Raw genomic sequence first — 144,179 nt, forward strand, 5'->3', positions numbered from 1 at the left:
CAGCTCCACTCTTTTCTCCAGAGTATTAACTATGACTCAAGACACAAACTGAGCACTACTGAAGCCACAACCCTAAGGGGCAAAGCAGAAGACAGACGTCAACTTCTTAGATCTGAAAGCGTGGATTGCACTGGAGACCCAGCTCAGAAATCCTGTCCCCACGCCTCCTCGGACAGGCACCCCCCCCCCCCACACACACACACACTCCAACTCATGAGCAGTTCAAGAGGCACCAGGGATCTTCCCAAGAACAGTCACCTGGAAAGGAGGGAGGGCACTCACAGATCTGCCTGGAAAACACCTCACCGCTGCCAGACCCTTTAAAATATCCGAAGGTCTCAATAACTGGGAGCCACTATTATTCTAGAGGGACAGGATTACAGAGGGTCTGCGTGGCTAAGAGACTTGTCCCGATGCCACTTTACAAGTGGAGGACCCACCCCCAGCTGGCGCTCCTTCCCTGCCCACGTGCCTCCCAGTGCCAGAGCCCGGGAAGTCGAGCCGTCCAGATGTGGTGGCGAGACCGCCACTTCCGGAAGGGGAAGCGCCCCTCGTTGCGCACCTCCCCTCTCCATCCCAGGGGATGGCCGGCCCGGCCCATCGAGAGGCCCGCGGGATTCTGGCACCCGGTGTGGGGGCTGGGGGGTGGCCGTGCGCACCGCGCGGCCAGCGCTGACACCTGGCGGCGGCCCGGGTCCCAGCCCACGTCAGGGCCGGCGCTGAGGGGCGGTTGCCAGAGATGGGTTACAGGGGCCGAGAACAAAGCGCCCCCATTGGGGAAAGCGGGATAGAGGCGGCGGCCGGGAAGGAAGACCACTTTTGGGGGACCCTCGGGATGCTCTTTGTCGGCCAGGTCTTTCTTCAGAGGGAACCCGCCCCTCGTCAAAGGTGGATGCTGGAGTCCTGCCCAAAGCCTCCCGCGGCCTCGGGCTCCACGTTTGCCCCTCTTTCCCCAGGCTCCCCCTGGGCGGGCCAAGGGACCCGCCTTCTCTCCGCGCGGCTCCAGCACAAAGCCGGGCCGGGGGAGGGGAAGGGCCCCTCCGGGTCCGCTCGCGTGGAAGCCGCCCGCCCGCCCGGCCGTCCCCAGCACGGACGCGCGCCCCTCCGCAGGCGGCACAACTCCGGCCCAGAAGTTGGGTTCCTGCTGCTCTCCAGTGTCCTGGGGCCAACTTCCCGGGACCTCCCGCTGCCGGCTAGGCCGGCTCCGCTCCGACAGCCAAGGAAAGCACGAGGGCGCCGCCTCTGCCTGCCGGCCCGCGCCCCGCGCCCCGCGCAGCCCCGGCCCCGGCTTCGCGGCGAGCGCGCCCGCGGCGCCGCGCCCCACCTTGCGGGCGCCCGCGCTCGGCGGCTCTGCGGGCGGGGCGCTGTGGCCGCGGTCGCTGCATCCTCCCAGGTCACCGGCGGGGGCCCCGACCGTCGCGGTGCCCGCGGTGACGAGGTGGGGGCCGGCGCCCCCGGCTGCTGCTGCTGCCTGGCGGGCTCCGGCGCGAGTGGGGCCGTTTTACATAATTGAGCGCCAGGCCCGGGCGCGAGCTCCGCTTCGCGGGGCGCCCCAGGCCCCCGCCCGCAGCGGCGCGAGCCGCGCGGCCCCCGCCGACGGCGGAGGAAATCGGGAAGAGAGCGCGGGTTTCGGGATTCCCCGTCTCCCGGCTAGCGCGGGAAGAAGGGGAGTCCGCGGTTCCCCTCCCCCCCCCGCGTGCCGCCGCGGGCACCGGCGGGGCTGGTCGGCGAGCCCCGGCCTCCCGCCGCCCCCCGCCCGGCCACGGCCGCACTCACCGCGAGCGCCGGCTGCAGGCGCAGCGCCAGCGCGCAGAGGCAGAGCCAGAGCGCCGCGCGCCTCATGCTGCCCGGACCGGCGGCGGGGGCGCGGCGGGCTGCGCGGCTCGGGGTCGCGCCGACTGGGCGGGCTCGGGACCGGCTCCGCCGGGTGCGCTGCGCTCGGCTTCCTCGGGCGATGCCCAGCGCGCGGCTGTCCCAGGCGAGGGCTGCGGGGTCCGCCGGCTGCAGTCCGCTCTCTGCTAATGGACTCCTCGCAGCCCGGCTCGCGTCCGCACCTCTCCCGCCGAGCTCCGCCTTATAATAAACCCACAGGCCCTTAGCCGTTGCAAAAACTAGTGCCCCAACCCCCAGCTCGCCAGGTCTCTTGGCCAGCCCTAGTCCCCACCCCCAGGACCCCGCCCCCTGAGCCAGCCAGCCCCGCCCCCGCCCCGCCCCCTCCCGCACAGCCGCGGCGGGGCCGCGCCGGTCACCGAGCTGGGCTCCCGCGGGCAGCGGCTCCCGGCGTTTCATATCCGCTGCTCCGGGGTGGTGGGGGCCGGGACCTTGAGGCGCTGTCCGCGAGAGGGGCGGGAGGGGCGGTGGTGGCGGTGGCTGGTCCTCGACTGCGGGCGCCAGTCTGCAGCGCCCTCTGGGCGTGGACACCGAGCGCCTTCCAGGTGCGTTCGACTCCCGGATCCCGGTGGGAACACTTTCAGCGGCTGGGCGGCACCCCGAGGCGGTGGGGCCTTAAACCGACACGTCCCTCCCCTGCTTCGGCTCAGGTTCCGGCAAAGCGCTCGCGTTTTGCCGGCACTCCACAAAGTGCTGGAAACTGTGGGCCTTACTTTAAACAGCTGGACACGCTCTAATAAAAAAAGTTTCTGGAGTCCTATGGAAGACAATTCCCTCTCTCTTCAACCGCTGAGTTTAAAGGAGAAATAAACGGCTTTGTTCCCAGGTGACCTCTGTCCTGCAGATCTAAGAAGGTCTCCCTTGAGTTCCTGGTCCTTCGTGATTCCCTGAGAGGCCCTGGACCTCTCACCAACCAGGGGCCATGCAAAAGGCTATGGAAGGAACGCTGGCCTTGGGCAAAAGGCCTTAAGGAAGAGGGGGGAAACTTCTTGGTCCTGCCTGCAATCTGGAAGGCAGGAGAAATGACCTTCGGACCTGGGCCTGGACACCAAAGATGGCGTCCTCCCCACCCAGCCTCCCCAGGCAGAGGACTGGCCGGCTTCCGTTCGCCTGAACTGGGAACCAAGGTCTCCTAAGGCTTCTTGGCCTCAAACAATCTCCAGTGTTTCTCTTTAAACAGATTAAACATTCCTGGGTCCTGGGTTATGCAGGCAGGGACAATTGGCTGCGGGCTCCTGGATTCAACCCCGGAGCTCAGGAAGTCCTGGCAGGTTAAGCTCTGCTGGTAGAAAGCCCTGAGTGTATGTCCCAGGGGCCTGCCCACTGCCCGAAGTTGGCTCTTTCCTCCTTTCTACCCAACGTGCAGGAAAACTAGGTCAGTTTGGAATCCTGTCTTTCTCTAATGCCCCAAATAATGCCCAATAAAGAAAATAAAGTCAGGGAGGTTTTGATGGAGTCTTTTCATATTATAAAAAGCACCAGTGTACAATTTCTTTCAAACTGAGTCAGTTTGTCCCAGATTGATGTGTGTTTCTTTGGGCAGTTTAGGAAGAGGAGGAGCCCCAAGGGGGACAGTACACAGAGAAGGGAAAGAGAGAGGGGCAGGGCTCGCCTTGACCCAGGTGACCCCCGGCCTACTTGCTACTCCTCCCAGCCATAATGAAAGTCTCTTGTATGAAAGTCTCTTCTTCCTAGATGCTTCCTTGAGGTTCCACTCCTCAGATCCCGACAGCCTTTTAGAATGCCACTGTGACATCAACCCATATACACTAGTATGGCCAGCCCTGTCTGCATTGGGACCCCCCACCTTCCCCCACCAGATCCTTGTAGATCCAACAAGTTAATGTCTGGCTGAGCAGAGGGCCTCTAGTCTCCCATCTGGAGCACTAAGGCAGGGCACGCATTCTGCATTCCTAACGCCGGTTATTAAATACTATCAGTATTATCCCTGGTGAATGACTTAACTGCCTTGAAGGTTGCCTCCTTTTCCGGGAAGGCAGGGACAGTGTCTCCTCCCCTCATTTCTCTCATTCTTCCCATGGACACACAGTGCTCCGTTCGGGGAGAAATGCGCGCCATTGCCACTGGGGCGGCACCTGGAGGAGAGCCGGTGGGAAGGGGCCCGCTGCTGCGTGAGAGGGGACCCTGGGCAGAGGTCACCCCTGCGATTCACCTAAGCTCTACAGGCAGCCTCTGGGCAGGTCGACATCTATCAAAACTTAAAATGCTCTTACCCTTTAACTCAGGAATTCTGCTTCCGTGAATGTACTCTTCAGAAGCATTTTCACGAGTGTCCAAAGAGGCATGTTTAAATGAGCATCAGGAAAGGAAAAGTGAAATCAATGTGAGTATTCCCACGCTGTGGAATACTGTAAAACACTTTTTAAAAATAAAGTGGGTGGTTAAGTCCTGACATGAAATGTTTTCAAAACTTATGTTTAGGTTTAAAAAAAAAGGGCAAAGTGAAGAGTGATCTATATATAGTATGGCTAAATTTTTCTTAAGACTGTGAGTAATGTACATAGACTCTATATGTATGTAATAAAAAAGACCTAGGGAAGTTTACCTCTGTATTCTTAGGTGTTTATAATTTTGTTTAATTTTTTTAATTGGAAGTTATTTTCTGAATCGATGAAGACACTTCTAACCTCAACTGATAATTTCACTTCAAAAAGCTTGACTAATAGGACAGTTATGGCACATACCTGTACCTGCATTACCCACTGTACAACCAAAACCTCCACAATTCTGGAACTGAAGCCCCAGCCACTCTCCAGCTCTGCCAACCATTGTGTGGCTCCATCCTCGGAAAGGTGGCAAGATGGTGGCATTGTTCCCAGCCATCACAGCTACTCCAGAAACAAAGGCCTCCTTCTCCCAGTGTCTTCCTCAGGAGCAAGGAAATAGTTCCCTGAAGACCCCCTCACACACACACACACACACACACACACACACACACGCACACTCAAACACTTTTCCCATCTCACAGGCCCGAAGTGGGTTCTATGCCTTCAAAAGCCGTCACTGGCAAGGGGATCTTGAGCACCAGTACGGGCTGTAGATTAAACTTCTGGGTGCTGGGATGCGAGAGAGCCAATGTCACGTCCGCTAAATATTTTGACTTCTTATCAACGATCAGATGCATGTAAGGACATTCTACTTCAAGGTGATACAAAACATAACTTTTTTCATCCAACTTCTTACTATCACGAAGCGTTTTAAAAGATAATTCTTTTTATCGTGTTCCTCAAAAAATTAAAAATAGAATTACCATATGATCTAGCAGTTCTGCTCCTGTGTATATATCCAAGAGAATTAAAAGCAGGGATTCAACAGGTATTTGTACACCGATGTTCACAGCAGTGTTATTCACAATAGCCAAAAGGTGGAAGCAACCCACGTGTCCATTGACAGATGAATTTTATTTAAAATGTGGCATGTACACACAATGGGATATTATTCAAACCCAAAAAGATTGAAAATTCTGATACATGCTACATTGATAAACCTTAAAGACGTTATGCTAAGTGAAATAAGCCAGTCACAAAGGACAAATACTTTATGGTTCCGCTTATATGGGATCTATACAGTACTCTAACTCATAGAGGCAGAAAATAGGATGGTGGTTCCCAGGGACTGGAAGCCAGCGTGGGGGGAGGGGGGAGGGCAGGGCAGGTGAGAAGGGGGGTGGAAATGAGGCAATATCATTTAATGGATATGAAATTTTAGTTTGAGAAGATGAAAAAAAGTTCTGGATATGGATGGTGGTGATTGTTGTACAACACTGTGAATGTACTTAATGCCACTGAACCATACACTTAAATGGTTAAAATGGTAAATTTTATGCATATTTTACCCCCTAAAATGCAAAAAAAACTCCTCAATTGCAATTCTAAAAAATAATAATATAATGAACACCTATAGAGTTTATCAAATCTTAGCATGATGTCTTTTTTCTTTACTTTTTAATCATTTTTTTATGAAATGAAATATTACAGACATATTGAATCATCTTAATTTCTGTTTTGAGATTTATTCATGTTGATACATATGCCTCTGGGTCATTTATATTAATTGCTGCATTATAATTCAATGCATACATATACCAGAGTTTATTAATCCTTGAACATTTGGTTGCTTCCAGTTTTTCAATATTACACACAATGCTACAGTCAATCCTTGAACCTTTCTCTGCATGTGAAATTTTCTCCAGAAGTGGCTTTAGCTCCTAGGTTACAGGTACAAATAGCTTCAGCTTTCTTCAGCGTGGCTCTCTGCAATTTCTCTAAACAAATTGCTATCTAAAGGACTTACAGCAATTTCCGCCCCAAGCAGCAGTTGTGAGAATTCCCATTTTTCTACATCCTCTATGTGACTTGGCATGTATCGGACTTTTATACTTTGCCAGTCTGATGCAGGTAAAATGATAGTAGTTAATCATCATTTGATGTTGAGTGGCCCTCCCATTATGAAGCATTTTGTTGCTGATTGCTTGGACAGGTACTACCCATTGCTTCCCACATCAGTTTTCCTCCCCCTTTTCAGTAAGAGGACTTCTAGAGTTCAGCTGAACTCATGGCCGCTCAAAATAGATTACCTTTTCCAGTATCCTTTACAGCTACATGTAGCTACGTGTTCAGGGTTTTGCCGATGGGACATGAGGAGAAGTGGAGTATGCCCCTTCGGGAAAGTGACAGAGGAAGGAGGCATGCCCTTCTCTTGTTGTCTTTCCTCCTGGCGGGAATGCAGGTACGATAGCCGCAGCTGGAGCCGCCATCTTGGACCATGAAATGAACTTGGGAACAGAGGCCGTGCATGGCAGAGGAACAGATTAGAAGGAGTGTGGGTCCTTGGCCCATGAAGCACCATGCTGGCCCTGGACTGCGCACCCAGACATGTACATGGTGGAGAAATAGACTTCTTTTCTTCAAACACCGTCACCTCGGATTTTCTGCCGCTTGCCAGCGAATCTAATCCTAAGAAGACGCTGATCAGTTCAGTCTTCTACATGCCCAAGAGCGTGCTGGGAGGATGGTTTTGCCTGGCAAGGAGGGAAAGAGGAATGTCTCTTAAGGTGCCATCAGTAAGTGCTTGTAGGAGGTGACCCGGCCAGTTTCCCAGTCCTGAACTGTGTGTTAAATTTTGGATTTGACTCAAGGCACCTAACCTCTGTCCCAAAAAGAAGTATAGACAGACAAGAAGGATCTTGTTTGAGGGAGGAGACGTTTTCAGAGTCCGAAGCCCATGCAGGTCCTCTGTTCCTCTCATGCTCTTCGGGCCCGCCCTCATGGGGTGCAGGTAGCATGGCCGTCACATGAGGCTCTGGAGGAAGCTCCTCTCCCAGGCCTGTGCTTGTGTTCACTGCGAGCCATGAAGAACTAAGGACCATGCGAAGTTCTTTTGTTTCTTTTAAGCACCTGATGTGTTTTTTCTCATAGATGCGGAAAACTTTATGTGTGTCCTGTTTTCACTTTTGTGCTCAGGTAGCTCTGAAACCACAGGCGATGGGGGTTTCCTGCAGGTGTACTGGACTTTATATCCTGACCTCAGTTCCCATCCTCACACCCTGCCTCACCCCTGCACTCCGTCTATTTCTCATGTATGCCTTCTCAGTTGCCTCTAGTATTTGCTAGAATGTCAGCAGAGGAGAGCGGATAAATATGTTTCTTTCGTAAATATCATTGGAATTTACACATCCAAATCAGAGGATTTTCCTACCCAAAGAGATCCCCTGGGGAGACTGTGCTTATCACCTGATACTGCCCATCTGGTCGCCTTAGGGTATCTTTTATTTTTTCTTGGAGAAGGGTAGTCTGTAGTTCATTCCTTTGATAAATGTGTCCGGAGCTACAGCGTTGCCCAACTCCAGGAAGCAACACTCCCGTGCCTTCCGGGTCAACTGCGACGCTTGGAACTGTGCTCTGGGAATTCACATCATCCGGCAGCACCCGGCCCGAACAGTGCCTGCCCCTGGAATTGGGCAATGCAGCAGCGCGACAGCTGTGGGAGGACCTACTGGGACCAACGCCCCAGCTGGATGCTGGTTCTCGGTTTTGAGGAAGTCACACTCTTTGGGGTGAGACAGTTACAAATAATCATTATAAAACAAAGAAGCGTGCGTCACATCGGCCAATTTACCAGCAAGTGGAGGGAACGACTGATTTGGAACGCAAAGAAAAGATTTTGAAAGGTTTCCAGGATGGAGGAGGAGCTTGGGCGGGGCGGGGATGGGGGACGTGGGGAGGGGTGAGTGAGTGGGAGCCATTTGAACCTGACCCTAGATAAAAAAAAAAAGAGGATTCGGGCAGTATAGTCGTTTCCTGTGGCTGCTGTAACAAATTACTACAAGTTTGGTGGTTTAAAATAATACCGATTTATTCTTATCATTATGGAAGTCATAAGCCTGAATCAGTTTCAGAAATCAAGGTTATCAGTAGGTCTACACTCCCTCCAGGGGCTTTAAGGAAGAATCTGTCCCTTACCTCTTCCAGCGTCTGGTGGCCGCCAGCATTTCTGGGCTTGCAGCCACATCACACCAATCTCCAGAGCGAGCATCTTCAAACCTCTTTCTGCTCCATCTTCACATCACCTTGTCTTCCGTGTAATAAAATCCCCCTCTGCCTCCCTCTTATAAAGATACATACTATAATGGAGCATTGGGGGCCCACCTGGATAATCCAGGATAATCTCTCCATCTAAAAATGCTCGACTGGGCTTCCGGTGGTGGGACCTGGGGAAGGGGTGGCAGGCGCCATGTCTGGCCACGAAGAAGCCCCTGAAACAGCCCGAGAAGCAGGCCACGAAGATGGAAAGACTGCAGCGTTCAAACAGAGGCGAAAAGAGGAGCAGAAGAAACTCGAGGAGCTAAGAGTGAAGGCTGTGGGGAAGTGCCCCCCGGCCACGGGTGGAATTAAGAAACCTGGCAAGAAGTGAGCTGTTTCCTTGTGCCTGGGGCAATGGTGATACTTAACCCCATTCCTGTGTTAACATCTGGATTGGCGGCCAGAACATCTGTTGCCACCTATAGCTAGAAAGAAGTGTTGTTTTGGAGACTGTTGTACATTTAAGATTAACTTTCGTAAATAATAATAACAATGCTAATAATGGTGCAATGGCTCATCTCTTTAACTTTTCTTACTCAGCCATTTCAACCTGAGCGGTGAGGTCAGAGAACACCCAACTCAGAATCCTGCCAAAGTGTGTTCTTTAGTCTTTGTTCTATCCTGAATTCTGTACTTCCTGGAATTAGACCAACTCATTTGAAATGGCAAAAGTTAAATAAAATTAAATTAAATTAAAATGCTTAACTGAATCACATCTGCAAAGTCCCCTATACCTCGATATTTTTCTCCAGGAATGGTACCATTCACAAGTGACAGGGGTGTGGATTTGGCCATTTTGGGGGCCATTCTTCAGCCAACCAAAGGCAGGTAGAGAGGCCTTTCCAGGTGGGAAACCCAGCAATGAACAGGCAGAGAAGCAAGAAAGAGCTTCAGAAAGTTGAGGAACTGGCAAGAGTCTGCAAGGGCCTGGATGGGCCGGAGCACAGGCCCTCTGGCGAGAGCTGGGACACGTGGAGACAGCCTGTGTGGTTTTGTGCCGCTCACGGGCAGGCACAGGCAAGAGGAGCCACTGGCCTTTCAGAGCAGAGGGGGACACACTCCGTTTTTTGAGTTAGAAAGATCCTCTGTCCCCTGGGGGAGGGAGACTGCAGGTGGGGGACAGAGGGAAAGCCAGCAGGAAGAGAGGAACCGGGTTAGCAGTGGAAATGGGGGGAGGGGCGAGACTGAACAATATGAAGGAGGTAGAGTGCATAAGGCCTGGAGATGGATGAGGGACAGGAAGGGTGCGATTCTCACGATCGGCGGTCGTATCTTTCCATCTGGTTTACGTTAACAGCTAGCATCGGATGGGGCCAAATCGGCGGTGGAGTGGCTGCGGGGCAGCGCCGGGCGCTGAAGTCATGCGGTGACCCCCCACTGTGGTTCCTGACTCAGTTCTGGGCCACCTCCAGAGCAGCCTTTGACGGAGGCTTGGACAGGAAGCTCCCCCGCAGGCCAGTGTGACAATGCCAGCCACACCCTACCAGGTGTAATCGGTTCGATTCACCCTGAGCTACTTCCTAGGGCGGGGCAGCTAGCGCCTGCCCACGCTAGCGGGTCCCCACACAGCGGAGGCCAAGGACCTGGTGTCTGAGAAGCCCCAGGCGCTCTGACTCAGCCTCCTGCTGGGAAGGGGTGCTGATGGGACCCTATTAGGGAAGGGGAACTGCGGCCAGGTCTCTCACCCACGCCACCCTCGCAGCTAGCATTCGTATGCAATTTCCTCCTGCAAATCCTTAGCTACTGTGACCTCGAGCAAGTAACTTAACCTCTCTGTGCTTTAATTTGTTCCTCTTTGAATCTGCGGAATACTGGTACCTACCTCGGAGAGCTGCTGTGAGGATCACGTGAGGTAAGCACTGCGAAGGGCTAACACTGTGCCTGGCATGCGGGTAAGTGCCACCTGCGCACTAGCGATCCTGAAGATGTGACGGTGCGGTGCCCTAGTGTGCACACGTACGCCTCACCTCCAGCCCCAGGGTACGCATGCAAATTCACTCCGCAGCTAGAAGGTGACCCTGCATTCCATTACAGAGACTATTAGGAAGGCGTGGCAAATTGACAGTCTCCAGGGCTGCATTTGGTCAGGGGAAATTTGCCATCATGGTGTTTAAAAAAGGATTTCCAGAGGGGAATTGATCAGAAAAACCCAGATTTCTGATGAACTAGGAAGGCTGGACCCACATCTCTTCATGGCAAGGACCAGCTGAAGCCCCAGGTTATGAAGTGCGTGCATTTCTAGCTCATCCGCCACTTCCTGGCTGTGTGTGTGGGGGGGTGGGGGGCGGGGTGGACGTCTGAGTTCCTAAGCCCCTGCATAGCCATTAAGTGTGTTGGCTCTGGCATCAGACTGGATTTAAATTCTGGTCTTGCCTTCCTGGATAAGTCATACATCCTAAGCCTGCTTCTTCATCTGTAAAGTGGGCATAAGAACAGTACCTTCCTCATACAGTTTGTTAGGAGGGTGAAATGAGCTAAGTAAGTAAAGCACTTAGCGCCTGGCACCTAGTAGGCATTTTGTACTTTCCAGCTATTGGTTTATTGCTTCTGGTACCGGCCCATGACTTCGGGATCAAAGCTGACTTCTAGGAGACTGGAAGGAACTGTCCTTAACTTGGACAGTTTTTTCCCCTCAGGTCTCACCCCTGCCCGCTGAAAATGCCTGGACTTGATGTTTCCACGTGTGTAGGTCATGACCAATCTCCCGGCGTACCTACTTTTTAGTTCTAATCAGCAAACACACTTATTGTTGGCCCAGAACCCCCGTGAGCTCTCATGGGTACCGTCACACCTGGTTACTTTCCCATTCTCCTTTTGGAATGGTGGCACGGAGTGTTGGTGAAGCTGAAAAGGAATTCCTCTAAACACCAGGACTGATGGACAGGGCAAACTTCCCCGAGTGGGAGTGGACACCAAGCCCTGCAGAGAAAAGAGGGTTCTTGGCAGAGAGTGTAGAAAAAGTTCAACGCACACGCCTAAGTTAGAGTGGAAGGAGAAGTCTGTTGAAGAAGGGCTAACACCCCATCGACAGCATGGTCTCCTCTCAGAGAGTGAGCGAGCCTGAGAGACTCAGAGGGACAGAGACAAGAGACCAGGACAGGGAGAGACGGTAAAGACACGGAGGGACCCCGACTGTTTGGGGAATTCAGTTTATGTACCATTCTTTAGTTCCCGTGAGTTACAGTTTAAAGACGTTGTTTACCCCTGTCCTTTGATATGGACATAGCGGGGAAGGGGAAGCTTATGTAGAGTGAAGAGATCACATGCAGCGTGAAAGGCCTGCGGTCAGTTCCCAGCCTTTCATCAAGCGCTCAGCAATCCGATCTGTTGGTAGACCTCTCCTTTTACAGAAAAAAAGGCTCTCAAGACTGCTCAGTGAGGACGATGCAAGCGCTGAGTGTGAGGAGCGGCAGAAACCACCTTAAGGTCCTGAGGTCCTGAACCAGAGTCTGACTTTCACAAAAGCTCAGCGGCCCGTCTCTCATACGCTTTTCTAGTGGCCTGTGTCTCCAACCACACTGTCCTCGGTCTCCTCGCCCTGTCTCCATGCTGGCAGCCATACACCTCAAGGCAAAGCTACCGTTATTAGTACCAAGAAAAAAAATTAACACGCTATAATTATATCTTCAATGGTTCTACTGATTTAGTGATTTATTTGCAACTTAAGAAGAGTTCATTCACAGAAACACAAATGAGCTCCAAATGTTCTGAGGCTATCCTTTACGTGGGCAAAGAATTTTCTCGTTATCTGTGGCAGTAATCACTGAGTATTCATGACCCCTGCATGTCACATGTACTCATTCTTACAATTTTAGGAGGTGGGCGTCATTTCCCTCACCTACGCTGTGAGAAAACTAAGGCTTAAAAGATAAAATCGTTTGCCTAACAATGCAAAACCGAAGGGTCTGGAACCTGGCCAGTCTAATTCGAGTCCAAGTGATCCATTATACTCCGATGCCCAAGAAAACCCGAGTTCATGTTAATTTGGCCAATTTTTTTTTTTTTTTTAAACTACCAGATAGAATACAGGGCAATTTCATTTGGTTTAAGTTCCTGGCAAATACTTAGAAAAAAATGCTTTTGACTAGAACATAAAAGAAACTGTCTACAGAATTTGGAGGTAATTAAGCTTCCTCTATGAGCCTGTAGTTAGGTTCTTAGCACCAAGCATCTACCCCTCAGATCCGATGTTCTGTGGGCAGGAAGGGTATTAGTCCTACCCTACAGATAGAAAACTTGGAGGCCTAGAGGGTTTGCCCAAGATCACGCAGCCCAGTTCCCCAGGGCCCAACCTAGGCCCCACTACCTCCCTCCGCCCACTGCTGCGAAGAACACCGAGGCCTCAGGCTTCCTCCAAGTGAGCACCCAGGCCACAGCACTCCATGCACTCTCATCTGTGTTCATGGATGAATTTACTCCAAGTCTGGGGCTTCCACCCACACTCAGAAATGTCAAGTCCGGTCCCATTAAGTTAGTTAGGTAAGATAGACAGTGAATACTGCTCTTCAGGGCTTTCTGAGGAAGCCACTATATTGAGGGCAAACAAAACAAATACTGTCCAGGTGCCTTTAGGAAGCTGTCCTTAGGTTGGTGAGTGAGTGGAGGAATGTATTATTTCCTTTGGAGGACCTTTTAATGTCATCGTGACATAGTAGTATAGGTCAACAATTCCAGAAGGAATCCTTCCAGCTCAGAACCAATTCAAGACAAAATTACAACTGAGCGTAAACAACATATATGATGACAATTCCTATTTCCATTTAGTTTTACGTAATCTCCATTTTGGATTCTATCAAATCACATAGCTTTTATTTTAAATAGCTATAGAAGGGACAGGAAGATGGAAACAGTATTAACAATGGTTGTGAATTAGGTTTTAGGTGTCTTTGAACACATTCTCAATTTTTAAAACCAATAAGGATTTTAAAATAGTACTGTCCTATGGTAAAGCCGAAGTCAGTGCCTTCGGCTTTGCCGTGGATGAACTTTGATGAATTAACACACCAAAGTTCACACGGTCTGTAAATACAAGGAGGTGAACTGTAAATCCATGCCTGAACTCAAGCTGTACTCTCTTTAGCCAACACTGTCTCCTTAGTGTATGTGGAAAGGAAACGAACACCTATGGGTAAAGATAAAAGCTTTAATTTAATCCTCAAAACAACCTTGAAGAAATCACTTTATCGGTAACAGGCTAAGTTTCATTCTATGAAGTCACTCTATGTAATTAGACTGAGACCCAGAAATTAATCAAAAGATCGGATTAACACCATCAGTGATCAGTGGGCCCAGACTAGTGTCCGTGTGATAAAAAATATTTTTGTTTTCCTTAAGTCAGAGTAAACTTGAATGGGCAATCTGAGGTACAAAGGGGTATTTATCTAGAGAAAAACACAAGACCAGGTTTATTTCATACAATGTTATTCACACATTTTTCATTTTCTAATTTATACATAATATACAAAGAAGTGAAGATAACATTATTTCTTATGAACCAATAAGAGCCAGGACTTAGACAAACTGGTCCAGAAACAATCCATGTCAAAAGGAGACACTCAAGAGTAAAGCCTAAGTGGTTCTGCCCAATTTTTATTCTGAAATGCCGTTTTCTGATTTTATCGAAACTCCATGCCAACTGATTAAATGATGGATTCAGAGGTGGGCACCAAAAATGGTAGGCCATAAAATTTCTACAATAACATCTTTTTTGAGAACAGGTCCCAAAGTACTGGGAAGATTGGGTTGTCAACATTAGGACAAATGGGACCATCAGGACCCCAAGATTGTTTCCCAATGTGCTATTCTCTAGGACTTCCTAAATCTGCAGATAATCGCCTGTGCCGACAGAGGTAAAGACAAAGGAAAACCAGGAATTCAATTGTGCAAACTCAGGAGAGTCACTACCAATCTCCAACGAGGACAACTTTGATCCTAAAACCATGAGCTGGTAATAGGAAACAAATTTCCACATGGGGCCAAGACACACCGAGGCTGGCAAAACAAGGTAGGGGCGGGTTGGAGAGAGCAGCTTCGTATGGGGGAAAAGTACTGCCAACTGTGACTGGGACATACTGATGAACCAGTGTGACCATGAGAAGGGTCAGTGACAAGTGGTTGGATTTAATGGCCTCAACATGGAATGTTGGGTAAGAAAACTAGATTAACTCAATGTCAAATATGAAAACGTATGCCTGGCACCCCGAACTTTATGCCATTATTTTTAGGTTCATGATATGAACGGCTAAGTGATAAAACCTTTATATTCAATATTGTGCTCAGAAGATGGCTTTTTCTTCTGTGGATTCTAATAAAAAATCCCTTACATGTTCAATCTAAAGATAGCATGGTTGGTTAGTTTTCAGCACTAAACATAAGTGGGTCAACATAAATGTTTTATACAAAATACTGACTTCAACAAAATACAAAGCACTTTCTTTATCTTTCAGAAACTGAATATACAAAGCAAGTTTTTTTCCAAAATATTTTCATAGGCAAAGGATTAAAAACGATTTTAATTATACACATATGGTCACAATTTTGCCTTAAAAAGATCGTTGGGAAATGTACATAAGGCCGCTTGTAAATGTACATCATGTCACTGTTATGTCTTATGTCCAGAGGAAAAAAATGTTATCATACAGATTTGCTCTTACTTGGGAGTAGGCTATCCAAAAATACAGTACTCTTCTGTACAAAGAAAAAAGTCACATCACATTTAATAAGATGGAAAAAGCATTGGCCTCCATGGTAACCAAATATCTCAGTCCAATACTTTCTTATTATGCACAATACCCTGACTTCTTGAAAGTGATCCAAATCCTAGCTTGTCCATATTGACAGAGTCTACTATGTTATAAAACAAAATGTTCCTCACAATAAAAAGAAAGCTGGTTCATACTTCCGAAACCATATAAAGATAAAAAATTTTTAAAAAATCACTCTCGATTTGGAGAAATAAATTTACATTATACAACACTATATGCCAGGTCAAAGAGGGCAGGGACGTAAATGTACACTAAAATGCAAATGTTTCTCAAAGAGATAAAACAAATTCCATTTACAGCATGAAGGTTTACAAATGTACACCTGTACAACCAAGGAAAGCATCAGTAAGTTAGCAAGGCTTTTATAATAAACATTGAAACAAGATTTGCTTTCAAAGTGTAAACTTACATCTATAACTACACACACAATGCATATATTTATAGGAAGCAAAAAAAGCTATCTGAATATGTAATCATGCTTAAATGTTGAGCAATCAAATTCACTTTTCAGTGGCCCCTTTTTCACCTCTATCTGGTTCCTACTTTATGAATCTACTATGAAAAAGCAAAATAAAGCTCAACACTTCCTCAACATGTCCTTGTAATTCTATGAGCAAAACAATATACAAATTTCCACTTTCTCATTGCAAACCAAACTGAAAAGTTAAAATGGGACTTAACTTTCCGTTTAGCGCACTTAACTGGATGGAAGTGTCACCATGATTGTTTTTTTCTACCTCTTACAACAATTACATGTGTAAGTATATACAATACTTCTGTACATTGCCAGAGATGTTTTAGGGCAGTATTTGTTATTAACACCACAGTCACCGTAAATAATGTAGGTTCTTTACATCTCAAATCATTTAATTCTCGTCTTACTTGCGAAGTTTTATTTGCATGATAGTTTGTGAATTACCAAAATACAACTTAACTTTCTTTTTAAAATATTAATAATATTTATGCAGTTGATTGTTAATCTGTTATAAAAGGCTTCACACAAAGGACAAAGAAAAATGACTATATTTCTATATACATCTCTATAAACCTGTTGTGCTATGGGGTCCGTAGACCTACCAGACTGTAAGCCAGTTTATTAAAAGAATACTGTACTTTTTCCTTTAAAAACTATTTTTGTGACTTTACAGGTAAAAATTTACAAAATATGTGACAGTATTTTTTTGATACAGTTACATCATATACAGGCATTCTGTGCTTTGCCAGCAATCCAATCTGATAGGTCTCCACTCAGGGTGGAATATAATTTATAATTCACCACCCCCACCCCCCGAATATACACAAGAACCTTAAAAAATTTACAAATGGATGAATAAAGTCAATAAATAGTTTTGCTTTAAAAAAAATTTTGAAGATTCATAGTTGAGTTGTGTTTTGATAATTCACAAAGAAAACATTCTTTTCACATGGTCACGTCATCTTTCTTTTTTTCCTTTACAGCATTCCATTTGGTGGTCCTCCAATAGGCCCTAGATCTGGGCTATTTTTCAAATAATATTTTTCCAACTTGGCCAATATATGCTTCCCGTATGTGTATTTGCGCAAAGTAGTAATGTGAGGTCGAATCTGAAAAACAAATAATCTGCTTAGAAAATCCTGTTGTTTTAGTTTCTGATTTCTTTAAAAAGCACCCCCGAATCTGAGTAATTTAGAAAAACAGTGAGCTATTAAATTCCTGTAAAGTTTATGAAGACAAAATTTTATGACTTGAGACAGCTGGACAAAAATTCAATAAAAAATGAAGCAAAAAACATGAACAATCAATCAGATGTGTGATGGTTAATACATTTATGTTCAATATCTCCCCAATAATTTTAAAAATATAAATGAAAAGAATCACACCATTACCTTCCTATCCAGGCTGGCAAAGATTTTATAATAATAACTGGTAGTCATGAGATAATGGTAAAACAGGCAATTTTCATATACTGAATAAACAGATGTACAAACTTGTACAAGGTTTTATAGGAATTTGGCAGTATCTATTAAAATGTACAATATTTATATATTTTGCTTCAGCAAGTCCACATTAAATTCTTAACCTACAAAAGTAATTATGCAAAGACATTCATAGAAAGCACTGTTGGTAACAGCTAAAAAAATAGAACTAACCCCAATATCATAAATGTGACACTGGCTGAAATAATGTAGTTGTTAAAGGCTGAAAATTCTAAGTATATATTTTTAAGCAGAAATATTAAATTTTGAAAAAGGTAAAAGGCAGAAAATAAATCAAGCAGAGGAATTTAAAAAATCAGAAGGCCAAAAATACTTTAATGATCTTATATCACTTTCTCTCTATATAAAGAGAGGTCCAAAAAGGCAATCCAAATGTACTTTGTCCTATTTCTTAATAAAATTAGAAAAAGACTGAGTATTTAAATACTATTTCCTCCAGTGTTCTTTTTAACAGTAAGTTTTCCAATGAAAACTAATATTTCCTAAAGAATCATTAAATTCTATGGAGAGAGAGAAAAACAGCTTAACTGATTTAAAAAAAGCCAATCAAATCAATACAAATTCTCTCTTCAGAAAATGTATTAGGTTAGTGAGAAAATCTAATTAGATTTTAAAACCAGTGTTCAATCTATGTAATATGGCAAACCAAGTGCACCTAACTAAAATGGAGATGGGAAAAGCAATGCTAAAGGTAGATAAATGAGAAATAAATGTGACTTTATTGAGCAGACTACCTTTAAGAATTTAACAACAGGGCACACTGTACCTAGGTCTGCCAAATGCTATTCCCTGATGGTCACTGATTTGCGATCCCTCCCCCCACCACGTTAAACGTATACAAGGAAATTAAAGCCTAGGGAAATTAAATGTGTGGCCACACAAATTGAATCACTGTTTAAGTGCTAAAAAATGTATTACCTTGTGCATGATTATCTTTCTCTGAGCAGGTTCGGCCATATCGATCATCTTCTGAACCACATAATTGGCATACTGGTCCTTCATCATGGTGTATAAGGCACTGTGAGGACCATCATTCTGGCAGCAAACTTCATCAATCAGTAAAGCTCTCTCAGCACGGGATGCATGAGTAACACACTTTTCTACTACATTGCTAAAAATTAAAGTACATATGCAAAAAACGTTATTTTTTTCTTTACAGCAAATTTCCTTGGCTTTTGAAAGAACTTGTTCAACACACTGGAACACAGAAGAATCAAGATGGGATTCTCTTGCAATTCTCTTACAATTACTTTTAGGACAAATTAGTATTATAGGAGAACACATATTGGACATTTAAAAGTTTAATAAGCCTTTTAAAATTACAGTTAAAATTATAATTTAAAAAAGGGAAAATGAGGTCATTAATAAGGTCTGAGACTTTCATAAACATGCACTAAGTAAATTAAATTTGCATTTACTTACAGGTCTTGGGGACAAATAATTTTCTAAATACAGATTTCAAAAACAATATATGCGCAAATCAGTTTGCAATGCAGATTCTTAAAGAATAAAAGGAAAGATCTGTATGTGCTTTTTGACTCTACCAAAGAAAAGATTACTTTCCAATGTTATATTCTATACGTATTTTACCAATAAGAGTTGAAAGAATTGTCCTTGAATTAAAATATTGCAATACCTGGCAAATTTGTGCTGACTCAGGGCTAAGACCTTTCCTCTGATTTCGGAAACAATTTTGCTCTTGTCTTCAGGTCGACCGTGTTCCAGTACATGTTGAATAACATAATTGCCATACTGGTCCTAAGTACAGATATTTAAAAATTACTTTCCTTAAGACACTCCTTAAGAATAATGATTATTCTTTAAAAAGCTGTTAATTGTTCTTTTAAAAATCCAGAAGTATACTCAGGAGAATACATTAGTCTTTTGTTTCACTGTGTGTCTCTACAATATGTTAATTTCAGGAAATTATTTTCTAAAAAATAGACACCCCCTATGAACCATTTAAAAATATATGAACATTTCAAATTATTAGGGAGTTTATACCTGTACCAACTGCTCTGTATGTTGGTGAAGTTCTTCTAAGATAGGTAAGGTCTGCTCTGCAGTGCAATGCTCTAGGATGCGCTGAATTACTCTGCAGCCGTAAGGATGAGTTGAGAGCACAAACACCTTAAAACAATAGGAAGAATTAAACTTTTGTTCTCTGACATTTCTGAAAAGTTCTATGGGGCAGACAGGTTTCTGATGACATACTACATTAATTTAAAACAGAAGGGTCGGAGATTCACATTTATCATGATCACCATGTTATCAAAGACTAAGAAGTGGGGTGCTCAATTTATTTAGGAGCCCAAAGACATTTGATTTAAAGGAATCTAATGAGAAGATAGAGGGCATGCAATAATGAGAAGAAATGGACTGTGAGGTGGTTTTAGTGCTTATTCATTAAGAACTATTAATTACTATGTATTAGTTAATAATTACTACTTAATTTATCATAGACTTACATCTTCCTCCTCTCCCTGGAAATTTGGAAAATGTTGGGTTCACAATTCTTTTTTTTAAAAAAATACCTTTATTACTTTTCTTTCTTTCTTTTTTATTATGGTGACATTGGTTAACAAAATCCAGTAAGTTTCAGGTGTACAATTCAGCAGTAAGGCGCATATATATAATATATTGCATTGTCTGTTCACCGCCCATAGTTAAATTTGTCACCACGTATCTGACCCCTTTTACCTCATCAATTCCCCCCCCCTCCACCAGGGTTTACAATTCTAATAGAAGTTATCTTTACTTCTTAAAGTAGCATAATGAAATTCATATTTCTACAATTTTCAGGTTAAAAAAAAATGAAGGTATCTATTGATTCACTCTACAGAAAGGCAGAAATTAATGCACATTCACTATTTTGCCTATTTTTGTATGAATATACTGGGTATTATCTTGGGACATTAAAAAATGTATTAACAGTCAAATTCTAATAAAATGCTCTGCTAACGAGTTAGAAGTCAAAAATCAATCTTACTTGTGCTTTGAAAGCATCAATGATGAACTGTAGTGACTGTGGTTGAACACATTCAATACATTTTTGTACAACATGGTTCCCATTCTGATCTTTGACACATTTGAGTACATGACCATCCAGCTCCTTTACCATTTCACTCTGCAAAAGAGAAGATGATTGTCTCATCAATGTAACATGATTAAAAATACTGAGCTAGGAATCAAAGTATAATCAAAATTTTGTTTGCAACTTTTTATATATCAGTTTCAAATCTGTCCCCAAAGTACGATTAACTAAGAAGCCACTGCAGGTGAGAATTACTAGAACATTTTGCAATATAATATAAATTATATTTGCTGACATATAATCGTGATGAATTTGCCATATTTAAACTACTATCTTCACTGTGTATATCTTCTGCTCATCTTTCTCAGCTGACAACTAATATAACTCAATCCAGAACTTTTTCTCTACTTAACACTCACTCCCCCTAAATAATTATTTTTAATGACTGATGAGTCTATCAAGTGCATGAAAAAGGGTAAGGAGTTGTGCAATTATAGGATGTTATTTTCACATATTTTCTCAATTACAGGAAGAAATTATTGAACATTTTTCTTCTTTTTAAATGATCTTATAATAAAAAATTTGTTTCAATATAGCTTTTATTTATCACCTGACACCTTTTCAGGAACAGATTTTCAGGAGATTTTAGTTATCTGATTTATTTAATGGGCAAAAATGACCTTTCTCCATTTATATTTCTTTGATTACTAATAAGGTTAAACCTATTTACAGTAAAGTTTATTTACAAATCAATTTTTTTTAGCTAATGCTCTTATTATTTTTTTCTCACAAATTTCTAAGAATCTGTTAACACCTTAATACTTTGGGATAAATAAAGGTCATCACACAATAATTTGTGTGCCTTGCCTTATCAGTGCGACAGGAAACACTATTGTGAAGAAAGGAGTATACAACACTGTACAGGTATTCGCATTTAAAATCTCTACCCAAAGAACTCTAAACTATATCGACATAATTGTGGAGAAATCCTGTTAAGTCAAGATATAACAGATGTTTAGTTATGAACTAAATTAGAAAATAAAAATGTACTTAAGAATCCACACAGAGAATATAATATCATTATTCATTAACTGGTTCATCAAGTCTCACTCCTAGTGTTTTGTATTTTCAATTAAAGATATTAAAGTATCTATGTATATTTGAGACTTACAGCAGCGAAGTTCTAAGATTTTACAGTATCTAATTTGTTGATATTCTTCGATTGTAACACATCTTCAATTACTCTAAAACTCAGGATTTCCTCTATAGAAATGTTATTTTCTCAGATTTTCAATGCTTTGATTAATGTACACATCTGTCCATCTATATATTATTGTTTTTAACTCTGCAATTTACTTTATTGTATGTGTGTGGTTTGGAGTCAAAGCTCATTGCTTTCCAAATTTATTAAGACTACCTTTTAAGAAGTAATTACTTCCTTACTCTTATTATTTTCATTAAAATACTTATTATACCAATTATATAGAAAAATGTATCTTGGGTTATAAATTTCATTTTAAGAGTTCAATTTCATACGACTGCTACTTCAATTTATCCTCATCCCAGGACTACTTGCCTTAATATTCTTGTCCACCTTAAATAATTTAAAAAATCATTTTGACCAATTACAGGAAAAATTCCCATGAGTATGTGATTTGAATTGCATTAATGGTTTTAACTTAAAATATTTAGGTTTTTCTCTCTCTCACACTGTAAATATTTAGATTTTTCTCTCTCTCAAACTGTAAATCTCATTAAGAGAATTCTTAGGTTATTTTTCCTGTTGAGTGAGATTTTTAAAAACTATATATATTTAACTGGCACATAGAAATGTTTAAAATTTCATTCTTATAACAGAAGTACAAGTACAATCCAAATAAACAATGCTAATAGTAAAATGTATTCCTGATATGATAGAAAATCAAATAAGCGAGCGCAAAAACATCGTCTAGCACTCTGCATGCCACACAGAAGGTACTCAACTACCTTCATTCAGAGATGACAGGATGTTATAAAGAATGAATAGAGGACGAAAATCTGTTACATAACTTTTAATTAATAATTTACCAGTTGAGACAGATATTTAAAAAAATCTTCTAGATATTTTAAAAATCTAACTGTGGAAACATTTAATATTTACTCCAAGATTATTATAAGATATAAGAATAAAATAATTTAAAATACAAAAATTTTGTCTTAACTTACAATTACCTGCTGGTCAGATGAAATAGACTCTAGTGCTTTCTGAATAACACGGCAGCCATACATCTGCAAGGCTAATGGTAGAACATGACCACGAATACGAGTAGCCAGGGCTAACTTTTGATCCAAGCTCCCGAACTGACAGAGAAGAAAATAATATTAATAGAGTGACCATAATGTTATTTTGCTAAACTTCAATAACCCACTGTTTGCAGCCTACTGAAGAGATTTTTAAAATATCACATTTGGTAATTATGCAGGGAGAAGGCATTTAGGTAAAGGCTAATTAAGATATAGCCAGGGATGCTTAAAATGTTAACTGTTATTACTTTACTGAGAGTTAAGTCATACTACCAAAAATTTCATTGTTACTAACATATCAACTATTATTCTTTTAACAGAAACATCCTTACTCTTCAATTCAAACATGCAAAAAAAACCCTCTCATCTTTAATAAACTTCTTAGCCATGCCCTCAGACTAGATAACTCAACCATATTTTGACATAACAAGGTATAATACAGATGTTTAATTACAAACTAAAAATCAGGTAAATTATAAATTTAATGACACCTAACTAATCCAAGTAAAGACTATAATATTATTCACTGCTTCACCTAAAACTTAACTCAATGTTTTATATTTTCAGACAGTAATCACGATTAATATTAAGATTCCTATTTAAAGTAGGTCCACATATTTTAAGAAATTTTTGTGACTCAAAAGCTATATAAACATCAAATCACTGCTGTATGTCTGAAACTAACATTGTATGTCAACTATATTTTAAAAAACACTATGATAATATACCATAAAATGTCATTTCAACCATTTCTAAGTGCATAAAACTCAGTGGCATTAATTATATTCACATTATTGTGCAGCCATCAAACAAAACCTGTTTCTAATTTTTTTCCATTGCCCCAAACGGAAATGCTAAATGCATCATTAAGCAGTAACTCCCAAGTCCTGCTAAACCCTAACCTACTTTGTCTCCATGAATTTGCCTATTCTGGTATTTTGTATAAGTGGAGACCAATATTTGTTCTTTTGTATCAGGCTTACTTCACTCAAGCTTCATCCATGTTGCAGCATGTATGAGAATTTATTCTTTCTTGTGGCTGAATAATATTCTACTGAATGTACAGACCATATTTGTTTATTCATTCATCTGCTGGACATCTGGGTTGTTTCCACCTTCTGGCTACTCTGCATAAGGCTGAAATAAACTCTTGGTGTTTGAGTCCTTGTTTTCAATTCTTTGGGGTATATACCTAGGAGCAGAATTACTGGATTGTATGCCAATTTTACATTTAGTTTTTTGAGAACCTGCTTAACTATTCTCCACAGTGGCTGCACCGTTTTACACTCCCACCAACAATGCATGAGTGTTCCAATTTCTTCATATCTCTACCAACATTTGTAATTCTCCATTTTTGATTAAAGTCATCCTAGGAGATGTAAAGTGGAACACCACTGTGGTTTTGATTTGTGTTTCCCTAAAAACTAAGGATGCTGAGCTTCTTCTCATGTGCTTATTGGCCATGTGTATGTCTTCTATGGAAAAATGTCTATTCAAGCCCTTTGTCTACTTCTGTTGTCTTTTGTTGAGTTTTAATTGTTCTTTAAATACTGCGGACATGAAATCTTTATCAGATACATGATTTGCAAATATTTTCTCTCAAGCTTGCATATTTTCATGTGGTTGGATAAACAAACATGTATGGGTGCTTACCTCAAAAAACTTCTGTATAACATAGTTGCCAAAAACATCTGTCATTAATTGATATGCTGCTTGTAGAATTTCATTAAACACCATCTGTCGCTCAGCTGGAGTAGCTCTCTCTAGCTTTTGTTGTATGAATCTATGTGGAAAAATGTTTAAATGACATAAACAGTACATTGGAAAGAAGCTCCTGCAAAATCTGTAACTGATTTGACTCCTGCACACCTCCAGCTCCACATATATATACACATGAATAAAACTATTTTCAGAAATAGTACTAACAGATTTTATACTATGGAAAGCCAATGTAAAACAAAAAGAACAAAAGGTATGAAGCATTTCTTTTTTTTAACATCTTAGCTTAAAATAATTCCTAGTTAGCCTGGGAAAAAAATCTTGAACAGAAGGGTGTTTAACCCTTCTTAAATCAGTTCTGGTTACATAATTATCAATGAAAAAATTAAAAGTTTACTGATTATTCATGTATCTTTCATAATATACATACCAAATTACTAACTCTTCTTAGAACATAATAAAAGAAACACTAATAAATAAAATTCATCAAACACAACTGAATATCTAATAAGCTAGCCCTTGTGATACGAGGTTCATTTGTTAGGAAATAAAATTTGTACGCGTCTAATCAAAAACTATTTTTTAAATTTCAGGTTTACCGTTCAACTATAAAAAGAAGAAACATCTCAAATTTGATAAATGTGTAAGAATTCTACTACTACTTTCCTTTCTGTGCTGTACCTTGAGAATACTAATTAACATGTGCCTCAAGCATTACAGTACATGTACAGTACTTAATGTACAGAGGCACCAACATTGTTATAACAAAAGTGAATGTTTTAATTTAAGCTAAGTTATATTACATACAAATCTATAAAGCAACACAAAAGCATTTAACCTTTTTTTTTTTTTTTTTTTTAAGACAATTAGGAGATGCTTAAGGTCCACAAATGTAATTCGGAGTATTTTCAAAGGGAAATTTAAGGTTAAATGTATTCTGAGTCAATGTAATAATAATAATCCAATAAAAAGGCACTGCTATATTTTCATTATAAAAATTCTCATCACAGAAAACTAGAAAATCTTAAATTTAAATCTGTATTGTAATAATTTATCCTAATATGAAAGAAAAAAAAACATAACCCATATTGGGTATTTATTTTTTAACTTCCAACTTTTATGCAGATCAAATGATTCAAAAAAAAATTTAGGGTCTTAGGAGGCAGCAATTTTCAAAACAAAAAGACAGCACAAAGTATTAAAATCATAATCACTTACCTAGAGCCATGCTGGTCTTGAGAAAACTCAACTATGTGTCCAATCAAGTCTCTAAGTTGCAGGTTAGGGAAGCGGTTGTTTCTGAAATCTTCCAATAATCTACTTCGGCCAGAAGGCATAATATCAGACCTATTATACCGAAGCCGAGAAGGAGGAAAGAGCTGGCTGCTGGAGCTAAATAGACTGGAAGTGCTTGAAGCACTTCGATATTTTGCTTCTGCTCCAGGTGCTGCAGAGATATATCGACCACTACCATTTGTCAGTCCTCCTACAACAAAGCAGTTGTGGTCAGCAAATACTTTTGACAAAGTCATTGCTAAAATAAAAGTTACTTAAGCTAAAAATTCAGTCAATAAAGAAATATTCACCCATTACTTCCTATATGTTATAACAAGAAATTAAAATTGGAGGGAAAAAATCTCACACATTTACTTAATGTGTGTGGCTACAGGATATGGGAGAAAAACGACTAGAAAAAAAAATGAGAAAAATAAACCTGTATTTGTTCTCAGCAGTTTAATTTACAACATAATTATAATACCTAAAATCATACACAAAACCTGCATTTAGTGTTGGAAACTTAGTTTACAATGTAATTATAACTTATGTCAAACATAGTAATATCAATACCAGAATACTGAAATCACCAACAAAACTTTCAGTTACATTAACAAGCAAGTTACAGATAGGTAGCAAACTCTTATTGTAAGCCGCTGCAAAACAGTTTGACTAATATTTACTCGCAGTGTTAACAGAACACTGGGACCAAATCTGTACTTTTCTGGAATATATAAAAAATTCAAGTTGTATACATGTCTATGTTTAAAAGAATCATGCTGATTATTTTTTGAAGTTAAAAAACCCACAATATTAAATACAAACTACTTTTAAAATGTTTTATTTAAAAAATACTCTCCATAAAATACTATTATTTTACAGATAAAAAATAGTAACAAATAGCATTCATTAGTCCTAGAGCTTTAATACTGATCATTTAAGACAAATTAGTAAAAATCCTCTTTATCTTATATCCCATTCCAAACAAAAATATCAAAGGGCAGTCAATAGAAACAAAAATAACTACAAGTAGAAATTGTTCTTACTACAAATAACTATTTAAGAATACTTGACAGTGTCCTTTTAAAAAAGAAATTGTATAGAAAATTGCAAAATGCAGATTGAGTAGTTCAGATAAATAAAATCCACTATCATCTTTACGCTACTGTACACCATCTCTATACAGAGTAGTGCGATATATACAAGCCAGGCCACAGTATACATGATGTCAAGGACACACTGTCAGTGCGAAGTTACATAGAAGCGTTAAAGGCCAAAAAGAATTATAAGGACACGGAGCAGTAAGTGTTATAATCCTGGAGAGTGAACTGGTTATAGAATGTTTTTATGTTACTTTCAGTCCCCACTGCCCTAATTTTTCTTCACTGAATTTCCAATCATCCAGCATTTATCATACATATTATTTGAATCCTCAACCTCCTTTCCAATATAAGTGACATAAAATTACATTCACCTACATAGTAGAAACTTTGTACCTAGCACAATGTCTGACGGTAAGTATACAATAAATACTCCTGAATATTTTCTGCAACTGCCTAAGGACTAGTCCTGTAATCATTCCTTCAGTGTAATTCAACAAGCCATTTTATACACCAAAATCACGGAAACATCCAATTCTCATGTTCATGCCAGTTTTAGATAACTGAGTCTTCATGTATGAAATATCTAAAAAGTGAACCATTCCGTGTTTCAATACTGTCTTGATTTTCTCACTATTAACCCTTTAATCCGCTATTGTTTTTTATTTTTGTAGTTCTATTAACGATTTACAACGACTGAGCACTAGCTGATTTGAGTCTAATTTTTCAACCTTTTTATAGGATACAGGTGCTTTGCTTATCATTGCAATGTTTTTTAAAAAATATTTTATGATTAGTTTCAAGTATACAGTATATTGGTTAGACATTCATATAGTTTATGAAATAACTCCCCTGATTGCTCTCTCCCCTCTGGCCCTGCCCCTAGCCATCACATTCATGCAGACAGCATTCCCCGTGCTGCTCCCCATCCCCGGGATCGTCTATCAACTAGTGATCTGTACTTCTTTAATCCTTCACCCCTTTCTCTCAGCCCTCCAACCCCCCGCCCTCTGGCCGTCACCAGACTGTCCTCTCTATTTGTGAGTCTGCTTTTGATTAGTTTGTTCTTTTTGTTCCTTAGATTCTGCATATAAGTAAAATCATATGGTATTTATCTTTCTCTGACTTGTTTTACTCAGCATAATAATTTCTAGGTCCATCCATGTCATTGCAAATGGTAGGATTTTTTTTTTCTTTAATGGCTGAGTTCACTGTAATCTGTTCTTATACATTTTCTCAAAAGCCTCTTTGATAGTGTCACTTTACCCTAAAATCCTGCTGGAGTACATCCTCTAAATTCTTTTGTCTAGTTTTCATGTCACTATTCCAAACCTACTTCTCCTAATAGTATCCTATTAGTAATCCTAATAGTACCCTAATTGTTCACTTTTCCCCCTCTTACTCATTACTACTCTGTACTGTTGCTTATCAGAACCTCAAACATAAGGCCTAATTCTACCTCTTTACCCTTAAGGTATTAAAGATCTTCAATACCAAATTCAAAATACATATTTACCCCAGGAAATGACCATGGCAATTTTATTTGGTACCTTCTAAGTCGCCCTATCAATCAATACCCAACAGAAATTTCTCCCATGTCTAGATATTCTTTAATTATATCCTATTAGCTCCTAACACCAAACGCCTGATGTACTCTGACAATTTAAAATGTCTAATAATGTTCAACTGCCTTGAGTTTTAAAAAATCACGAAATTTCAGTTCTTGAAGACTAATTGGTATTTTTACTAAATTAAACAAATTTCACTAGGGCGGGATAACTTCTTTTTCATACAAATTAAGCAGCATTCAAACCCCAACTTATAATATACACATTATGCATTTTAAATTTCATCGTCTAAACACTGGAAACATGTCATCTAAAACCTATTTGGGGATTGAGGGACATTGTACAAAACAACTGGCCTATAATCTTCAAAAATGTTGAGGTCATTTAATAGCAGTATTATATTATTGTTAATTTCCTGACTTTGATAAAAAGTGGTTATACAAAAGAATGTCTTTATTTTCAGGAAACATACACTGATGTATTTATGATTAAGCGACATTATGTCTGCAACTTCCTTTCAAAAGTATCAGGAAAAAATACTGGGTGTGAGGGGAGAAGGAAAGAGAAGAGGGGGGGTAAGATGGGAAGACAAATGTGGTAAAATAACATTTGGAGTATCTGGGTGAAAAGTATGCCGGAATTTTTTTGTTATTAGTGTTACAACTTTCCCACAAGTCTGAAATGATTCCACGATTTGTTAAAAACTAACATACAAATGGGTAATCTATATTTATACCACTGCTACTGAGAGTCTAAAAGCAGATGTGTTCTGAACCAAATGTGCTAAAGGGATGATAGTCCTTTCTATACGTCGGTGACATCCCCCTATCATTCACCACTTCTTAATCACTATCTGAGTAAGAGTGTATGGAACATGTAGATCTATACTAGTTTCACAGTGAAATCACTATGGTCCAAAAGTGATGTGACATGCAGCTAGCTAGTCAGTCAGGAATCTTAGGTCAGAGATGCTCACACGACAATAGGCTGCTGTTCTTTATATCCTATTTACATAGGTTCATTCATGAAACTGAAGGAAGGCAGACAGGTTACAATTATTCTAGTAAAAATAATACAATTTTATAAGTTTTCATTAATTTTCTTGAGAAGGCTATTGTTTTAGAGTCCTTCCTTACTAAATATCAGAAATCAGAAAGACTTAAAAATAGTGGGAAAAACACAGGGCAGAAAAACATTTTAACAACTGAAACAACCACAAAATAAAGAAACCTGGCTAGTCTTTGTTTTTATTATTCTCCACCTCCCTAGGATATAGAATGGTAGTTCATCGACATGTCTATCAGATCTGTGTATTCCTTTAAAAATACAAGATTACTGGATCTTATTCAAGAACTACTGACTTAACCTCAATGCATTTTAATTAAAAAAAAAAAACTATCTGAAGGTTGTGTGTGCGCACGTGTCTGCACGTGCGCGTGCGTGCACTAATTTGGTTTAGAGACGTATGAATTAAAATCAAGATAATTTAAGGCTTCACTTTATAGCAGGTTGTCAACTACTAAATTCAAATAAATATCGTAGTCCAAGTAGATCTGGGGTCTTGAAAAGAGCACAACTACATATAGGCTACTGGGCAGAGTCCACACCAGAAGGCAAGGCTCTGGAAAGGTCAAGAAATGTAATATGATAGTGGAAGATGACTAGTCAGTTGGAGCAGGCAAAGAATGATACAGAATGGAAGAGAAAGCTCAAAAACATCTAAAACAAGGAAAGTTCTTTTATGGTATTAACTTTAGTTACTTCTAGCCCATAAACGGATCCATGTGGTACTTTTCAGTATTTTTTCTCTGATCAGTTTTCAAAAAAAGTATATGGAACATTCAGGATAGACACTTAACAGCCTTGGATAATCTGACTTCTTAGAATATTTACTTGCATGCTAGACTTTAGTGGCAAAAGACTTCAGTGCAATGCTTCTCACTGTGCACATGAATCGCTTTGGGACATTGATTTCACGTTTCTAATATTAAAAGCTATAATTTTTCAAAGGACAATGCTGGTCAGATCATTGTCTTGAGTTCTTTTACTTCATTTTAAATAGATTTTATGTCTTCGACATAACCAGTTTCTTTTATCTACTTTACAAAGTCCATTTAATGACCCAATACTCAAGAGTTGATACTAAAAGCTAGACCCTGAAGATCCATAAAATGTATTCTTCTGTTAAGAAACAAAAAGGCAACTATCTGTAAGCCTGATTAAACCTAGTATCTGCACGTTTATCTGGTTTTGGTGACCTCCTGCACACAATAAGCGTTTTAAAAAGGCCATTACCATTTATTGAACATTCTTTGGACACTGAAAAGCAAACTCTGCATAAAATGCTATACTGTGCTGAACTGCCTCCCCCTGAAAGTCCGGCTTTTGTTTTAAACCATTCAGCTGCGGTAATATGCCACAGCAGTCCTAGGAAACTAATACAGATTTTGCTGCTGAGAGTGGAGAGTTAATGTAACAAACGCCTAAAAATGTGGAAGTGACTTTGAAACTAGGTAAAATGGGTAGAGGTTAGAAGAATTCTGAGATGCATAACAGAAAAATCATAGATTGCTTTGAAAGAGATATTTTGTAGAAACATAGTAATAGTAAAAGTAGTTCTGGCGAGGCCTGAGAGAGACGTGAGAAGCATGATAAAGAAAGCTTCTATCATCTTAGAGAATACAGACACCATCGCGAACAACGTTGATAGAAATATGAATGCTAAAGATACTCCATGTGAGGTCTCGGAAGAAAATAAGAAACGTGTTATTGGAAACTGGAGAAAAGGCAATCCTTGCTATGAAGTGGTGAACACTTGGCTGAAATGTGTTATGCTGGGTGGAAAGCAGAACTTGTATGGGATAAACTTGGATATTCACCGGAGGAAATTTCAAGCAAAGTGTTCAAAGTAAGGCCCGGTTTCTTCTAGTTGCTTATGGTAAAGTAACAGAGAAAAGAATTTGGAGAGAGAACTGTTTAACAAAAGGAAACCAGCACTTGAAGATTTGAAAAAAATCTGGGCTTATCCAGAGAGTGCTGAGGAAACAGAGTCAGTGAAAGTGGCTGGACACCTGACATTAATGGAAGGCCAACGATGTTTTTGAGAATTTCTTATCAACGGAAACACTGCCAGCCTAGACTGGAAGGGACAGAGATGGAACAAAATGAAAAGATAAAACTCTGAGGGCGGAGCCACACAAGCAGAGGACAGAGGGTGGGGCTAATGCCCCAGCAAATCCCGGGACAGAGTATCTATTTAGGCACAGATGATTACTCTCAGGCCCTAAAACCAAACAAAACTTTCCTGCGGGCTTTCAGATTTGCTTGGGACTCCTAATTCCTTGATTCCTTCCAATTTCTCCCTTTTGAAATGGGAATGTCTATCTATGGCTGTCCTACAACTAAATGCACATGGGGAAAAACTCTGACCCAGGACAAACCATATACAGAGTCTTGAATGAGACTGATTTCAAAAGAGATCTGAGGCTTTGAGTTTATGCCAGAATGGGTTAAGACTGTTGGGGAGATGCTGGGAGGGGGTGAATGTACTTTGCATGTGGGTTAAATATGAATGTTGGGAGACCAGAGGGAGGAGTATACTGGGTTGAACTGTGTTTCCGTAAAAGATATGTTCAAGTTTTAACTCTTGGTACCTGTGAATTTGACTTTTGGATATAGGGTCTTTGCAGATGTAATCAAGTTAAACCGAGGTCGCCCTGGATCAGGCTGGGCTCTTAACCAACTGTTATCTTTAAGAGGAGAAAAATCAGGGCAGAAACACATAGGAAGGATGCACGTTAATAGGGGAGGCGGTGCCTGGCGTGATGCATCTACCAGCTGAGGAAGGCCAGGACTGCCCTCTAGAGCCTTCAAAAGGAGCACGGCCCTGGCCAACACCTAGTTTTGACTTCTAGTCTTCAGAACTGTGAGTCAACAAATTTGTTTTAAACCACCTACTTGTAATAATTTATTACAGCAGCCGTAGAAAACTAATACATATGTTATCCTCTTAACTCTTTGAGACAAAGATATTATTTCCATTTTACTTATGCCACTATAGGCTTAGAGAAGCTAAAAACCTTATTCGAGAATGCATAGATAATAATCAGAAAGAGATTTTTTTATTATTATGTCTTAAAGCTTTCAGTTATACTGTTATACTTCATGAAGAGCATTTAATGCCATTTTCTTAATTCTAGGATATGCTTAAGGTTACACGGGGAGTAAACCACATAAAAATTTTCTATTGTTAACTATGTATTTGCCTTATAAAGACACAAAAATTTTATTGGGGAAAATGAGTTTAAAAACCAACATGATTCTAATTAAAAGTATAATCTTGCACGTGATTTTAATATGCTAATATAAAAAGCAAAAACATGTCAAGTGTGCTGTGCTACCTTGAATTTGTCCATTTTATGACAATATGTAAACAAACATTAGATGCAAACTACAAACCTGAATAAAAATCTGTTGTTCCCATTTCTATTGCTTTTAATTTTTTCTAAAAACAATTAGTGACCTTACATTTTAACCCTTTTTAAAACTATAAAAAGGAGACCATCTGCAAAGAAGATATTTAATGATCTTCCCTTATTCATCAAAGAGCCATTTAAACAGATTGAGTTTTTAACATATGAACTATAGTCCTCAACTACTACTATTAATCATTTCTATAACTGACACATCATGCCAATTTCCATTATTCTATCTAAAAAGCTAGTTTATGCTGTTTCAAAAACTGCCAGAATCTTTTATCTTTAGTGAAAACTAACTTCTTACTCTGTGATTGTTGAACAGGAGGGCATTTTAAAAACTACCACCCCCACCCACCTCCTTCCAGGGGAGTAAGTAACGGGCTGAATTTTACTGGCTGCCTAACATGGGCAAAGGGATTTTCCTGCATATATCAAATCATCTCAGTTGACCTAAATCCCCTTCTTTGGTTAATACTTTTGGTGACAGTTAATAAATCAGGCTATAACTGCATTTCCTTGTGAATATTTTTTTCTGAGATTTCATGTCCAGCTGCCTTTCCTGATTGAAGTGAAGGAAAACTATAGGAGCTAGGATTTTTCTTTTAAATCATGTTTATTAAGGATCTATACTATCTTAAGGTTTGCTTCATAAATTATGACTGTTGAGAATAATTCTGATCCCAAACGTTATAAGCACATGCATCTTTTCTCTTGATGGGGTAATGATGGTGGAAAGAGGGCTCACCTGGGAAGGTACTGTGAAAGCAGCATTTAATCCAGAAAAACATACCCCCCTCTGAAAGAAAAGAAGAACCCACAAAGCACACACATGCAAAAATAAAAACTCCACAAGTGACTGCACGGAACTTTTCAAAGTGACTATGATCCTAACACACTGATCAAGAACACACTAATTGGGAACAGTCAAATAAGTTTTAATGTAGAAATTTATGTAGAATATAAAATAATTTTTTAAAATAGTCAGTGTCCAAAATCAGAGTCATCAATAAAACATAAAGCAACAAAGCCAATCGAATTCATTTACAAAAACATTTGTTGAGAGCTGAATACTCTTAAAATTGTAGAGAGAGGTCTGAGCTTTCTTGCTTTAATCTAGCAGGGACAATAAACTCAGAAGCAACTCTTATGAAATCTAGCCTGTGAACAATTTCATATAAAAAAAACAAGGAACGATGACAATTCTCAAGGAAAGAATCACTATATTTTTAGAATATGAAATTATTAAATAAAGTGCAATAAGGCAATAGCATTACAATCAATGTACTAGAACTGCTGGTTTACTTGTCTGTGTTCACCACAAAACTACAAACTGGAAGGTGGGTAAGGAAGGCAGTTTTTCCCAACACTGTATCTCCTGTCAAGGAGCAGACAATCTGGCATGTAAGTATTCAGTATTTGCTGAATGAATATATAAGCAAAAATTCTATTCAGATACAAAAATTCTAAAATGGAGAACAATAAAACTACACAGAAAGGATGAACATAAAATAGGGACTAGTCTAAATATATAGTAACGTTATCACTATTCTATTTAAAATATTTTAAAACAACACTTAAAGAAGATCCTTATCTGATCTGTTTTAATTTAAAAATTAATAATAAAATATTTTAAAAGACCCTCGAGGTAAAAGGTATTTAATGTGACATGTCCTTCTGTTTGTCTTCTTTAACTTCTGTCAGTTTTATAGTTCACAGTACAAAAGATCTTGCCCTTCCTCTACTGGACTTATTCCTGGGTACATTATAAAACCAGAGCCTCGTATGTTGAAAATATTTTCAACAAGATACAGGTCAATTTTGAACATTGTTCCATGAGATACGTGCTGCTTTCATTTTTAAAGGTTATTTGGCTAAAACTGCAATCTCTCATGAAGCACATCTGCTTATATTTCAAAAGCTACTTTTTTTTTTGATTCTGTGTTTATTTAATGTACACTACTCAGTGCATAAACAAAGTGCAATGATGTAAATTCTAGGTGAGTTCCTGGTAGATTACAATAATTTTTAAGGCATATAAAGACATTTGCTATCTCCGTAAGAAGAAAAAGGTAGAAAAACAACTAAGAGTTGAAATGTATGTGAAGGAAAAGTAGAAACAATGAATAAAAGAGAAAATGACAGTAAATAATAATACAAAATTACCGTCAGAAAAATTAAAGAAAAAACTTCAATTTACAAAATATGTTAACAAGGGGAAAAAAGTGCTTTGAAACATACAAAAAGAGATCAGAGTTTTCTATTTTCTACCTCTCATCCTATGAGCTTTTCCTCAAAAATTTAAAATATTTGATGGCAAGCAGAGTTCACTTTAATGGAAGGAAAGTAGGTAAGAAAAAAATGCATTAGGGAAATGATGAGGGAGACAAGGTCAAAGACTCATCTGAACACACAAGTGATCCAGAAATTTACGAGTTAAAAGGGAAGTGTGAACTAAAGTTGTATGCAAATTATGAATTATTTCTACTCCTGAGATTATCTTAACTGAATTAATGGTGAAAACATTCTCAGATATTAGAACACTAAATTACAGATGGTATTAAGAGAATGAGTAAAACATAACAGCAAAATTAATCACTATGACCTCAAATGAGAATTAAGATCAATAAATCTGTGCAGAGAAATGAAACATAAAATAAATTTCTCCATAAAAGTAATAATTTTAGAATTTCTTAACACATTTCATGTTTATCAACCCATCAATGACTTTTAGACACACAAAGGCTTGAAGCAATGCTTAAATCTACGCCACCATGAGACCTGGAAATCACATTCTGCTGAGGGCTGGATATGCTTGTACTGCAGCCAGTCCCTGAGACGCCTGCCTTATGATTAATACATTCTTATTTCATGGAGTAGACAATATAGTTGGACCTTAAAAATGTCTAGACAAGAACTTTTCTATAAATCTGAAGAATAACTAAATTGAGAAAGGGATTTGGAAGTCTAGTAATTTTACAGACAACTTTAAAAAAACATAACCTACGCCATTGTGAGATAAAGTTTCTGAGAGGTTGATCAGAATATTGTTATTTTACACTTTGTAAAACTGTTCAGTTCATTATAGAATAGGGTAACGGAAAAAGCAAGGATGGTACCAGGAATGAGAACTGTGTCTAGCCTCCATTCTGTCACTTACTGGTTTGGGCAAGTCTCTTGGGTACGTACATATGACCTAAAATTTTCTCTTATTTAATGGGCATATCACTCAGCCAGTCTATGTTAACAATTAGGATGAAATGAAATAATGAACATGAAGGTGCTTTAGAAAACTATCAAATGCTAGTTGGTTATATGGAGCTTACTACTTAAAGAATAGTACTTTCAACGAAAGTTTCAAAAAATTGTTTTCTGCTTTAAAGGACATATATGAAGCTCAGAAAAATGGGACATAGCCTTACAATCAATTTGATCATACTTGTTTTAATTCTTAAACACTTCTTTCTAAGAGAAGCAACTGACTAAATCTGCCAAATGCTAGCAATTTTAACAGGAAAAATAATCCTAAAAATTAATATTATCCTGCCTATACTTAATATTAAATTTGCTGTGATTAGAAGATAGGTTATAAAATTTTTCCAATTTGTAGCAAACTAAAGTATCATTTGATTACAGAATACATGGCATTAATGACTCTTCAGAACTGATAGCCACTTTTCAATAAACTAATTTCACTAACTTCAAAGCTTGCATTACTTTCTAGTACCCTTTTCTTAAGAAAAAAATAAGCTGGTTCAAAAATGAAAAGGTACAAGAGGAAAATTTGTTGGTTTGTTATGGTCTAAGTTAAATAAAAATACAAAATACTGCTTTATACACAAGAAGTTTCATATCAATCTAATTACTATGAGCATAAAGATCAGAATACATCAGAAATCAACATTTTAAAAGTTTACTAAAAGAAGAAAAAGAAAAGGAACAGGAAGGAAAAGACTAGTTACTAGCTCCAGGTGGAAGAATAAAATAATATTGGAAATATTTAATGTTCTTTCATGGGGAGTAAAGTATCTCAAAACAAGATACTGACTTCTATCAGACAGAATGATTCAAGAAACAACTACAGGCAGATTTTTCTTCCATCTCTACAGATCAATATAACATGAGGAAATAATTCACTTACTATTCAATGCTGAACCTGAGGCCCAGAATATGACACTGCTCTTTGCATTTCAAGATGAAGAACCATTAGTCATAAAGTTTCTCTTTCCCTGTTCTTTTCACACCTCAGTGCTCCAACCCTGAATAATTTAAGAGCTGCTTTTAAAGAGTTTGAAGTCAATATGGGAGCTGATCCTCTGAAGGGGCTCCAAATGTCCAAAGATGGTAAAATTTTAAGATCAAAAAAAGGTATCGAATTGATGTCTCTCAGACTGAAATAGATTGAAAAGAGCAACTGTCCTAAAAATCCATCAATTTACAGGTAACAATGATGATTTTTATAAACATGAGTCACCTTTAGAAGTTGCTAGGGTCCAACTCATTCTCAAAGTTAGAAAATAAAGGAAAGAAATCAAGCATTACCTTAACTCCTACATGAACCATATTGCAGGGTAACCTCACAACTGATGAGGAAAAGCTATTTTTTATAAAAAAGGTCATAAATGCAGCAAGAATGACAGAATTAAAGGTATCACCATTCTGCAATCTCTGAATATAAGACTGATATTTAGGCAACGATCAGTCTGACCACTTTACAATGGACACAAGCAGACATGTGCCTCATAATATGGTGCAACAGAAAGATACAGAACCACATCTTGCTGAAAATAACAAACCAAACACAAGTCTCTAGATTTAATTCCATTTTACAGAAAATAGAGAATAGAGGAACATGTTAAGTACTATCATGTAGAAACAATAACCAAAGTCAAGAATGGGAAATTCAAGAGGACAAACTTTCTTCAATAAATACATGAAAATAAAAAAAAAAAATTTTTAAAGTAAAAAAAAAGGGGGGGGGGAGTTCCCTATTAAAAGACATATCAAACGAATGCAGTGTACAGACCTTATTTGGACCCTGATTAAAACAATACAACTATAAAATGACATTTAAGTAAAACAGGGTCATGAGAATGAGAAATTATTAATTTTAAAATGTATGACAATCATATTGTGGTTATAATTGTTTTTTAAAAAGAAATCTCTATCTTTGAGAAAATTCATACAAGAAAATTACTTTTTCAGGTTTCTAACTTATTAAAAAAAGCAACAAGATTGCAAATCCTAACAAAAAATTTTAGTTTACAAAAAATGAACAATCAGAACTTGTCAATTGAAATGCTTAATTAAAAAGTGACTAGTAGTCATTCTGCTAAAAATACTTATGTTAATCAAATAACAATTTTTAAAACAAGACATCTTTTTTGGAAAGCCAGAAGCACACAGTGTTGCTATTAGGTTTTCTGTGACTCAAATAACTAGCAAAGGCAAAAGGAGAACGGGGTTTTTTTTTGTTTTTTTGTTTTTAAAAAAGTCAATGTTTTATCCAATCCAGATATCAAGACCTACTAATAACTATAATGATCACATCTTAAAATTTTACAAGAAAATAACCTGGAACGAATTCCAACCAATTCTAATGAAACTGACAACTTATCTCTATCTAATGGTACTAATGTGTGAGCTTAGTAAAATTATTTTTTAAATGGATATGCGAATTCATTTCCACAAGTATTTTACGTCATAAACCTTAATAACTTGATTCATAAAGAAATCCATTTCAAGAATATACAATTTAAAGATTTTTTTTTTTTTTAGATAATGTGTAAGTCTTCCATCATGATTGAATCACAAGAAAGCAAAGGATCAATTATCTCCATGAACATTGTGCAAAGAGCAAATTGATGAAATTACTAGATTACTTTCAACCTGGCAGGGTCTATTTTTTGATAACAACATTGTCAGTTATATTACAGCTAAAGCAAAAAGAAACCAGAGATTACAAAAGAAAATAATCTACAGATAATTCCAACTAGGTATATCGAAATAACAGATTTCAAGCTGAAGCTAAACTGAGGAGTTTAACTATGGGTACAAAAGTATCAGGATAATGTAGAACTGTTGGCCCAAGTGATGATTATTCCTTATAATTGACTAGAGTTCCTTCTCTAAGCATCTATATAGCTAAATTCTTTACAGTCTAAAATATATCTATCTATATTGTTGTTTAATTAGAGAGACATCTAAAAAGTAATTTATAATCCAATTTCTAAGTAATCTATGTAGAATAATGTCATTTATACAGGTTCCAAAGCACAACATAAGCAATAACAGTTGACAAGAATCTGATCTGAAACTTACCTATGAATGACAGGACATGACAAAATATAATCTTAACAAGTAAAACATAAAATTATGAAAGGTCTGTTTTTAGGTTTGTTGTTTCAAATTTTTATGTCTATTTCAAAGTTTCAAATGCATGTTTTATGGGGGTGGTGGTGGTAGAAGTAGGTCTGAATAGAAATAGCAGTAACTAGGAACTGATTAGCTTCTGCACTGAGACGATAAATGAAGGCAGGTGTTAGACTAAAAAAACTGATGAGTTTACACAAATAGTGCTGCAAAGCAGACCACAGGACCCCACCAAATAAATATCAAGAGAGCGAAGGCCCAAAACTCAGGGCAGAGGACCAGTCTTTAAAAAAAAAAGGAATCCAGTCCACTTTGCAATGACATAATTCCAAATGAAGATTATTGCAAAAGATACCTTTGTAACATCAACATTTGCTGTATAATGAACTTGAGGAAAAAATAGCTATGCCCTTATGATGGGGGGTGGGGTGGGGTGGTGTCAAACAGTCGCTTTTATCTGCTTACAACAGCAACATTACTTTTTAAATAGCAAGCTGATTTAAATATTTCCAGTGACGTAAAAATCAGCAATAGAATCCCCCACTTCTAGTTTTAGTTGAGGTAACTAGGATTACAAAAATCCAAAATCTAATTTTAATGAAATGCTTTCTTTGCAGAAATAGGGATTCATACACAGCCTCTGATATCCAAAAACCCTTCAAATATACTGTTAACTACATGGACAATTTCTGGAGAGGGTAAAAAGGAGGAAAAAAGTAACCACCAATTCAATAATCTTAAGAGTGGGGGCATTCCTAATATTCAGATACAAACCAAATTTCTAAATGCTCCAACTTCAAGGGTACAACAAGCTTAAACCATTTTTTACCCTTAAACAACATATTTAAAAGAGAAATATATGGACCAAACCCTTAGGATTCTCTAACTCATGAACATACTAAATTCATATACCCTGATATAATCCTTTGGTAAAATGATCAGGCATTTCAAGGCCAAAGCAAAAACCATTGTACAAAACTAAATTATGTAAAATTAGATAACTACGTGACTAAGGTTTTTTTTTGGTGTGCAAAAACTTTTGATAGTGCAATTTCTTTCACTACCATGTATAGTTGAATTTTCAAATGATCTAAAACACACACAAATCAAAAGCACAGACAAGAAAACACACTACTGTATTTCATAAAAAGAACATAAGATACAATAGGGGTCTTTACCTTACAGTACATTAGACCCTCGCTTTAAATTTTCATGACAGAACTTTTTCAAAAGGCTAATATCTAAAAGCAAAAGCAATTTGGCATGTTTCAACCAACATTAAATATTTTACATATATTATAAACACACACAAACACACTTACATGTATACATACAAATAAAAAGGGTTTTGGTTTTTTTTTTTTACCTAAATGCAAACTGGATGAGGATCCGTGTGATGAGAGTGATGGCGGTGGCGTGAGTGCATGTCCTGGCGTTTGGCTTGGCAGAGGCATGCCTATTGGACTTGGAGAGGAGGAAAATCCCAGACTATTGTAAAATGGCTGCCCTACGGGTGCTAGGCTGCTACTAGATCTTTTGTACAAGTCAGAGCTAGTAGATAGAGACTCTCTCCTTGTGGCACTACTACGTGCAGAACTGCCAACTGAAGAAGAAATAAAAAAAACCCTAATTACACACGGTGTTAGCTGAACGGACCCTGCCCCAACGCCTGCTGGGAAACAACAGAAGTGATCACAATAATTACTTCTAGAAACATCACGGAGAGGATAATTACTGTGATAACTATACATACACTACCTTATTAATCATAAAAGGGTATAATGCACCCCAATAAAGTAACCAAATACTTAACAGAGCAGTCACATGTTCATTATTTCACACATTATTTACCAGTGACACATATGATTACTGTGCTTTAATACCCTGGTATGATTTATAAACCCTGGAATTGGAAGCTGTCTGCTTTATGATATGCAAGAGAGTAAACTCTAACAATTTTGGTAGCGTCCTAATCTCTGGAACCAGTTTCTTATACTTCAACTCAATTCCAAGTAAAGTTTATATTGATAAACAGGATATTATTACATTTCCCTTACCATTCACATTTAATTTGGCTTCTACCTTGTGTTCAAACCATAGTACTTTAAGTCCATATTGGCCAGAATATTAGTCAGTTGTCAAATATATAGTAGCTTATTCCTCAGTACTTTTCACACTATATATTCTCCTTATTCTTCAACAACTAAATTACAAAATACATGTGAAAAAACTCAACTTTTAGAAAATTAATAGCTCTCATTACTGTTATCACACCAAAAACATGCTTTCACTTACCCTCAGGATCTTCCATTCCTAAGATTTTATTACTGTCCTTGTTAGCCTCTTACTCAAAGTGAAGACTGCTCAGCCTTTTTTTTCCGTTTAGATGATATATAATTATTTTACATCACATCCCTTATTGTACTACATACTAAGTTTTTTTTTACATAATTCCAAATTAAACTATTAACCTTCTAGTCTCTTTTTCCTTTTATACTCTACAAAACCATAAGAGAATGGCAGAATCACATGAATGCGTAGCTATGCATGTGTGCATGCTCAGAAGAACAATCCAAGATCGGGCTGTTAACACGTATCTAGATAATTGCATCCTTTACCAAGTGTTTAAAACGGCTGTCCAAAACTCCCAATTCTTAAGTCTCATTTGGAATTCATATTTTCAAGTATGCTTCTTTCCTATTTCTAAGCACTGGTCTTTAAACCAATGCCTTTTACATCTAAGGGAATTTCATATTACTTTCTTTAACCTCAAGTTTTTTTAAGACATGCTCTATATTCGGACCAATATGGTAATTTGTTTCAAGAGAATTTTAAAGTTTCTATTAGCCTTGGTTTTCTAATCGTAAGTCAATTACAAGTAAGTCATAAGGGTATAGATTAAAGAGAAAAATTAAGCAGAGCACATGATGGGTAGAACAAGTTAAGCTGATAAACACATAGGAAACTTTATCACATTGGTTTTTGCCAAATTCAAAATTCTGCATGAGAAAAATACCGGGCTCACGCTGTATTATGCAAAATATATCATTCAACCTTTTATACTAGCCAGCGTAGTTTCTGAAAGACTAATTATATCTTATATTGAAAATTTTACATCTTAAAATATCATTTATTGGGAAATACTAAGTAACTATATGCATTTTAAGAGCAACAACAAATATAAACACTAATGTGGTAAATTGCTTCTTGAGTTGGTTTTGGAAAAATTGTCAACATATGCTACATTAACTATACTAATTTAAAAGGACACTGTCAAAGTGATTTTTCTAAGACATGACTATATTTTAAAGTCCTATTTATTGAAAAAACAACTTAACTGACAAAGAAAAAGACAAAAGCTCTGTAGTAAGAGCAGTAGCATTACCATTCTCCTGGCAAATAATCAAATAAACCATAGTTTCGACACATGCAGTATTATTTTCCTCCAAAAAGGAAAAAGCCAAGCCAAACATTTAAAAGTAATTCAGAAACAGCTTTACTTTCAACATAAACGAACTGGCTCTTTGAAGTTTTACTACATGCCTAAATTCTCAGCAGCAGTATGACTATGAAATATGAAACAAAGTCTAGCTAAAATATCTGAGAAGCCAGACAATGCAGTCACTAATCATTTATCAATTGTGCATAAAATCTTAAATTACAAACTTTCCATTGTAACAGCACTTTCTAAATAATGGGTCCTCAAAAAGAAGATTTAATTACTGTATTACAATGGCTAAGCTTCCTAGTCAACTGTTATAAATTAGGATATTTAACACTGTTAAGCATTAATAATTTCATCACATAGGTACAAGGATGACTGTGTGTGTTACTGTGTGTGTAAATGTGCACATAACCACACTACACTTTAGATTTTGCACAGGCATGGAACTGCCATAATGTGAAACGGCAATGGCAGATTTTTTGTAAGAGGGAGTACGCATATGTAGCACTTAAATGAATTTTCACAAAATTTCCAAGAGAAGGGAGAAGATGATTGACTACCAGCATTTAGGGCTGGCAATCGTTAATATCCTCTGAAGCAAGATAAAACAGAGGTAACCAGAATGGAAATCATTGAGCTGAGTAAGCAATCCTTATAAATAAGGAAGGCATGAAGAAGATGATTTTTTTGGGAAAGAGGTATCTGCAAGGGACATTTGTAGGAAACAAAATGTTCATGCCAACCAGTTCCTGCAGACAGGAAAAGTTTTTAAACCTAAGAGACAAATGGGAATTTGGAAGAATTGGGTAAGGGGGCCTATAAATTTATACTAGACCACCAGTGACGTATTTTATTAGAAAAAGGGAATACAAGGTTCAAGGCTATTCTCTATTTTCCCTGGATTATTTAGGGTCTATAATCTAGTTGAGAAACTAGTTATTTAAAATGTTTATTTTGTTAAGTTATATGTTTCTTGAGTTTCTTCAGCAGATTTAGGGTTATGTGGGGAGAATGTTTGTCAATTGTATTAAAAACAAAACATGAGTCCTACAGGAATGCTTGAGCTGGTGATAAAAATACTAAACACTAAAAGGAATGAAAAAACTCAAGTTAGGAAAATTAAATAAAAAGACTAAACAGTCTCCATGTTCCCAAGATTTCCCCCTTATAAGTTCTTGTGCCCATTCTTTAGGTAATTTTGTGGGGCAAGTGTGATTATTTCCCTATTGTATTTCATTATAACAAAAAAACATTCTGCATCTCAAAGTTTAAAGCTATTCTAGACCATTCCACCTATAAATATTAAAAGTTTAAAAGACACTTCCTTAGAAAACTGACAAGCATATTAATGATAACTGACACGTGCTAGTTTTGTCATTTCCCACACCAGGAAAGAATATAACTTGATGTGGTGGGAAACAGATGAGGAGTAGATATTAAAGATTCTAGAACGTTACAGAAAATCTCTTGAGGTCCAAATACATAGCCCGGCCCCTCCTGAAGAAAAGGCTGCCAACTGTACTTTAGAGTGAGTGTAAATATAAATAAGTCTTTAATCCCCACCTAAAGTTTCCTCTGGAAACCTCAGAGAAAAAGACTGTAAGGTGTGGTCAACAGTGGGCCTCCTCTGATTTCCACTGGTTCTTTCTCAGTTACAAAATCAGTTTGGATGGGTGAATTATTTTGTGAAGCTATTTAACATTTGGATTTCCTAAGTATTATTCTATATCAAACTAGAAAACATCCTTTTAAATGAATTTTTGTTGATGAAGGCTAAATTATTTAATATAAATTACAGATAGGCATATTGGTACTTTCTAAGCTGTTTCTGTTTAGAATAATTTGTTATATTTTATTTTTATATATTATGCCAAATAAAGAAAACCATAATGAAACATTTGCATTTAATAAGCATAAATCATCTAATAAGCATATGGACGATTATTTTAAAACACTAGAACTTTAGGATGGCAAAAATATTTACTTCCTAAAATGCTAATATTGTGTAGAGAATTAAGAAGAGCTAATAACTGGCATAAAATGTACTGCTTCAAACAAATCTTACTAAAAGAAAAATGACAATAATCTGATTCTTAAAGCCAGGGGAAAATGTATATTTGAGAAAAGGATGGGCTGCTTGAAATGAGTTATACATTTATAAATGTTTAAAGATTTGCAGGAGGTAGTTTCTCTTCTACAAATTAAACCAGTAAACCAGTATTTTAATCTTATCTTTTCTATACTACAAACTATTATTGCTTATCTTAATGTTAAAAACATACATATACCTCATATCCTTTTAGCAGAGTACTCATCATAAAAAGAAACGTACCTGATGAACCAAATCCACTGAGGGCTGAGCCTATAGCAGCGCCCAAAGAGCTGCTACTTCCAAAGCCAAGAGATGTACTTCCAGGCTGGCCAGGTCCGTGAGAAAATAAAGAGCTGCTCTGGGAGCTATTAGTCAGAGAAGTGCTCCCATAAAACGAATTCGACTGCAGATTAGTGCTTGGCTGCTGCTGCTGCTGCTGCTGCTGCGGTGGCTGAGTGCCAATTGGCCGAAACAGACCATTTGTGCTGCCTGTAAGACTATTTGCAGTTCCTCCAGCTGCTGCTGCCGCTGCTGCAAAATAAATTTTAGATACTCCTTAGAACTTCCAAGATGATTCTCTATTTTTAAAATATTTCAAATGCCACCAAAAAAATATTATCCCTGAAAATGTCTGGCACACTTACCAGCTTGTGCTGCTGCTGAACTAATTAAAACCGGGGTTGGAGCCATTAATCGAACTGGAGCTCCAAGGCCAGTTCTTGCTCCAGGGCCAACCACTAAGGCACCGGTCTGATCATAATAGGCAGTTGGGGTTAGTACTTGATAGCCTAGGATAATATTAAAATACATGTTTACTAGTGAAAACGTTTATTACAGAAAACACATGTTTACTTTCCCCTGCATTTGTGTTTTTATCAGAAAACAGCTATTGTATACTATTAATATAAAACCCGTACATAGTTACCATATAAAAAGCAAAAACATTTGGGAAGATATTACTACTTATATAAACATGTTACTTTCCTTGATATAGAAATTATAGGCTATTGATGGCTGATATTAAAACATATTTCCATTTAGTCGTTCTGAGAAAATGCATTATAGAAAGACTAAGGGAAGTAAGGTAGAACATTATAAAATGTTTATTATGCAATTTTAGTTATGTTCTAAATCACACACTTCATCATCGGCATTCCCTGAGATTTTCATTTGCAAGTATCCCTTTAAAAATTTAAATGATACATATACCTTAAAATCATAAGGTAACAGTCTATTTGTAAAGGTTCTGAAGTTAGAATTTGAATACAAATCATGCAGGCATTAGTTTATAGCCTTGAACACAAGGTAAGTGACAATTTGTATTATTCTGAACTATAGGAGAGTTTACCTCTCAGCGGTCTTTTCCCAGCTGGGATTCCTCATCTGAACCACAGAATAGAAAATGACTATTTTGAAAATAAAAGTGAATATTTTGCCAATTATCCTAAGAATGGTACATAACAAGTACCACTGTAGATGCACAGAAGTAAACTATATATAGTGGATAGTTTAAGGCAACAGGACTTAGTTCTCCCAGAACTCAGGTTGAGAAAGGCTTCCTTATACAGTAACAAGGACTTAGGCACGACAGTCTGACAACCATTTGCAAAAATGTACTGGCAACCTCTGATACTTTTGGTTTAACACTAAGACCACTAAGACAAACGCTTTCATATGAAAAGGCTGTTTTTCAAATTAAATACAGTTTACAATTAAATTAAATTCTGTTTTACAATTACAGTTTTATTTTAAGGGACATAAATTAGGAGGACCTACCAAATGAAAAGACACACATAGGACAAAATCTAGAAGGGAATGCTGAGCTTCAAAGCACTCTCCTCAAGAAGGAAACTCATTGAGTGACAAATTTGAGACGATTATAGATATCTAACTAGATATGGTAAATGGGATATAGAACTCTAAAGTTCAGGAGAGGTCCAGGCTGGAGTTATAAATCTGGGGGTTATTAGTATAAAGATGTTATTTAAAGCCATGACAGGATGAAATCACCAAGAAAATAAAAATAGGGTCTATGAACCAAAGAGTACATCACGTTAAGAGGTTAGAGAAAGGAGGAACCAGAGAAGAGACTTAGAAGGAATAGCCAGCCAGTAAGGAAGAAAGAAAACTGGAACAATATGGTCTCTTGAAGGCCAAACAAGAATTTCAATGAAGACTGAGTGAACAAAAATGTCAAATGCCACTAAAAGCCATTAACAGTTGAGAACTGACCAAAAGAGTTAACATAAAAAGTCATTCTGGTAAGGGATGAAAGCAAAACTGGCAAGTTCAGTAAAGAATGGCAGCACCATGATGTCATTCCACGTCTGCTTTACATGCAGAAGGTCCTAGGTTCATGCCCCAGTAGAGCCACGGTCCATGGTCTATGGCCATGCCGCCCTGAATAAGCCCGCTGTCTGATCCTGGAAGCTAAGTAGGGTTGGGCCTGGTTAGTACTTAGATGGGAGACCGCCTAGGAAAACCAGGTGCTATAGGCATAAGTAATAATTTAAAAAAAAAAGGAAGCACCACAAAGTACAGAAAATGCTTCTGAGGAGTTTTGCTGTAAAAAGGACTAGAGGGGAACAGAAGGAAAAGGGAGAATTGAGAATAATTTTTTCTTAATCAGAAAGAAAACATCAAGAACGCAAAACAGTATGATGACTATGTACAAAAAGTGTAACCATCACCCAAATCAAGAAAATTGCCCAGGATCTCATCTCGTCCATGTGCCTCCTCTACCGGTTTTCTCTTTCCCTTAGAGTTACACACTACTTTACTATCCATAAATGCCTCCCTCTAAACATCATTTGGTTTGGATCATTTAAAAATTTTTATATATGAATCACCCATGTGATTGGATATAGCTCCTTCCTAGTTTCCATTTTTATTACTGTATAAGCACCTTATTAGATGGACACCAAAATGCACTTACTCATTCAAGTGCACTACCAACAGCACTGCTATGAACATTTCTGTGCATGCATCCTGGAGTACTATGTTCACATACTATTCTCATCTACATATCTACACTAGCCGACATCCTGAGTCACAGGTTATGCATATCACTTTCAACTTTGGTAAATAATGCCAAACTGCTTCCAAAATGATTGTGCAAATTTACACTCTTACCACCTTGCTATTAGAGTTCCCAATGTTCCAATACTTTAATAATACATGATGACGTCAGACTTTTAAAATCTGGCCAATCTGGAAGATTTGTTTAAGTGTTTTGTTGTGGTTTTGATTTTCTTTCTCCAAAACTGAGGATGAGCATCTTTTCCTATGTTAATTGGGCATTTGGATTTCCTCTTAAGAAAGGCCTGTTCTCTTCAAATCTCTTTCACCCATTTTCCTATTCGACTGACTTTTATTATAGATTTATAATTCTTTATGTATGCCGGTTCCAAGTCCTTCAGTGTTTTAACGTATTGCAAGTATCTTCTATTCTCGGCCTTTAATCTTCTTTCTGGTGACTTCTAAGGTAATGGGGTCAAGTTTATTATTTCCTTTACTTTCACTAACAAAACTTCCTTATATTATCTTCTAATACCTTTATAATTCCACTTTTCATATTTAGGTCTAAAATCTAAATGGAGTTGGATTATTGAACACACAGGGTAGGGCAGGGGTTCAATTTCACTTTGTTTCCCAATAACCACCTTTTTTTTAGTATTTTCAACTGGATGGGTGACTGTGTCCCTAACCCTGTGTTGTTCAATTTATTAAACGAGTAATTCTTCCCTACTGCTTTGTAATGTTTTGCTATTAATTAGGTGTCTATTTCTCTTGGGACCTAACTTTTGGGGGACTCTATTCCAATGCACTGGTCTTATTTGTGTCTCCATGCAACAATTTAGCCTCAGCTTTAGAGTAAATCTTACTCTAAAGTAACTCAGAACAGCACAAGTCCTTCTACTTATTTAAGAGTGTTTTAGCTAATTTCGACCCTTTGAATTTTCATTAAATTTTAGTATGAGCTGTAAAAAATATCACAGAATGAACCTGTTAGGATTTTTGATCGGGAATGCACTGAAACTACAAGTTAATATGGGGAGAATTGACATGTTCAAAATAATGAGTTGTCCAATGGTATCTGTTTCCTTAGGTATCCCCTCTACTTTAATCACAATATAACTATTTCCCATAGAAATCATGCATACTTTTAGTTAAGATTTATTTCCAGGTATGTGCTACTACTATAAATAATCTTTAAAATTTTCATTTTCAACCATTATGCTGTTGGTTGAGAAAAGATGTTTATATTGATTTTTACATCCAAAAACTTTAAGACAAACATTAATTTTAATATTTATTTACAGATTAACTGGTAAAAAGCAATGAGAAAGGTGAGAAAGGCAGGAGAATAAAATATCACAGAAGTGATAGTAAAGAGTTGCAGGGAGCTAGACATGGTCAACATGGTGAAATACAACAAAGAATTGAGAAAAATACGGAGAGAGAAGAGGGGCTCATACTTTGCAATTGTCACTGAGTTAACAGTAGAGCCTCTATAAATCATGGAGGCAGGGCTTAAATAGAATGTAAATTTTGGCAAGTAGTCCAAGAGGGAAGCACAATAGAGGGGAAAGATTTTCAGTACGAGGAGGCAGATTAGCACAGTGGTTGCAGGGACGGAGATGGCAGAGGGAAAAGGACTAGAGAGACAACTAAAAAACAACAGACAGCACACAGGATCAAGCAGGAGGACTGAAGGTCCATAATGAAAACCAGAGATTTGATGGATGAGAGCTAAAGAAAACTAAAAGGTGGAAAAATTAAGGACTGTATGAAGTTTGAAATATCATTTTCTCAAGTTAGCTCTTTTATTAGCACATTAAAGTTTTATAACTATGTACCAATTTAAAGAAAGGAGAATTATCTCATCATAGTCCTCGGCAGAATGAAGTAAGGAAGGCATCAAGAGAAAGTTTTTGAGTGAGAGAATCATGTGAACAGTCAAGTCAGTCATTTAGGCATACAAATACTAATTCTAGCAAGGCCTCTTTTATGAGAATAGTTTTTACACTTATATTTGTAAAGAGACTAAATGTGGCTCAGGTTAGGCAAAATAATGCCCGCCCCCCAAAGTTGTACATGCTTTTAATTTTACCATCATTTTAAAGATACAGTCAATTGTTTTTAGACAAATATAGTATAAAAGTGGCTGCCTTTTAAGGTCACCAACATTAGAGTTCACTGTTGAACAACGACGACAACAACAACAGAAAAAAACAAAGCAATAAAGAGTTCTATCATAGAATGGGAAAAAGTGAATATAAAAATAAATTTTGAGAAGACTAAATTTGATAAAACAGCAAAATACCTTGATATTTTTAATAAAAATGAGCTGAATATGAAGAAAGGAAGCAAGGACATATAAGAAATGAATAATAGGACCAGCACCAAGAGCCTTAAAGATTAACAATAGTTATAAACAGCACCAAATATACAAAGGCCAGAAACACTCTCTTAAATCAAGGTCGTACTTAGAATCTACTAAGGCCGGACTGCTGTATTCCCATGACTCTTCTTCCCTTTGTACCTGTAGGTAAAACCCAACAGGAACAGAGTAGTTTTATATTAGAAGTGGCTTTCAGAAACTCCTAGCTCAGTTCTTTCTAGCCCTGCCTCCATGTCCCTCCATTTGCCTACAACGTAAGCTTCAAAGTCCATTTCTCAAAGGGCTGCTTCTGCCAGCATTTTTAATCCACAATGGCTTCAGGAACAGCAGTATTAAAATCTTCTCTTTATCTAGTGGGTAAGACAAGATAATAAACCCAGACCTTAAAATTTCAGAGCAAAGAGAATGAATGCAACTGGTGTAGAAATCCTCAAAAATAACAGAAAAGTATTCAGCAGCACTTAACACATAAAAGAAACCCTAGCTTACCTAAGTGAGAATCTTTTACAATACATTCAACACATTTCCTAAATGATCTGAATAGAAAATTTAACTACACTACAATTAAACTGGAATTCACATTTCCTTAATAGGTAATCTTATAAGAGTCGCTGTTTCATATACTAAAAGTGAAAAAATAAAATACTTAAGAGTCTTCAGGAGTGGAATGAAGGAGCAGAACAAAGTGATACATTATCTACTGATAATTCAAATGTAGTCTTTAAATCTCACTCTATAAATATAACTGCTGCTTTATTGGCTTAAGAAAAATACCTTCCTCTTTCCATTATTGTCAAAGTAGTAATTTTGCATCTAGTTTCATAAAAACCTGCTCCACAAAAAAAAAAAAAAAAAAGTATTTTGTTGATTCTTTCTAAAAGTTGTACTGGGGTAATGGGCAGAAGATTTTTAAATTTTCTCTATATCAGGCTTTCATAGGCATATTGTACTAGACACTGTTGTTATAAATACCAACTTTAAAATACTATAAATGGGCTAAACAAGACTGAACAACATTCAAAGTGGAAAATGTTAGATACAAACCTGTCAATATCAACTAACTATTCTTATAAGGCAGGGATGGCAAATAGGTTTTGTCTTACATGCCAACTCTAACCTACTGGTTTTATTTCTTGAAGGATGGCAATGAGAATTCTGGGCCACATTAGGGTGGAAAGATGCTATAGTTTATGCCATAAAGAGAGAAAAAAAAATGGCTGTGTTTAAAATTCTAATACATATTTTCTATCCCTGTCATTAAGTCTCATCAACAATATTAATTTCAACTCTTGGTATCTGAATTCTAAATAATTTATTGTAAGATAGGCAAGATTTTAAGGGTCTTTCTCTTGATTTTTTTCACTCTTCAGTTTGACAGTGTACATTTAACATTTTAAATCTATTCAAATTTCCACAATTAACCAACTATATACCTGGCATGCCAGTAGCAAGACCCTGACCAAAAGCCAAAGTTGGATTTGCTGCTGCAAGTGATTCTGCTTGCTGCCCTTGCTGGCCCTGATTAGGAGTAAGAGGGCGCTGACCTGTTCCAGCACGGAGAACCTACAAAGGACAAATGATTTCCTTAAAAATGAAATTATAAAATGACAGATAAATAAATTTACCAGGGACAACTTTGTATATACCACAAGTAGCCTTTAGATATTCTTTGAACATATTTAAATTCAATGAAATGTTGACTTAGCATGAAAAAATTACATAATACTTAACATCAAAAACAATCAATCACTGACTCATGACAACTAGAACAATTAAGCAACATGGAGCTTCTAGAAGGCCTTTGGGAAAAAATTATTTCTAGTATTTATGTTCTTTAACTTATCAAAGTAGTATTTAAAAGAGATTTTACTGAGAAATGCGGAGAGATGGCAAAATCTTAGAGGAAGACAAAAAAAATTAATTTAGGTTTTATTACTTTCTAAGGCTGAAAACAAACACATGAAGCTTAAGGAAATAAATTATGATTATTCAGTGAGTCTGTTAGAAGATTGTGGTGTGAGTGAAAACATCAAACTGAACCAAGTTTTCAGAATTTAGAAGCTTTAATAAAAACAAGTAAAAGCTGCTTTTTAGGATAAAACCTTAGGGCAAAAAAAAGAACACAAGATCATATTAAAACAAGGTGGAAACTCTTAAGGCTGGTCAAATTTTTATTACTTTGTAATACATAGCTGTTGTAGTGATTCTATACAAGCATAATACACATTAATTTCACAAAGGTAAATTTTTAAATAATTCAGGACAAGGGAGATTCATTTTAAGACCATCCTATAAGTAAGCATCAAGAAGATATATTATTCATGTAGTGTGATATTTGGAAAATAAAAAATTTAGATTAAAAAAATAATTATTAAATGATACTGTGGTATAATCTACAAGGACTGAGCCAAAGGACAGCTTCAACAGAACATCAAAATGGTATTAAACTATATTAAAGGAAATTTAGAATAAAATTTAACTGCCAAGTAACAATATACTAGTCATTAAGTTGCTTCTGTGGTATAAATATGTAGAACTGACCATTAGAATTCTGGTATTTATCAATAGTTTTTACATTTATCAAAATAGTTCTAGTAAAGTGGCTGAAATTTAAAAAAAAAATCTTTATGACAAACATTTTAAGAAGTTAAACCTAACCTTTAGTGAAAATATTTCATCTTTTTGTGCTCAAAAATATAAAGTACTAGTAATCTTGTTTTTCTGGTCAGAAACATATTAAGTTAATATTTAAAACAGTAATTTAAATATCCAGAAGAAAACTGAAAATTCAAGTAACAATTACTTTGACAGAAATGTTATGAGCACACTTTAAGGAATGATGAAAATTAAAAGCTTCTAGAGATTTCAAAGCAGTTTCAATAACAGAAATGTAGAAATGGAATACAACTAAATCTTTAAATGCATATACTACCAATTAGAGAAAAAAAAACCCAACCATGTAATCAATACCTGTGTACCAACTATATATGCTAAGTACTGTATTACACATTGAATAGAATAAAAAGAGAGAAGACATAGATCTTGAACCAAGGAGCCCATAAAATTTCAAAAAACACCCAGGTATTAACTGAATGAAGGTGCTCTACCTGTTGCTGTCCAGGCTGAGCTTGTGACGCAGCTTGCTGATTTGCTGTGTTGTTTGCCGCAGCCGCAGCTTGTTGCTGAAATAAATTGGCTGGATACACCCCCCATGGAACACCGTAATACTGAGGTGGAACCACTGCCGGACCTAAACCCCACACCCCACCCAAAAAAAAAAAAAAAAAAAAAGTCACTATATTTTATAGATAAATGAGTCCAGTTACCACTAGATCATAAAAAGAAATAGTGCATAAGACTTAGAGCAGATGTCCTTACACATACTATACTTTTTTTTCCTATTCTACTATGGAGAAAATCTCATTCAGGTTTGATTATTAAAAGAGGGAGAAGGAGGTAAATGGAATAAAGGAGGAAAAATATGTGGTGACAGAAAGAAATTTAATTACGCGAGGTGAACACACAGTGTAAATATATATGTGCCTTACTTTTTAAGTGTACAGCTGAAACTTACTGGATTCTGTCGACCACTGTCACCATAAAACAAACAAACAAACAAATAAAAGAAGTGAATGTTCAGGAGCGACCGACAGCAGTGGCCTTAATGGAGAGATGCAGAACTAAACTCAAAAGCGGACCAATGAACTGACAGGACACTGAACTACTCTAGTCAACATTTACTGAATGCCAGCTTGTCACATAAGTATAACAGATCAGTTTCAGTCTGCTATCAGACAAGAATCTGAAATTAAGTTTTTCACTTCTTAAATTCCTAAGTATTAAAAAAAAAGTCCCCAAACTCTTAGAAAAAGACTGTTCTACAGCCATGATAGTAAGTACCAGAAGTGGACCTAAAATTGTCTAATTGATGAGGTGACAATTCACTTTCGTGAACTTATCTCTGAAAGTAAAAAATCAGTGACAGCCAATCAGCACACTCGCTCCAGTGAACACACTTCCATGGCTGGAAATGTGTTCACTGGAGGGCCTCAAGTAAACCAACATAATCCATGCCCAAGACCAACTCAAAACAACCTTCCCCTCAAAACCCTACAGAAGATTAGCAAATTGCTCCGCTCAGTAAGAATGTGCCTGCTGACCAGCACACAACTCTCTCTTACTGTAAGCAATAAATATAGCTTTGGTTTGAAGAAAACCTTTTCTCCTAGCTTTATTGTGATATAACTGACATATAACACTGCACCATTTGGGTGTTTACTTCAGTTTTCCAGTAGTGGTTTCAGGATTTGACAGTTTTTAGTCAATTCTTTCTAACACCATCTCCTCTTTTTGTCCCTCAGCCTGCTTGCACATTTTAACACTGCTAACTAAACTTTACTTTTACATGCTCATTCTCTCAAGACTGCCAAAGCTCTTTACCTTATTCTCTCTTTGACCTAGGTATTTACAACACTTATCCCGTTTATTTCACTGAGAAGTAACTTTGCATTGTCTCTGTAGGTAATGGGATTGGTCACAAGAATGAAGATTTATATCTGGCAATGTAAGATTTCTGAAACTGAAAAACTAAAATGTAAAACCAATTACGTATAGGAGAAAGAGTTATCAGGCTTAGGCTTCTCCTGCAAAATTACAGTTGAAAAATTAACTCTCTAGGAACTTCAGCTCATTCTGGATAAATGTTATAGTTGCTCCTAGGAACTTCAAATTCCCCAAACTTCAAACTTCAAATTCCCCAAACAGACAAAAATAAAGCTTATACCAAAAACAAAACTAAAGCCATAACAAGCAACGAGGATGAACAGTAAGTTACCTGCTAATGTTGCTGCTGCAGCCAATCCTGCTGCAGTATACGGATCAGTCCCTGGAGGAGCAGCACTAATAATATATGGATTTGGCACAAATGCAGCTGGAGCAAGGCCTGCTGAGAATACACCAGCTGTGTTTTAAAAGGGGAGAAATAATGAATGAAAACATAAAGTATGATTTTCTTCATTAGGTAAAAACATTCCTACTCTGAATTTAGGGTGGAGAAGAATACGCATAATGGTTTAAATTCTTAAGTGCTAAGGGCACAGAGGGGGGCATCTAATGAGCTTTGGAAGGGGTAGGTAGGATGGAGTGGGGTTGTGGTATATGGTAAGATAAAACTGGAACTATTATCAGAATAAAGAGCCATTTACTCTGAAAGCAGGAGGAAAACAATGAAGTTTTAGGCAGAAGAGTGAATTTAAGCTCAGTTCTGAGTCTAACATGCTAGAAAGGATTCAGCAAAGGCTAAAAAAGATTTTTAAAATATTCATTTGCATTACTTATCCTCTGGTACTGAGGAATCGCTGTGTATACCTTTAACCACAAGGTACTAAAGAATTACTTTGAAAGCGTGCTGCTAGAGTTGCCTTTTCTGGAAAATAACTCCAATAGGTACAAGGTAAAGAAATAATGAAAAATAACACGTTTAAAGGAACTCAAAAAGTTCAAGTTTAAAAGATGCTTAGGTCTACAGCCATGTCACCCTGAACAAGCCCGATGTCTGATCTCGGAAGCTAAGCAGGGTCGGGCCTGGGTAATACTTGGATGAGAGACCACCTAGGAAGACCAGGCGATGTAGGCATAAATAATAATAAAAAGAAAGAAAGAAAGAAAAGGATGCTTAAGGGGGGTATATGAGTATAAAAGCAGGTGAACATAAAGTAACTTTTAAAAAAGTATTCAAAAGGCGCATTTAACTTTAAGTCAAAATTCAGAAATTAATTCTAACTACATTATAGTGGCTTTCAAATATTCTGACTGTGACCCACAACATGAAATATATCTCACATTGACCTAGTGTCCACATACATATATACATACCACAAAAATCTTGAAAAGATATTTAGCCTTACAAAGTTCCAATGCAATCTATTTTCTATTTAATTTTTCTCTTTATTAATTTCTGTAATCTATTTAATTTTAAAAAATGCTAGCTATAATCCACAACACTGATTTCATGCACAGGTACAACACGGACATTTGAAAAATCTGTTTTTAATAAAGGAAATAATTAAATAAGCACTAAATAAGAATTAAACATTTTATCAAACCAATAAAATCCTTGTACTATTTAAAATATCATTTCCTCAGAGTCACATTCTTAAACTATTCCCTAGGTCAAAGGCTTCAAAACTTCCCTCCCATGCCTCGCTCATGAATTACCTTTATCACAAGTATAGCAAATGATGTATTAGTATTCATGTTCTATTCATACAACTACAAAATCTAAATGCTGGGACATATTTTTTTTTTACAATTTATATTTTTATGATTAGAATATATTGCTTTAAAAAAAGTCAACTACAATTAGAGTATATAAAATGTAAAACCAAAGTCTTCATGTAACCATTACTGAGTTATTTTATATCCAAGTTTTTTTTTTCCAATTTTAGAAATGGTTTTAATATAGCTCTCTCCATACTTACATTATAAAGTAGATATGAAGTAAGGTTTCAAATATTTGAAAAACAAGGAATTAGTTTGACCTAATGGATATATATTGAAACTTCTGCCGAAAAAAATGGAGAAACATGTACTTTAAGCTCACATGATTCACTTAGAAATATTTACATACTAGACACTCAATGTTTACATACATAGATACATGTGTCTGTATGTGTTTATATATGCAAATATGTGGAAATACATATATCTCCTAAAATCTTAAGTGCACACACACACACAGACTCTCTCTCATACATTTTATAGTCTAGGCTATAATGGTTTTAATATGCTTTTCTCACTTGCCAGCCATAGTTCCCCATGTCAACAGTTACCTATCTAGCCTATTCTAATGGCTACGCAGTATGTATTCTACTGTATAGAAGTAACATATGATTTAACCAGTCTACTACAGATATATATTTAGATGGTTCATAACCTTTTGCTATAAATAAAGAGTGCTGCTAATATTTTTTAAGTGTACGGGTCTCTGCATTATCATTACGTCCTTATGAAAATTCACTTTTAAATGCGCATGTATCTTTACATTCTTTATCCATGTTTCTATATTATCCTCCAGGAAAGTTGTACCAATTTACATTCCTGTCAAGAGCAGGAGACTACTTACTACTCACACTCCCACACAAATATAACATTAACAAACTTTTTAAACAACTGTCAATCTGAGATAAAATCAAGTCTTTTTTATTTCAAGAACACAAGAACAATTCGATTATTAGAAAATATCATTCATAAAATTTAATATATACTAACCCAGAGCTTCCATAGATGCCAATTTAAAGATATAATGAAAAATAGGCCATTTACAATTATAGCAAAAGATAAAATATCTACAAACTAAGAAATATGCGAACTTATATGGGAAGAATTTAAGCACTCATAAACAACAAAAAAGTGAATTTGAACAAAAATACAAACATGTCCTTGATAAGAGTACTTAATGTCATAAAGATGTCAATTTTTCCCTAAGTGAATTTAAATTTTTAATTTGATCTTCTGGAGATAAAATAAGCAGATTCTAAAGCTCATAAGCAAGAACAGAAAATTTAAAACTCCAAAAAGGAAGAGAAATAGTTAAGTCTACTAGCCTGCCACATATTAAAACATACCACAAAGCCTCAAGAAATAAAATGTGTTGCACTGGCCCATGAACAGACAGGAACCAGTACGTTTCTAAGAACGAGGAGGAGGGAGCACATGGATAAAGGAGGCTGGGAGAGAAGGGGAAAGAAACAAGTCCAGAGTGCATGCTGTTGTTAGAAGTCATCTAGAAATGTATGGTCATCATTAATTAAAACCAAAAATATAAAATTTGGGACCTAGGAAGCCTCTCGGGTCAAAGCAGAACAATCAAAGAGAAAAGAACCAACTTAGCATATCTCCCTTTCCATAGATTCTAATGTTGAGAGTATTCGCATTTTTTCCAATCAAGAAATAAATCAAAGTTAGCCAAAATCAGATAGGCATAAAAACGGTTACATGAATCTACATGTGGTAAAATTACAAAACTATACATACACATTTATCAATGTCATATTCCTGGTTTTGGTATTGTACTATCATTACGTAAGATGTAGCCATTTAGGGCAACTTCATGGGGATCTATAATTATTTCAAAATAAAAAGTTAAAAAACAAACAAAACATCCCGACAGACAACATACAAATGCTTGAACTCTGGCAGTAACAAAATGTAATTGTAATAATTCACATTAAGGACTAAAGGTCAAAGACCAAATTAAAAAAATAATAAAATATTTTAAGAAATTTTCTTGAGATTTCTATTTTTAAACAATTTTTTAAAAAAACTTTGATTTGATAATGGACACAAATAAACTACATTTGAATTTCTAAGTGTTTGACTCTTGACTTTACATTGTGAAAAAAACATGTGCTTACAGCTTTCATAAATTTACATTTTTATTTAACCAAGGATACGAGTAATAATCAGAAATACTTCTCTAGGAAATCTTTACTCTTGCCATGTAATCTATTTTTGATCTCAATGAGATATTTCAAAAAGTAATGAAATGACCCCATTCGGTATAAGAAAAACAAAACACCTAACCACTTCAACACAAGATTTTCTAAGTCTGATCAAAATGGTAACTTACAAAGACTCACCTATATGTGGCTGCTGAGCTGCGGCTAATGCATATTGTTGCTGTTGAGCTGCAGTTAACTGCTGAACTGTTAGTGCATTAGTCCTCTGAAAGAGCTATTAGGGAAAATATTTAATACAAAGATTAGTCTTGAAGCATTTCATTTCTATTTAGAAAACTGGGAATAGAATATTTTAAACCTATGTGAATCACTTTCTCAACTACAAGGACATTTTAGTCAATGAAACATTAAGTGTTAACACCCCTATTATTTGTGTAGATGTCTCACAGCACTTCAGCCTACACCAGGGCACAGTTAAGAAGAGCTTCTTTAAAGGAGGGTATGCTTTACCTGCTGCTGGGAATTGTAGTCAAAAAGGCCTACAGTAGCTCCTGAAGAGTCCATTGGTACCTGATTACCAGGATAGTCAAACTGTAAGGAATCCAGACCAACTTGTTCCATGGCATCCAGATTCTGAGTTTCAGGATTTGAAAATTCTTCAACAAGTGGTTTATTTGTTGTAGGATTAGGAAGAGGCCCCAATCCTTCTGGGGGATTAGTATTGGGGCCCAGGCGCTCAACTACTTCAGTTGGAGAGGCTTGGCGACTTCCAGGAGTACGACTATATAAAGAAAAGAGAAAAGGCATTATGAATAAAAGTAACAAGTCAAAAGCTGAAATGGGAAATAGTAGGTAAATCAAGAAAACCAAATGCTTGTAAAATATGGAGAGCAAATTAGGTATCCCAAGCCACTAACCATTTCACTTCGTAACATTTTTTGGGTCTAAATTGCTCTTAATTGACATGGTTCTATTTTTAAGAAGTATTATTAATATTCTCCCCAATTTGAATAGCATTAAGATACAATGCTATTATATCTTCATTTTACACATAAGAAAATTGGCCAACACCACAACTTACACTTAGATTTCCTGAAACTTTTTCAAATAGACAAAATGAACAGTAGGTATAAATAGCACCCTGTGAGTGACAAATATGGAAAGGCTCAAAACCAAAACCACCTAATCACACTCCTGTCCTGCCCACCAGCACATCATTTTGCCGTAACAAATTACTTAAAAAAAAACAAAAAAACAAAAAAACACACTGGCCACAAAGGATCATTATGGTCTTCAGGACTTAAGGGTGTAAAAGGTAAGATACATCAGAAAAGGACAGTCAGGCTGACTCCTGACTCTGCATAAGACTTTGAGCAAATAATTTCATTTTCCGGGCCTCAGATTCCTTATCGAAGAGACTGAAGAAATGACCCGTGGTTTCAATTAACAAGAACAGAAAAACTATTTGTAAAATGGCCTTTGACAGCTCTCCAAAAACCATCTTTATGATATCAAAGTGTCCCAATTTAAGTCATCAGAAAATGAAAATGTACTACTTATCAAAAATTAAGTATGCACATAAATGAAAAGTATAATTCTACATATTAAAAAGCCAACATTTTATATTTACCAGCCTCCTTAACTTTCCCAAGAAATTTATTAATATTGGACTACATTTTAAGCATTGACTCTTCTTTTTTTAATCGATATCGCTCATGGTCTAAACTTTATTTTCACTTTATTTCTAGACACAATCAATCTTCATTTATTGTCTCTTTTCAGCTACAAAAATATTTTATATAAGATCCTTTCCCTCACAAAAAGAAGTCTGTTCTGAGGAACCATGAGTTCATGGTATGTTCATACACAAGTGCATTAAATAAATAGCAATAACTTTTACCTGGCTTTCAATGCCACTTGTTACACTCATGTAACTCTGCCCCCAACTTCATGTATTTCACATGGGGATAAATTTGCTAACACTTACAAAGCATTTTACTAAGCAATTATAAAAATTGTTTCCCAGATATTTATGTGAACTTTTGACATTAAAAAATACTTCAAATTCCTTTCTTCTTTAACTATACCTAATTTTTCATGTGAGTATTTTAAAGGTTTGTTTTCCATTCAGAATACACGGGAAGAAAAAATAAAACTGAAAGGATGTTCTTTAAAATCAGCCAATTAAAAAATAAAAGGACAGCCTGCTATATTCTTCTGCTCCTTTCAGTTCTACTCCAGTAATGTATTTATCTATGATTTATCTGTTAATGTACATAGTAACAGTGTGCTAGTAGAGTGACCATATGGCTAAAGGTATCAGCTTGAAATGTTTTTACACTGTCAAATACAATACTGTATCAAAAATAATTGGTAAACAATTTAAAGCCATACTTCAAACTTAAAATTAGAATGCTAATAAATGTGCAGTTCATATTAATATGGAGAAGTACAGCTTTTCATACAAAACAACTCTAATATAGCAAAAAGCAGAGAATACAGTAAAAAAAAGTCATTGTGCTATCAGTGGTGCTCTTTTCTTGCTATAGTTAATGGTGTATTAACACTTCAATTATAAATGTATATACACTGAAGGGTTTATATATAACTGTTTTAAATACATGCCCTTGACTAAAACTTTAATAGCAGAAGAGCAAAATGAGAATAAGGTTTTAAAACAAATTGACTGGCATTAAATTTATTTGTCAAGAGGTTTACTGGTTTTGGATGCTTTTTTGCACTTAGAACAGATACAAATGACACTTTAAGAGGCACTGTTACTCTGCTTTTGATAATTAAAGGCAATAAATATAAAAGTATACCATCCCATGTTCCTCCACTCAGTTAACTGAGATTCCACAGTTTACAAGATCTCAAAGAAACAGCTCATTTTCAGGTACAGGCCCCAAAGCATCTGACCATTTAAAGTACAAGAAATCAGTATGAAAAAACAACTTACTAATATTTAGACAAATGAGCACTGCCTAATCTAAGACCAAAGGCTAGAAGAAAAGAAATACTTCTTTAATTGCCATAAAGAAACAACTAAAGAGTTACAACTTACAGAATTCTGAGCTTAAGACTCTTATATGTTTTCTACTTCCTAATTTCAGGAATGTTAAGTATTAGCACAACTCATATAAAGGTCACAGATCCTGAGAGCTAATTATGTTTCCTCATTTCTAAGATTAAGAGTTAAATGGGGGTGGGGATACAATACAGGAATAGAAAGAAGAGGAGACTCCATAGAAAGGTGCTCAAGAGCAACCCAAAGGAAGTTTGCCAAGAAAAATCACAGATCAAACCTAAAAGTCACTAAATTTTAGCAGGGAGGAAAAAGTTAAAATTTAGACTATCATATTAGTAGAAAAGTAACAGCAGCTTCTAACATTATTCCTTCAATGGAATGTACTGTTTGAATGTTTTAAAGAACTATTTTTTTTTTAAATGGCTCATAATCATTAATATTCCTTATGAAAAAAATTAAATCTTCTTCCATGTTAACACAATGTACAAAGGGAAATAAAACAAAATTGGAAAAATGTCTAAATCAGTCATATCAGCTAGTAGTAATAATCCCTAAAGAGATATGCTTTTCTTCTTGAGAAAGTTAAAATCTTACTTAAAATCTTTGCAATCGGCATCCATTCCATTTGGCAAACCTCTGCCATTTATTTTAGAATCATCATCATCTCCTTGTTTAAGATCTCTGTTTTGGTCCTCCTCAAATGGAGAAGCCTTGCCTTTTTGATCTCCTTTCTCAGGTCCATCTGTTTCAGCATCTCTAGTGCCCTGAGGAAAAAGAATCTGTTTGATTCTGAATATTTAATAGACACAAAAAAGGCACCACAAGGTGACCTAAAACTACACTATAGTGTATGTAAACAATAAAAGCATTGACTCTTATTTTAATTTCATAGTCAGCTAATTTATTAAATTGAGTACAAACCAGTGATTTATAACAGAAGGGCTAAGGCAACCTTAACTATAGCGGTGCTGGAAAAGCAGTAACACCACAAACGAGATTAAATCCCACTTAATGCATAGATGATTTTGTTTAATTACTTTTATATCAACTACCACAAACAAGCAATTTTAATCTTGCAAATTATATATTTTAATCAATATGGTTTGACTTATGTAACATGGTTAAGGGCATAATTATTCCCAGTGGCTCTACTATTTTATGTACTTCGAGATGTGGCCAAGAGAATACAACAAGAACACCAACAGCTACACAATTTCCTTTAGCTCTAGGAAGGGCCAGAAATATAAACTGACAAAAGATAACCAAATGACCATGGAGTAATTATTAACTACTTCTTTATTCAAAATACTTACAAAAGTTCCCTTCCTAAATCGAGAGTCCAATTTATCAGCAGGAGAAGAACTTAGCACATATTCTACCATGCTCACACCAAGGCCTCCACTTTCTGATCGCGGAGACAGTATTGCATTTACTTCACTGTTTCCATGAAAACCCTGTCCAGATCTTCTCTGTACCATAATAGGCTGGGACATTGAATGGTCTGTTTAAAACAAAAAACACAATTATATATATGTACTTTAAAACTAAACAAATATACTTATGCAAATATAGTAAAGTAAAATAAAAAGCCAGTATATTGTTTTATTTTGAATGCTGTTGTAATCTTTATAAAAAGTTCTTAATTCTGTTGCGATTCAGTGGCCTGGGCACATTTCTTGAGAATACAGATAGAATAAACCATTCAGTAAAAAACAGGTAAAAGTCTATGTGAAGGTTGTTTTTTTTTTTGAATGACAACCAAAAAAGGTCAATGGAGAAACATTAATTAACCCAAAGGCTCAGATGCCTACAAGCATCTTATTAAAAAGTTAAAGTTCTTTAAATTGATGATTGCCAGATGGGTTATTGGGAGGAATGGGTGAAAAAGGGGAAGGGATTAAGATGTACGAATTTTCACTTATAAAAACAGTCATGGAGATGTAAAGTACAGAATAGGGAATATAGTCAATAATACGTAGTAATTACTTATGGCGTCAGATGGGTACTAGACTTACTGGGGTGATCACTTCATAAGCTATATAAATGTCTAATCACCTGAAACTAGTACTGTATCAACTGTAATTGAGAAATTTTAAATAATTAAGTTCTTTTGGCGATTAGTAACAATTCAGAACAAAAACCGTTGGTGGTAAGATCTAGAATAAAGGTGACTCCTGAATTGGCAGAGGCACTCCTCAAACTCACAGTTATTTACTGGACAGATGTAGAACACATGGCTTTACTGTTATAAACACAAACAAATAAGTTTGGAAAAACCAGTAATATCACAGAGTTTTTTCTATTCTCGGTGTAGAAGTTATCACCTAAAGAATATTTTTAAAAATGCTGTGAAGTTTCAATGTTTTCCATTTATTCTTATTTAACAAAAAAGTATTTGTCTCGTACAAACACCTTTTCTACATATTTTTGCAACAAAAAGAAAAGGAAGAATTTAAGAACAAATGGAATACAAATATAATAGAAGATACAAATAGAGGCAATAGTTACAGTTGCCAAAAAATACTTTTTTTTAAAGGAACCAATAAGCTGTCAGCTACCTCTGTACAATACTCAAAATTAGGTCTAGTCCTTAAAGGGCTAAACTATCACAAAGGCAGTCATTGTTTCATTAAGTGTAAAAATTTTAAGTGATTGCTACCTCTTTTAAACCATATTAAAACATATCTATTTTAGTACCTTTATCCATGATAATCAATTTCTGATTCAATCACACACGCATTCATTCACCCAGTTCGAATATTGATTTTACTGTCTCTTACAGGCAATCCCAAACAAGACAGTCCCTGCCTGCAAAGAGATTATACTAAGAAGGCAATCACAATAGAGTATAATAAAAATAATCCAGTATACTATGAGAACAGAACAAAGGGGTAGCAATGCTTCCCATCCTTAGAGTGAATCCCAAAGGGATGGGTAAGATTTAAAGTGAGCAAAAAATAGGTGAGGGTGGAAAAAGCATTTCAGTTAATAGAAACCACCATGTTCCTGCCAGGAGAGCACAATGAAATTAACAATCACTAGCAGCTCAGCTGAGAAGGAAATATGTATAAAGCAGTCTCCTACACTGACAGAAACGATGTTTCTTAGGACAGTTCCTTCAGAACAAGAATGTGTTATTCATATTTGTACATGCCTGGCATTCAGTAAATGTTTAGTAAACAAAATAATTCCGTTCATTTATCATGTCTCCTAGTAAAAACTAATATTCATCTTCAAAATTTTATTTGTACAACTAAAAAAGTTAAGTTGTGAGGATACAAGAAATTAACTAAAATTATAAATTTTAATTTTATAATTAAAAAGAAATACCAAGGATATCTAAACATGTTGCTTAAATATTTTATTGCTAGAACTAGTTGTTTTCCAAATTTCCCTACCATCCATCTTGAAAATAATCTCCATTATCATGTTATGTTCAAGATGTTTTGCTTTGGAATGCTTTAAAAAATATCTGCTTCTGGTAAATAAAGTAATTAACCATTCGACCCCTAAAACAAGAAATCACAGCATGTCTATCCACCAAGTATTCAAGCACATGCAATTTTTAGCAAAGAAAGTGCCTTTTTAGGAAAAATGTATCCTAAATAACTGAATAATTTAAGACGCTATGAATCCGATCTAACACAGGTTATAATTAAGGCCCAGGAAAAAAAATTCCTTGAGGGCAAGGACGATATCTCATTTATCTTTGGAGAATACTTTACCATGTTGGTTGAACGCAAAGAAAATGTCCACTGTTTTGAGGAAATATTAGTTGAAATTAGTAGTTATCAAGCTTTTGCTCTTTTTCAATTCTGAATATAAAGAGGATTAATCATTAAAAAATTTCTAGCATTTCCTAACTTTTTGGTAATTATTTTAAATAATAAAATTTAAAACTATTAAAGGACTTTAAAATCTTTTAGTATACTTTTAACGATTTGGAGAATAAGGAAATATCTGATATTTTATACTCAAAATATAAGGTATATTTGATTATCATCATCCCAAAATTTGTTTTATGTTACTTTGGTCATTTTGTATACCTTTAGCAAATGGCATGAAACTCACTTATAAAAAGAGAAAAATTATTTGTGAAATACATGTTGATAGTTCCATGTGAATATTTCTCAAATTTCACCAATCAGAAACATTTGAAAATATAATCAGTGCTATTTTAGGAACGTAATATGCTTTTTAATTTACTAATAAATACTGTCACTCCTGTGAGTTATACTCCTTACATACCAGTTGCTTTTAACTTAAAACTTTCTTGAACCTACGTCTTTCTCCACTACTTATTTCAAAGTCTGCTCCATTTCTGAAAATTCTACCTTACAAAGGGAGTTTATTTCCTTTTTGGGTATAGCTAATGCCTATAATAAAGCTAGACAGAGCTGCAATTAAAAAAAAAAAAATCAGTCACTGTCCTCTAATACAATTTAAAACTGAAAATTCCTAACATTAATGTATATTCTATTTTAATGGAAATTCAGAATTTTATCATCAGTTTTTACTTAAAAAAAAAAAAGTCTTAAAAAATCTTAACATGACAAAAACTTCTAATCAATACAAGGACCATTAGATAAGGGTTAATTTACATCCCAAAATGTGTCTTATATGATTAAGAAAATCTTTAGCAAAGACATCACAAATTTTCTCCAACTACTGTCTAACAGTAGGTGAGGCTTTTAAAAAAATGCAAGTAAATTCACAATTCTCACATACAACAAAAACTTACGAGAAGTTCCCCATGCAGTCTCTCTCCATTCGTCATCCCCAAGAAATATGCCTTTTTGTCCATCTTTTGTTGAATCATCAGGTTCCCAAAACTTTTTGGTAGGCAGAAGCTATTTGGGAGGGAAAAAATATTTCATTTAAATTTTATTCTAATTACAAAGAACTAGAATGTGGAGGAAAGCAAACTTACCACCAATATGAACAAATTAGTTATCAATACTAATGAAAATTCAGAGTGACTTATTTCCTAATTTTTTTCTCATTAATAAAAAATAACTCCCTAGTTATGTTTGAGTATTGGCTTTAATAATTCTAGACCTAAACATTAAATCAAAGTCTACTTCTGACATTCTTACATTTTTCAAAATACATAATGGTCGAATATCATGTAATTTTCTTTATAAAATCTTCAAAAGACTTACTAAATTTCTAACCCAATACAGATAATACAATAAAATTATACGCCGATAAAATTTTCCTTTAATTCCAAATCCTGCCGTTGGATCACCTCTTATCTATCGTATAGCTTCCTTGGTGGAAAATGTATTTTCATTCTGACTTCACTTAATTAATAGAAGTGAACTTCACAACTTTTCCTAGGTCCTAAGTACTAGTAATCTATCAGTAAGCTACAGATGGAGGAAGACATAAAAAGGGCCCTCAAATACTTTTGAAATCAAGCCCTGTGCTCTATCCTATATTGCAACATATACAGCACATAAAAATTGTGTTGCTATAACCATTCGCTAATTACTCAAAGTATACATTTGGCCAATTTCAACTGATATTCATTCAGGTCTCTCCCCTCTACCTACCTTTCTTAACAGTCAGAGGAAGTGGACCTAGGGATATATTTATTTGACAAAAATAGACTGGTTTTCTGAGATGTGCATTTGGCATTTTAAATAAGCATTTGTAAGATACCCATCCCTCTTAGCCCAATCTTTCGGTGCTCATAATTAAACCTGTATATACTTCTATTACTACACACTAAATTATCTGTGTTTGCTTCCTTAAAGGCATTGTGACCTTATCTTCAGAGAGCTCAGAAACAAACTGACCAAAATAAAACTAACAGTAAAACTTGAATTGGGTCTGAGAGGAGAGATTCTGTGTGTTGGGGGTTAAAAGTGTGAGTAGAAAGTACAACATGAGAAAATGCAGTGTGTAGAACAAGGTGTGAGGTGGAGGAACAGACTAGGAAGGTCAGCGCTGATGCTGGTAAAGCTCTCTAGGTCAGGTTATGAGGAACCTTAAAGACATGCTAAAGAAAATGCATATTACACTGAAACAAAAGGGAAAGAAGGGGTTGGTAAGTGATTTGTTTTAGGAAACAACTCAAGTTGAAGAATAACCGCAGGAGATCAATTTAGGAGAATTACAACAGGGCAAGGGTGACGAGAATTAAAACAGTACTGGCAGAAAAACTGAAAAAAAAAAAAATGGATTTGAGAAACATTCAGGAACGTCAACAGATAATAAATACAAATTAGGAAGTTGATAAAAAAGTTAAAACTTTAAATTTTGGGTAACAAGGTAAATGGTAGTACTTTTGACTAAAACAGGACAAAAACCAGAAGCAGCTTTGGGGGAAGGGATTCAATTTGGGCATGTTCCTTTATTTTTTTATTTTAAAGGAAACTAACCTCTGCCATTTTTTTAAAAAAAAGGTTTTTGCATATTCTGATCTTCCTGGGCCGCAAATAATTATGTATTTAAATTATAAATATTTTAAACAAAACCTTGCTCTAACAAAGATCCCCATAAACATAATCTCTTTTCCTTCCATCTAAATAATCTCTCTATAAATTTCATGTAAATATGGAAACAAAAAATAAAGCTGATAACACAATACTAAAATACTGTACTTGATATATTTAAGTAACTGAACGTTTATTCACAGTAAAATCCAAGTTAATTCCTTAAAAATATTATATATACACACATATATACACATATACACATATATGTATGTGTATATATATGCCGCTTCAGGAAGACAATGACAAATGGTCAGAGAATTAAGAATGTTTTTATCCCACGCCTTATGAAGACAAATGTTTCAATATCAAAATAAGAAAACAAATAAGGAACGAGAAAAGAGTTATAAAAACTTAACAGAGGCATTTATATAGAAGCGGCTTATCTCATGAAGTATCAGAAATAAGAGAATCTCTTTAAGGAGACTATCCCAAAGCCTTCCCGGATAATGCTCCTTGCAGTGATTTAGTCATAGATCAGTGCTTTAAAACACAAGCTGCACAACTGGGAGGTGGGGTGGGGTGGGGTGGGGTGGGGTGGGGTGGGGGAGTGCCATGTCAAGCACTAACCTTACTTTCTGCCAAGCGCTGTGCTATGAATAGCCCTTCACTGTGAAAACGTTTTTGAGTTACCACGCACAGGAAAACAATTTAGTAGTTAATAAAATTAACACTTCTAACAAAGGCCTTTACCAACATTCTAGGAATAGCTTTCTGTGATAATAGTTTAGACACTGATTTCAAATACTTTTAGAGAAACTACTAGCTTGTGACCAAGAATAAGTTAAAAGAACTAAAAAATGACAAAAGACAACAATTCAGGATACAATAGTTAAAAAAAAAAAAAGATTAAGTGGTACACTGAAACTGCAATAAAAATAGACATTTGCCCCTGGAGACTCTTTTACTATAGCAGAAATGGTGAAGCACATTACAGAAGACAAGGGCTGGGAGATCTTGAAGATCTGTAGACTGTATTAGTCAATACCACTTATTAGTTTCCTAATTCACAAAAGCTCTAAACCAAGGTCAGGCAACTCTATTGTTAACCTGTTCCTCTGTCATCCTTTCCAGCTCAGAAATGATTGGGTGGACATACAAATTCATCCTCCTATGGTCCACCATTAGATTTAAAGGCTATATGTTTACATTATGGTGTTTTAAATGAAAAGAACTGAGACAGTTCTAAGAAAGGAGGTGCTATTAATAATTATGCCATGAAAACAAATATGTATCTCAACTGTGGACAAATAAGAATGTAAGGTAACTCTCTATAATTAAAGTTCATAAAAGATAGGCATAAATGTTAATAACTATGGAGAATAAAAGAAACAAGGTAATTCTCTAGAACCCCAGAACGATACCTTTCCAGACTTTAATCTTTTGTTAATAAAGCATAACAATACCTCTTCATTTTTTTCAAATCGTACTACTTCCCCAAATCATCTTCATTCCCAATATCCCATAATATCACCAGCAAACATTATTAGATGTTGTCACTTCCAATGGGAAGCAGTACTGTAAAAGGTCAAGGCACTCATGAGTTCAAACTGTTGTTCAAATACTATTATATAGTCTTGAACCAGTTAAATAACTTGATATAACTAAACTGCTTAGAACAGCATCTAGCACATAGTAAACATATAAATATTAGGTATCTTCACTACCAAAAATATGTATCCTTTAATATTATAAAATATGAGTAACATACTGGCCAGTAACACTTAACTGGCTGATTACTTTTTTTTTGAGTCTGAGTATCCTAAGGGGATGATGAGAGATCCCACTACTTATAAAGCACAGCCAGCCGATACATTCACATTTTGTGTAGTCAGAGGTTAAATAAATTGTCCAAGGTTACAAATATAGCTAGTAAATAGCAGCATTAAGATTTGAACTCATATCTCTTTAATTCCAAGGCTGATTCTCTTTACATTTAACTACTGTAAGATGGTTCTTTTCAGTTATAGTCTAATTCATCAATATTTCTGAAAATTTCCAGTCCTAGGCCACCACTAGACATAATAAAAATAAAGCAGTTTAAGATGTTTTCATGATATTCGGATCATATAATATAGGTATTCATTTTAGTGGACGAAGTTTAAGACAGAATTAAGATAGGGATTTATATAGACAAAAGTATGATCAGCTCTTTGAACACTATTTGAAACAAGTGGTTTCTATTTCACTTTTAATCAGAGGTAGAGCAGTGGACGGATATGTCATTCATACAAAAGGTTATTCTTATTACAATCTTCAAAGAAGTCACTAGTGATAAACTTGAGAGAGAAAATGGAAATCTTACTCCCCTACCCAATGTTTTCCGCTTCACCACACCACCTGGAATCTTAGTACATAAATTTTCTTTAAATATTATTGTTATCAGAAAAAAAAAGGAGGGAGCATTATTTATAATACTCAGCTATGGAAATTCTCCCCAAATAAAACACATTAACTCTGTGATTTAAAGTTAAATTCTGCATTCTCTAAAGAATTTTGGGTAGGAGCCTCTTTCCCCTTATTTAAAAAATAAATAGTAACTTAGTTTTCTCTATATATATTTATAGATCTACATAAGATACACAATAAAACATGTATATAAACTATGTATATATATAAAATAAAAGCCTCAGCAGTGTAGTTTAAAAACACTATGCTAAGTGTAGTTTGCGTTAAATTTATAGATTAGCTGTTTTTTTTTGAGTCACATGACAGACATAATGCAGATCGGTAGGTCTTTTTGACAAAAATGTATTATGGAAAAAAATGGATAGGATGAATTTATGAATGGATGAATACGAATCTTTTTCTATTTCTGGATAAACAACTAGAAGAGACCTGACCTTATGATGATGGGTCAGTAAAGATATCATAATCTACAAAAACCAGTACATATGAAAATAGTCCTATATGTAATGCAGTGCTTCGTACATTACAGATTTACAACAACTTGAGACATAAGGAAAACTACTTTTAAAGAAAAATTCAAGAAAAGGCCAATCCATTAAAAAAAGATGTTGCATTAAAAAAATAAACACGCAATTTTAGAAAACTCAAGAGCCAAAAACTCAAGGCTGCTTTCATTTTTAAAGTGAATGAATTCTGGGATAAAACAAAAACAAAAAAACCTCACCTGTCAGGAAAGGAGGAGAAGACTGGTGAGAGAGAGACAGGCAAAGAAGGAAATCCCAGAAGGTTCCCTGCTGCCTGTGAGATGAGGAAAGATAGAAAGGCTTGTGGGAGAGAGAACCCAGAGACAGAAACCTAAGTTGGTTTCTTAGCTATTTCTTAAAGGTAACAGAATTAGTTGGTACACTGTTAAGAAAAAAACTTAATTAGTGAGCAACAGATCATTTAAAAATACATTTTTTACTAGATGAAGGTCACAGAAGCACTGACCTGCTGCTATACGCCAAAAAAGCAGGCAGTCTAAACCCTACCCGCTTTTACTCTGCATTTCACATTTCCGTTATCCTAGGTTAGATCATTTAACATACTATTCATTCCAGTTTCTCTCTTTTCCAAAAACCTCAAATATCCCTCTCCTCCACCCCCAAGTAATTAACTAAACTCTTTCAACTACTGTGGCTGATCACGATATTTAACTGTAAAGATGTTTTTGGCTTTATCAAATACTATTTAGAACAGGAGGAAAACACAGCCAATCTGTAAATATGTACACAATGTAGACTTGAGAAGTAAAGTGCTAGGGTGGGGAAGGGGGGGATCTAAATAAAATTAAAATAATAAGGGTATGACTCTACTTACTCTTAAAAAAAACCATAATGTTCAAGTTTGTCGCAGATTAGGTTGAAATACAGTTCAAATCTGCTTTTTAAGATATGTTATTCTGCTTTCTAAAGACCAGAGAAAACAAGTAACAGGGGAAAAAAAAAGACTTTTTTCAACTGCTCCTTTTTGTTCACTCACAGGATAAATAATGCCTAAGTAGCCACTGCACTGCAGTGAACCTGTAGCTTTGTTTAAATAAATGATTCCCTCTCAAATTTTTCTTAGGGCCCAGAATTTTCCCTTATGCACTGAACTAACATGTTTACTTTGGCAATACTTATGCTTAAGCACCTTAACTCACCCTTAAATCAGTCCTCTGAAAATGACAAACTCTGAAAAACGCTGTTCTGGAGAAGGGGAAGGTTAGCTAGCTGCAGGGTGCCCTCTTGTGGCCCAGAGGAGTGACTGGACTCTTTTTCTGCATCTGAAGAGCACAGCATTGGATGGAATGAGTCTCAGAAAGGTCTCTATCTACCAAAGTAAAATAATCTCCAGGAGCAAGCAATTAATTATACATCTTAGGTCTGTTCACCATTATTTTCTTTTATCAAAGTTCACATTATGTTAGTATTACAGAACATGACGAAATAAAGAAGTTACCACAAGGGTTTTCACAATCAATTAAAACTGTCTATTCATTATGTATATGGAAAGCTAAGTATTTTTGATGCCTTAAATATATTATTGAGGTCAATGAGATGCCCCAATAAGTCATAAATTAATAGGACTGATAAAATGCATTAAAACATTTAGAGTGCCCACAGGTGCCCTAGTTATTCAAAGGTACTGATCTACTGAGACTAATATAAAACAACGAACTGTAACCAGTAATGTGATAAAGTATATATATATAAAGATCTAGAAGAAGTCAGATGAGGAAGTATAATTCTACTGCAAACAGCAATGGGACAATAGATAAGCATCTTTTTTAGTAGAGTCTTGCAGAGGATTAGAAGTTTTTAAGCAAACAGCAAGAAGAGATTTTTGGGAGAGAATAGTGAACAATTAAGTGTGGCTAAAGCAAACGTAGCATACATATATAAACCAGGAAAACAAGAACCTAGACAGGCTATTTTCTGAGCAAAGCAATTATGATTCATTACCAAAATATAACACATTATCTAACCAAGTCAATCAAATCGACTAGATACAAATAATCTCACTAAAAAAAAACCCTGAAAATCACAACTGCATAATTACATAATCTGAGATTTTAAAACCCACATCATTTGGAGGACATAACCAATATTTTCAAGATTTATGGTTAAAGTCTCTGGCTCCAATAATCAAAGTGAGGTATCCATTCTTAGTATTTATAAATATTTACCTCTCCCATTCCCCGAGATTCTAATGCAAGAGCTTGAAAATCATGATTCATTTCATCCACAGATCAAACCTGTTGAATAACAAAAACAAAAATTAGTAGAAAGAAAAATTGAAACAACAGACTGTATCACCTATTTTTATACTATACTGACGCTATTACTGCTGTTAGCATGAGCTAAGATGAGCAAGATTTCTCTATGAAGACAGGTTTTCCTAAATAAAACACACAACAGCAGGCTACATTAAAACCTGTGAGAAAGTATATTTCCAAGGATCCAAGGGTTCTTGGGTCACTTTGTGTGTCAAAAGATAACCCTACTAGTTTCTTGAACAAAGGAATAGATGGAAAGTAAGAACAGAGGAAGCAAGTGCAAGTACTAAAATGTAGTTACCTTTTTTTTTTTTTTAACACATTGTAATTCCTACTACGAGCTTATTATTTTGCATTACTTCTTTTAGTTAAGATTTTTCAAATTTCTCAGCATTTCATTATTGGTAGATCTTATACCAATGATAAAAATTTTCAATGAAAACATTCAAGTGGTTATCCAGGGCTACCTCAAAACAACATACAAATTAATCAGCTGTAATTATATTGAGGTTTAAGAATAATTCCTTTCTCTTCTCCTCAAACTAAAATTAAAGCATATGTTTCTATTTTTCCATCTCTAACAGTTTAAATTGCTTTTTATCTTCCATGTGACAATGTGTTCTGGAGTCAGAAGACCCTTTGCCTCCTAGTGTTAAGTACTACTGGAGAAAACCATCCAAGCTGGAAGCAAATTCACAGCCTTTTAAGTTCTGTGCCTTACGATAATCCTATTATTTTCCCCAGTCAGTTCTCTCTAAAACTCCATAACATTTTGACATTACAAAGCACTTCTGCCTTTCTGACACACTGTTCTCTGTTGCTACTTTGTCCCTTATGATAATTTTTCTTTTCTGCTTTCCTTTGTGTCTAAGTTGTTTCTTCTCAGGCTTCTTCATGAACTCCTCATTGTCTCAGCTCTTAAATGTCAGTGTTCCCTTAGTATTCCTCCATTCGAGGTTCTCTCTTCTCTATCCTTTGACCTGAGCCATCATCCACTCGCATTGCTTTGAGAAGTATATGTATATACGTAGGGCCCTCAGCCCCATATTTGCATTTATAAACCAAATCTCTCATCTCTTCAAAATGTCCAATTATCTTCTTCCTCCCTCCCATCTCTGGAGGTACCACAGGAAATTATGACATTACCTCTCTCTTCCCTACTTCTAACTTAATTCTTTCCTTTCTTTCGCTAATATCCAATCAATAAAATCAACCTCCTACCTTATTTAAATATATCCATTTTCCAGCTGTCTGGCTGTTCAGACAGTCATCATCTCTTCCTAAAATACTGTAATCCTCTCCAGTCTTCCCATCCCAATCTCCAAACTGTTAGTCACCTTTTAGAACTGTAGTCTGATTATGTGACTGCCATATTTAATCCTTGACTTAAAGATAAAGCTCCAAATTCTAGATGTCGTTCACAAGGGGACAGTATGGGATCCAAATTATAGTTCCAGCAGCTAGTAGTCCTGTAACTGGCTAAGTAACCTAAACTGTCTTTTCTATTACCTCATGGGTATGTAATGGCAGCAGCTGCCACATGACTTGTAAAAATGGAATTAGATAAAACACATTGTACTGGGTACATAAGAATTCAAAAGTTAGATATTAAGAAAAGCTCTTCAATCTTTTTATCAAAGAGTACTTGAACAACTGGATGTCCATATCCGAAAAAATGAATCTCAACACATACCTTACACCTTAATATAAAAATGAAATCAAAATGGATTATACACCTAAATGTAACACCTAACACAAATCTTCTAGAAAAATTGAGCTGAATGACCTTGAGTCCATAAAAAATACTGATGTCTAAAAATTTGACTTCAATAAAATCATGCTCTACAAAAAAAATCACTAATAAGAGAATGAAAAGACAAAACAAAGATTAGGAAACAAATATTTACAAGTTATATATCCAATACAAGACTTGTATCTCAAATATATTAAAAACTCTTAAAAAAAAACCCAATTAAAAAATAAGCAAAATAGCTGAACAGATAACATGTCAAAGATACATGAAGAGCAAATAAGCTATTCTTTTCTCCTAACTTGCTAGAAAAGCAGGATTAACAGATCTCAGAGTGAACTTTCATTCACTCTTTCATTAATCCCGTAAGCTTTTACTGGGCATCTTCAATATGTAAGATTTTGTAGAGAAAAAAATTGAGGTAAAATATAATCACTGTTTTAAAAGAGTTTAAATGAGTCTGATATGCTTTCTGGAAATTGTAGTTCCTATGAGATCACACCCTCAGCAGATAACAATAAACTGGACAAAACAAACAAATAAAATGAATAAAGATCTGAAGGCAATGGAAAACTAAAAAACAAACGAGTATAGTCTACACTTTAAAGAAAGGACTGGAACAGAGTGCGATTTTTTAATGACTTTTTTGGCTAAGGACAAAACTAGGGGTGGATGTGAGGTGCCAAAATTCCTATGGAGAACTCAGTCTTAAAAAGCTTGAAGAACCAAAAGACAAGAATTTGGTACAAGCAGAGCTGCAGGAAGACTCAAAAAGCAGGCAAACAAATTCTGCTCAGATTTTCAGACAATCAATCCCTGAACTATACATGTGTGGGAGACTCCAGGTAGCCCAATGAAGGCTAAAAGAACTAGGCAAAATGTTAGCTGCTGACCCACCACAGAAGTCACAGGAATTTAGAATTTGAGTCCCATGAATACAAATAAATAAATGAACAAACGAACAAAAAATCAAAACCCTAATATTCTCTATGGGAATATTATAGAAGAGTATCTGCAATGTAAAGCCTAGAACACAATCCAAAATTATTGGACATATACAGAAACAGGAAAACTCTAATAAAGACTAGCCAAGATGACCGAGAAGTCAGAATTAACAAAGACCTTAAAACAACTATTATAATTGCTCAAAGATGGAAGAAAACACATGCTCCAAATGAATGAAAAAATACAAAATTTCAGCAAAGTAAAACTATAGATAACCACAACAAAATTCTAAAACAAAAAAATATATTTCAAAAATTTTCACTGGATGCACTTAGCAGATTGGTGATAAAAGGTCAGTGAATTTGAAGACAGATCGAGATTTCCAATCTGAAGAAAAGAAAAGAGAGAATGGGATGGAAAAATTTGAAGAAACAACAGCTAGAAATCTCTCAAATTTGATGAAAGCACAATTTACAGATTCAAAACAATTAGTGAACCCCAGGCAAGCTAAACAGAAAAAGAAGAAGAAAAAAAAGCCCATACCCACACACATCATAAAAAATGCCGAAAACCAAAGTTAAAAAGAAAATCCGAAAAATAGCTAGCGGAAAACCAACAGTACTTAAAGGGGGGAAATCGTATGAATGGCCACTGACTTCTCACTAGAAATGACAGACAGAGACCAGAATATAAAGAACCAGACGTTACAGTGCTGAAAAGAAAAATGCCAAACTAGAATATCAGCTGGTGGAAATATCCTTCAAGAATAAAGGCCAAAAGAAAGACATTTTTAGATAAAAAGAAAATTCATTACAGCAGACTTCCACCTCAAGAAATGCTTTAAAAAAATTCTTCAGGCTAAAGGGAAATGATACCAGATGGAAACGCAGATCATCAGGAAGGAATGAAGAGCACCAAAAATGGAAGTATGTGCATAAGTACACAGGACTATTTTTTCCTCCTAATTTCTTCAAAATACATATGCCCATTTAAAGCCAGAATTTCAACACTATCTTGGGTTTTATAACAAATGTAGATGAACCACTTTACATGCATATTCACTTTACATGCCTACTATAATAAATATATTTAGCCATACCATCATGACACTTTGGATTTTAAAGCAAAACCCAGTTTGAGATCAAAATATTTTTTATCACACAACACATACATATAATTCTTTTATATACATATATTTTGAAAATTTATATACCTCCCTCCCAATAAAGATTAAAAAAGGAATCTTGGTCCAAATGTGTCCTTACCACTTCATAGCCACACAAAGTTCTCCATCTTAACATGGCAAAATTCATAATAATGTTTTGGTACAGTCCGTTTTAACCATTTTCAATTTCTAAATGTTTCTTTTAAAATCCCTAAATTTGGACACAATCCCTTCATTATTCTATAAGTACTTCATAGGATTTCATGTTGCCCTGGACTCTATGCCTTTTACATTCTTTTCTTAAATTGACATTTCTGATCTCACTGGCTCAAACTTTATATTTTATAGCCCTTATATTTTCTAGACCTCCCACTCCATTACGGCCTCAATTTCTTCTAAGCACTGTTTCCCACGTCTAATGGCAAGCTTCAAGATATTGCTAACATGTTACTGGAAATATCTAACATTTATGCAACTTTCTAATTTCTTAAGAATGCTACAAATTTAAATCCTACCAGCTTGACAATGTTTCCACATAATTTTGACTTCTTAATTCAATTTGTAAACATACATTAAATATTAACCCCTAAAGTTTGGGCTCAATGTACCAGTTAGTCATTTAAAAAAGTGATCTTCCATGGAACATGTTATCTGTATCCCAAGAACAGATTATCCTTATTAAATGTTCTATTAAAGCCAAAATTACAATGGTTTTATTATTTAGGATGAAAATAGCTCAAAAAATTGATTATTATTCTGCTATCCTAAAGAAAGCATAATGGACAATTTTTATATGTGACAATTGTGGTAGAGTAGAAACAGTATATGATTTAGATTCAGAATATGAATTGACAGTTTGACTCTTGCAAGTTGTCTATCCCCTAAATCTTAATTTACTTATCTCTTGTTGATGAGATAATGTGTCCAAAAGTGCTTTGTGAGCTATTAATTAAAAGTAATCACCAAATACCAGTTATCATTAAGAGCATCATTATAGACTACTCTTGAAAGAAGAACAGATATTTTTGGAGGCTCTTGTGGGACTCAGTGTTTCTCTCTCTCATGTCTGCTTTTGTTAGTATTTCAGTTCCCTGCCTTGCTGTCACGTTAAATATCATCTGACTGGATCATAATGGTACCACTTCTAACCTTTATAATTTGATTGCTTTTAATGTACAGTAATCTATAGCCTCAGATATCCAAGTATAGTAGACTTGTAAAAGTAAACAGTCTCTAAGACGGAAGTTAACTATCTTTAACAAACACAAAAACACATTCTAAAGTTAGAATCCTTTCTTAGGAAAGCAATTTGGCACCATATATATGGATACATGTATCTCTTGAATCAGTCTCACCAACTTTGGGAATCAATCCTAAGATTAAAACCTAAATATAAAAAAAGCTTTATGTACAAAGATGTTTGTATTAACATTGTTTGCAAATCCTGAAATTAGAAACTGCTTAATGGTCCCACAATAAATGATACAATCTGTTTCTAAAATGGAGTACCATATAGCTATTAAAGTGGATTACAGGGAATATCTGTTTGTAATAAGAAGTTTTTATATAGCAATGTTAGGATTGAAAGGAAATAAACCAAAGTCCATAAGTGATCTGAGTACACCAATTTTTCCCATCTATTTATCTGTATCTTATTACCTTTCTACAACAAATCTGTATAATCTATGAATAAGAGGGAGATTTTTATTAAGAAAAAACCACAACAGTATAGACAAGAAATTTTCTCAAAAATAAAGCACTGGAACTTTACCAAAGCCTTCTGCTTACTTCTACGTTTTTATCTGTTGTCCAAACAGATGAGGTCATAAGTTAAAGAACCTCTGGATAAATGTAAGGTCTCTTAGCTCTGTGGATCAATTCTTATGTTTGTGGAGATGATGCCCCAGTGCAGGGGTCAACACACTTTTTCTGTAAAGAGCTAGATGGTAAACATTTTCATTTTCAGCTTTGTGAATCTTTGTTGCAGCTTCTCGACTATGCCTTTTGAGCACAAAGGCAGCCACAGACGATAGCGAAATGAATGAGCACAGAGGTGTCCTAATAAAACTTTATCAACAGTACAATTTGAACTTCATATATTTTTCATGTGTCATGAAATTATTATTCCTCTTTTGATTCCAACCCCGCCCCCCTGCCCCCCAATCATTTAAAAATCTAAAAGCCAATCCTAGATAGTGGGCGAAAAAATACATCCCACCAAAAGGGGAAAAACAAAAACAAAAACAAAATGGGTGGTAGGCCAAATCTGGCCTACAGGCCAGTTTGCTGACCTCTGCTCTAGTGCATCTGCACTTCTGACTGCTCCACCAAACAAACAAACTCAAATGCAGATAAGTCACTTTTAACATGTGTATGTTTAAAATAATGACTAGAGATTTCAGGTTTATATTCAAATGGAGGGGATTTTATTATTTTCTTTAAATGACCAAGTAGGTTTCAGGGAAAAGACTTTAAAATGAAAAAAAATCTGACACAAGATTCAAATTTAGCCTCTTAGTTTAGGATGTAACCACTGAGTTCAATCATAATAAGGAAGAGAATGGAGAAAAAGTGGGCAAGACAATGGGACAGAAAGTAAATAAACACCATTTCAACGCTCTTGGAATAATCTCCATATTAGCAATAATAAAGCTGAAGGGGCAGGGTCAGCACACATGCCACTAAGTGGGACTATAAAACTTACACGAAATGCCAATTTGCTAAGTCTTACGCCCCGCTACAAATATTGGTATATGATGGCAAGGGAAATATAAAAATCTGTACATGAATTTAGCAACTTTACCTTAACAACTATAGGTATTAGAGAGGGAAAAAACCAATCTTTTCTTTTAACAAGCAACAGAATACCAGTTATAAAATATTGAATTGATTATGTTTACTTGAAGAAAACGCATCCAGAATTTACAGTACGCAGTACTGCTTGAGGTGCAGAGCCTGTCTTCAATTTTTTTGTCTGTGCTACTGAGCTGAAATCTCCAATATTATTCTTTTAAAAAAAAGCAATTAGATATTTGCTAATATAGAAGATACATAACAGAAATTCTTCTATGGGCAAGATCCCGTGTAATCTTGATGTAAAATTGAATTAAAAAGTTAGTTTTTGAGGTTATGATTGTTTTCTAGCAAAAGAACAGTATTATATTAAATCTAACAGTACAGGCATACTTCATTTTGGTTTTTTTTGCACTTCTCTTTATCGTGTTTCACAGATGTTGTATTTTTTTTTTTTTTTTAAACAAACTAAAGGCAAATCCCCGTACCAACAAAATGATTACTACTCACTTTATGAGGTATTTGCTTCATTGTGGTGGTCTGGAAACAAACCCAAAATATCACTGAGGTATGCTTGAAGTAGCCAATTTTCCTGTAAGCAGCATTATTACTTATTATGTGAAAAAAATATAAAGCACATCAAATAACGACTTGATTCAATTCTGTGAGTTTTCATACATACTAATGTATAATCCAAAAGGTTTCTAGTTTGTATGAAGAACCAAGAATATGCATTAAGAAGCATTTTATATCATTAAGAATACTAATTTTTCTCAGCATCTGATCCAATTCCTCACCATATGCCTATCATGAAAAATAAGGGGGAATCTCATTTAGAGTTACAATAAATGGTATCGAAACACTTCCTACCACCATGTGACACTAATCACATTTTCGTATTATGATTACCTTTATTTTAAGGCCATAGTAGAAATTAAACTCAGGCGTCTAAGGGGCTAGGAGTAGTTGTCTTAGCCACCTAAATGCTAAATATTGAATGAGAAAAAAATTTACATTTTATGAAATGTAACTTCAGATCATGAAATCAACCAATCAATACCTGGAGAATAACTATAAATGCCTTCATACATATGAAAATATGATGCTTGTTTTAATAGAAAGACAATGAATATGACTTTTAGACTTTTTGTACTGCTAGACACTTATCAACATAAAATGACTTACAGCTACTTTCCATTGGCACTACTTCTACCAATTAGTCCTCTAATACCATGGGGCTGTTACTATCTTGTGCATCAATTACAGAAACAAAATTACATGAAAATTTAATTCATGTAAGTCAGTAACAAAGAGTAACTTAAGTTGCTTACAAAATATTCTTGGTAGTCATCCTCCTTGTACTGTTTTTAACAAACATAATCACATTGACATTAGTGGTATCCATTGCAAGCAAAAAGATGCTAAAGTCTCCTCAGCATATTAAATCACTTTTGTAAATTTGCCACCTAAATACATTTGTTTAGCAATGTCTTTTCTTATCCATATGACAAAGGTAAAGCTAAACCCAGATTTAAGTCATATGAGAAGTTTCTACTAATCACCATCAACACCTAGTAATGTGTTATTTTTCTGGGGGCACGAACTGAATCATATACTTTTCCCAGTGGTGTTAGACAAGTCAATTAACTAATGGTTGAGCCAAAATCCACATTACTTTTAGATATGTGCTACTTGTTTGTCCACGTACTTCATAGGGGAATTGTGTATGTTTGGTTTTACTAGCATAAAGAACAGTATTACTGATTTGACTATGTTTAGGAAAAGTCAAGTTTGAAGTTTTGAATGAAATTTGGCAAAAATAAGTGTTGTCTGTATATAGACTCCCACAAACTGGAAATCTTTAAAGGCCCTGGCTCAAATCTTCTAAGGTTAGAAATTAATTATTTCAGCACCAGCACTTAGACATTAAAAAAATTACCAAACATTTCTGTGCAAGAATGCTTTAGCTTTGAGGATCTCACGGAAATATTCTCGAGTAAGCAAAATAGGATAAATACACATACACTTACATATATCAATCTTATACAAGATACTTACATACACACATATATAAATCTAATGCAAGATTTTTTCCTTAAAATTCTCTGAAAGGTGAATCACCATATATACTTGAGTCATTACAACGTCTCTTGTATTACAAGTCATTTTCTCAATTGATCTTTTTGAGAAATAAAATACTGCTTAGGAAAATTCCTTAGTTTGAAAAACAAAATACTGTTTAGAGACTATCTGCACACTAAACAACCTCAATCAATGCTAGTTTTGGATGCCTTTGGATACTACCTGAAAGAAGCAGATGAAATAACTTAGGTGGTAATGACATGACATGCTTTTATAAAGAGATAATGCAAAGTGGCTCTGCTCTAATGAGTTAAAGACACATGTGAAATGTCAAAGATGTATTACAAAATGAACCCCCAAAAGCAGTATTTCCAAATTAATGTGATTTTGTTACTTGCTATGCCATCATCGTAAAAGTGGACTAAGCAGACATCATCTGCTACGTGATGTAATGTAATATTAAATAGATGCTCACTTCTGAAGAATTATTGACTAAACAAAACACAACACTAAACTTCAACCTACCTGATAAAGCTGCTAGAACTAAATAGTACTGGTTAATTAGAAACATGAGAGAGAGAAGATCAATATGAACAGATGATAAAAGAAAGTAACTGCCTAATCCAGAATATGGAGAAAAAGAAAAATCACCTGGTTTCACTAACATATCTATGGCATGAAATTTTAAGAGAGCAGAGGAGAAAGACTATTATATAGACTAAGAGGCTTAAATGTCAAAATACTGTGTAAACCGAGCTTGAATCCTCATTCTAAAAAATCAACTATAAAAATGACATTTTTTTGAGAAAATCAGGGAAATCTAAATACAGAATGGGTATTAGATAATGTTAAGGAATGTTGTTAGCTGTGATAATAGCAAAGGGATTGTATTTTCTAATAAGTCCTATCAGTAAAAGAATGTACGCTTAAACTAGCATGTTTTCTGGGATTTGCTTTGAAATACTACTTTAAAAAGTAAAATATAGTCTACGGCCATGCCACCCTGTACATGCCCATTCTTGTCTGATCTTGGAAGCTAAGCAGGGCTGGGCCTGGTTAGTACTTGGATGGGAGATCACCTAGGAATACTAGGTGCCGTAAGCAGTTAAAAAAAAAAAAAAAAGGGAAAATATGGGTATAAAGATTTCTTACAAACAATATGACAGAAGACCATGTGAAGCCACAGTTATTTAAGCTGGGCCTTGAAGGAGAGGTAGAATTTGGACAAATATTTAAAAAACAAGCAAACAAAAAACAACAAAATATTCATAAACTGCAGATTGTAGAGGACCCAAGTTACTCTCCACATGTTTAACTTAGGGTCCAAGCTACTGTATAAACTTAATGTCACTTATTACCTAATCATTATTTTTGATAAGTAGTATGTGAAATTTTTTCCCTAAAAACTGTTTTCCAAGTGAACCCAAACCTCTTTGAACTACTTTTATCAGACAACATTCCCCAAAGAGAACAAGAGAATTTACTGAACACACAATTTTATGCCCGAGATCATACTAGGTACATAACATCTAAGTCACTACAATCGAGCAAAGTAGGTACTGTAGTCTCACTTTACAAATAAAGAAATCGTGGTCAACCCTACCCTAAGAGCCAAAGCTACTGAAACGGCAAAGGATTCAATACTATCAATACTATCAAAACTGAAAAAGCTTCAAGCTGTTTTCCATACCAACCAAGCATAAACTATCACTCAGGTGGTATGTTAATTATACAGCTCTCTAAAAGCTGAAGCTTCTCTAGTTTTTAGCATTTGTCTCTTTATATGCAAATCCTACAATCCCTCCAAGTTTAGCTTAAAGGCCACTTTCTTCACTAAAATCTACCCCGAGTAATCTTTCTTAATTTTATGGCATTTAATTGGCATTTCTCAATGCATTAATAACACTATGACTTGACCATTAGACTTTAAAATTTCTGTAAATCAGAATAAGGATAGAAAAAATATTTAACGCAACTCGGCAAACTGTTCTAGTTATGCCACTGTTCAATAAAATATTAACGGTAATGAGGGAGGGGACCAAAAAGAAATACTGTAAGAGAAAAACTGATAAAATTATCAGCTATGCACCCATTACAAAACATGAGACAGAAGTAGTTACGTATGTAGGAAGTAAAATGGCAAGGTGAGAGACAGTCTGTTTCTATCATCCCATTTTTGAAAAAACATGATACAAACATACTTGTATATGCATATATGGAAAATAATCAAGAGTGACACTTGTGTTATTAGTGGTCACATCTGGGGGAAAAAGCATGCATGACTTTTATTTTACATTGTATAGTTCTTTACTCTGAATATGTTAAATATTTAAAATGTTAAATGAATGGATAAAGGTGTGATAGATATATACACACTAGAATATTATTCAGCAATAAAAAATAATGAAACCTGCTGTACAACTGAAATATAATATTGTATGTCAACTGTAAGTGAAAAAAAAAAAAGAGCAAAATCTTGCCATTTGAGATAACATGGATGGACCTAGAGGGTATTATGCAAAGTGAAGTCAGAGAAAGACAAATACCATTATTATTTAACTTGCATGTGAAATCTAAAAAGCCAAAATAAATTAATAAAAGGAAACAAAACAGAAAACAGACCCATAGAGAGGACAAGGTGATGGTTGCCAAAGTGGAGAGCATGGGGAATGGGAATTAAAAAAACAAAATATGTATTAAAAATCACTAAACACATTTATATAGTTCTTAGAGTCAAATTAGATTGAAAATCAATGGCCTTATGTATGGTAGAATGCAAATATTTCATAAATAGACCTATATATAAGCTATGTATCATGACTTATAACCTAGGCATCACTTAAAAGAGAAATATTCACTTTTGTGAACTTCTAAGAGTTTTTAAGGAAATATAAAGGAATCTACATGTATACCCAATACCTACTATAGTAAATATCTCTAGCCACACCTTCATAACATTTGGGTCTTAAAAAAGATAATTTGCAGATCTAAATATTCTCTCATTACCTGATTGAAAGGAACCACACTGTGCCATTATCACTTACTTTTCTAATCATTTCATCTAAGTTCTGCCCTACTCTTTGATATATTCATCAAAGTGTAAAAAAAATATGGAGCCAACCAAATCATTTAAAATCCTTAACATATTTGACAGTATGCTGTGATAAAACATGATTTACATTACTTCTAGCTTTCACAGTATTCCACAAAATTGTTTTTTGATTTCTAAATATTCTCTTACAAGTTAGGGGGAAAAAGGTGAACTGGTTTAAAAAAATTTGCCGTTCATTACTTCTACCACCCAAGACTATTGCTGATCTGAATTCAGAAAATCCCAACAGAAGCCACCCTACTCCAGTTCTACACTGTTTCATTCCTAACAGCAATGTGAATAAAAAAGATGAATTACTAAAGCAAGTCAACTCTGGTGCCCAGAAGGTTTAACCACCAGGGATAAAATACACATTGAGATTTTGGGGCAAGGGGAGTCAGATAAGGGTAAAAGCTGTCAATATATGGAGATGGAAGGAAATTTACTTTGGGTGGTGAACACACAATGCAATATATATTATATAGTGTGTTGTTGAATTGTATACTTAAGACTTATTTGATTTTATTAACCAATGTCACCCCAATCATTTTAATAAAAAAAATTAGAAAGGAGTACTAAATTATATACCCCCAAAAAGAGTCTGTGGTATATTCTTGAGTACAATTTAAATGAAATTTACTCTTCATTTAAGTAAAAAATTTTGGAAGGCACACTATCTCATAGAAAATACACACAATAAACAAAACTAATCTTATAATAATGAAGCAAATATTGAACAACAAAAATAGTAAGTATACTCTCAGTTTAACTTCTGACAATACAAAGATAAAAAGTATACAGTAAATTACATAAAATTCTCATTATCCATAGAAAAGTATCATACAAATTCCTTGGAAGCAACCTCATCTCTAGTACTAAGCTGTAAAAGAAATTTCTTAATATGGAGTATTATAGAGGACACAGTTATAACAAAATATCTTCAATGACATTCTCTTAACAGATGCAAGGTTTCATAATCTCATTTTTTATAGTCAGTCCCTCAAGGAAAGTCAGTTGCCAATCCAGGGAAAATAATTCCACAGTAATTCTATAAAGGTTCCAGGACAATATTGTCTAAATCTTCCTAAATCATAATCTTGGATTTCCAAAGTTTTTCAGGACTGCCCAAATTACATAAAACCCTTATCTGGTGGAGGGCCTACCTATCTCTCCAGTCTTATCTCTTCTATTCTCCCTACCTCCACTTTAAGTTCTGCCATCCCTCTGGCTGAACGCCTTTCCACCCATCTCTTGTCTAAATTAACTTCTCTAAGTCTTTTTACACTCGCCTTTACCCCTTCTGGAAAGCTTTTCCTGACCCCTGCAGTGTCCGCCTGCGTGAATCCACGCAGCACCTTGGCGGCACTTAGTGTACTGCACTTTAATCACAAGTTTAATCATTTTCCTCTCCACTTGACTATAAACTCCCTAAAAACAAGGGATAACTTAGCACCAACATCTTAGGACAGTCTGGCCTGCAAACCTCAAAAAAATGTGTAAGTTTTTGGTAGTTCAGCTTGACGAAAGGATACAATTTAAATATCCACAGCAACAAATGGATTGAATGTTCATCAAATATTAACTCCATAAATACCTTCTCAATCAGACTTATAAATATTAGCAAATAATTTTATCTTTGGCAAGACCCTAGAGTACTCCCATTGTTGCTATTGTGGGAGCCACATAATTTAAGGGGCTTTCCTTTGGATGAAAATTTCAACTGCGACAAGATCCAAGCAAACATCTGTAGGCAAAACTTGGAGCTATCATCCTCTCTAAACCTCAAAGCTTAATTCTGTTTATGTTGAATTGGGTTTTAAATATCTAGGCTTTACCATTAAAAAAAAAAAAAAACCCTTAATATTTTGCATTTATCACTTTCATGCTGAAAGTGATAAAGTATGATGTAGATGTTAATAAATGACCTAGTCACTGAAATGGAAGACACGAGTAGCTCTTTATACATAATTCTTTTTTGGTATTAAACAAAATTACACAATACATTCCATATTTTCTTCTACAATTTTGCCTCATTTGACTACCTAGCAAAACCTATACTTAGGGTCAAGTCACCCTGTGTCTACTACTTATCTTCTGTAATGTCTGAATGAATAATACCAGTTACACCTTTCATAGTCAAGACTATCTCCCACCAAGCACTGAGAAGTCTTTCAGAAAGTGCCTAAAATCAGAGACCACCACTTTAAGATGTAGAACTTGCTACTCTTGATATAAGAGGTCTACTACAAAAGAAATTACAAAGATCTATCCTCGAAATAGGATCTCAACATACTTGTTTTTTTTTTCCGGAATAAGAAAAAATGTACCCCCTCCCCCGCCCCCCAACACACACCATTTTTGTACGTTGGCAGCCACTTGCCGGTTTTATTCTAGATAGGTATTAAATGGTTGTCTAGTGTCATTTTATAGTCAATTTCAAGAAATCCCTTCCAGGAAACAGATTTTTAGAGGTTTTTGTAGTTCAAATATACATGTTGCCCTGGGTAGGCAGGTGATGACTTTTTTTTTTTTGGTCCCATTTGCAATCGATCAAAGTATTCTGACACTCCAACTACCTCTCCTCCCTTCTTTCACACTTCTTCCCCATTTTTTCTACTTGGCAGCTATCGTGAAATCCTGGGATATGCACAGAAGGTATACAGATTTGGATGTTTTCCAATACTCTAAATTCTTTTCTCTCTCCACGAGAATAGTAAGAGAATAAGAAGTTAGATGAAAATTTGTGATATGTGGACTGAAAACAGACGAGATTACAGTGGTTAAATTTGCTGAGGTGGAATATATGAAAGAAATTATCTGTTTGCCGACATGCTTGACTAACCAATTCTTTTTAATCCTTTAAAGTACTTAATATAAAAAGTCAGGTGAGGGTCAAATAACACTTTTTGTTAAAAAAAAAAAAAAGTCCTCAAAAGACAAAAATTTCCAATTTCATTTAGAATTATGACCCTCTGGAAGGTGACACCTGTGTTTAATTAGGCAAGTCTTCAATTTTTCATTTATAAAGAAGTTAGATCTTTTGAATTACTGGAAGAAAAAAGTCACCTTAAGTAAAAAATACATTAACCTTATGTCTCTCAACATACAGCTACTGAAACATCGTGCATACACTTATGACTCAATGCTACAGTGTTTCACTAGAGAAGCTTCAAAGTATTTCTCTGTAAATTCACGTTCTCCACTACAAAAGCAATAAATAAATTTTAAATGAAATTTCGTTTAAATTTTGTTTATATTGCTAAACAAAAATCACTTAAAATATTAGCATCTAAGAGATAGGGTTTAAGGAAACCCTCTTCCCACATCAGCAGTTGGAAGTGAGAGACACAGGAATTAGACTGATGGCAATACAAACACTTTTATTACTGATAAAGCTATGCTGGAAAGCATAATTTAGACCTAGGTCAGCTGAGCTTCCTAATACCACACCCCATAATTACCCTAACCCAGTCACAGGTAGCACCAGACAACCACAGTTTTCCTCCAGAAAGGAGTAGAGTCTATGGTGGCCTCCTGAAGAAGCAGAACAAAGTGCTTTCTGCAGGGCGCAGACTCCCAAGGAGAAAAAGAAGAAAGGGGCTGAGCCACACTTGATCAGTTCCTCTTAGAAATTCGTCAAAGGGAAGAGTAAGGGGTGGGAAAATAATAGTAAGTAAGAAGACTATTTTAATGCCTTCTTAAAAACAGCAAGAAATCTAGCTAACATGTCATAAACCAATTTACCCAGTTATAAGTACAATTTTTATCTTAATTATATCTGTCAGTAAAACGGCCTCAAACTGTGAAGGCCAGGCAGCTGAAGTCATGAGATACAAACGTGCAAATGTTTAAAGTATCCAAGTCTTAAGAAAACTAAAAAAATACAGAAAACTTTACTATCTTAGAAACTCAGCAAGTTTAAAGCTCTTTGAATTAAGGAGTATGTAGACTTCAGCTCAGGAGACAGGAACCAACCTAAAAATTATGAAGAGCCTGTCAGTATCTATAAAAAGGAGAGTCTGGTCACTGAGAAGATTGGCTTTGGATTCCATACCTGGCCCAAATCTCTGATCAGCTAGGATAAGTACCTACACAGAAAGACAAATTCTCTTTGAAAGATTTATAAACAAGTATAGAAGATTTAAGAGACCCCAAATCCTATTATTAGTAAGTGTTAAGACTACATTATTTGGTTTATATACTTGTAATGCATTAAAAAATTTGGCTTATTAAAATGACAACCTTGTAAGTCCAACTTAAATATGGCAGTAATTTAGACTTTTAAAAAGTTGAAATCTTACTAAATATTGGAACATCTAAGAGAAATCTGGACTCAAATTAAGAAAACCGTGTATTAAAATTAAACATAGTTTTTGTTTGAAAATGTTTAACAGCAAACCTAACTCGAAAATAAAATAGCTAGACTTGTACGAATAAGAAAACTGAGCTTAAAAAATACTAAACTTGAAAGCTTAAGAACCATGATTCTGATATGTAACTTTTAAAATTAAAAGTAAACCTTTTCTGAGCACAAAAACCGCCCTCAAGGACATCAAGACAATTCTAAATAACTTAATTTCACCAAAAATTAGGCTTTTAAAGGCATTCCTGCAGGAGGGAAAATGCCAAGAACTATTTACGATGACCATGCAGATAAAGCGAATAATTTTTGAAAAGCAGGATCTCAAAAAACTAAGAACAGAAACTCAGCCAAATAAAAATATTTCTTTAACAGGATTCCTATCTAGATTTCCTTAAACCATCTTCGAATACTCCAGGGTCACATGGTGTAGTCTTCCATTAAACACGCATCTTAGCGGTAAACAAGCTTTTAAAATGCTTAGGTAACTCCCTTTATTAAAACTGTCTTCCTGAAACACAATATCTTTACAGGCCTTACTTTTCTCTTAAGCATTTAAAAGTATTTTTCTAAATAAAGCTTTCCTAAAAATCTTAGTTAAAAAACAAAACAAACCTCTCGCCAGTTTTAAAAATCTTACAAAGCACTAATTCCTGATTTTAACTGACAGGATTATCTTATTACACCTAATATGTTCGCAATACTACTCCCTCAAAAAAGTTTAAATATGTTAGATTGAAAAACTAAGTTAAGAAAGTGGGTCTTCCCTAGCTATGTTCTCAGAAGTAGCACTAACTTTTTTACAAGCGAGTTTGGGCATAAAACTTTAAACAATGTTTCCCCCAAATGTGGCCCAATCCAGATACCAAACTTCGGAGAAAACGTGTGAAGCCTCGACTCTTTCCGTTGGCTTTAATTTACATATTTTTTTAAGTAGCGAAACTGTTCCAATAACAAAAACAAACCATTCTCCCCTAATGGCACCTAACGAGTCGAACCCAAGTCGCTGTTTGTTTCGTCCCCACACCTGTCTACCGCAAGCTTTTCCTGGACACGCTCGGGCCCTGGACAATTCCCACGCTTGTTTTCAGAAACCCACTCCTTCCTCTTCGCCCACTTCCAGCTCGCACGCGTCTCTGGACCCACCCAGCCTCTCCCCGCTTTCCGAATCCGAGGGCCGGGCGGACGGACAGCTCGGTCTCTAACCCCGAGCGCGGCGAAACCAAACAGCCCGGTGGTCCCCCCGCTGCCCGCAGCGCCGCGAGGCTGCGGTGTGGGGGAAGGAAGGAAGCGCGAAAGCCGAGATCCCCCCGCGCCCGGCGCACACCCCCTTCCGGCACCCCTCCCCCTGCATTGTGCGAGCGGGCCCCAGGCCGCAGCCATCCGCGGCGCCCCGCAGGCCCCGTCCGCCGCCCACCCGCGGGCTGCTCCCGCCGGGGCCGACACACAAAGCCCGGGGAGCCAGCCCCTGCGGCGCCAGAGCGCGGGGAGAGGGGGCAAGCGCGGACTGACTTACGGGGCTGCTGCGGCCGCGCTGCCTCAGCCGGGGACACCGACCGTTGGGCGCACGGCGGCGTCGCTCGTACACGTCCTCCCCTCCTCCGCCTTCGGTGGCGGCAATATCTTCTTTCTCCACCTACCTCCCTCCCCCCCACCCCACCTCCTCCTTCTCCTCCCCCTCCTCCTCCGAACCACCGAAGTACCGAGGGTGAGACACAGAGACTCACAACAACATGGCTGCCGCCGCTGCCTCCCCTCCCCTCCCCCCGCCCACCGGGCGCGCGCAATGCACTCCGGGAGGAGGGGGAGGGTAGGGGGAGCACTCACCGAGGTGCGGCTCCTCTCAGCGGCTTCCGTCGCTTCTCCCGCGCTCCCGGCGCCGGCCGGCGGCAGCTCTGCGCGTGCGCACGCCCTCTGCGCTCGCGCGTCTCGTTCGTGCCTCCGGCGTGCGCTCCCCCGCCCTCGCCTCGCGGGCTCGCCGCTGGGTCTGGGCTTGGCGGCCGCCCGCGACGCGAACGCGCGCCGGACTTGGGCGGCGCAGGCGTGGTCTTCTGAGTGCTGGGTTCGGCTGTCTTCCCGCGTGGGGCCTCGACTTCCGAATTAGCTGACTCTCCTCTTCCTCCCCGGTAGCTCATTGTTCTCCCCCAGTGCGATGTACTGCGGACTGCTCCTCCTCTCCTTCCGGGGTGCTGGCAGTAATCCAGGCCTTTAGGTTTCACCCTTGCCCTCTCCCCGCAGCAAGACGATGGAGATGCATCTTGGGTAGAAACGTGAACCCCTCAACTGTCCTTCTAGTCGTTGCCTCCTGGGCGAGTGGAGCCAGCTCAGCAAATTGCTGGCCGCAGTAGGTGGCCTGGATAAATACAAAGGAAACAGGTCGTTAGTGGCTGATTTTCATCACTCGCAGCCCACCCTCGCCAGGCACACTCCCCTTCGCAGTTGAAGACTCCAAGCCTCGCTGCAGGCCTGACCAGGCTCGGTGGCTTTGGTGGTGGCGATTCCAGGCTTGAGACCCAACTCAAGGTGGCTTCTCCCAGGCACACAACTGTAAAGTGGCGCTGCATCCAACTTGTTTTCCATGGTTTGCACAGCTCCTGGCTCTCCTGACATTCTGTACTTGGGAAACCTAAAGCGTGCCTTGCGATAGACCTTTGCTGCATCTTCCTGGGTGACTGTAACCTCCGTGAGGGCCTACAGGGGCCACTTCCGTTTTGGCCATACTGTATTTCCCGGTACCTGGGCTATAGTATAGTGTTTAATAATCACATGATGAATGCATGAGCTCTTCTGTTTTAAAAAATTACCAAAAAACATATGGCATTGGAATCTACCTCAAGCTTTTACCTCTGGCCTTAATTTTGGGCAATATTAGATGTTTCCACTTGAATGTTCTTCCAGGCACCAAACATGTTAAAAACTGAACTTATCCCTCACCCCGAACTTTTGCATTATCTCAATAGTTGGTGGTTCTGCCACCTATTCAGTTTCCCCAAGCTAGATTTTGAACTATCCTTGTCTCTTTCTTATACCCCTCTTCCCATATAGGCAACTCGCCAAGGCTTGCAGATTTTTCCTTCCTGAATATTTCCGAAGACATTCTTTTACTCTGCTTCCCAGGTCTGGATTTCTGTAGCAGGCTCTTACTTGGCCTTCCTGAATTCAGCCTTACTTCCTCAGGTTAGTTCTGATCACTGCCATTTAAAATGGAAATCTGATTCCTGGCGCTCATGCCTGTTGTTCAGCCATCCCATTGCTTCCTGTTACCCACACCTGCATTTCCTAAGTGTGTTCTGCTCAGTGCTAATAGATATTACTTTAAGAAATGTCCCATGATCAAGTAAATATGGGAGACACTGGGATGGACATATTTTGCTGGCTTTCTCTTTCTCTTCCCATTGGGCTGAGAATAGCAGAGTTTATATACAATTGTTTAATCCAGGTGAAAATAGGTAGAGCTATCAGAGACCTTTCCTCAGAATTCAGAATTGAGACTAAGAAACTCGAGTCTTCCTCTGGGAAGTCTCCGGGCCAACTTCTCCCACCGGGTGGACAGGGAACCTATAGAGAAGAGTAGAAGTTGAGAAAGAAAAGGAGAGTCCTGATGATGTTTCTCCTCCGGTTTCTTCTGCACCTTGCTGGATGCCTCTACCCTTGGATTCTGTAACACATGCCTGGATCCTTATAATAAATTCTGCTTTTTGCTTAAGTTAGATGAAGTGAGTTTCTGTTACAACTAAGAGTCCTAACTAAAAGTCATGTTTATAATACAGTGATTATTTATTTAGTGCTTACAGTATGCAAGCACTAAAGCACTTTCCATCCATTGTCTTATTTAATGCTCCCAACGTCCCCATGAGCAGGGTAGTTTCATGGGCATGTGACCTGTTCAATTAGACAAGGCCTCAAGCTTTAGAAGGGTTCTGCCATTGGTTTAATGCTCTGTTGTCGCCATCTAGAAAGTCTTAGTTTTTGGAAAAGAGAGCTTTCATTTTCATTTTACACTAGGCTCTACATATATAGCCCATTCTGTCTATGAGGTATTATCTCTATTTGACAAAAAGCTTTACCATTAGACTTCTTAGCACATTTAAAATCAAAATATGCATTATAAATGCATTATAAATATCCAAGTGAGAGACATAGTGTGCAACATTTCCCAAATTTTGTTCTAGAAGACTTTTTTCATGAAAAAATTTTGTGCTCTGCAGAACACAGATTAAAGCCTGACTAGTGATCTGACTCCACTTATCTCCAGCTCCTGATTCCCTAAGTATGGTGAGCAGTTTCTTGCCTCTGTGCCTTCACATATGCTTTGCAATCTGGCCTTGCCCATTTAGCACCTTCTCATTATAATTGGCTTCTTTTGTAGATTTACCTACAAAGAAAGAATGCACTCCTTAGCTACTATAAATATTAGTTAAAGTGGATATTGTAATTGACTGCCTGACAGTAATTCTAATCATTAGGAGAGCTAGTTAGAAATGCAGAATCTTGGCCCCACTCCAGAACTCTTGATTCAGAATCTGCATTTTAACAAGGTTCTCGGGCAGTTCTATACAATAAAGTTTAAGAAGCATTGGTAAACCATTCATAGTAATTCCGCCTGACTCGATAGGAACTGGTTCAGTAATGGGTATGTCATCCATTCTGGGCCAGTGAGCACAAAGAGATACATACCAACACAAAGCATCTGGGAGAAAAAAGCCAGCGTCCTTCTTTTTCTGGATAGCAACAAGAGAGCGTGTTGCCCCAGTTCCTGCTGACAGGACTCTTGTGATCACCGGGAACCCAGACTGTTGCCAATACCGCTCGTAGCCTACCCAGGGTATTGGTTCTCCCCTTCTTTAGTAACAGGTCCTGTGGATTTTCCTGTGGGCTGGAGGAGGCATAGAATGAAATGAGTGTCCTGACTTTGCAGCCATGCACGTTGCATCTTAGGGATGTGCCTGCATGGCCTATTGAGACAAGTGGTTCTCAACCAGAGGTGCATATTAGAAGCCCTTGGAGAACAGTTAAAATACATCAACTCTCAGGCCCCACCCCAGATATTTTGATTTCGTGGGTGTAAGCTGAAGCTCAGATATTGATATTTTTATAAAGCTCCTCGGAGATTTATAATATGTCACTATTGAGAACCACCTGTTTAGACAGATCACATCTTAGAGCATGATGCCATTTTAATATTCCCTTTGCAAATGTCCCCTTTCCACTGGGACTGCTTATGAAATTTCTTATATACTGTTTTTATAACTTTTTTTTTATAACAAGAAATACAGAAAAGTTCACATCATCCCAATTTTAATATCACCGATATACTAATATCCAAATTTGGTGAGCATCATCATTATGTGCATAGATACAGATAGAGGATGGATGCGAGCTACATAGAGTCATGATAACAGGAATAGGCTCAATCTGCACGTGCTATTTTAAAATACAGTGTTGAATTTAGTCTTACTTAAATTTAATGAAAAATAACTGAAGGAACTGCACAGATGCATATTTCTTCGTTGCAAGAGAGATTGATTTACAAAAGGTTTCCCAAAGGTTAAACAAAATTATAGGAATCATTAATAAGACAGTAACGTTTTCAAACTATATTCATCAATGTTGGTCAATATTGAGTTTCTCTGTTCTTATGGAAAAATCTAAAAAGCGCGAAAGATTAGCACACTTTCACTTCCTTCTACCTCTTCCCTATACTTCCTAATTTTTTTGCTTATATTATTTTTCACTTCATCACTTTGTCAGGGTTTATACTTATTCACGTTCTATTTTTATCCCTCATTTACCCATTGATTTGTCTTCATTTCAGTATTTATTCTCTGTCTTTTGTGTGGTGTGCTCCTTTTTTTACTTCTTTGTAGTCTGTTTGCTTAACGGAAAGACCCCCTTTTTTTCTGGCTACTTGAGGGTACCATGGGCAGACCTGGCACACTTTCTTTGTGCTTTGACCTTATGAGGGTGAAATTCTTTTGATAGCTTTCTCTCTCATGTGGGACCAAAGTGTCTTCCCTTCAGAGCTATAGTCTGAATATTGGATATAGTTTTAAAGCGCTTTTCTGTAGCCTGAGGAAAGAGTCAGCACTAAGTCAAATTCTTGCCCGAAGGCCTAGATTCTCTGGAACATTTTTGGCCAAGGCCATGCCATCCAGGCCAGGGTCTCTTTTACTCGGTGGCTGTGGGCTTCATCTTGTTCTGTTAACTATGAGTGTCCGGGAAGATGGCAAACTATGGTGATGTCCACTTTGCTTCCTGGCTTGCCCTGTCATAGCAATCTGGTCCATTAGAGCCCTATCTCAGTCCTAAAACAAAGCGAGAGCCCTGACCAACATGGGCATAGTTATCAGGAGCCCCTTGACTCTTCCCAGACTGAGTCCAATTTCTTAAGGAATTATGTATTTGTGGAGGCTCGGTTTATATCAATTTCCCATTTTAGAAATTATGAGGAAATTTTCTTAGCTGTTCTTAGTCTGGGGACTGCATAACATGGAATACCCCTGATCTGCAAGTAAAATGTTCAGCCTCGAGCAGAACACTTCTCTAAACTTTTCTTTTCAATCTCAAAGTCATTTCCACAACTTCCTTCTGTCATTCTGATAGTTTTCTCAGGAGCAACATGGCATGTGAAGGCTTGAATTCCCCTCCTTTGCCCTAAAACCTTTGCAAAATAAAGACCCCACTGTTAGCTGAACATGGAGTACTTATTGTTCTCCCATGACAAGCAATAAAACAGTGGAGATCTGGATTGTAGTATGATTTGGGTTCTGGGAATAGTTACTTTAGCTTGGATAAGCTATGGTGGCTGTGGGTTTGTTTGCTTGTATTCTCTGAACTTTCACGTGGGAGTCCAGTGCTTTCGTGATCTTTTGTGTTCTACTGACCCCTCAAGGAGAAGCTAAGTGAATATTAGAGGGAGAGCCAGAGGCATTTCCCTGAGTGTGAACATGCCTGGACAGGGTAGGGTTCCCCCAGCTCGTTATGGTTTCCCAGGGGGAAAGTCCTGGCTATTCCTCGCACTTGGGCGTAGTGAAGAGTAGGGTTTCTCTTGGCCTACAATAAGGAAGTTTAGGTCCTAGATACAGGAAGATCCATGACTGTCCAATGTCTCTGGCTAAGGCAAAGGCAAAACTGGACCAGGAGACTGCACTCTCTCAGACATGCCACACTTCCATAATTCCCAGAGGATGTCTTGCATACCATTGGGGTGATTCTGAGGCTGTGAGTAGGTGAGTCAGGAAGTCAAATTATGTTTACAAATTCAAAGACAAATCACCATTAGCCCATGATGTCAAGGAAACTCTACTGGTATCTTATACTTTATAGACTTCCAGGAATGGAAATTTTGAAAGTAGATCATATTTTCCCATTTGGTCATTAAACTGAAGATGCATTCTCACAGGAAAAATATATACAAAATGTTCTAGAAAATTTCCCAGGACGCAGCAGACTTACTGTGGTATTTTGATTGATAATGTGGACAAAAAAGAGGAGCTGTAATAAAATCTAACCAAAAGTAAGCTCACTGGAGACTTGATCATAAATTCCTAACCGGACAGGTCACAGTGGGTAGTCACGCCCCAGGCGTAAACACTTCTTTAGTAAAAAGTTTAAGCAAGCTTTGTCTATTGTTCTTGTGCATCTAAGTTAATACACCTTTGAAATGTCGGAAATGATACTCTTTTCCGGACCCATCGACTATATAACTACCTTCAAGGGAGCACATAATCTTGTTCACTGTCTTAGACCTTGCTTTCTCCCACCTTCGCATCATCTTCCTTACGGTCCCTTTTTAATTCCAAAGGTATTAAACAAACTGCAAAACTGTCATTCTTCAGAGCATTTAGGATCTTGCTTCCAGTGTCGTTGTCAATTAGGCTCAAATGTAATCTTATAAAAATTCCCTACAGTTTGTATCCTAAAACGTGATGTAAGACATTGGTAAATGTTAACACAAGTAAGAGACAAAATAGGACTTACATGCCTGTTAGTTTGAGAACTGACCCCTAAGTGAAACCATTAACCCATGGTAAATTCATGTTCTCTTAGGTCACCATGGTAATGGAAATGATTCAGCTTTTTGTGAGACAAAACATGTATATCGAAAATGTAATTTATATAGGAAATAATTTTTTTTTTAGTTTTCATACTTAGTTTTACAAAATGAATGCTCTTCTGATTTTCACCCTTTTTCTGTGTTTTCTGTGAATGGTGATTTATTTAATTATGTGCAATAAATAGTGGATCAAGTAAAAAAAATCTACAGGTTTGGATGTTTCTTACGTTGACAACAATAAGAAATATATATTTGGTTTTCATCGTCATTCCTGGCAAAGAGCTCCCAAAACCCTTGGAATTTCTTGAGTGAAAAGAGAGATAAAGGCGTCTTTTGTTATCCCGAACAAGTCTTTTTTTTTTTTTCAACCACACCTGAGTTAATGTTAATATGGTGACTTTTGGAAAGCCCCTAAGTATAGGAGCTGGTTGCCAGAGGAACCAACCAGGTAATTACAGGGTTGAAACTGTCAGCCCTTTCCCGAGGTCTGGAGAGGGGTTGGAGGTTCAATTAATCACTAATGGCCAATGATTTAATTAATTGTGCCTACATAATGAAACTCTTTAAAAGCCCTACACAATGGAATTCAGAGAGCGTCTGGATTGGTGAACAGGTGGGGTGCTGGGAGGGTAACGCATCTGGAGAGGGCAAGAAAGCTCCCCCACATCACCCCCGTACCTCCTTGTCTGTTCCATCTCTTGCATCTGGCTGTTCTGAGTCGTAACCTTTTATCATAAACCCATAATCCAGTAGGTAAACTATTTTTCTGGACTCCGTGAGCCTCTTCAGCAAATTATTGAACCTGAGGAGGTCGTCATGGGAACCTGGCAACTTCCAACTCATGGCCAAGCGGTCAGAAGCACCGGTAACAATTTGGGCTCATGTTGGCTTCTGAAGTCTGTGTGTGTGTGTGTTGGGGGGAGGACAGGTCTTGTGGGACTAGCCCTTAACCTATAGGGTTTGGAATAACCCCCAGGAGATAGTGTCAGAACGGAATTGAATCAAACTGAACAGAATGGAATGGAACGGAACTGAATTGAAGTGAATTGAATTGAATTGAACTGAACTGAACTGAGTTGAATTGTAGGGCACTCAGTTGATGTACACAGGGAATTGGAGAACTTCTTGGTGTGGGTGCCTCTACATTTGGTGACCAGAAATGATGTACTGAGAATAGTAGAGGGAGAAACAGAGTTTTTTCCTTTAGTCGTAGAAGAGAAAACAAAGAGTTTTTCCTAATCATTCACGCTCAGTGTGAAGTGCCCTGTGTGCTGTGTGTGTGTCAAAAGGGCTTTACAGTGTTTCTCCGTCACTGAAGCTCATGGAGGAGGGTGATCATAGAGAGAACACACAGCCTGGCATGGAAAACAGAACTACCCTACCCCATCACGTAGCTTTCTCAGGGTAAGAAACAGAGTCAACATTTAGCATTTTATAAAGCATGTTAGTGAGAAGAACATCTCCCTTTGAAATACAGACATAAGCAAAATCTATGAGTCCTTGACTGTGAATAGTAAGTGATATATAGTTTGAAGCAAGAAGTTAACATCCCAGAACAAGCTATACCATGGGGAGCTATTTCAGCATGTTTCCTACAAAAGAGGACATGGAAAAATCTTTGGAATGAGGAAACCTGGGGCGGGGGTGGGGGAAAAGAGACTATTCTCTTGGTCACACTAATTAATGGATTTTTACCAGCTTCCTCCTGAGGAGAAGCTGAAGGGCCGAGATCTGAACCATCTGTCCATTGTTTAGAATTTATTGTCTGTGAGAATTTAGAGTAACCGATTGTGAGTCTCATTCCAGGGTTATGTGCTTCTCATTCTCAACTAATCCTTTTGATGTTTACACGAAGTCCCCATTAAAACCTCAAGGTTTTGCCGTAGATACTATTAGAGCTGGATGAATCTTACTGGACTATTCAAGTCAAAGATCTAGTACATACATTGGTCAAAATGAAGTGAGTAGCTGCCCTTCCAGGCTAATAATATTCTGTCTGAGTGTACCTTACGGTGCCTGCATATCCTAGTGCACACCTGTAGTGTCACCCTCCACATATGTCACGGGCTCCCTTGCACCTGTATCCACATGCCCACCAGCAGTGGCATGTCCTTATGTGCTCCTTATGTTACATGGCCATTAGCATGTGCATTTGCAGGGTCACCCTCTTCGGTGGACTGTGGTTACTGTGACCGGGTCCTTGGCATGTCCCTTTCTTGATTCCTTATTTTCGTTTTCTCTTCGGAGAAATACAAGATCCCAGCACCGAAGGCATTTCCTCGTGGTCGCTTCGTTCTTCCCGTTTGCTCAGATCAAGATTTTGAGTCGTCCCTGGTGTTATCTATGACTTTCATCTTTTATTATGTTGGCTCTAGCTTTTTGAAATAAATATATCCAGATTCCATCCATTTTATACCACTTCCATTGCTGGATTATTACAAAGCCTTGTCTCTCTGCTCCCACCCTTGCCCAGCTCTAGCCTATTCTGCACCCAGAAGCCAGTGTGTTCCTTTTATTACTCAAGTCAGATCATGTCTCTTCTCTGCTCGGAGCCTTTTAATGCCTTGTCATGTCACTTGGAATAAATCTAGAATTGTTGCCATGACATTTGTGATCTGATTCTCTGCTTCCTCTCAAATCTAACCCTTTCATCCTTACCCAAGCCACACTGGACACTTACTTGGCTGTTCCTTAAAGACACCAGGCACTCTTGCTTCAGGGTCTTTGTGATTTTAAGTCTTCTGCCTGAACCATTCCCACATTGCTCAACTCCCTTGCTTCCTCCAGGTCTCTGCTCACTTTCACTTTATGGCGAAGACCTTCTCTGAAGACTCTTCCTTGGATAACAGACACTCATGTCTTTTCCTGCCATCCCGTATCTCCCTTCCTTTGATTGATTTTTCCTCGTGGCACTTAGCACTGTCCAGAGTATTATTATTTGTTTATTGTTCGTCTTCCCACACTAGAATGCAAGCTCCATGAGGAAAGAGACCTCATTGCATTCACTGCTGTATCCCAGCCCCTAGAACAGTGCCTGACATGAGGAACGCACGTAAGAAATATGTGTGGAACGAGTGAATGAACGCCTCGTGGGAAGGTGGCTACTCACACTTGCCTAAGTATTTCTGGGATGAAGCTTTCATAGGGATTTCCTCCAGACCCTCTGAGGAGACGTGAAGGAAGGTGCCGTCTGGCTGTGCTTCCGACCTCACCGAAGCAGGCAGCTGCCCCGGCAAGTAAGGTTGAGCTGGGGGAGAGATGACACTGTGAGGTGTTTATGCTTTTAGAAGCACGAACCCCATGAAATGGAGCCATCCAAACCAGTCCGACAGGAGCGAGGGCAGGATTCTGCCAGGACTAGTAAAAATGAGACTCGCGGGGGCCTCCCAAGCCCTGATTCTGCACATAGCGAGCGAGACTAGCAAAGGGGACACTGTGGCAGTCAGGGGAATGGGGCATTGTCCGAATAACAAAGGGTACAGACGTTGCAACTTGTTTTGCCGTGAAACCAGCAGCTACAGGTAAGCAGATCTTACTTGTCATCCATTCATACGGCGAATATCTGCTGAGTCTGTGCCGAGAATGATTTTATGCCTTAGAGGACTGTTCTAGAAGCTGGAGTTTCCTGCGATATGGACTGCAGGGCCACAGGGAGAGGCTGAGGTCGGCTCAGGAGAGCGCCCAAACCCCCATCCATTCAGAGTCCTCCTTTTTTCTCCATGGGGAGGCGGCTGAGGGATGGCTGGGCAGCCTCGCTACCAGCAGCAGGAATCCACACTACCTGCATCACCATCACCGAGGCTGCTGGTGGCCCAAGGAGGTACTAGGCAACCTTTGGCGGTTCCCACCACTGCTCTTCACTTTAAGGAATGCTCTGCACCTCCTCTTAACTGCTGCCAACTCCCTAAAGGACAAAGGGATGTTTCTATCACCTGCTGCCTGGTGCTCTGGACCCAGGGCTCCACCTACTGACAGACTCTCCCTTTGCCACCCTGGAGTCACCCTGGGCAGTGGCTTTGTGGCATGCTGGGGGCAAAGAAAATGACTGTGCCTGGTGGGGAAGCAGAAACCGGAAAAAAACGTTTCTTTAGGGTAGATTTGAGCAAGGTGGTATTTGGCAGAGACAGGAGGGAGCCGAGTTATAAGCCACTCATTTTGAGAATTTTGAATGGAGCTCAGTCCTCGCACTCGAGCCCAGGCAGTGAGCCCAGGACCAGTCTGACACTGGAGAGGTCCCCTGGGTGCCGAGGCTGGGAGGGCAATGGGAGAGCCACAGAACCTCAGCTGGTTGTGATAACCCTGAGGTCTTACGGGTTGGCCTAACCCATTCGCCCTTAGGTCCAGGGGCCACAGGCCCACCTCAGACTTCCTATAGGACTCTGGGAGTGGCAGGACTTCTGTGATGACTCTCTTCTCCCTGGCAGCTGGAGGGGGTGACGTCACCTACAAACACTTGGGTGTACATCAGAAACAGCTGGGTGAGGCTAAGAACATGCAAAGGCAGATGTGATCTGGTTTTCAGAATTTGGCGCCCTCTGCCTGGCCCATGAGCTCTGGTTAATGACCAGCCCAGTGGGGCTGGCGCTGTCCTCGCCAGTGGCTCAATGGCATTACTTTGGGTCACTCTGGGGGCGCTTTCGGCGCTGCTGTTCCCTGACTCAGGGAGGAGAGCTGTATCTCACGGGCCTGTAGACTTCTTCGTTTCTGTGTAAGAACACTCTGAGCTCTGAGTACAACACTTCGTCTTTTCCGGGGCACATGCATACGTGGAACTCTGGAGAGAACCCACACCTGCTGCAGGGCTGGCCGGAGGTTGTAGTTTACAGAGTCAGGGCACCAGGGATGTTCTCCAGGCAAGGGAAGCTGGTGAGTGACAAGGAAGGGTAAGTCACGTGAACAGCACACAGATTCCTGAGGGCCTCAGAATCCCTGCAGGGAGGTGCCGTTAACTGGGCCCCCACCTCAGAAAGAGGGAGGTGAGAGGTTGAGGAAGATTTTGTTATGGTTGAAAATTAGGTTTAGATTTCTTTCTTTTTTTTTGATCGGCACGTCGGTCAGCAGCTTTGGAAACGTGGAGAGAGCATTCTTGGGACAGACGTTGCGTGTTTTGTGGGGGGCACTTGTGATGAGGCAGAGCTGGGGTGTCCTTGCTGCAGGACTATGAACAGGGGACATCGGCAGAGAGCAGGGCGGGAGGGAGGTGGGTGAAGTTGGCCGTCGCTAACTGTAGCTGACAGACTGGTTTGTGAGTGACATGAGACGCTTCCTGAGAACACCCCAAAACGCTCGAGGGCGGTTTGCAGGGCCCTGGAGCCTAGAGTGGGCAAGTGGGGACAAGAGCAGGACATCTGACTTAGTTAACCTGCACCCACAGGCTGACAGGAAGTGGGGTTTCTGGGTCATGCTCACAGGGCTCCTGCGAGGGAGTCAGGATTTCTGGTTTACAGATTGGGCAGCAGCCAGTGAGGCTCATAGTAAAACATACCATCTAAAAGCAAATTCTTCGTCCTGGGGTGTTCCTCTTCATCCCCTGCACCCCTGCTGTGAGGAGGGGGGGGGCACAGGCAGGATCTGCCCCCTTGCAGGAGTGACCAGGTGACGGGCAGTGGCCTCACAGGGACCCCCACTGCAGCTGCAGAACACTTAGGTCTGACAAGTGGGAGATGGCTCTGGAAGGACTGGTTTAGCCAACAGACCTCAGCCTCCCCAGTCCTCTTAGACTAAGGAAACCGCGAGCTGGCTCCTCCCCTTCCCCATCATTTACTTGGAAGTTCTAAGCTCTAACCTTACTTTTTCTGCCTCTTTAGGGCAGAGACACCGCTGACCTACGGGGTCAATCCTTATCTTCCCACAGGTGTACCGATTCCAGAAGGCTCCTGAGGCTTTGGAGTTGAAAGGGGATCATGTGGTTTATACATTAATAAATCCTCACCAGAGGGGCCTTAGAAATTGCTGGTTTCTTATCTCAGACACCAGATAATTTCCCTTTCCTGTTGACCCCATTCTGTCCCCTCCTTTTCTGTCTATTGTCTCTTTCCCCGTCTTTGTTCCCCTTGCTCTGTTACTCCCCATGCATAAGAAATCCCACGGGTGTCGGTCTGAAGTCACGTGTGGCCAAGTTAAGTGAACTTAGCCGCAAACTGTGGTCCAGATGGGGGTGTCCAGAGTGGGCAAAGCAAAGGAAAAACCACTCCCAGTTAGGCACTGTTGGAACACGAGAATGCCCAGTTTCCATCTGGGCATTTTTTCCTGGTGTCATAAAGGGGCTTCGTGAATGGGCATTCGACCTACGTGAAGAAGGTTCTTTAACTAAGAATTTCATTTACACAAAAGTGACTTTTCGATTATCCAAGACAACTGGAAACTACCAAAATAACTCACGTAATATACCAGCACTCAATTTGATTGTACAATGACCACAAATAGAGCTGCACTATCTGGTATGGGAGCCACTGGCCACATGTGCCTATTTAAATATTTTCATTAATGCAAATTAAGTGACATTAAACGTGCAGTCCCTCGGGGGTACTAACGACATTTCGAGTGCTCCTTAGCCACATATCGCTAGTGCTACTGTATTAGACAGCACAAATAGGGAACACATTCGCCACTGCAGGAAATTTTACTATGACTTCGTTCTAGAGTGTCGTTCTGGCACTAGAGCCACTCTCTTCACAGAATGGAATTGGCGACACCCCTATTCAGGGGTGACTGATGAAAACATCTCTGCCCTAGTCCTGTTCACGTCTTCCTTGTCTTCGATTCCGAGGATTTCTCAGCTGTGTCCCCCGCCCCGTGCTGTCTGGGCTGGAAGGAGTGCCTCTGATATCTTGGCTGATAAGCTCATGATTCACATCGCTGTCTTTCCATCTACAATGGCTTGGAGTTTACATTTTAAGAGCAGAATCCTCTTCGGCTAGCTCCGTACCAACTGCTTTAAGGAGTGAGTCCTAGGGGTTTGCGCGAAGACCTCTCCTTTCTGGAACTGGCCCGAGTTGTCCTGCATTTACACAGGTCTGATTCCACGAGGTGCCAGACACAGCTGAGGCCAGAACCAAGGTCTTCAGAGTAGCTTGCCTGTCCTTTGGTTCAAACAGCTCTGCAATGTGTAATCATTAACTTATGCAAGGGGGCCCCCCATCATTACCGCTGGTCCACGAGAGGCGAGAGGCGGTGTCTACTGAGGTCTTGAGATGGGGAAAAGGAAGGAAAAAAATGGAATTGAGAGGCCGGCAGCAACAGCCCAGTGGCGGGACACTGGAGAGGGAGGGAGACCGGACAGCAATGCGCTACGTGCCCCGTCATAACTCTGCAGTTGTATTGGTCCCTGTGGACAGCCCTGGGGCCAGCCTCAGGGGCTGGGAGTCTGTGGGCTCCTGGTCATGCTGGTCATGCTATGCTGAGCTGGGCACCCTGGTTCCCGACATGGTCAGGAGGCAGAAAAGAGCAAGAAGGTGTAGGCTACAGCCTCTACGGGGGTTTCTACGGGAAAGATAAAACAGCGCAGGGTAAACAGTGTAGGACTGGCTAGATGGGATAATGCTGGCAGCCTTTGGGCTATTGGTTTCTCGTTGCCTGGTTCCTGAGAGCAAATTGTTAAATTTCTAGGAATTTAGTAAGCCACTTGGTTAAACTGCTTATAGCTTGAAATTGGCCATGATGGGATATTCACATCACAGAAATTGGCGAACATTACAAACCAGGACTTTCTCCTACCTCTTTCCAGAGAACCAGTTTATCTGTATGTCACTGGGATTATCTGAGGATGTGGGTACACGGAGAAGAATGATTACAGCTATATTGGAAACAATCTATCATAGTGAATGTGGTCTTTTTTTTTTTTTTGTATTTGTATTTGAAAATAGTTATTTTTAAGTGTAACCATAAATGCATAGATGAATAGATGATGGGTGGGTGGATAGATAGATAGATAGACAGACAGACAGGTTGTATTTGTAGTGGCCATTTATGTTTTTTAAAGCACACTTTAGTCTTTTCCAGTAATAGACCCTGCTTGAAACAAGCTAAGTCACTCTCAGTAACACAGTGATTTATCCAAAGGACAAGCCCATGAACCAAACTAGTTCAGTCAGAATTATTCCCTAGGTTTTATTATTTTTCTCCAAACTGAAGTTGGGGGAAGAAAGTCAGTCTTACAAATTGTGATGATATAAGTATAAGCCAAGAGCTGCCAGTAGTTATACTTCTGTGGGAAGTAAGAGAGAAAAGCTAACATAGAAAGATTTGCATGAAAGAGAGGTAGGAACAAAGAAAGACAGGGAGAAAGAGTTAAAGGAGAGAGAAAAGAGATGGATCCACTCCAGCCCTCTTGCTGTTTGGTTGTGCCTGATACTATGTATTTATTGAGTTAACAGTTTCTGTCACTTGCAACCAAATAGTGGTAACACAGGAACACACATGTCCTGTCAGCGAGGTGGAGAAACTAGGAAAAGGAAGGAATCGGCATTGCTGTGCAAAGACGGGATCTGGGTCAGGGCATTGTGTTCGCTCTGGTGGGTAAATGAAGCAAAGGAGGGTATTGCTAATGTGTGAAAAACTCCTCTGAGATTTGTTATTCGCTCTATACCCCATCCCCCGTGTCAGTTCGAGATAATGGAAATAACTCTGGACAATTGAAGGAGAAAGACACCTACTCCAGGGAATTAGGTGATTACAAATTTGTTGAGAGGGCAGGAGGAGCAGGCTGGAGTCTGAGCTTCCAGGAATGGCTCCCATAAAACAATATCACGGAACCAGCCTGCCAAGGAAATCATTATTCCCCTTGCTGGCTCAAGGAAATACCATCCCAATTAGGATTTACATTAAAAAAAAAAAAATCTGCTCTGCCTCTTTGCAATCACAAAGCTAGCGCTGGTCACTGAGATTTCTGTTTCTGCAACTCCCCCCCGCCCCCAAAAAACCCCCACATATACCTCTTCGACCACGCTTGCTAGCAGAAACACCTGCTTGCTACAGAAACACATCCATCTCCACTTCCCGTCTCACTCCTTAGAGGCAGCAATAGTCAACATTTCCTTCTGTATCTCTCCGGAAAGTTTCCGAGCATGTGCAAACATGTATGCTTGTATGTGTGTGTGTGTACATATGTGCAGAACAAATGGGATCGTACTGAATATGGGTCTGGTTGCTAATTGATTTAAAGCACTTCTATTTGGATGCATTTTCTATGTGAACAATGAAAGAATATGACTGTGTGTTCCTTAAAAGGATCACTCAGATCCCTCATTTTAATATGGAATCAGAGTTCTTGGCAATAAATCTGAAATATTTAGAAACATGAAGAATTAAATAAATAATGGAAAAAGCACATAACTCTGAAAATCACTTCTAAATGAAGCATTTTTTTTGAAAGGAAAGTTAAGATTTGTGTATATGCATCTTTTTTTTTTCATTTTAAAACAAAAGCCTTTACAATTTATGAAGGTGAAAATGTATATTAATTTTTCAAAGGGCAGAATTTTATAGTTTTGTCTAAATGCTTTTTCAAACCTTACAGAGCAAAGGGCACGTACATTGTTCTTTTAAATACACAGTGTAAATGGCAAGATAAAAACAAAATTAAAAAACCTCCAAATGCTAGAAACTAAAAAAAAATTAAAAAACACCTAAAAATATAAAAAGGAATAAAAATTTCCGAGTCTAAGAGTAAATGGCATTTATGGGCTTGATTTCACATAAGAGATAATCAGATCAATGTATTACCTAGTCAATGCCACCGAATCAGACTCTATATAGCTCAGTGATGTAAGACAAGGAAGTCGCTTGGCAGAGCAGAGCGCCCGGCCTCACCCTCACTTCTCACAGGCGCAGGCGAGTCCCAGGCCGTCCCTCGGGCCCTGGGGGTTGTGTGGGGGGCAGGCGAGGCTGGACAATCCTGAGTTACTGCCTTTGTGCAGTGACCCATCTCTCTCTGTGACTCACGGATCCTGGCGCCGCTCACCACCGCTGGTCATCACGGCCCAGAGAGCAACCTCTCGCGTGTGAGCCTCGCACAGGGAGAGATGCCATCCTGTCTCCACGGACAACCGGTCTGCTCTAAAGCTGGCGTCACCAGCTTTGCTCTCTAACACTGGGGACGTCCCCCTGGCTGGCCTGCTCTGGGAGTGTGGTGGGGCCTGACTGGGCGTCCCAGGGAGGATGTGGGGGGTCAAGTGAGCATCGTTTGGCTCAGATCCTGGGGGGCTCTGAGTGAGGCTTTCAGGCTTGAGTTCAGCTGCAGCTTTGGAGAGGAGAGTGATGCTCTGGCAGGTGAACGTGGCTCCTCGTCCTGAAGGAACTGAGGATGAGAACTGAGGTTGAGAACGTGGGGTGGTAGCAGCAGGTCTGAGGGGCGTGGATGGATCTGTGACCCACGGCAAGGAGGACTGGGTTGGTCCTCCTGGTTGTGGGCCAGGAGAAGGAGATGTCAGCCATGACTCAGAGTTTGATCTCTGGTGACCAAGAGTTACAGATTGCATTCCCTGGAAAGGGGTCTCTGGAGACAGAGATTCACATTCCAAAGGTTGATTAGGCGATTCTCTTGGGATCCCTGTGGGAGGGAAGGGAAGGAAGCAGGATTTGGAGCAGGGAGTTGAGGCACAAGGCAGCCTCAGCAGAGAGCTCAGCTGCCCCTAGGGGATGGCCCTGCAGAGCTGCCACGACTTGGGGAACGGGGCTGGCCTTCGTGTTCCCACACTGGTCGGTCTTTGGATGCAAACCCTGAGGAAGGAGTGGTCTCAGGGGAGGTGGCTCCCTGCGTATGAGGAAACCCCTGAGGGAGACTGGCACAGAGGGCTGTCTGCTGGCGGCACCCCAGCAGTTGTGGGGATACAGCCATCATTCTCAGGCGGCCCTCGAGACAACTTGGCGGTCCTCCAAAGCGGCCGTCACAGTGAAGAAACATTGTAGGGCCCACAGGAAGCATGGATTTGGGGAAGGTGATGAGTTTTCTCTGGGATGGGTTGAGATTGAGGGGTTAAAGGGGCAGGTGTGTGGGGCATTCAGTGGACAGCCGGGTGTATAGGTCTGAAGCTCTGGAGGAAGGTGAAGGACAGAAATACAGATTTAGCAAAAACAGAAAAGCGGAATGGAGGTCAGAGGAATCGACCGGCCAGTTGGAGTCAGAGAGAGATGACACCTGGTGGCTGGTCCCCAGAAGGGCTTTGCAAGAGGAGGCATCTGGGTAAGACCAGCCAAAATCAGTGGGTTCAGGAATTCCCATCTTCTGTGGAGCTCCTGGAGCGGGGTGAGAGCTCTGGTCACGCACAACCTGATGGAGCTCTCAGTGGTGCACAAATCAGGTGGAAACGCTGAATGCGGGGTGAGAAACAGCCCTGCCCGGGGAGGGGCGCCCACGCTCGGAGGCCTCTCCTCTTCAGCAAGCTCCACCCTCCTCCACCCCGTCTGCTTTCAGGCCTTTCTCCCTCCTCCCTCCCTCCGCCCCCTCTTTCTCCTCTCTGTCCAGTTCTCTCTCTTTCCCTCCCTCTGGGCCCACTAGAGGGCAGCAGCTCACAGTCCAGGCTCCAGGTCCACTCTGAGCCTTTGCCTGTGCTCTGCCCTCTAGCGGGGGGTGGAAGTGGGGTCAGCGGGGTGAGGGGTGGGGGATCAGCACCAAGCCGACCCTCAGGCCCTTGGGCCTCCTTGCCTCTGCTCTGAGGTCTCCCTCGTGTGTTCAGTAGGGAGGGCAGGAGTTGCTTCTTCTTTACCCTGACTCCCCCAAGCATAGAGACACAGAGGCCAGTTGTACCCACTTCGGACACATGCGGATGGCAAGACCCAGAGAAGAGCCAGGGCCTCCTTGAAATCTGTGACCTGACCGTCCCGCTCACCTGCTGTCTCATGGGCCTATAGGGACACAGAGCCTTAAGATATTGAGGCTGGATCCTGTTCCCACCGCGCATGTCCTAGGGTGTTCTTGAAAGGATTGTTCTAGGATAAAACAGGCTCCAATATTGTCCGGGTGTCAAAAGACCAGTGCTGGTCCCTGGGCTGCCCCATTCCACTTCACCTGGAAGCCTCACCTGAGCCTGGGCACGTGGGGCCCCACCGATTCCTGAAAGGCTCCTCGTGACCACAGATAGGAGGGGCTGCCTCTGAGCAGTGCGCTTGGGCCCGCATTCCTGAAGGCATGGTCAGGCCAAGAAAGACTAAGTTTTTCCAAGTGAGGGAAAGAAAAATGGAATAACCTGGTTGGGGAGGGGGCGTGCTGGGAGAAACCGCCTACGACAGCAGGCCGGGGACCAGGAGCGCGTGCCTGGAGTCAGGCTCCGGCTGAAACCCTTAACCTTCTTCGCATACCCCCTCCCCCCGTACATACACAGGCCAGCTTCCTAGCTGCAGGCACTTAGGGGACAGCCTTGCTCCTTTGGTCTCAGAGAGTAGCCCTGCTCAAAGGGAGGTTTGAGGAGCCAGGCCTAGGAAGCAGGGGCTTCAGTAACAAGTCACTGCCCCTGCCTAGCGTCCTGCAGACGTCTGGAGACTGCGATTATTTTTCTCTGAGCTCAGCCATACTAGTTCTTAGAACTAGTCCATCCCATCTGCTTTGGCTGAGCTGACACAGCTGGCTCTGTGGCCCACGTCCCTTCCAAACGGAGGCGGAAACCCAGTAAGCAGTGAGGCCTGGAGAGTGCTAAGAAACGCCACTGAAGTATGGCCCCGGCGGCAGCAGCCTGGGAAGGCCAGGAGCAGAGCTTCAGGTGGCTGGCACCACCAGCCTGTGACCACAGATGGGGGCCAGCTCCAGCCCGGCCTCTCTCTCACCCCCGATGGTCTGGTTTTAGGGACTGCCATGACGCCACAAAGGAGAGTTAGACACAGAGGTTTTGTGGACACGTGGTTTAACCAAATTCACCTCTGTTTACTGTTTTTCTTTTCTTTTCTTTTTTTTTGGTTTCATTTTGGTTTTTTCCTGTTTCTTTAATTTTACCAAAACGGAAGTATTGTTATCCTAGTAGCTAGCCTATCCTTCATCAGACCGGCTGCCATTTTCGCCTCCGAGCAGCACAAAATGGGGACCCCGGGCCCGTTGATGATCTTGTTGGTTTGTGGGAGCCGAGGGTAGTGTTTGGGGATCTGAAAGCAATGCCTTCGGGAACCTCTACATTTTGGATGTCCTTGGCTCTCATTTCAAGGGTCAAGCCTGATGGACTCACCCCAGAGCTTCTCCCATACAGAAGTGGGGCTTCCATTCTGTCCATGGCAGCCCCCGCTCAAGGCCTCCTGCCCTAGTGAAGAAGGGGGACGTGATATAAGAGGGGTTTCCCCTAGGCTGAAAGTAGAAAGCTGACCTCTTTGGCCTGGTGGGATGTAAGAAGGATAATGGACGAATAGGAGAAGCAAGAGGTGTGTTTGGATTTCCTCTTCCTGTCCCACGTCGGGTGGGGTGTTGCATAGATAAGTAGACTGAGGGGCAAATCAAAAGCAGAGGGGTTCGTTTCTCCCTTACCCCCTGGTTGGAACTGTGGGAAGAGATTGGTGTGCAGGGTGACCCTGACACATAAGGACAGACCCTGCAAATGTCCACGTGATATAGTTGTTTAGAGGCAGGACCTGAGCTGGGGCTCCCCGGGTCTCTACATTCAATGGAAAAGACCTAGATGTTCTTGCAAGCTTCACAGCAGGATGTGCTTGGTAGTTGCGGGGCGCAGGGGGGAGGGGTGGTGGGATTGGCAGGCCACCATAGGTGTCGCCACAGTGGCCGGGGGGATGGCCAGCCTGAGCGGCCGGCCAGATGGAAGCTGCGGCCGGCATCCTGAAGGTTCTGCACCAGAGTTAACGAGGCGGGTGTGAATCAGTGAGAGCAGGCCGTCCGGGACCTGCCTGAGCCAGAGCAGGCTGGAAGGTCGCCCGAGCTGAGCACTGTGCTGCACCCAGAGGCAGAACAGTGTTCTTTATCACGCTCGTAAGGCCCTTTGCTCCCACTGGTACGCAGTCACCTAAGACCCCACGCGCGGATGCAGATGCCGTTTGGGGGAGGAGTAGAGTTAGAGAGGAAATGCGAACAACTCCGTGTTTACCTGAAGAGACTGAGTTATTTACAGAGATCGTTTTGTTTGGAAGAGATGGCTATACCATTAGGAGGTGAGTTTAAATTTTCTCACCCAGAGGGCTGCAGTTATCTGATCTCAGGCGAGCGGGTGGCAGGGCAGCAGCCCGGTGGTGGGGGCTGAGGCCACGCAGGGAGATGGGCCTTTGGAGCGCCGCGTCCGTGGTCACTGGCTGTGTGAGCAGCTCTGGCATCTTGACGTCACCACAGGGGGTCTTGGTCTACATGGGCAGCCCTAGAGCCAGTCCTGTGGTCTGGGCAGTCTGTGGCCTCCTGGCCTTGCTGGGTGCCCTGTGCTACACTGAGCTGGGAGCCCTGGTACCGGAATCTGGCGGGGGAGTATACGTACATCCTGCGAACCTTCGGCTCCTTGCCAGCCTTCCTGGTCATCTACACATCGCGGCTACCTCTCTGAGCCCTGCCGAGTATGCAGTGTCTCCCTTGTACCCTACCCTGGCCGCTCCTCACTGCCCCAGGCTGTGCTCAAGGGTGTGGCTGCCACTTGCATCCTGCTGCTGGTGCCGGTTGACTGCTGGAGCTCGCGGCCGGCCACCTCCCTGACAAACGTGTGCACAGTTGCCAAAGTGTTCTCCTTGCTGGTCATCGCTGGGCGTGGCGTGGTGCTGCTGGGCCAGGGCCGAGGCCACACCGAAGCCCTCTGTCCACCTTTCACAACACGACCCGGCAGCCTGGACAAATCGGCATGGCCTTGTCCCAGGGCTTGTGGTCCTCTGATGAGGGGAATAGCCTCGGCTCTGTGATGCAGGAGCTCAAGAATCCACAGGTGAGTCCATGACGCCGCTTCGGGGGTGCGAAATCTCTGAGCATCAGCGGCTCCAGTTATTGTTATCTGAGTTAACCAAAACCATGAGAAACTGGCTGAAGACAGGGGCTCCCTTCCAGTACTCACGGGACCTGAATGCCAGCCACTGTCTACTTTGACTAGTTTATGGGGTTCTATAAATAACTTCTCAAGTAAGCAGAGAACTTCATAGCATCTCTGAACTTCGCAGTGTCCCCAGGGTCTCATTTTGCTGCCCTGTGAAGTAGACATCATCTCATTTTCCATGTGGGAAAACTGAGGTTTAGAAAGGGGAAGTGATTTCGAGGTCACGCTGCTAGTAAGAGGCCATGCTTGATAACTCGGCTCAATATCTCCAGGATTATTCTCTCTGGAACATTTTAGTAGATACTTAATTTAGACTTGCCAAGGCATGGGAGCCACTGCAGGACATAGCAGCAATGGTTTGGGGCAGGGAAAGGGGCCAGTCCTGCCCGGCTCACCCACCTATGGACCTGGGGCGAGCTAGTCATTGCCCTGGCGGGGGATGGATTTGCAGGGCCCCTTGGGAGGCATTTGGAACATTCGGAATCTTAGGAATATTAACTCCTTGCTATAAATATATTTGCAGAGGACGCTATTTGTTTTCCTGTTCCCCTGCAGGAGTTTTAAATTCTCATAGGACGAGAACTGCCAGTGTTTTCCTCTCTGTCCCTTGGGTTGGCAGCTCTCGGCTCTCAGCAAAGGCTCCCTGGAGGGGGTTTGGGAGATGGTCGGAGGAGAAGAGGAGCTTGAAGACTGAAGTCAGAGCGCAGAGAGAGCCAGGAGTTCCGGGACCTGGTTTTTGTTCATACGTTAATGCCTCTGCTTCCGCTCTTTGTTTCTAACACGGGGTCACGGGGACTGCCCCACTTACCTCACAGGCCTTTGGAGGATGGAATGGTACCATCACTGTGGGCGCTGCCCAGAGCTCTGAGTACCGTAAACAGGTGCACAGTTGTATTTTCAGGTAAATGGTTAGTGTGTGCTAGGCTGGCTCTGGGGTGGGGTGGGGACCACAGAGCAGGGGCATCGGCTCACTATGTTCACAGGAATGAGACCCCTTTCTCTCTGAATCCAGGCCCTGGGTTCGGAGCTGCTCCAGGGAAAGAGCCATGGGCCCAAAGACAAGTGCGACAAGCTTCCATGCCACAGAGACAGGATTGGCAAGCTTTTCCCACAAAAGGTCGGAGACTTAATATGTTAGGCTTTGCAGGCCCAACAGTCTCTGGCACAACGACTCAACTCTTGTAGCATGAAAATGGCCATCAGTAAACCAATGAGTGTGGCCGTGTCGCAGTAAAAGTTTATTTACAAAAATAAGCGACGGGCTGGCTTTGGTCCGTGAGAATTAGTTTGCGCACTTGCTGTTTACTGCTGGAACTCCCTCCCCTTCCCACCTGCCCCAATCACTTTCATTCTTCAAGGAAAGCCCAGCGTAAGGCCCTGATCATTCTGGAAGTTTGGCGATGGCTCCTCTCCCTTCCCACCCCTGTCAGCCCCTCTGTACCTCCACCGTTCTGGTTGGTTAGTGGTCTCCCAGCACGTCGCCCTGTTCGCGTGTCCATGCCCAGGGACTCTGAGCCCATGGAGAAGGGGCACACAGCCCGAGGGTCCCCAGCTCAGTGCTGCGCTGTCGAGCTTGCTCTGGGGGCCTGAGAAGGACCTCACTGCTTAACGCATGGCCTCTTCCCTCTGCCTCTGCAGCGGAACCTGGTGTGGGCACTGATGTTCTCTGTTTCCATTGTCACTGGCCTGTACATCCCGGTCAACATCAGTTACCTACTGGCGTTGTCACCCAATGAGATCCTTTCCTCCGATACTAAGGCTGTGAGCTGGGGGTGAGTGAGTCACGTGATGTGGCCACCGGGCAGACGTTCAGGATGGGGAAGGATAATGCCCCATGTGTATTTCGACTTGCCTCTGACGTCTTGCTCGCTCCCTTTCCAAGTGGGGCCTTGCAGCGGTCTGCCAGGCTGCTGCCAGACTTCCCTTCCTTGATCCTTCTGTCGTCCCAGGAACGAGGTTCTGGGGGCCTGGGCCTGGCGGGCGCCCTTCGCTGTCACACTCTCAACATTCAGCTCTGCCAATGGGACGTTTTTCAGCAGAAGCCGTGTGTGCTACGTGGCTGCGAGAGAGAGGGCCACGTGGTGAGAGAGGGGGTCTGGGCTGGCAAGGTGCCGGGGCTGCAGGCGGGGTGCTGGGGCTGCGGGCGGGGTGTTGGGGCTGCAGACGGGGTGCCTTCTCCTACCAGAAGCTTTGGTGTTTAGCTCGAAGCAGGACTTCCCCTCTAAGATGTCACCCTCTCTTCCGAGAACGGGGCTCAAGCCTTCCATGCCTCTCCTTTTGAAATCCAGTCCCTTCACTTTTTAGATTTTGGGAGATCACTGTACTGGGCCACCCTACAAAGGTTGTAGGTGACGGGCATGTTTGTGCACACCAGTGGTGGGGGGCAGCGGGAGGAGTGACAGTCGCAGCGCCAATGTGTACCTTCTTGGCCTCTTCCTGGGGGCACTCTCTGTAACACTGTTAGTTTTTGCTACAGTAATGCTAAACGGCAGACAACCCCTAAATCTCAGGGCTTACAACAGCAAACATTTGATATTGCCCTTGCTGCAGGCTGGGCTTGTGTTCGGATCTTCTCTTTCCGACCGTGAATCCTTTCTCCTCTCAGGGACCCAGGCCAAAGCGGCAGTGACTCCTGGGGCATGTTTTGCCGTGGCAGGTGCAGGGGCTCCAGAGATCAGGCCCAACCACACAACCATAGGTAGAGCCGTGCTGTGTCACTCCTGCTTGCATTTCGTTGGCCAAGCCCAACATCAACGAATGAGAAACCGTAGAGGTGAGGAGAGCGAGTATTTGATGACCAATAATACGGCCTTACCACAACAGCCCGCGACCCCCCTCGGTGCTCCATCCATAGCTTTCGGCCCTCTCCCCGCTCCCGTTCCCCCTGCCCTGTCTCTTTTTCTGTCCTGGGGGTGAGCAGTAGAAAGTCAAAAAGACCTGGCCTGGTCTCTGCGTCAGCTCCCCACAATCCAGCCCCACATCCTAAGCTGTTTGAGCCTTGGCTGGCCTGGAGGGACAGGAACCCAAACCTGCACCCTGAGCCTGGCCACCCCAGGTGAGCCACAGCCCTGCATCTGAAAGCCGTGGGGCCTGGGGACTGTTAGGTTGGGCACACTGGTGTCCAGAGAGAGTTTAGTAGGGGACGAGGGCTGGTGGCTTCCCGGGACAGACACACGCTGCGGCTCCCCTGGCGGCTGCCTGACACCTGGCTTTGCTCCCAGCCCCGACTTCTGACCATGGTTCACACGCATCGTCTCACACCGGCTCCAGCTCTGCTGTTCACCGCTGCAGTGGCTTTGGTCCTGGTCATCCCAGGAAACTCCAGCACCATCATGAACTTCTTGAGGCACGTGAGACTGTCTTCCCAGGCTGAGTATCTTGTGGCCCTACATACACACGTGTACATGTGTATATAAAGACGTGTACGCACACTTCTGGAAGTCTCCTATGTGTGTGGACATTTTATGTAATATCTACACACACTTATCCGCTTCCGGAAGCCCAGGCTCAGAGCTCCCGCGCATGCACACACAGTCCAGCTGTTCTCTCCCAGTTATGGCTCCAAAATTTAATGTGCCTCCCTTCTCTTGTGCTCTGTTTTAAAAAAATTCAGTGAGACAGATGTTTCGCCAAGAGACAGACGAATTCAAGGCTTGTGTTGTCTTCGTCATTTTTTTTCTTATTCTTTTATTCCGTTGCTAAGATAACGTTAAAGAATAGTCAGGCTTTACTCACACTCCTGTAGCTCTTGTCCCTGGTGTGATTTTTTCCCTTGTGGTCTGGTCTGCATTCTGGACTGTGACCCAACGTATCTCTGTTGAACTCAGGGCAGAGCCACAGCCAAGCTGTGTAGGCACAACCAGCGATTGCATCAAAATGGGAAGATGTTCTGACCCCCTGTACCACCTTCCCTGGGGCAGAGCTGATGGGCTGTTGTGCTAACCAGCTGTAAGTTTACAACCTCGTTCAAAGCTGGTTTGACGGGAAGATTCTCACACCGACAGGCAAGCAGAATGTCTGAATGCAGAGGGAGTTCTCAGGGGGATCTTTCAAGCATCACTTTTCACTTCTTTTGTTGTCGTAAGTATAATTATTCTCCTGGAACAGGATATGCAGTGCTCGCTGTGACTTTCTTCAGAACTTTAAGCAACAGGCATGGGTTTCCTTCCCATCTTTTTCCCGTGAGAAAGAATACATCATTTGATGGTGAGAATACAATTAAATCCATGGTGACTGTAGGGGGTCCTCAGCCTGAGATCGGGGAGCATGGCCGAGAATGTCTCAGCACAGAGTGAGAATTCGACAGATTCGTTTCATCTCAGACAGTACCCAATATCTTTCATCTTGACCACCTCAAGATACGGCTTGGTCTGGATCTTGCCTCTGAGGTTAGATGGAATTTTCATTAGACCCGCCTCAGCCTCTTGACGACCCACACGCCGGAGCAGCAGCGGCCATGCTTTTTCCCACCTGTCACTAATTCTAAGGTGGAGCGATCGGCTGTGAGTGCGCCCGTCCCCGAGGGCAGCCCAAGCTTCCTTGAGATTCCACCGCTCTCTTTTTTGAGAAATGTAGACACTCTTCTGCCCCTTTGAGAGTCGTCTTCCTCTCTCTAGCCGGGGAAGTCAGAGGCTTGATCGGGAGCCACGTGGCGACTGGGCTCGTGCACATGCCCCTTTGTCCTCGAAGGCGAGGAGGCGGGAATGAGTGTCGATTCTCCAGTGCATCCGTGTCCTCGGTGCCTGGCGCTGCCTTCTCTCCTTAGTCCGTGTGGATCGGAGGAGCTGGAGGTGGCTGAAGGGCCCTGGATGAGCTTGCACCTCTGCCCCTGGTTTGAGCCTAGTAGGCCAGCCAGTGCCAGGGCCTAGTAGTGAGTGGCTCAACTTTTCCTTTCAGCCTCCTTGGCTGGGTCACCTACGGAATCACCATCAGCTGTCTCCTGTACTTGCGGATAAAGAAGAAGAACCTTCCCCGCCCTCACAAGGTAGACTTTGGGGTCAACATTGGGCTTTTCCAACCCTAGGCTGTTGCATGAGGCAGGTTGTTGGACCACAGCCTCCTTCAGGACCCAGGGGAAGAATGCAAGGGGTGTTATGTCTGGTACAGAATTTCTGTATTTCCTGGGCAGAGGGTATTGAGGGACGCCTGAGTCACAAAGCATTGACTCTGCTTGCTGGGGACTTACTTCTCCTCTGGAGAACCCCATAGGAGAACAATAGGAGACAAATGCAGGAGGGTGCATGCACCCGGTTGTATGCGTAGAGCACAAAGAAGATCGGGCTGGTCCCAAAGCCTCTACTCCCTGTAGCCCAGCAGGTGGCTCCCCTGGCCAGGCGAGGTAGCATGTCAGGGACTGGAGGAGAGGAGCTGGTGGCAGGTGGAATAGCAGGAAAGCAGGGAGGAGGGACGTAGCTCAGGGGCCATATACTACCTCCCACGCGCCTCTTCATCGTCCAGGTCTCTGTGCCCACTGCAGGTCTGCACCGTCATGCCTGCCATCGTGCTCCGTGCCTCCCTCTGCCCGGTGCTGGCACCCATCATCAACCATCCCCGGATAGAGTTCCTGTACATCCTCCTGTCCCTGCTCAGTGGATTCTTGGTCTGTTTCCGGTTTGTCCACTTCCAGCACCAGCCCAAGTGTTTGCGGATGGCCGTCCTGCATCTCCAGCTGCTCCTGGAAGATGCTCCAACAACTAAAAATGTTGACTGAAGGGCTGAACAGATATGCACTGTCCTCTTTGCTGCAGACACCTCTATCCTCACATAAATGGCCTGGCTGGCTTCATTATAGGTTGACTATGTGGAATTCTAACAAGCTAGTAAAGTACTATGACGCAGCAGTTGTGGAGTTTGGGGTTATCCACCCAGGACAGCATTCCGCCCACCCCGCCCTGCCCTCTGCACCTTCTCCTTCCATACAGGGACTCTCACAGCCACAATGAATGTAAGAGTAAACAGAATCTTTAGAGCTAGTTTCCCACTAAAGGCAATCAATCAGTATATCATCAATACCAGGTGATCTGGTCAAAGACGAAAAGGCAGAGAAACAACTCGAAGTGGATTAAAGACTTCAATGTAAGACCTGAAACTATAAAACTCCTAGAAGGAAACATAAGCAGCAAACTCTCTGATATTGCTCTTAATAATATATATTTTTGGATATATCTCCTCGGGCAAGAGAAATTAAACAAACAAACATACAAACAAGTAAATAAATAAATGGAACTACATCAAACTAAAAAGTTTTTGCACAGAAAAGGATATCATCAACAAAAGGAAAATACAACTTACTGAATGGGAGAATATATTCACCAATGATATATTTGATAAGGGGTTAATATCCACAATTTATAAAGAACTTATATGACTCAACACTAAAAAAAACAATCCAATTAAAAAAAGGGCAAAGAACCTGAACAGACATTTCTCCAAAGAGGACATACAGATGGCCAATAGACATATGAAAAAATGTTTGACGTCACTAATCATCAGAGAAATGCATATTAAACACAATAAGATATCACCTCACACCTTTCAGAATGGTATCATCAATAAACCAACAAACAGCAAGTCTTATTCAGGACGTGGAGAAAGTGGAAGTCTTGTGCACTCTTGGAGGGATTGCAAATGGTGCAGCTCCTAGGGAAACCAGTATGGAGGTTCCTCAAAAAATTAAATATAGAACTACCTTATGACCCAGCAATTCCACTTCTGGGCATTTATCCAAAGAAATCCAAAACACTAATTTAAAAACATATATGCATCCCTCTGTTCATTGCAGTGCTAGTCACAGTAGCCAAGGTAGAGAAGCAACCAAAGAGCCCATCAACAGAAGACTGGATGGAGAAAATGTGGTACATATGTATGATAGAATAGCACTCTGCCATAAAAAGATGAAATCTTACCTTTAGCGACAACGTGGATGGATCTAGAGAGTATTATGCTGAGTAAAATAAGTCAGACAGAGAAAGACAAATAACCATATAATCACACTCTTGGACTCTAAGGAACAAAATAAATGAACAAACAAAACAGAAACAGATTCATAGATACAGAGCAACAACTGATGGTTACTAGAGGAGAGGAAGGTTGGGGGATGGGTGAAAAAGATGAGGGGATTAAGAAGTACGAATTGATGGTTACGAAATAGTCATGGGGATGTAGAGTACAGCACAGGGAATTCAGTCGATAAGGTAATAACTTTGGATAGTGCCAGGTGGGTACTAGACTAATCGGGATGGACCACTTTGTAAATTACAGAAATGTCTCACCGCTATGCTGTATACCAGAAACTGACGTTAAATAATACTGAATGCCAACTGTAATTAAAAAATTAAAAAAAAAAAAAGAAGAAGAAGAAAGGAAAGGCGGAAAAACATTTAGATAAAAACGGGATGGGGAGATAGTCGCTTGGCAGAGCAGAGCGCCCGGCCTCACCCTCACTTCTCACAGGCGCAGGCGAGTCCCAGGACGTCCCACGGGCCCTGGGGGTTGTGTGGGGGGCAGGCGAGGCTGGACAATCCTGAGTTACTGCCTTTGTGCGGTGACCCATCTCTGTCTGTGACTCACGGATCCTGGCGCCGCTCACCACCGCTGGTCATCACGGCCCAGAGAGCGGCCTCTTGCATGTGAGCCTCACACAGGGAGAGATGCCATCCCGTCTCCATGGACAACCGGTCTGCTCTAAAGCTGGCGTCACCAGCTTTGCTCTCTAACACTGGGGACGTCCCCCTGGCTGGCCTGCTCTGGGAGTGTGGTGGGGCCTGACTGGGCGTCCCAGGGAGGATGTGGGGGGTCAAGTGAGCATCATTTGGCTCAGACAGATCCTGGGGGGCTCTGAGTGAGGCGTTCGGGCTTGAGTTCCGCTGCAGCTTTGGAGAGGAGAGTGATGCTCTGGCAGGTGAACGTGGCTCCTCGTCCTGAAGGAACTGAGGATGAGAACTGAGGTTGAGAACGTGGGGTGGTAGCAGCAGGTCTGAGGGGCGTGGATGGATCTGTGACCCACGGCAAGGAGGACTGGGCTGGTCCTCCTGGTTGTGGGCCAGGAGAAGGAGATGTCAGCCATGACTCAGAGTTTGATCTCTGGTGACCAAGAGTTACAGATTGCATTCCCTGGAAAGGGGTCTTGGATACAGAGATTCACATTCCAAAGGTTGATTAGGTGATTCTGTTGGGATCCCTGTGGGAGGGAAGGGAAGGAAGCAGGATTTGGAGTAGGGAGTTGAGGCACAAAGGGTGTGGACGGATCTGTGATCCACGGCAAGGGAGGACTGGGCTGGTCTTCTTGGTTGTGGGTGCAGAGAGATGTCAGCCATGACTCAGAGTTTGGGACTTGGTGAATACATTATGGTTCATGGAAATAGGCAAGCGGGGGAGAGGCAGGTTTGCAGGAAAGGGAAGCCTTTTATCTCTTTCAGTTGGAAAGGCTGAAGGATTTTCCTGTGGAGATAGTCAGGTGAGTTTGCATATCTGCAGCTCAAAAGCCACATGAAGACTAGAGATTCATATACAGCTATAAAAGTGAAGACTGAAGCCATGGAAGTGAAAAAGCGTGCTGAAGACAGACCTTTCCAAAGCCAGAAATAAGCTGTTTAAGGGAGCGAGCAACCCTGTGTCAATCTACCAGGCCCGTTTTAAACCTACCCTCACCCCCGCCGCACGTGAACGTGTGCTCTCCTCCTGCACGAGGTCACGACAGCCACGCGCCATGCTGAGGGATACCGAAGGGCTCTTAAAGATTTTTCCCCTTGACATGGGGCTGGAGGCTTGGTCCGTGCCAGGCCCAAGGCACTCAGAGGCTGGCCAGCTGCCTTGCTGTCTGGGGCTGCAGGTGCCACCTCCTGTCCTTGGAGCTGCCCCCTCCCCTAACCTGCTGCACTCAGAGTTCTGGCTCCGGGTCTGGTCTGGGTGATGTCTGAACAAACCGCCAGTGTTTGGAAAGCAGAGGAGATGTTTGGGTGCTTTGTTTCTCTGTCTTGCACCATGGCTGCCCTGGGCCTTGGCCCCGCCTGCTGGGCCCCACCTTCCAGAGCTTGGAGAATTGCCCTGGGCCTGGCTCCTGTCCCCAGCTGCTCCTTTCTGGTACTAAGTAATGGACATGAGGGGCATCTAAACACCTGACCTTGCCGGTTGTCCCCTGGGAATCTCTCTGATGCTACCTGCCCACTGGTTGACTTGGTTGCTCCCCACAAAGCCTCTCAGCTCCTGCTCTTTGTCCACTGCCCTCTGCCGAGGCTGAAGAGCGCTGGGAGCTTCACTTGATGCTTCATGGCTGATGGGCTCTTGCTGGGGAGAGGCTGGCAAGATAGTGAGCAAACAAGAAGGAGCAAGTCCCTTCTCTCCTCCTGCCTGCCAGTCTGCTTCTGGTGGACCCTATTGGCAGAACCCCCCAGGAACCAGCTGACGGGGGGACGTGAAATTTGCAGAGCTTCAGCCCCAGGGGCAGAAAGCAAAGTGTGGACCCGGAGCTGAGACAGAATAGCTCGAGGACTAGCCAGCGGACTAGCCAGGACAGTGGCGTCTCTTCGCTCGGCGAGCTCGTGCCCGTCCTCCAAGTCTTAGCTCAGGTGCAGTTTCCCCCGGCAGCTTCCTCTGGTCCCAGGGCTCGCTGTGCTTCCCCACAGGACCCTGCATCCGCTTCTAACCAACAGGAGCCGACTTGCAGCCAAGTCCTCTCTTTATACATCTGCCTTTCCCACTTGGCCATGAGCTCCTGGAGGAGAGAGACTTTGTAGCAACTTGCAAGATTCTCGGGACTTACCACGTGGCTCAATAAGTCTTTGCCGAACCGTAGTTCCTGAAGTTGTAAGCACTTTCTGGGAGAAAGCTGGGAGTAAGCGAGGAGCGATGGTTTTCTCTCTCACACAGGCACTGCCACTTTCCCTCTGATAATAATAACATGAACACTGAACACCTGGCAGGTACCAGGTGCTGTTCTTCACACTCCACATCTGTCAACTCATTTGATCTTCGCAAGCGTATAAGCAGAGGGACAGAGAGGTTAAACAACTTGCCTAATGCCGCGCAGGTAGAAAGTGGTAGAACCAGAATTTGAATCCAGGGCCTGGGCCCTCAGCCACTATTTTGTCCAAGGATAATGGGAATTAGGAAAATGTGGCTAATTTATGCTAATGGCAGTGATAATAATAATATAACTGATGAAACATTACCTCCATAGTAGATGTCTTTCCATCACCTTACTCACCTCTAGGAATGATACTTCTTCTCTCTTGGGGAACCGAATGTGTAGTTCTCCAAATATGCTGTTCTAGAAGAGGCTGCTAAGCATAGTGCCCCATATCCATGGCTGAACATGCGACTCAGGTGGGATCTTTCAAGTTGGTGCTAGTAGATGAGAGAAGCTCGTCCTAGCAGGTGACGCTGGAGGATGCTCCGGGCTTACCGGAGAGGCCCTACTGAGAGAGAAACGCTGGTTCGCAGAGAGCTGCAGGGATGAGGAGGGAAGCGTCCCTTGTCCCCATCCTGGGTCTCCATCCCACGTCGGTAAATTCCTCTTCGGCCTCATCAGGTTTATGTCTGGTTTCTCACACTGTGACTAAAAGAGCAACTAATAGTTTACAAAACCCTTTCATGGGAAATTGATTCTTATACTAGCCTGAAGGGCAGGCAGATCAGTATTGTATCCCCATTTTCAGAAGGGAAACCGAGGTTTGGAGCAGCTAAGCGACTTGCCGGGCAGCAGGTGAGTGGCAGAATCTGCAAAGCAGCCAGGGGCTCCCCCTTGGGCCCAGGTTCTGTCTATTTCTCCACCTTGTGCTCCCGTGGAGCCCAATGGAAGCGGGGCGGAGGGGGAGGCGTCAGCCTCATACCTACGTGATCGGTGCTCGTCCCTTACTATCTCAGGACCCAAGGCTGGGGGGTCCACCCGCCTAGATCTGGGCACCTTTATGGCCTATTGGGAAGCTCCTCCTCTTGCCAGCCAGATTTGGGGTTCTCTCCTTGGTCTGGGTCTCGGCATATGGAGGGAACTCGGTGTAGGGGCCTCTTCTGGCCTGGACGCCTGGTGATTCAGCTTAGGGTGGCCAAAGGCCGGCACTAGCGACTATTCTGAGTCCTGGATCAGGATCGTTTTAACCCTGGAGAGAAGAGCAATGAGCCTGCAGCTGGAGGGAGCTTCCTGTTTACTGCAGGTGCCGGGGCCGGTCTGAGAGAGGCGTCCCTCTGTGCTTACTGTGAGCCCCGACATCGCCCACCGTCCCCTCAGGCTGACTCGTGTCCTCCTGCCCGTCCAGTGTTCAGGGTGTGAGCCCAGGTTTGCCCCTCTCCACGGGCCCGCCGGCCTGGGCTGGAAGCAGCCTAGGAGCAGAGCAGCCGTGCGGGCCCCGTTTCTGCAGCCCGCCTGATGCCCTCACACACGCTCATGACTTTGTTGGCGCCCCGTGTCACACAGAAAGGAACTAGGGTTGCCGAACTTAACGAGACGAAAAGTAAAAAAGAGACTGCCTGGTGAAATGTGAATTTCAGCTAAACCACAAATACTTTGCAGTGTAAGTCTGTGCTGTGTTTTATCTGTGAACGCTAAAAAAAAAAAGCTCAGGCCCAGGGAGGAGGAGCGGCCTGCGCGGCTGCTGTGACTGGCAGTGCGGGCCTGCGAATCGGGAGCCTCAATGCCAAGGGCAAGGCCAGACGGTGTCTCCGCTCGAGGAAAGCGCGAATGTGCCCTTCCCCTACCTTTTCGTTCCATTTTGACCCTCGACAGATTGGATGACGCCAGGTCAGGGAGGATGCTCCTCAGTCTGCTGAGTCGAGCGCTAATTAATCTCTTCCGGAAACACCCTCGCAGACCCGTGCCAATGCAGTCCTTGCCAGCCGTCTGGGTATCTGTCAGCCTGGCTGAGTTGACGCATAAAATTAGCCGTCACAGGCACCCACTACCATGCTCCCCTCCTCTCTACTCCAGTTACCCTGTTTCTAAAAGATTTTATTGCCTAATCTGAGGTACCTACTATTCTCTTGTGGGTGTTGTCTCACACTGTGGAACATTTCTGAGTCAGTCTCTTCATCGCTTTGTGCCTCAGTTTCCTCAAGTGTAAGACAAGGAGGTTAAGTCTTGCTTATGTAAGGATGGCATAAGACAGTTGCAAGCTTCTAAGGACGTGAGCATGTCAGGGGGGTTGTTAAAATCGCATGTTCACTCCCTTCTGGTGGCCATGAGAGGGGTGGGAAAGGCTGGCTGGGCTGAGCCGGGTCATGCACCGGACAACATAAAAGGGCCCCGCGGCAGCCCCCGGCTGCAGCTATAAGCGCCTCTGCCCCTTGGCCCATATGATCTGGTAGACCCTATGGTGGTGGAGGTAGGTACCAGTGGTGGGGAAAGACGCCATGTAGAGCTTGCGGCCAGTCCCAGTGGGAGAATCACAATGTAGACTCTTGGGGTTCTGGAGCGAGGCCATGCTCTGTGGGGTGGAAAACTAAATGTCCTCTGAAAAACAACTTCTGAAATGTTTCCGGGCCCAAGAACAGACAGAACCTCTGAGCACGGGGCACCAAGCGACCACGCAGCTGGAACCACCCGTCGAGTCCTGTTGCACTGACCAGATCTCGAGGTCGAGCGGGCCCAGCAACAATCCGCAGAGGGAAGGCAGTGGCTCATCTCTGGGCGTGAGCGTTGCCAGAGGGCGCAGCAAGCAGGGAGCCCAGAAACCCCAGGCCACCCCTACCACAGTCTCAGTGCCCCTCACATGCCCCTGGCTGTAGGGGACCCGAACCCACCCGGCTGAAGGCAGAGGAACGAGTCCTACCTGGCTTCACGAACGGCCTTCCTGGGTTACGCGGGCGTGAGCTAAAATTGGATGCTGGCTTCTCTACAGCCTCTAAACAACTACATGGCTTAGAGCACGGTGGAAGTCGCTTTTCGTTCGCTCATTTTCGCATTTATACATTCATTTCTATGCATCCCATTCATTCTCTCATACAGCACCTGTGGTTTGCACCTGCCTCCTGCCTCCTCGAGTAGGACCTGACACTTTTATCTTTTATTTGTCTTCTCTCTAGCGCCGTCTCCAGCACTTACCTTTCCACAAGATCCATTCCATCAGCATTTAAAAAAGCTTAAGCTTCTTTCATCTTATAGGAACCCAAAACTTAAACTCTCTCGGAAAAAGGGAAACAAAGCCAAGCGTAACTCCGCTGCCCTCTCTGTCTCTTGTCCCTCTCTCTCCTCTTTACAGCCAAACGTCTTAAAAGAATTGACACCTGGTGCCTCGGTTTCCTCGTAGTCCTCAACCACGTCCTCCAGTCAGGCCTCCTTCCCGGTCACTCTAAGTGGCCCTGTCCTCCCACGCCTCTGTCATGCCTCCATTCTCTCCCTCTCCACTGCGCCAGCCGGACGCAGGCCCACCTCACCTCCTACGCAGGTGCCTGTGGGTACAGGTGTCTGTGATAGGCTCCTCACTTACCTCCAAGTAAGAATTTTTGTTCCTTGGATGCACCCCCTATGTGCCAACCAGGACGATCTTTTAAGAGTATAAATCTCGGTATTTCACATACTGCATTGGTTTGTCAGGGCATTCATAACAAAATGGCACAGACCAGGTGGCTTCAACAGCAGAAGCTTATTTTTTCACAATCCTAGGGCCTGCGGGTCCAAGATCAAAGAGTTGGCAGGTTTGGTTTTCGGTGCGCGCTTTCTCCTTGGCTTAAAGATAGCCACCTTCTCTCTGCGTCCTCACACGGCTTTCCCTCTGCGTGTGGTCTCTCCTGACATCTCTTCCTCATCTTACGAGAACACCGTCTAGGACCCAAATCCTTTCCGTACCTCTGTGGTCTCCGAGGTCCTGCGTGACCTGCCTCTTGCCTGCTCTCCGGTCACATCCGGTCAACCCTCCCCTTTCCTCTGGTGATTTCTCAGTTCCTCAAACATGCGGGCTTCTTCCCCAAGTACCTGCTGTTTCTTCTGCATGAAATGTTCCTCTACCACCCTCCCCCACTGCATTAGCCTGTGTGATGCCTGTTTATTCCTTAAAAATCAGCTCACATGTCTTCCTCAAGGAAGTTTCCGATGACCCCGACACCAGGTCAGGGCCCTTGCTTGTGTGTTCTCTCTGGACGCCTTACTCCTCCTGTGGCACTGAACACCATTGTGATTAAATCTTTAACTGTACAAGTAATCGTTTCATGCCTCCGTCCCTTCCATAGAATGAAAGCTCCAAGGTAGGAGGGACCATACCTGTTTGCTTCACTGCTGTACCTTCAGCAGCTAGCACAGTGCACTATTTATACAGGTGCTTAAAAAGATAGTCATTTAAAGGTAATTTTCTTATTGGACTTTTAGGTGAAGAGAAGAACCAGCAATCATCATTATTTTTTAAATGATTTAAAATTAAATAATTAAAAAATGATTTAAAATTAAATAATTTAAAAACTCTATCCCTCTGTGAACCTCTTTCTTGCCAGGAAAGCCAGGCTGTTGAGATATAATATCATGACCTAGTCTGGAAATTGCAAAGAAGACTCTGGTTAAAATCTCAGTGGTGAGTGTTGAGTTTCCATCTCTGCCCAAATTGTTCCAATCTCGGGAGATTGTTTTCAAAGATGGCTGAAGCAATTCTTCCCATGTTTCTTTGCAATGTCCCATGACTTTGCTGCCCTTCTACCAGGAGGGAGTGCCAACTTGTCTTCCCCTTAAATCTGGACTGGCCTTGCGATTTGCTTTGGCCAATAGAATTGGACAGAAGTGATGCTCTATGAGTTCTGGGTCTCGTCCACAAGAGTTTTTGGAGCCTCTGCTTCTACTCCCTTGGAATGCTACATCAAGACCACGATGTAAGGAAACTGGGTGAGCCTATTGGAGGGTGAGAGACCAATTGCAGGGGAGTGAGGGCGACCTAGCCGACAGCCAGCACCAACCTCCAGACATGTGGGCAGGACCCTCTTGCGTCTTTCAGTCCAGCCACTCCTCCAGCTAAAACTAACCAGGCGAGGAAGCCCAGGAGCGACCGACAGAGGAACCCACAGAACTGATAGAATAATAAACATTTGTTGGGTGGTTTATGACCTAAGAATGGCTGAGTAGAACGTCAGTCTTGATTTCTGCCTGATAATCTCATTTCTGCTTCTCTAAGCAGTCATGCCTTCCCTCCTGACTCTCTCATTGTCACACTCAGTATGAATCATCAGAACAGTCTAGAATTTCACTATTTCCCACTCTAAATCCAAATGGGAAAACAGGCAAGAGAAAATGATTCACAGGAGGGTCTATCTGTGTGACTTCAGCTGGGACTGGATGTAAGGGCCTTGTCAGGGACCACATTCTCAGAAAGGTGGTCACATTTGCTTAGCTAGGACATGGGGCTCCCAAGGTGGAAGACAGAGGCACATCTCATATGCCCTCGGCTGCATTTTCTAAACTTGAGATGCGACCCAGGAATTTTGTTATATAAAGGTCTTTCTCTTACGACATAGGTAACCCAGGAAGTCTCCAACGTGTACACACTGGCCTAATCGACTGCAGCATGAATCATTGCCGCGTTGTTTATATTGGAAAAAAACACAGAAATAACCCAAATGCCCAACAATAGGAGAATGGATAAATATTTACAAGACAGAATATGATACAGGTAAAATGAGCGAATGACAACTGCATGCCTTAACATAGCTAAATGTCACAAAGCATCGCTGCATGAAAACAGCAAGCTGCAGAAGTTATTAAAGTACGATGCTATTTGCGTACACATTTAAAGCATGCGAAACACCACCATACATTCTTTAAGACACACTCACACGCAGCGAATGAATAAATATGCGCACGGGGACGATAAACAACGTGTTCAATGGCGGGAGGCTGGGGGGGACTGGGGAGAGGTACGCAGGAGTTTCATCTGTACCAAAATGACCTGAAACGAATGCAGGAAGTTCAAAGATTAGCGAAGCTGGGTGGCAGATATTATTCTCTATATTTCCTTACGTGATTAAAAAATGTGAACGGTCCCCCCTCTTCTTCCTGGCCAGGCATGTCTTTCCTATAGTCCAACCTCCTCGACATTGCCTTGCTGGTAGATCTCCTGCCGTTTAGGGTAAAGTAATACAACATGCTTACTTTTGTTTTATGACAATAGAGCTTTAAGTCAGGGAGTGTCAGAGGGGAAAAAAGAAGCTGTCTCCAGGGAGTGCTGTTTTCCCAGTGTGGGCTCAAGAAGCGATTATCACGGAGGAGCGGATGACTTTGGCCGGACATTCTGCACTGACTGCGCTTTGCCAGGCCCGCTGGGAGGTCCCCCACGCAGTATCTCTCCTGCCCCGTCACAGGGCTGACCGTGTTTTCTTAAAGAACGGCAGGCAGGTTCCAGGAAGATGCAGGTACTTCTCAAGCTGCAGCTTGTATATCGTTCTTACTAATGTCCCTTGGCTTAAGCTAGTCACATGGCCAGACTCAGACTCAGCGTAGGAGGGGACCACACAGGAGTTGAATACAGGAGTGGGTAGGGTGTTGTTTGATGAGGGCCACCAAAGTAGCAATATACCATTTAGCTCATCCCTTCTCTGACCTCCTTAGGCCCCTCCCCTGTGCCGACCCATTACAGCACTCACCACACCAAATGGAAAGAGTCAGTTTAATTGTTATGACTGTTACACTGTATTGCTATTTATATGTATGGACCAGAGCTCCTCTGAGGGCAGGGACTCCTTCTACTCCTCCCTGTAACCTATTGCTGGCACAGAGCATGTTTGCATAATGAATCATTGAATGAGAGCAGCAACTGTCATCCTCTCCTTATCTGCCAAATTCAAGCCCTGTCTCTACCTCATTTGGATGTAGGCAGTTCGATAACTGTGCAATGCTAAATATACTAAGTCCCCCGAGTTCCTTAGAGCTTGGCAGCTAGGTCCTCTACCAAGGTCCTGGTGTAGTGGAATGAATGGATGAATGAATGAGTGAATGAATAAGTGAACTTCCCAGGCATATTACTGAGATTTCCAAGGTATAAATGTATCAATGTCTTTCTTAAACATACGCTGTGACGGAGCTAAGCAGAAGTCACGCATCTCCACATTCCACAGAGGAAGCCGTCCCATCGGAGTTGTGAAAAGACATAATCCAAGCCTTCCTTTCTGATAGAGGATCCTCAGTTAGCTGAGCCATGTTCCACTGACCTGTGTGGCTGGAGCCAAAGCAGAGGCCCCAGAGGGTGGGGTGAAGTGCATCCATCACAGCCTTCCCTGGTTCTGAGCAGTGGCTCCTAATATAGGCTCCATCTCGTGCTATAAATAGCCCCAGACACATCTTTGGATGGTAACACCTTGAAGTGTGGAAACCCATTGTGAATTCAACTCCTCCCCTGTTGCAAAATTCTGACATCATAAAAGAACATAAGATGTGAATCATCCCTGAATAATATACTTCAATTAGATCATTTGTTTTATCTTAATATACTTCAATTAGATCATTTGTTTTATCTTCAAGACTAAAAAAAGAAAAAAGAAGAAGAGAGAAAACTTGGTGTTACTGCCTTCTGGACTGACATATGGGGGTGACATCTCCCACCCCCCCAAATGCGAACTCCCTTTCAGCTGTGAAAATAAATAATTCTTACTTAAGACCATACTTTGGAATATTTCATCCTTTGGGCCTCAGTGTAAACAACTCAAATAAAAGTAGATCCTGAATGATAAAGTTAAATAAAAAGGATTTTTTTTTTTTGCTTTATAAAAGTTTTTTTTTTTTTTCCATTTAAGGAAAAAGTTAACAATATTATTTTCTGCAGGGAAGTCCCATCGATCTGTTAAACATGAAATTCATCTAGTCAGGGGCCACAGACAGGTTCTGTGGGCCAAATCTAGCCTGCTCTGCCTCTGCCTTTGTTGGACAGCACGGTTGTTTGTTTTTAAATTCTGAACTTCTCTAGTCTAGTTACAGCATGTTCTCTGGTTCCCCAGTTTCCACTGCTGCCTAATGTCTTACACAATTACGCTACCCTTGGGACCCCTGTGGACATTTGAAGTCTCAACCCCAGGTCTTCCTCTCATTTTACAAAACTGGGACCTAGGAAGGATAATTTGACTAAGGCTGTTCAGCTAGGAACTGGCAGGCCTGAAAAGCAGGTCTCCAGCATCTTGGCACAGGGCTCTCTCTCTTCTGCTTACCATGTGTACACACCACGTTCTGGTAGTTTTGGCTAAATTAACAAATGTTTGTAGCTTTCCTTAAATTAGCAAAGGCATGTGCAATTTCAGCATTTACCACAGAACCTGCAAGCATTTGCTGGGGTGGATTTTGTAATGACAGCACTTATGCAATGACAAGTTCTTGCGACCTTCCTCTTTCCTTTCTGGTCTCCCATTCACAGGCAGGAGATAAACCTCACCCAGATGCTGTCTGTCATCAGCCAACCCTCACGGTGGACGGGGGGGAGGCACATTTTTGTACTTCTGCCTACTGCTACTTCTCCTTCCTCATCAGATGGCTCCGAGTGGAATCTTTCTCCACATAAAGTACACGGAGTAAATGTTTCAGATAATGCAAATGGGCATCTGTTTCTCCTGGAAAAATCCATCTTATTATTTAAGGCCTTGCTCAGATGTGACCTCCTGTGTGAAGCTGGCACTATCCTTCATTTACATATTGGTGATATCACATCCCATGGTGTGGTGTGTGTGTGTGTGTGTGTGTGTGTGTGTGTGTGTGTGTGTGCGTGTCTCCTTACATGTTGGTCCTAAGCCTTATCTTTTATGCTTTCACCTAACCTTCTCCACTCCCTCCTGTCAATCCTTGGTTACCGAATTGAATTGAGAAGATTGAGGTTGCTATGAGAGTTCCAGAAAACAATCTACATCCCCGCTTTTCTACCAAAATTGAACAAGGACTAGATTTTGATTCTTTTTTGGGGGGAGGAAATAAGTCTCCATGCAACAAGGCCCTCAGAGCCTCTAACTGTTCAAGAAAGCAGGATAGAGACGGGGCTACTCCTTGGGGTGGCGGTGGGGTGGGGGGGGGGGGTGGGTACATGAAAAACACCGGAGGTGCCTGGTCTGGAAAGCAGTGATACAAACTGGGACAAGGAGGCTCCAGATGGCCCCAAACCACAGCGTTCACCTGAGCGTCTGAATGCCTCCGAAACCCAGCAGTAAGTTTAGGACAAATAAGAGGATATCACACCTACAGGAAGATTAGGGGTTCTAGGGGTTGGGGGCTCATATAAGGTTGACTCCCAAGGGGATGGTGAGTGAAGGGAGCCACATAAACGTGTACATTTTAGAGCAGTACGGTCCAATAGAAATACAATGTGAATGACATGTGCAATTTAAAATGTTCTAGTTGTCACATTAAAAAACATAACAATATAAAATCAATCCAAATATACCCAACTTATTAAATCTCATATATATAAATATATATCTACTATACCCCAAATATTATCAGGTCAACATGTAATTAATATAAAAATTATTAATGAACTATTTTACATGTTCTTCCATCTAAGTCTTCAGATTTAAGTGTTTATTTTATAGTTACAGTTCATCTCAATTTGAACATTACATTTTCATTGAAAATACTCAATCTCTATTTAGATTTCATAAACTTTTCATCAGGGTAAAGGAGATTCACATATCCAAGTTTTTTTAAACATACATAAAATTTTCCCAATAACTGCATCGATATCAGTATTTATTTTTTATTTATTTTTTGGTGGTTCATATCAGTATTCATTTAATTTTTTGCTTTATTGAAATATCATTGATATATGACACTGTATAAGTTTAAGGTGTACAATGTATTGATTTGATATACTTACATAATACGAAATATCACCATAGCATTAACAAACACTTCCATTACGTCACATAATTACCATTTCTTTTTTTTGCGGTGAGAACATTTAAGATCTACTTCCTTAGCAACTTTCAAGTATACAAACAATATTATTAACTACGGTCAACCATACTGTATATTAGATCCTCAGAACTTATTCATCTTATAACTGAAAGTTGACATCATTTGACTAACATCTTTCCATCCCCCTATATCAGTTATAAGTTTAAATTTAATGAAAATTAGACAACGTTAAAAACTTAGTTCTTTAGTGACACCAACAGCATTTTAAGTGCTCAACAGCCACATGTGGCTAGTGGTTACTGGATAAGACAGGGCAGTTTCAGAGCCAGCAGGAGCTACCCCATTGCCTACTGTCTGCTCCCCTTGGTCGGGCCCTGGGCTGGACAGACAGGGGGTCTGATCAGAGTTCAATGCCCACATTCTGAGGTTTAACAGTCTAGCTGTGGTGGTTTTCCTGTGAGCCCAGCATTCTCCGTTTGAAGCCTGGGTCATACTGGGTCACAACCTCAGGGCAGGAGAAGGATGTTTTACCTGCTGTTACTCATACCTGGAGACCCAGAAAAGCAACTTGACTGCTCAATTTTGTAACTCGTGGCAGGATGGGCCCCAAGCAAACCGGATGGTACACCTCAGTTTTTTCATGAGAAATAGTATGGCTAGTTCTGGAAGAGCCTGTCCCTTTTTAAAACTCATTTCATTGAGCTGAAATGTTGACAATTTTCCTAGAGACATTAAGCTACTCCTTAAATTAGAAATAAAATCAAATGACTGTCAGGAATGGCTCTCGGTAAGTGCTTATTAGCAAATGAATCGTGATTACTTCTAATTATACCAGAATATCCAATAATAGCTTTCTTTAAAAATTTTTTTAAATTAATTTATTTATTTAATAATGGCTTTCTTAACTGTGGGAAATAAGCTGATGGTTTTTGTGGTTAAAGTTGTTTTACATTTCTGCGCATTATAATTACAGAAAAATGAAGTCCATTGTTTTCTAAACTATAGAGATCCCATAGTTTTTATTTTTCTTCTAACCTCATTTTTAAGTTACTATTTAACCAGGAAGGACTTTATTTTTTTAAAAAAGTGTATATGAAAGAGTTATATGTGTGTATAAATATATATGTGAAGAATTTTTAAAGAATTTTGTAAAGCATTCTTTAGGGTTTTATATTCCATGACTATCTCAAAATAAAAAGTTATAAAATGCATGCTTTTTGTCTAGATAAGCTTTTTATATTCATACACATGCACTTTTTTTTTTTTTTTTTTTTTTAAGAAAAAGCAAGCAAATCAACCAGTAAGGATTACCACAAGGTGGTGCTAAAATCTAATGAACATTCCAGTCTCTGGTCTCTGGAAGGAGTTGGGGGATGATTTACAGATCTGTAGGAAACACTGGACAAAATAAAGACCAAATAAATTAAGCTGAAAATCAGAGATAGATTAATAGCCTCCTTTTTTTCTGAAGGATAATTTCTCTCTTTCACTGGCATGGGTATCTGTCATACAATGAATTTATATGTCAATAAAGTTAATTATTAAAATGATTTGTTCTCAGAGACAACGTTATCCTTGCCTTTCAGTAGGAGTGTACTGTGTAGGGGGAGTGGAGGCAGGGAGGACAGTGTTTGGCACATCACCTAGTTTGGAAAAGTTTATTCTGTGAGTCCAGCAGTCTTTGAAGTAGCCAGTCTCCACAGAGCTTGTATTAGACAAAAGTATCCTGGACAAAAAAAGAAAACAATGAATACCACGAAAAGAAGTTGCTGCAGAACATGAATTTTTCAATTTGTTTGCTTTGGCATATTTACCAACTGAATATTTTTAGAAATTATTTCGATATTGAGATCAAGCTTGGAATACCTCATATAATATGTCTGAGAATCAGGAAATGAGTGAATTAAATCCCTCTTCCTGACTCTTTGTATTTCAGTTTTTTTTAAAAAAAAGTATGGTAGCAAACTTTTGTTTGATTTTTAAAAAATATTTGAAGCTTAAGAACATAGCTAAGGTTCCCAAGCTATATTAAGACCAAGGAAAGCAGTTTTAACTATACATCTATAAAAGGCTGTGACTAAAAGAAGAAAAATTCAGATAAGAGTTTTCTAAGATGCTAACTAGAAAACAAAAGAAAAAAAAAGAAAAAAAATTCCAGATTGGAGCCCTAAACCAATGATCATAAAAACTGTCTCCCATGTGATCCTATTGTGGAAAAATTATTTACTTGTTGACATTTCAGTTCCTTAAAGCTCAAAGATGAAGCAAAACAAAACAAAAAATCTGGGCATTGTGTGGTGCTAATCCAGTGTGAAGGAAGCACTTTTGGTCCTTCGAATGAGATGTTCTTTATGTGATGGGCTCTAGGGGTTAGTGGCACTAATGTCTTATTTGACTGGATTATATCTGTGGTGTCCATATAGAGACCTAGTTCTCAACTTATGAATCATAAGTGAAAACATCAGGTCTTGGTTATATCTGGTTGCATGGGGGTGGTTGGATAGATAAGGTGAAGTCTGTAGTTTGAGGTAGGAAACCCCCAGAAGGTTCCAACTGAATTCTTGAGCATTTAGATGAATTCTCCACATTTACTGATTCTTGCTTAGTGTTGTGCATTGTGCTAGGTCTTCAAGGTGCTGAGATAAGACAGAATCCAAGAGCTTCCAGTCTTGGAAAGGTGAGGCAGAAATATGAGGCAATAACGTCATCACGATGTGTGTGTGTATGTGTGGGGTCTCTCCTTTGCTGAAATATCAATAAACATCTTCTTGCCTCCACAATGGATATAGCCCAGTCTGCTTGCTCTGTTGGTACTCTAACCCTCCATGATGGGAAGCAACCCAAATTTCACCTTTCTCCATCAAGCGCAGCCACATTAAGCTATTTCTTGCTCCTAGAGTTTGTCCTACTCTTTCCAACCTCTCTGCTTTTGTTCATGCTGTAAATCCTTCCTGAGGCCTCCATGTCTCCCCTCCACCCTTCCCACCTCTCTGTCCCTTGAAATCCCTTGACTTAGACTTTTCTGCAGGATCCACGGGATGGATTAAGTCTTGGTGTGTAGCAGGAGACTAGGGACCTAGCACCCCGCATGACACTAACTCGGTGTATTCCCACCCTCAAATTTCTTCCTCCACATCCCCTCCATGGGCCTCAGCTTCTTTTTGATAAATGGGGTGAGGGGGGGTTAGATTGTATTGTACTATATACTCCAGACGACCAGAATCCGAATTAATCATGCAAACCAGGGCCGAGGCTGTCTTTTTCTGCGCGGTAACTTCCTCTGAGTGGACAAGAAGTTCTGCAATAATCTTTCCTTTTTCACTGTTCTTCCTTCCTCCGGTTTTCACCCAGAGACTCAGCCTTGGGGGGCATGAAAGGAGCAGGCAGTAGGGCTCGGAAGAGCCAAGAGACTGGCCCAGGTCCACCCAGCTCACAGTAGCCTGTCGAATCACTGGGTCCAAACCTAGGGCTCCCCCAGGGCTAGTACCGGGAGAGGGGGATGCGGTAGCGGACTAGACGAGGGGGGTGGGTGGGGGGCGGGGGTAGTGCGCTTCTAAAAGGAAAAAAACCTAGTTTGGAAACAACCTAGCGTGTGTGTGTGTGTGTGTGTGTGTGTGTGTGAGTGTGAGTGTGTGTATTTAAAAACAAAACCACGTTAAAAGACCCGACTTCTCCCGCCCAGGTCTGACTACCCTCTGGGAGTTTGCGAGGAAGCCGGGCAATTCTGAGTGGGAAGGAGTCGCCCACACCCCACAAAGTGCTGCCTCTCTCGGCCCCTCGGGCTCCCGGCGGCAAGCTCCGGGCTCCGGCAAGGCGCGTAAAATCTGCGGCGAAGAAGGGAACTCCGGCGATGCCAAAGCCCGGCAGCAGCAGCCCTGGCGCAGGCTCCCCAGTCGCCGCCTCTCCCAGCCCCGCGGCCTGGGCCATCAATCAAGTTCGTCCGGCCCCGCCCCTGGGCTGCAGCGGACGGCCAATCAGCGCCGAGCTCCGCAGCGATGAGCTCAGTCGGCTCGCTTCCCATTGGGCAGCTATATTAAGAAAGTGGCCGAACTCTTTAAATAACGGGCGCTAGGGCCGCAGCCCGCATCTGCCACCGCAGTCTGGTCGGAGTCTGGTGTTTAGCTGTACTCTTGGCGCGGCCTAGAGAGGCTGGGGAGACGGCTAGGCCGGGGCTGCTGCTCGAGCCGCCGCGTGAGCACAAAGGCGCCGACCCGGGGTCCGGGGCGGGAGGAGCGGCGGCCGCCCGGGAGCCGCGCGGAGACGCCCGGCGCGCCCTATGCCCCCGCGCCCCCGCCGCCCCCGCCGCGGCAGCCCGAGCGCACCGAGAGGACGCGCCACCGCGGGGCCCGGGTGCAGCTAGCGACCCTCGGCCCCAGCGCGCAGCCCGAGGTGAGCAGCGAACGGCGAGGGGACGGCACCGAGGCGTTCGCGGGCCCCCTCCTGCTGCCCGGGCCCGGTCCGCTCATGGCGGCCATCCGCAAGAAGCTGGTGGTGGTGGGCGATGGCGCGTGCGGCAAGACGTGCCTGCTGATCGTGTTCAGTAAGGACGAGTTCCCCGAGGTGTACGTGCCCACCGTCTTCGAGAACTATGTGGCCGACATCGAGGTGGACGGCAAGCAGGTGGAGCTGGCGCTGTGGGATACAGCAGGCCAGGAGGACTACGACCGCCTGCGGCCGCTCTCCTACCCGGACACCGACGTGATCCTCATGTGCTTCTCGGTGGACAGCCCGGATTCCCTGGAGAACATCCCCGAGAAGTGGGTGCCGGAGGTGAAGCACTTCTGCCCCAACGTGCCCATCATCCTGGTGGCCAACAAGAAAGACCTGCGCAGCGACGAGCATGTCCGCACAGAGCTGGCCCGCATGAAGCAGGAACCCGTGCGCACGGATGACGGCCGCGCCATGGCCGTGCGCATCCAAGCCTACGACTACCTCGAGTGCTCGGCCAAGACCAAGGAGGGCGTGCGCGAGGTCTTCGAGACGGCCACGCGCGCCGCGCTGCAGAAGCGCTACGGCTCCCAGAACGGCTGCATCAACTGCTGCAAGGTGCTATGAGGGCCGCGCCCGCCCGCCTGCCCCTGCCGGCGCGGCCCCTCCTCCCGGGCCCGTTCCCCCCAGGACCGCCCCGGACTGCCTGGCGTCTGCCTCTCCGCTCGGCAGCCGTGGCCTGGCAGCTGTGGCCCTGACGCCGGGAATCGGCGTTAGAGGCACCGGGCACCCCTTTCTCAGTGACTGTGTGCGTCCGGCTGTGTTGCACAGGCCCAGGCGCCCCGCTGAGTGCCAAGGGTCACCGGAGCACCCTTTCCTGAAGAGCCAAGCCTCTTCAGAGTGTGTGGCTGTTTGTTCCGACTCCCCCCCCCCGCCCCCCGCCGGGTGCCACCCCACCCCCGCCTCGGGTCCCCGGAGATGAGCTTGGCGCCGGTGTGCGGCCGCGCCCCATCAGATGTTCGCGCGTAACCAGCAAGCGCCTGCTCTCTCTTGTCTGTAACATAGACCACGGGAACTGCGGGAGGGGAGGGCTGGGGAGGCTGGGGTGTTATATAAATATAGATATAATTTTATTTTCGGAGGTAGGATGGTGTTATTTAATGGTGGTGGTGGGTGGAGTGACAGGGCGCTAGAATAACTCCAGCCCAGCGTGGGTCAGGCGCCCATCCAAGCATGAACAGGACTTGGTCGTCTTTCCAGCCCCTGGGGAAGACGTTTGCAACTGACGGGGCTGAGAGGACGCAGCTTCCAGACTCGCGTCTCCTGCCGGCCAGCCCCAGCACACCGCTCACCAGCCTGGGCAGGAGGAGGAAGTGTGCTCCGGGTCGTTTTTTTGCCATAAGCGAACTCTGTGCCTGTCCTACAAGTGAACATCGTTCAGTCCAAGAAACTGATGTTATTTGATTTATTTAAAGGCTAAAACTTGTTGGGTTTTATTTTGGAAGAATTTTTTTTTTTTTTTTGCACAATTGTTTCATCGTTTGACACTTAATGCACTTGTCATTTGCATAGGACAGTAGCATTCTGACCACACTTGTACGCCGTAACCTCATCTACTTCTGATGTTTTAAAGAAAAATGATGATGACTTTTTAAAAAAAAACCGGGAGGAAAAAGAAACCACTAATTTTTGTTTTGTTTTCTTGAAAAAAGTGGCAACACTGTTTTGTGATTTCATTTGTCCAGGTATGCACCCTATTTTGATAAAGGGCAGTAACCAGTATTGGGGCCTATTTAACTTCCCTCTTTTTTTTTTTTTTCACAAGGCCGTCTCTAAAGCTATGTGAAATTTTCTCTGCATCTCTGTACAGAGAATGAACCTGCTCCTACTCTCCTCCCCCTCCCTTCCCCACCCAGTGGTACTTCTACTAAATTGTTGTCTTGTTTTTTATTTTTTAAATAAACTGACAAATGACAAAGTGGTGAGCTTATGATGTTTACATAAAAGTTCTATAAGCTGTGTATACAGTTTTTTATGTAAAATATTAAAAGACTATGATGATGACATTTATAAAATGGCTCCTGTGGTTTAATAGCGTGAGCAGATAGCTTAAATGAATTTGAGACGAGAGAAGAATGCTGCCAGGCCAGGCGAGGGCTTTGCTTGTCGCCAGCTCCATTTCCCTGATAGTCTTTGTAGTAAATGAAAATGAAATTCCTCTGGGGACATGGTGGCGGGGGGTGGGAGGAGGGGGGAGTTGGATGGCCATAGGAGACCAGGCTGCTCCTGTCACAGTCCCAGAGGAAGAGGAATGGGTTACCCAGGCACTCAGTGTCAAAACTTTTGACCTAATGTTTGAATGTTTTAAAAACACTTGTGCCTATTATGGGGCCTTTGCTCCCTATTTCTTGAAACTTGAAGTTGTCATTTGTGCATTTTAAATTTAGATAACCTTTTTTGTTGTTGTTAATTACCCATGTGGGGCCAACTTTCTGAAGGCTGGTTACTGAGTTCCCTTCAGTTCCTCAAGGGGTTACACTGTACCCCAGGAAATTGTAGGTTGTTATCTTTGGGGCCGGACCTCCCCGGTAGAGCCCGAATCAGGAGCTGATTCTTTTATCATTGAACTTTTCATCTGAATGTGTGTCTACAGGGAACCTAGAATGTCTTATTCTAAGTGCCAAGAATGGCCATGTTTTGGACAGAACAACTGGATGTTTTTTTTTTTTGGGGGGGGGGAGCTGTTATTTAAAGTTGGAACAGGCGCATTTTGAGATTTAATCCTGATGAGCTCTGGTTTCAGACACTCAGTCTGCTGTGGGGGGTCTCAGACCTGGACAGGCAGTTTATACTGGGAGACCTCATGGAAAGTATGCTACGGGCACGATGGCTCAGACCTGCCAGCTCTAAGCAGCCTCTAGGGAAGGCAGCTTGATAGTGCCAACCCCTTTCAACTACATAAGAAGTGTGGTTTTTGTTTTTGGAATGGGCAATTTCTGGGTTTCTAGCGCTTAGTAACTCTCCTTCCTCCCCTCTCTCCACATCCCCGGAAGAGACAGAGAAGATCCCTTTTGAAGTTTGCTTTAAAGCTTGAGGCTTATTTCTCTTTCTATTTCCAGACTTCTAGAGCTTTTGTTGAGTGAGACAAACCTGGCTGTTGGTGACCTTTCACCCATTTAAACACGTTAGGGACAGGGCCTCCTGTGCGGCCAGGCCTATTGGCCAACAGAGGGTAATTGTCTGGGCTTCTCGGGGCGCAGAGCAGGGAAGAGGGTCCAACAAGCTTCTCTGAGCCACTGCCTCACCCCTTCCTCAGCCCACTCACCTTCATCCCTCAGCCTACTTTTTCTTATTCGTTTTAAAGCAAAAACTAACAAACTGTTGATTTGCAAGTTTCACCGCTAGCAAATCCTTCGGTACCAGGGACCGCAGGACTGTGGGGAAGAGCTCAGGCTTGGGCTCAATGCCCAGGACTCGGCTTTGCAACCAGCCAAGAGCCTGGAGGCCCAGCCCCCTGAAAGGGCCTTTTCTGGGTTTCCTGCCTGGTACCTATAGCTGTCTGTTTTTTTTTTTTTTTTTTTTTTTTTTGGATTTTGGGAAGACAACCACCCAAATGACGCATGGCGGCTTGAGTTGTGCTTGTTTTAAAATGCATGACATTTAATAATCCTGCCGGAACACACTCTTCTTGCTGCATTAGGATCCAACTGGAAAATATAAAGACGAATTGCTGTAGGCTGGAAAAACAATTAGGAAAAAGAGGTAAAACATCTGGTGTTACTCTCAGGATATGAAAATTCATTTTGCACATTTAAAATAAATGTGCTGAGTTCATTTAATTGCCTGTCGAACTGTTTCGTGGAGAATAGCGGGGTGTTTCGTTGATCCCGGACACTTTCTAGCAAAGAGCGTTGGCTTGGGTTCTCATTTAATCTTAATTTTAAATCAACCTGGGTTCTACTTCTAAGGTCTTTACACATGTGTTTCAATGTATTTAGAATGGTCGTTTTCAAACTTAAGCGTGCATCAGAATCACATGGAGAGTTCAAAACACAGACGGCTGGTCCTAGCCACCAGCGATTCCAGTAGGTCTAGGGTGGGGTCTGAAAATTTAAATTTCTAACAAGGTCCTTAGTGATGCTGATGCTACTGATCTGGGGACCGCACTTTGAGAACCAGTGGCTTAGAATATATAAAGGACCCTGTCAATGTACAGAGAAGGAAGGTCATTTAGTTGAAAGTAACTTAAACCGACTAGGTTGGTACGCCCTGAAGTCCTGACTTCTTTGTGCCAGAGAGTACAGCACTTCCAGAGAGGGTCCCCCTAGGATGAACCATACAGAAACCTTATCTTCTCTCCACATTCTTGTGCAAAAGGGGATTTCATGCCCTTCTAGAGATTTGTTTCTGCCACTTCTGAATTCAGAATGCAATAGCACTCTGTAATTCATTCAGCACTGGTGACTACTTTGTCAGCTCTGCTGAGATGAGCTGTACAAAAGCAAATAGGACCCCGTCTTTGCTCTGGTGGACCAGGGGGTTCAGAAATATATTCACCAAGACCTTGAATACAGCATGATTAAAAGAAGGGATTAGGCCCGGGGCACACCAGGGGTTGGGGAAGTGGGGGAGGGAAGCATGGAGGAGGAGACATTTGATGTGTAAATGGAAGACACAGCTTCTTTGTCTTACTGTGAGGCCTGGCCTCTGGGGAACAGAGCCCTCTTGGGTGAGAACTATCTTTTACATTTAGCCCCACTGGCATATTATATTTTTTCGGTCAAGAAAAATGATGTTACCCAGCCAAGGGAAACACAGAGGCCAGGAGACAAGGGTGGTGATGATGGTTTCATTGTTTTCTCTGTGCCTTCCAGGGATGTGGGGCGAACACAAGAGCTGGCTGTGCTAACCATGCTCCTGGGAAATGTGCAGCCTGGGCTCACGGTGGCCGCGACACCACAGAGGGACCTTGCGGGGGGATGGTCCCTTACCGCTTTACTTGGTCCATCTTCTGGCTGGAAGGAGAACCTGGGCACTTAGTGGCCCCATTTCTGGTTTGAGAGTTAAGAGTCTGGGGGACTCTAGTTCATTCCTTCCTGTTCATTCTTTTAGTGAACAAATATTTATTGTTGACTGAAGGACTCTGTGCCTAATGTTATGCCAGGAACTTGTGGACCAGTGGACAAATAGGAAGGCATAGAGCTTTCTGTCTAGTAGTGTGTCTAAACAAATAATAATAATGATGGTAATAGCTAATATTCATTGACTGTATGTACATCGGGCCTTATTCTAAACTCCTTATCTGTATTGTTTTAACCTCTGTATTAGTTATCTATTGTTGCATAACAAATGATCTCAAAACAGAGTGTCTCAGAACAGTATTTACTTCCTCATAGTTTCTGTGTGCCAGGAATCCATGCACAGCTTTGCTGGGTCCTTAGGGTCAGGGTCTTTCTTAAAACTGTAATCAAGGTTGTTGGTTGGGTCTGGATTTATCTCAAGGCTCGACTAGGGAAAGATCTGCTCCCCAGTCCACTCACATGCTATCAGGGTTCAGTTCTCACTGGCTGAGGCCACCTTCAGCTCCTTGCCATGTGGGCCTCTCCACTGTGAAGTCACAACATGGAAGCTTGCTTTACCAAAGCAAGCGAGAGAGAAGAGCCAGAGAGCGAGAGAGAGAGAGCGAGAGAGAGAAAATGGGCAAGACAGAAGTCAAGGACTCCTCTAACCTAATCTTAGAAGTGACATCCCATCATTTCATTTTATTCTATTGATTAGAGAATCAAGTGATGGGGTCCAGCGCAACGAGAGGGCCTGCGTCCTGGAAGGTGGGATCGTTGGGAGCCATTTCAGAGGCAGCCTACCACGATCCCCATGACGACTCTGAGGTAGATGCTGTCGTCCTCACCTATGGATGAGGAAACTGAGCCATAAGAGGTTAGACGACTTGCTCATGGTCACCAAAGGTATGTGGATCTGAGCCCAGGCAGTCTGGATGCAGGACAACCATATACGGTGGGATAATGATTTGAGGACAAGCACCCTGACTGCCGTGGTGTAGAGGGTGGATCGAAGTGGGGAAGATTTTGCCATTACTGGCACTGGCAGGGGGAGGAGAGGGCAGAATGCTGGGAAAACAGTCAGGAGGTAGGAGCTGTGGAGGCACAAGGCTGACCCCTGGATTCTGGCCGAGGTGACTATGAGGATGCTGATGCCATTATTTAAGACAAGAATCAGCAGAAGATGAGAACATTTGGAGGGAGGACACCAGAAGGATGTGTTGAGTTTGGTTTTATGTATATTGAGTGTGAAGTGTCTTTGGAAATGATCACTGTTCTTATTCTCTTCACCTGACTTCTCACACCATAATTTGTGTACTTTCTGTGCAGAGTTAGACTGTTGTGTCCTGTTCAGGTCATGAGGAAGTGCCACAATCTATATGGATGAGAGAAATCTCTCCTGAAGGGAGGAGACACTCGCCAGATGAAACTTTCTTGGAAGAAGCAAGTCCTGAGATAGGAATTGTGGTTTTAGAAAGTGGACTTTAGACAATAGGGAAAGGGGGCCCTTCTTTTCTCTAAAGACCTGTTCTAGGTGAGCTGAAGGTATTGTTGGGTGGCAATGAGGTATGGGGAGGGGAGGAGACTTCTACTCTAACTGGGTGGCCAGGGTAGGCAGAGATCCTATGAGGGCCATCCAGTCTGGTTGGCTGTAGGAGAAACCATAACCTATAGCTAATTGTAACTTACACCTGATGGATTATTAATTCTCTTCTATTATTTTAGAACCTTTAATAAAATCTTGCTAAATGTTCTAGCCTGGCTTTTGCTCTGCTGTGGAGAGTTAAGGGAGGACTATCATCCATGTCTGGGCAGGTGGCAAAGAGAAGCAGGACTTCCGAGGGCTTCCACGATGGTGGCTTCGGTTAGGATCCAAGCAAAGTATCCAGCTGGGATTCATCTGGATACCCAGGATAAAGGCATTCTGGGATAAGCATCATGTTTGTGTCCAACCATCCCTCTTTAGATGGGGACTGGTTTCCTCACTGCCAACCACAAGTCAGAGTGCCTACATGGCACTGGCTGGCATGTAGGTGGATGAGTTTATGAGTTTCTGAGTCAGATGAGCAAAGAGGGAGGTGTCAAGGTACAGTTGACAATGGAATCCTTGGAGGAGGGATGTGATGACCTGGGAAGAGTATGTGGAGTGAGAGGAGACTGTGAGTTAGACCATTAGCTCCTCCATGAGCCTAGAGGCCATGTTTACTCCATCACTGCTGTATCCCTAATTGCGCAGTACGGTGCTTGGCACACAAGAGGACCTCAATAAGTAGTGGTAGAATGAATGAATTAAAGAAAGAGCAGAAATTTGGGGATCACCAACCTTCTAAGAAACCCAAGAAAGTGACAAAGTTTAGGAACAGCTGCTGTGGGGAATGAGGAGAAGGTGAGTTAATGACTGGGTGGCATGGAGGGTCCAACAATGCTCGGATACTGGGCAAGAACAAAGCAGATAAACCACTGTTTTGACATGAGTTACGTGGGACACAGCAATGACAAGTAACTGTTTTCGCTGCAGAGACTGAGAC

General features: G+C 40.8%; 3 protein-coding genes and 3 pseudogenes across 18 annotated transcripts in view; 4 read left to right on the forward strand and 2 right to left on the reverse strand.

Moving 5' to 3' along the window:
• The window catches only part of SDC1 (syndecan 1), a 19,566-nt gene extending 17,405 nt beyond the window's left edge, over positions 1 to 2,161 (reverse strand). The window contains exon 1 of the mRNA XM_036224697.1: positions 1,777 to 2,161. Within this exon, the coding sequence (XP_036080590.1) occupies positions 1,777 to 1,842 (66 nt within the window). The 5' untranslated portion in view covers positions 1,843 to 2,161. The remainder of the gene's footprint in view (positions 1 to 1,776) is intronic.
• An 11,460-nt stretch (positions 2,162 to 13,621) lies between these two features.
• PUM2 (pumilio RNA binding family member 2) lies at positions 13,622 to 91,282 on the reverse strand. Of its 16 annotated transcripts, none has more exons than XM_036225191.1 (21): positions 91,210 to 91,282; positions 73,107 to 73,175; positions 66,229 to 66,337; positions 62,801 to 62,988; positions 62,082 to 62,251; positions 58,970 to 59,240; positions 58,640 to 58,733; positions 54,835 to 54,960; positions 53,108 to 53,250; positions 51,434 to 51,563; positions 45,241 to 45,384; positions 44,837 to 45,127; positions 40,426 to 40,662; positions 25,488 to 25,755; positions 24,204 to 24,333; positions 22,479 to 22,607; positions 20,223 to 20,360; positions 19,238 to 19,363; positions 18,870 to 18,991; positions 18,152 to 18,344; positions 13,622 to 16,840 (listed from the first exon to the last, which is right to left on the reverse strand). In XM_036225191.1, exons 2-21 carry the CDS (start codon positions 73,155 to 73,157, stop codon positions 16,709 to 16,711), a joined length of 3,192 nt encoding a protein of 1,063 aa, XP_036081084.1. In that variant the 5' UTR covers positions 73,158 to 73,175; positions 91,210 to 91,282; the 3' UTR covers positions 13,622 to 16,708. The 16 variants fall into 16 exon arrangements, with proteins under 16 accessions (XP_036081084.1, XP_016000250.1, XP_036081089.1 ...); XM_016144764.2 differs by lacking the exon at positions 91,210 to 91,282 and adding an exon at positions 90,899 to 91,144; XM_036225196.1 differs by lacking the exons at positions 40,426 to 40,662; positions 91,210 to 91,282 and adding exons at positions 72,081 to 72,203; positions 90,899 to 91,144.
• LOC118606278 lies at positions 46,979 to 47,094 on the forward strand (annotated as a pseudogene).
• LOC118606007 lies at positions 82,917 to 83,035 on the forward strand (annotated as a pseudogene).
• A 19,860-nt stretch (positions 91,283 to 111,142) lies between the features above and the next one.
• LOC107510823 lies at positions 111,143 to 112,530 on the forward strand (annotated as a pseudogene).
• A 23,709-nt stretch (positions 112,531 to 136,239) lies between these two features.
• RHOB (ras homolog family member B) lies at positions 136,240 to 138,666 on the forward strand. Its single transcript, XM_016144757.2, has one exon. It carries the CDS (start codon positions 136,628 to 136,630, stop codon positions 137,216 to 137,218), a length of 591 nt encoding a protein of 196 aa, XP_016000243.1. The 5' UTR covers positions 136,240 to 136,627; the 3' UTR covers positions 137,219 to 138,666.
• Positions 138,667 to 144,179: the final 5,513 nt, after the last annotated feature.

This window comes from Rousettus aegyptiacus, unplaced genomic scaffold, assembly GCF_014176215.1.
Source record: "Rousettus aegyptiacus isolate mRouAeg1 unplaced genomic scaffold, mRouAeg1.p scaffold_m13_p_7, whole genome shotgun sequence".
NCBI lineage: Eukaryota > Metazoa > Chordata > Mammalia > Chiroptera > Pteropodidae > Rousettus > Rousettus aegyptiacus.

Excerpts from the sequence above, each read along its gene's own strand:
- PUM2 (XM_016144759.2), bottom strand. The coding sequence starts at position 73,157 with ATGAATCATGATTTTCAAGCTCTTGCATTAGAATCTCGGGGAATGGGA. Across the intron at positions 58,734-58,969 it reads ACTACAATTCCCAGCAGCAG|CTCTTTCAGAGGACTAATGC; the intron begins GTAAAGCATACC and ends TTTCCCTAATAG. Across the intron at positions 18,992-19,237 it reads ATACAGAGCAGTTGGTACAG|GACCAGTATGGCAATTATGT; the intron begins GTATAAACTCCC and ends ATCTGTACTTAG.
- RHOB (XM_016144757.2), top strand. The coding sequence starts at position 136,628 with ATGGCGGCCATCCGCAAGAAGCTGGTGGTGGTGGGCGATGGCGCGTGC.